A 144,179-nucleotide genomic window follows, 5' to 3' on the forward strand; every position below is an offset into this window, starting at 1 on the left:
CGAACTATTAGTGACAAAAATTAAAGTCACAATTAAATATAAAATTCTGCGGCTAAAGTTTGGAATGATGAACTACAAATTCTAATTTGTCGCTAATGTATCAACATAATTTTTGCGACAAAAGTTTTCGTCTCCAAATTTTAGTGGTATATTAGTTAAAAATATGTGTATAGGCATTTTATCTCTTTTATTATGCAATATGGTCTATGTCGCTTGTCAGTAGTATGGTCTAGTATTTCAAAGAAAATTATGCTTGCGGGGTATATCTATTGACGGATAAAACTCTAATTTTTATTTTGTTTAGATCGAGATGTGTCTGAATCTTTTTCTTTATAACTACAAATTTTTTTGTAGCCAATAATTGCACTAGTCAACTACGAAATTTAAGTCGTAGCCATTTCAAATTTATATTTTTTGTGACAAAATTGCATTGTGACTAAATTGTAAGTTGAACAGAGACAAATAATACAATTGTCACTAATTGTTTGAACTATTAGTGACAAAAATTAAAGTCACAATTAATTATAAAATTATGTGGCTAAAGTTTACAATGGTTAACTACATATTTTAATTTGTCACTAATGTATCAATATAGTTTTTGCGACAAAAGTTTTTTGTCTAAAAAATTTAACTTATTTTAGGACGAAAATTAGTTTGTCACAAATTGGGTACATCATTAATGACAAAATAATGTGTCACTAATAACTTTAAATTCGTGGCTAATAGTACTCAATAAATGGCGCCAACGCTTTTTTTGGAGGGAAACTTTAGGGGACAAAACTTTGCTACGAATCTTTGTGTTTCGTCACTAAAAATATGTGCCTCATGTATTTAAGGACGAAATGAAACTTTTGTCACGAAAAGTGAACATTTAGTGACGAGTTTTGCACCGTAGCTAGTATTTTCGTAGCTAAATATCATATTTCTTGTAGTGTATTGACCCTCATAATTCTTTATTAAATGAATGATACTTAATTGTTTTCTTCATCTATAGAAATAAGACGATTGAGAGAAACTCAAATAACAAACCTTAGTACTTCATATTTACTATATGAGAACGCTGTGAGGGTAAACATCACTTAACATTTATTTTAAGAATACATAGCCGAATTTTACATCTTTATCACTTGCCATTAATCTTCAGGTTTTTGTCCTATGTCTCAAAATTATCATAGTTTATTGTTTTTCTATTTGATTAATTTCATTTTTATTCAAGAAGGAGTGATGTTTTAATTATTTGATAAAGTTTATTGATTATTTTCTTTTAGGGAGGTAAATTGCATAGTATATATGATCATAGTATGCTTTAAGAAATTGTGATTCTTTTATTGTTTGAAAGTTAAAAGGTTAGGAGTTGGTTTGCATCTCATAATAACTTTTAGATCATTGCATTATTTATACTTGTAAAATCATGTTAGAAGTTTTGTTTTCTATGAGTTTCTTTAATTATGTTTTTAATTTTAAAACTACTAATATATTTTTTCTTTAATTTTTGTGTTATTATACAATTTTACTATATTATAATTTAAAATTCTAAAGATCCATGGGGCTTATGCCCCGTGGCTCAGCGCTTTCGCCTCCCCCCGTACTAAATAAAACACCCCGCCTCACGCTCCCTCCTTTTAAAACATTGGTAAAAATTTAATATAGACCAAATGTGTTCACTTTTGACAAACTTAAAGGATCAAAACTGCTCCGATTATACTTAAGGCACTATTTAAACCGGGCACTAAAATAAGGGGCCATTTTGTCATTTTCTCCTATGCTAGCTGCCAAAATTGGAAGGCCTATAAATCAAACGCACTCAAAAATCAAACCTCAAATCCAATTAGAGTCCCAAAATCCACCAAAGAGGGGGCCTAGCTATAATGTACAAACAAAAAAGAAAAATGTCGAGTTTCCAAAAATTCCACGAAGTATGGCATGAACAACTTCGAGAACTAGTGCAACAACTCAACAAAGCACCAAGACCTGCCATAAACCAAGAACAACATGAGTTGCACACACAATTAATCCAAAAAGTCACTTCTCATTACTCCGAATATAATCGAGTTAAGTCGATTGCGGCAAAAAATGACGTACTTTGTGTTTTTAATGCCCCATGGTCTAATTCTCTTGAGCGGTCCTTGTACTGGGTCGGCGGATGGCGACCCACTACTGCTTTTCATATTATTTATACTGAATCGGGCATCCTTTTTGAGTCTCACATATTTGATATTCTGAATAGTCGCCGTAACGGCGACCTTGGGGATTTATCCCCTAATCAGCTCACTAGGTTTAGTGAGCTTCAGTGTGAAGCTATCCAGCAAGAAAATGCTATTACCGAAGAACTCTCAGATTGGCAGGCAAGTACCTGGATTTTTTTCATCTTTTTTATTTTTTGGTTCTACTTTGCCTCGACAGTGTATGAAAATTATATGTACCAGCTCATCATAGGAAATTTAGTAGTTTTTTTGGTTCCTCAACCGATGTTTCAGTATCGTATTGGGGCTTAGACTATTAGTCTTTGTGCGCATAAGGCTGGAAAAATATTTTCAAATAAGATTTTTTTCATACGCAAGATTCAAACTCGAGACTCTGATCCCTTCCCACCCTAACTCCTGTTAATGGTAAAAATTATGGTTAACTTAACCTATATCCAGGGTAAAAAAACAAGTTATCAACATATAATAGTAGGTGCTTTGTCCTGTCTTATTTTTTTCAAGTTAAAAGCCTCTACTATTTGGCCCTACTTATTTTTTAGTGACAATTTGAACTCACCTGAATAAGATAAATAACATGCTACAATAAATTAAATTATAATGAGAATATAAATTTTTTATGTGTCTACAAGTTAGACCCTCTATATTATCTATGTTTAGTCCGAGTGGTGTTTTTCCCTTGCTTAACTGAACGGTGCATTAATTGAAGTGCGCAATTAAAAGAGTTATTACACTGTATTGGTATAGATCAAAAAAGATGCTATCTCTAAATTGTCTTTATTTAACGGAAGCATAATAAAAGGAGGGGAATTCCGAGTTCTTTGTTTCCTCTAGAGCTGATCTCATAGGTCCCCTTGTGTGCAAATACTAGTTTCACGGAATATGGGTTGTATATCCGGGTTCTTCATGAATTCCAGAAGGAATCTGGAATCATTAAGAAGATTTGTGGTTGAACCTCGTTATGTACCTTATTTTTTCAGATTACGAAACTCACGTCAGACAATTATTTATTAGTTAACTAACTTTTAAATGATTTTTACTTTAAAAAACATTTACATTATGAGTGCATTTGAATTAGATACCCAATTCTACACTTAAGCGAAATAGGAATTAGGAACACACTTTATTAGGTCTCCTTAATTTAAATGTGTTTCATATAATTAATTGTGTACAATTGTAGGATAGTGCAAATGATATAATGGGAGATATTGATAAGAAGATGGAAAGGCTGGTTGGAATATTGGAGAGAGCAGATCAACTGAGGCTGAGGACCATAGAGAATTTGCTGCACCTTTTAACTGCCCAACAAGCTGTGGAGTTCTTGATTGCTGCGGCACACTTGCTCTTTGGAATCCATAATTGGGGAGTCAATCACGACCGTCAACGACCAAAAGGATGATTAGCTTTAGATTTAATTATTATTATTATTATTTTAATTTTTTTTTGGGTTTTGTAACTGTTTTGGAGATAACTAATTAGAATTCTTTAATTCGGAGAATTTTATTTCGAGGGTAAAATGTTTTTCATTAAAAGCGATTTACTCTGATCTAATCTCGAACGTGAATTCTAGTTAAAGATGAAAAGATATATACCACATGCCATAGTGTTGATATTTTAGATTTTGCTTGGTTCAGAGTTTTATTGCCTTACAGATTACTCCGACCACTTGTTTCAAATTATATCTTGTACTTTTATCTAAAGATCTTGATAGAAAGGTCAACTATCTGAATTGTGAGAAAGAATGAGATTCGATCAAATCAATTGAAAATCTCATCATCTGATCGAGTTGGGCTGAGCATCCATGTCAGAGAATCCTTTTCCAGCTAAAAATTTCATTATTAATCACGGAAGGATTAATTCATTGGTAAATGAAGAATCTAGCGTTTTAATACTTAGAGATAAAACTTAGAAAAAAGGAAGAGTCTATAATATAAGAATGTTTTGAAAAAGAATGTAACTTTCTATATTTAGTAACTTTTAAATTTCAACGTATTACCCGATATATTTAACCCACAGGGTTCAAAAGTATTTTGCTACAACGCATTATTTTTAATTTAAGTTCATAAAACTCTAAAAGTCTTCTTACTTCAATTACAGGAGTGCAGTCAAAGCTAAACCACATGAATTAGAGCGGAGAGAGTATGATTTGATCGCAGCCTACGAGCCTGAACACTAATTCTTTCAATAATTTAAGTATTATTTCCTGTCATTTTATTAGATGAAGTTTGCCGATTAGTTTGATTGACTTAGTATATGATATATTAGTGATAATATAACAGATAAAACTTAATTAAGTAGTGATTGGAAAAGAAAAAACATCATATATTAAAGGGCAAATGGCGGTTTGAGTCCCTAAGTTATTGTCTAATTATGATTTTAGTCCTTGTGTTAATGCACTAAGCACATTTAACCTTTAATTAAATAAAATGTGCAATTTTAATGCCTAGACCTAACTTAGAATTAACACCGTTAACTTTGACGATTTTTCTTAACCACTTCGATCATTTTGCAGGAACAACATTAGTCTTGGTACCAAAAAATAGTATACACTCAATTTGCCGCTTCCATCTCTTTTTGTTTCTCTATATCTCTCCCCTTTCCCTTCCCTTTACCCCCTTCCCAGATAACTTCTTCATTATTACCTATAGTATAATTAGCTGTTTGCATATGACAATGGTATTGCCATTTGTGTGACTTCATTTCTCTATCCTTTTAAAACTAAGGAATTTCATAACAATGTGTACGTACACATGTACTCTCTGCATTTGAAACTAGAACAAGTTGCTCTTCTAGATTGTAAATATATACATACATCTCTGCTCTATTTAAACAGATGACGCAAGACTTATGGTAGTACTGAGTTAGTACTTAGTTCTAGTAGTGCTGCTTTCCCTTTCTGTTTCATCTCTGCACCTTAATCCATTTTCTCTCTCTTTTTTTTTTTTTGGTTAAGAAAAGTAACTAAAGTTAATGGTTTTAACTTCAAGTTAGGTCTAGGGATTAAAATTGCACACTTTATTTAATTAAAGATTAAATGTGTTTAGTGCATTAACACAAGGACTAAAATCATAATTAGGCAATAACTCAAGGACTAAAACTGCCATTTGCCCTATATTAAATAAAAACTAAAGTAGTTTAAAGGAGTTCAAATTTTTGAAGGTTATAAAAGTGGTAAGATAATATCAAATAACTTTGTTGAACGTTCTAAAAGGTTCCTACTATATTGATAGCTGGTAAAATCAAAAGGGCGTGAAAGTAGTAAAAAGACAAGAATATTTTCAGGAGAATTTTCTCTGCCTTTTCATTAATAAGATGACCTTCTTATATACAAGTAAGTCAACGCCTAAATTAGGTTATTTTAATAGGACTACAATTTATATGTCAAATTAGACATTGGACCTAACTCACACAGCAAAAGCTAGTTTAAAGGGAGGAGGATTGCCCAAGCTTTATAAGGAGCCCAAGGTTTTCATCCGTCACCGATGTGGTATATTCTCTTCACCCCCCTCATGCCCAGATATGGACATTCTTTTTATCTGGGATCCATTGTCCGGTCTGGAGTGTGCACATTGGATCGGCGACATTTTCACCCCACCTGTCTGGGACCAGTCAATTGGTCCGGGCGTATTCTGCCCACTTTTTTTTTCCAGAGGCCCACATCAAATTGGGCCTGGCTCTAATACCGTGTCAAATTAGGCATTGGGCGTAACTCACACCTCAAAAGCTAGCTTAAAGGGATGAGGAATGCCCAAGCCTTATAAGGAGCCCAGGATTCTCGTCTGTCACCGATGTTATATATTCTCTTCAATAGCCTCTTAAAGTTGTAAGTAAATTTTATATGAATGCATACAATTTGTTTCGATCGAGCATCTGATCACATGATAAAGTATTTTTATTAGATATTTGCGGTACAAAGTTATAGGGAAAAAAAATAGCGCGTGTCCATATATGTTAATCACTTAAAATATATCACCTCTTTAATTATACATATTCGTCTCCATAATTCATAAAATCTCAGATGTTTCTTAATTGAGACTGATGTGTATAATTAATGAGATGACAATTTTTTTATGTGACTAACTTAACTATCTAATAGACGCTTGAGAACATGCATAAAATGTTTTTCAAAATTTGAACTGAAAGACAAAAGTATTTAATAGGAACACTTTATCAAGTTGCTCAATTGAAACAAATCATAATTCGAATATCTAAATAAATTTGTTGACAAATTTAAGGGATAGTAAATGTATTAAGCATTTTAAAAATGAAAGGCACATCGCCACATCCATTGAAGCGTTAGAGTAGTTGATCATCTATATATAATATAAAGTTAGGCATAGACAAGATGATGTGGCACCTCGATCTCTATGGCCACCATTGGTATTTATATTTTTTCTCAATTTTTTTGACAATTTCTCCTCATTTCTCTATTTTATTAAATAAAATAAGATATTAAAGGTTTCATCCCTCCATCCATAATAAAGACTCATTCACTATTTAATAGCATTATATTGCCATCACTTCCCCTATTTTATTAATAAAGGCAATGAACCTTCTTCATTCTACTCATTCAATTCAATTAAACTTAATGTTAAAGATGCAAAAATCACAAAAAACAAATAACAGTTTCTTTTTTAGTTGCAACGTGCAAAAGTCTCCTCACATTTTACATTGTACTTGAAAGACCAGAGGTCACTATGAAGAAACGTACCTTGGTATTAATATTAATAATTACTAATTAATGATAAAAGCAGTAAGAAAAACGTCACTTCACAACATATTAGTGGAGATATCTATATAATGGGTTTTGGGTGTTTGTGTTTAGTTATTCAAATTCAAATATGCTAATTTTTGGTGCATCATTATTCCTCTGTATGTGTGTAGATGTCTTATAGAATATATGTCATATATGCTGCATTCTTGAATTCTCGTATGAGGTTGTAATGCTAGATTTTTTTGGTCTAGATATTTTACTTCCTCAACCTCCTATGGTTGTCTGCAGATCTTTTGCTGTTTGTTTTTTTCCTTTTAGTTTCTATTTAGTTAATAAACCTTGAAGTCTGTCACCGTACAAATCTTTTTCTATAAATCAATTGTTCTATGTTCTTTCGCAATGCATTCTATATTATTATGTGAAATATATACAGATATTACGTACTCACAATTCGTAATGATTTCCTTTGAGGGGAAATCTGTATATAATATAAAGCTAGGCACTTAGAGGGGAAATCTGTATATAATATAAAGCTAGGCAATAGAAAGATGATGTTGCACCTTGGTCAAAGATTCTATCTATTTATTTTCTCATTTTTTTGTCCTTTTCTCCTACTTTTCTCATTTATTTTATTGTAAATATACACCTTCATGACTCACACATCTTTCTTAATAAGTTGTAGTAAAATGATCCGTGACTCCCAAGTTTATTATGTTTATAACCTCCCAATTACTAATACACAAGTTTTTTATAATGGTTTTTGTATACATATGCATGTAAATTTTTATCCCTTATATGTCAATTACATTTTTAAAAATATTCATATATAATTTTTAAGACCGCGCGAAGCGCGAACAAATTTACTAGTTTGACAATAAGAATAGGACAAGTAATCATTGTTAGCAAAATATATACAAAAGAAAAAGGGAAAAGGGTCAAATATACCTCTCTACTTTAGTTTATTGGCTAACTTTGCCCTCCGTTAGCCAAAGTAGTAAAATATACCCCTCCCGTTATAAGTTGGGGCCAAATATACCCCTACCGTTAGCAAAGTTTCAAAAATACCCTTCATTTCTAACATATTTCCACATAAACAAGTCTAGTCATTGGAATTGGGTGACATGGATGCCACATGACATTTAGCTTATTCTATGTGGTGCCTAGGTGGCAATTTTTTTTAAAAACAATCTGGAAAATTAGTTTTTCTAAAAACAAATCTGTTTAAAATGACTTTTATTAAAAATCTGAATTCTTTTTTATTTTATAAAACCCGCTTCTTAAAAAAAAATTCTAAAAAAATCTGGAAAATGATTTTATTTAAAATTAGTTTTTCAGATTTTTTTAAAAATTAACCCAGATTTAAAAGAAAATAGGACACTTTTTTTTTTTTAAAAAAAGTACTTTTTAGTTTTTCAAATTTAACAAAAAAATCATTTTCTAGATTTTTTAACTAAAATATCCAATTTTCGAAAATTTTTTTTTTTTTTTAAAACGGGTTTTATTAAAACAAAAAAGTTTCAGATTTTTAATAAAAGCCATTTTCCCAGATTTGTTTTAAAAAAATCAATTTTCTAGATTGTTTTTTAAAACATTGCCACATAGGCCCACATAAAATAAGTCAAAATGCCATGTGGCGTTTATGTCACCCAATTCCAATTAACAGACTTTCTTATGTGGGAATATGTTACAAAATGAAGGATATTTTTGAAACTTTTCTAACGGTAGGGGTATATTTGGCCCCAACTTATAAAGAGAGGGGTATATTTGACTACTTTGACTAACGGAAGGCAAAGTTAGTTAATAAACTAAAGTAGATGGAAGATATTTGACCCTTATCCCAAAGAAAAAAGAATGCTTAGGCTATTTGTCAGGGAGGATAGCCACTCAATTTAATTTTTCCTTTTTAATTATGAACAAATTCAATATTTATCCTTGTTCTATTCCAACTTATTTTCAACTCGCCAATATATATCCAATTGAAATATTTGCCAGGACTAGTCGGTGCAATACGAAGCAAGGGGGCCTGTGTCGGTGTCTTCAATGGATGTACATCCTTTTGCAGGAAACCCAGGTGATCATACAACTGGTTGCATGCTTTTTTACATGTGGATAGATGATGATCATGACACGTGGCACCTAAGATAATTGTACGCATGCTTGGCAACACTTGTTAAACCAACAGTGAAGTACTGCTGTACTGGTCTACAACTTGCAATGTTGTCACCATGTTGGGGTAGATTATTAGTGGACATGGAAATTGCTTAAACGGTTTCCATTAGCCTAATTAGACAACCAAACTTTTGTCTTTTGCTGACTTCAATAATACTGCATGTTACGGCAGCGCAGTGAATCAATTATTTCTCACAAAAGCAGCAGTCGAGAATTCAGGAATTTGTCGAAATGAATTAAAAAATATATAATACATCATGAATCTGAATTCATGATCTAAAATAACTTTTGTTTTCCTTTTTTAACTTTACCAAAATCTTTTATTTATGTCAAAGAAATTCAATAGCTTACAATTCTTTGTATTTTCACAGTATAATTTTTCTAGACATAGGGTGTGTTTGGCGCAAAGGAAAATATTTTTCATGAAAAATATTTTTAAAAAATATTTTCTGGAAAACGAGTAAATTCTTTCTTTATTTATTATTGTTTGGTAAGTAAGCGTAATATATTATTCCAAGAAAGATTTATATGTACTCAAGCAAAACGCAATGGAGGTGAGATGGAATAGTGAGTGGGGATTCGGGAGTGTGGGGGTGGGATGGTCAAGGGGTGGAGGTTTGTGGGCGTTGAGTGACTGGGGAGGAGTTAATGGGCTTGGAATGTCACGTGTTAAACTTTTTAACCCTACTTATGTTAGAGAAGTCATTTTCCTACAAAAATTATTTTCTTGTTTTTGATTTACAAAACACGAAATATTTGGAAGAATATTCTCCTCCATACCAAACACACTCATAGTAGCTCCATTTCGGTAGTCGGCAAGTTTAGACTATATATAAGACTTCATACATCAATGGCAAGAATTGGAGGAATGAAGTAGCTAGCTCAACTAGAGGTACATGTGATTTAATTCGATGCCGGGCATAAAATTTTATTAGCTCCAAACATATGAACAAGAAAAACTATTATCACTCAGTTTCTGATCACTTGAATCGCTCTCAAGGTGGCCTTTTCATTCTTGACTATGTAGTAATTCATTCGTGTAGTGCGTATTTGGACTACCTGTAGAACAATCAGCAATAAAATATTATATTTCCTTTTTAGCAGACTTATCTACAATTTGGAAACTACCCGATTATTGGAACAACTAGAGGCCCGTGATGTGCACGGACCCAATATTTGGATATTGTTTGTTAATATTTGGATATTGTTTGTTCTTTATTTTATTAGATTGGAAAGCAATATTAAAGGTTGTATGTTTGATCTACTGTAAAATACATAAGAAGCACTATTAATTGACATAACGTTGGATTGTTCTTTTATTTTTTCCTCATAAGAACACATGCATGTATAAGTTATATGAGAATTTATGTGTGTATATATATGTGCAAAAGAGGGAACAACAACCTCAAAAATAAGCTATAAGCAATATGCTACAACTGGCTAAATTGTATGAAATAGGTATAATAACGGTATATTTGATTTGAATAATGTGCTAAAACCAGTTAGACTGTGTGAATTATTTATACAGGTGATATATCTAATGTAAATTCAAAACGTATCTTCTTATCAGGATAAATTTAATTAATTTTAGAGTTGCCCATTTTGCATTTATGTTTATTTTTAAAATACTAAACATTTGCGTTTTGATTTTACTGAACAATTTTTCTGTATACCTGCAAGTGGGAAAATTGAGCAATCAACTCAAGTTGAACTTAAAAAAAATAAAAAAAAAGAATATGAATCATCTTGAATGTTTTTTCTTAAATTCTACTAAAATTTGTACAAGTTTTATGCCTAACTTGAATTTAACTTAGTTTTAACAAGGCTTAAGTCATCGAGACTTGTACCATCGAACTTGTCCACTTTTACTATGCCATTTAGACACAATTTGCTTTGAGGTTCCTCAAATGGGCGTGATATGCCATTTTTTCCTTTTTAAATTTTTAGAAATATTTAAATAAAATAAAAAATTAAACCTAAACCCTAACGTCCACAATCTCGCCATCGCCGTCCCCCATTTCATCTTCTTCCCCCACTACTTATTTCAAACCTAAATCTCCTCCCATTTTTTCTATCTTTATTCTTGTTTTTGATCTATTTTGTTCTTAGGTTTAGATTTCATGTTGGTTTAGATTTTAATGGCAAAAGAGATCGAGAAGGGTGAGAGCCAGCTGCGGCTCCATTTTTGTCGACGAGCAAGGTCGATCGTTTGAAAGGCCAAGGGTGGAAAACGTGGTGGTGTGTGGAGGAGAAGATGGTTGGAGAAAGTAGGGGAAGGAGAAGTGTGGCCGACAGCGGTGGTGGCGAAAAATCTGGATGCTGGTGGCATCGGTGGTCATCGACAGTTGAACTCTGCCAGTCGCCGGTGGTTAGCTTCCGAGGCAGAGAAACATACTGTTGACACCCAATTTTTGCCCTCCAAAAATTCAAATTAACTAGTTAAGCTTCTTGAATCTTAAAAAAAGAGTAAAATAATTATTTAGAAATTCAAAAAAAAACTTTCTAAACTGCTTTCGGTGTTATTTTACCATTTCATTTGGCAAAATACCATAATATATATTATGTATACTTTACGTATAGCTTTAAGTCTTAATCATGTTACTTTATCAATTCGAAAATCAATTTGCACAAAAAACAAGTGTTTTAATTACTTACATATTCTAACTGTCAAATTAAAATTAACGACTTAATTATTGTAATTAATCTCTTCTGCAAATAAATATTTTACTTTGCTAAAGTCAAGAAGCTTGATTAATTAATCGAATTATTGATTCATTCCCAAATTTATTTCAATTGAAAAGCTTTGATTACAAAATTGATCTAAACATGGCTATCCTTTTAAAAGATCAGCCTTTTAAATCATTTTCATACCCAAGACACTTAACCTCAGGCCCAACGCCTAATCCCCTTGACCCGGCCGACTTTTGTTATAAACACCCCAAATCCCCTTAATCCTTTTCAATTTTTTTCACCAAAACACGCACCAAACAAACCTCTCTGTCTCTAACATTCCCCCTTCATCGCAACCAGCTAGAATATCCATTTTTGGCTAAGGTTCAGATGCATTTTTGCTTTCCCAGAGCTTATTCGCCTATTAATGACAAATAATTTATTGGACCTTGTCTTCTTCCTCAGTTCCAAACGGTAACTTGATGCTTTTCAATTTCTTTGGGATTTTATCTTTTCTTTTCCAATGGAAATGGACAGATTTAAAAGAATTCTTTTCAAATCCAGATTTTTAAACGAATTCTCAAACAAATTTCAAATTGGACATTGTCCCACATTGGTACTTTGACAAAATATTAGGTTTTTGGGGTTCTATAAATTGAACACCCATTTCTTCATTCAAGGAGAGGTTTTTTTAACAACCGCAATAAGTTTGAAAACACCAAAGTTCTAAAATTTTCAATTACTTGGCTGTGAACAAGAAATTTCTCTTGTAAGTTGAAATCTTGAATCATCAAAACTAGTTAAAACATTTTTTGAGTTAGAGTCAATTCGTCGTCGTTGGTGAAATGTCGAAGGTGATCAGCCACTCTCGTCGCCCCCGTCGCTGCTTGACAAAAAGGTAATTCGCAAATCCCTTCTCTTTATTTTCCATTTTCTTTTAATTTCGGAATTTGTGTAGTGTTATAGAGGTTTTTTTTCTCTTCAATTTGTTCTGTTTAGTCTACTTCATTTAAGTTAATTTTAGCTATATAGCTTAAGGTTGATATGAAGGTTGTGTTGCTTTGAGTAATGCATGTATTTAAGCAAAGAAACTGGTTTGCTATTAGCTATTAGTATGATTTAATTCTAGTTCAGAAAGTTTGGTCAATATCGATATAGTTATGAACTAGGTGCTTTAATATCCAAATGTCCACTGCCTAGGCCTAATTATACAAAAATGTCCATTTTTTTAGTTTGTTGAGATAACTAGCTTACCCTTGTGGGTTAACAGTCCTTAGATATCAAGCGTTGCTTGGTTAAATTTCAATTTATTTCAAAGAAAGGAAAAACAAATAGCTATTGGTTCACGAATTAGCAAACACAATAACAGATGTTATGTTCAAGTAATTAATGTAGCTTTATGTAGGTAGGAGAATCCTTTCTATAGACTTTCTCTCTCCTGCAATGCTCTCGGCGTAGGTGACGCTAACGTGCGCCAAGTGGTGTGCCATGGCGGGGAAGAGAGGGTGTGGTCGGCCAAAGAAAGAAGTAATTGCAATAATCGGAAGCCCTGTGACTTCTAGGGTTCATGGAGCTAACCAGAGGGAAATAACATCACAAGTAGTGCAGTCTCCGAGCCATTAGAGAGGCTCTGCTAATTGACAAAAGCGGGTCATAGTGGATCTTCCAATTCAGTAATTCCACCAGCTGCTGTACAAAGCCCACCGCAATCTGCAGAAAAATCGACTGGTGGACCTGTTCCATTAGTGGGTGATTAGGGTAAATCGAATCTAAGGAAATCAAAGGTGAGTGCTATTCCTTTGGATCCAGCAGAGCTAGAGTTAGCAGCTGGTGAAAAACCATTGATTGAACAAGCGAAACCTGCATCAGCTGAGCAAATTGAAACCCAATGGGTCAGCCTCTTTGCTGGGAATCACGTCGCTGCAAATGGTATGTCCCTAAGATACATTACCCCTGAGATAGTTGATGGTACTATTGTTGTGAAACTAGAAAAAATCGAACTAGAAACTGAAGAGCAGAAATGGAAGAATTCATTAGTTGTGTTCGTGCTTGGAGAATTGCCAGGGTATAATTATATGAAAAGGTATCTAAATCAAGTCTGGGCACATGTGACCACACCAGATTTGTACTACCATTAGGATGGATATTACATAGTGAAATTCCTTAAGGTACACTGGACCATATAGTGTCAACAATAGGCCACTGATTCTAAAACAATGGTCCTCCCAATTGGATTTTAAGGCTGAATTCTTGACTCAGATACCTTTGTGGGTTAAATTCCCAAAGCTTCCAATGAAATGTCGGAGCTGTGACTCGCTCAGTCGTATTTCTAGTGCAATTGGGATACCTCTATTTGCCGATGAATGTACCACAAAGCAAACACAAATCTCACATGCTCGAATGCTAATCGAAGTAGATGTCACCAAGCCTGTTCCTCAAACAATTGCAGTTATGGATGCTAGTTGAATTTGAATGGAAACCTGAGTACTGTGGGGAATGTTTGATGGTTGGACACAACTGTACAAGAGTGAAACCAACTCCTCCTCTTCCACCAGAACAAACTGCCCAGAAGAAGAAGCAGAATGCAACCAAAGATAGTTCCGCAATGGCACACTAAAGCAGTTCAGCTAATGGGAAATACTCTTGTGGTTCAGAAACCTCAAGATCCTATGGAGAGAACACAGACACTTGACAAACAGAAAGCCCCAGAGGCACAGAAAACTCCTTCTCAGGGTGTTTCTACATCTGAGGGAAAACAAAAGCAAACACCAAGTGGTCAAGGGATTGTAATCATATTTGGCACTGCAGAGTGGCCGTCATCAAAGGGGCAAAAAACCATGAAGGTGGAAAGTGGTACCATTATTGGCTTTGATCCTGTGAAAACTAATGAAGCTGTGATGGCACACACTCCACCTCCTGATAAGGGAGGAGGATTATCTAAACCTGTTTGATGACTTGGTTAGCATGGAACATAAGGGGGGCAAATAAAAGGTACAAACAGAAAGAATTGAGTACCTATATACAAGAGAATCATATCAAATTAGTAGGACTAGTAGAAACTAGAGTTAAAGTGAATAAAGCTGCTTACATAGCTAACAGGATAGTACATGGTTGGAGCTTATTACATAACTACAACACTGCCTACAATGGAAGGATATGGATCTTATGGGATTCCAATCTCTATGATGTTATACCACTAGTTCAGGATGCGCAATTTATACATTGTAATTTCATTAGTAGGGATAGAAAGCTTGACTATACTATAACTTTAGTTTATGGATATAATACCATTGAGCAAAGAAAGTCTTTGTGGGCAAGTTTGAGGTCTATTGCTCAACAGTGCACTAGACCTTGGCTTATCTGGGGTGATTTTAATGCTATTATTCATGCTCATGATAGGCTGTATGGGGCTGCAGTTACAAGTAGTGAAGTGAAAGATTTTTCTGACTGCATTCAAGACTTACTCCTGAATGAATTAATGTGGACTGGGGAATTCGACTCCAGGTCTAATAAACAACATGGGGCTGATAGAGTGTATAGCAGGCTTGATAGGGCATTGGGAAATGATGAATGGATGCTGCAGCTTGGTCACCTAACTGTGGATTATAGACTTCCTCATATTTCTGACCACTCTCCAATGGTCTTAGAAAATTGGGTGAAGTCTGAGTAACCCAATCCCCAAAACAATGTGAAACCAGGATTTGCAATGAACTTCAACAACTAAAACTTGTTCTATGTCTGTGACTGTGAGATGCGAAAAATGATCTCAGTTTACGGATCGTATTTCAATTTACGGTCCGTCTTTAAGCATTTACCTGAGGAACAAAAAGGTTATCCAAAGAATGATAAGTTTACGATCTCAGTTTACGGACTATATTTCAGTTTACAGTCCGTCTTTTACATTTACGGTCACAGACAAAACACAGTTTTTGTGTACAGTTATTTTGTTTTTATTTTGATTGGTTGTTACATTGTAGCTAATATGATGTGTCTTTTGTAGGAATAGGTCAGAAAAACAATACAAGGAAAGTGGGGGCCAAACGCAAAGGCACAAGAAAGAAAGTGCGCTCGGACTTTAATTTGATAGATGAACCCTCCAATTCGGAAGGGGAAAAATCAGGATCCGAGTTATACCGCCACCGAAAGTCAGAGGGGCCCCCACGCAAGGGCATCTATGCCTCCAACCATGACACCGTCCAAGTCTGCGTCGAAAGCCTCTCAGTCTGAAGAGGGGGATCCTGACGCGGAAGTATCAAGCAGAGGGCAACCCAACAAATGGAACAGGAGAGTAGCTCAGAGAAGCCGAGTGCTAGTAATGCTCCGGATGATGGTACACCGCCAGAAGGTCATAAATTAGCCGTCCGGACCAAACGGTTGGAGGAAGAAAAACTCCAATTCTCGGTCAAAGAGTCAAAGGAATTGTATGATCAATGGATGGCCGGGAAAAAATTGGGGGAAAGCCATAGAGAAAAATATTCAAGGAGCGGCGACTGATTTTTGATGGGGTTTCGGCACATCCACAGCTGGACGAGACCGTCAAGATGTACAAGCTGGATGTCTTCACTCACGAATTAGGAGAGTATGCTCCGCACATCGTGAGGGAATTCTATGCGGCATATGGGGCTGTGTTGATGTCTATGAAGAAGCCCAGTCGCGCTTGGCATCAAATACCTATATTGGAAAATGTGACAGTCTGGAATTCCCATGTTGATATTTCCTCCAAGGCCATTAACAAAGTTCTATTTGGCAATGAGTATATGGCACCTACCGATCTGAGCCTGTACCTAGACAAGAGGGACAGGAAAGACAATAAATATGTGAGGGAATGGACTGCTGCCACGATCACATCTGAGCCACATAAGCAAATATGGACAAATGATGGAAAAGTAAAAATTGCTAAGAGTTGCTTGTCGGCGGAAGCTAAGTTTTGGTGGACGTTGCTTAGTGTACCGGATCACTCCAACCCGTAGGATAACACCCTCTCCACCAGTCGAGCTCACTATTACCTCGTTGATGTCAAAGTACCTGATGAATATTGGAGAGCTCATTGCGGAGAAGCTGCATGTGAGGGCACACAAGCCTAAACAAACCATGGTATTTTCGTGTCTTATCACGGAATTGTGTAGAAGTACAGAATATTTCGAAACACGGAATGGGACAACACAAAAAAGGCTGACCATGTGGGAGATTGGAGGAAGAATAAGGTTCGGTAGAAGAAAGGACAAGTGAATCGGTCGTGATAACGACGCAGCCGCCTTCAGAGCCGAGTCCGAGCCATGCCGTCGTGGGACTGATCCGATAGAGCCCGAGTTTGATGATACGGCTACTGAGCCTGTTGCTACCACTACTAGTGTGCCGGGGAGGGTTGCCGCGAGTACTGAGGGTGCAACTGAGACAGTTGACCCACCGGCCTCCGCAGCCGAGATAGCCCGTGGTATATCCTCTGCGGGGTCCTTCTCTGTGTCGCCCCACAGCTACAACATCCGCCGAGCCTACTGATCCAGAGTTGGAATTGCTTCACTTCAGCCATGCGAAATTACGGTCGGTTGCGTTGACGGTGAAGGGTAGAAAGGCAAAGTAGCAAAATCTTGCAACAGTTCAAGCCAAAAGTGGTGAAGATAGTGCAGACATTAGTTACAGAGGCCACCACAGAGATTCGTGCGGAGTTCCAGAAGAAGCACGAGGTATATCAGGCTAGACTAGACAGTTTTAAGTCTAGATTGGTGACTCGAGAGCAGACCACACTCGGTGGGGAGTCTGTTTCTTTGAGGAGTGAGTTGGAGAGGCTGAAAAAGGAGCTTGAGGCGCTTGGGTGCCGGAGTTCGACGCCTCGCACCATTTCCGAAGACCATGTGTCACCTTGTTGAGTATCATTCCGGTAATGGATCTGTTGGGGTCTGAGGAGGAGGAGGTAGGATGATGCGTCCCGTTTGCGGGGCAAAGGCAAGAGGGTCTGAGAGACATCTGAGGATCCCGAGGAGTTGGCCAAGAGATTAAAGAAGACAGAGGAAAAGGAGATGCAACAGGCCATCCTTGAGTCCTCAGTCGAGCTGCAGCGCCGACCAGGAGAGTCCACTAGTCAGCCGCCCGACGTGCGGAGCCGATCTTGAGATACGCGCGGTGCCTAGGCGCCTGTGCACAACCTTTTTCCCTTGTTCTTATAATTGACGCACTGGGGATGACAGTGCTTAACGTTTCTGTTGGGGGTGGGAGTGTTGGTATTGTTGTATTGTAAACATATGTTTAGGAACCCCCGCGACTTTTCTGTACCAGAGTTATTTTCCTGAAGGGTTTGGTTTTTGTTGAAAGCGCGGCATGTTTATGTTGTTGCTTAGGTTGAATAGAGTAGTTTTGACTTATTTGGTGTTGCTCTGTAGCTGATGGCATGTTGATATGATATTTTGGAAATTTTGGACCCCTCAAAATTTTTTGAAATGTATACTTAGAACAGTTATTGGGTGACATGATTGATTCTTTATATGACATTATGATTATTGGGGTATTCTGTGTCATGAATGACTACTTAGGAGGTCACAAGTGTAAAAATAATCGTCCTTATGCCAATGTGTGTGAGAGTTGTTAGTTTGGTTCTATTTATGCATGTACAATCTAGAACTTGCCCGGTTGGTCTTGTTGAAATCCGAAAGCTAGTTGGTTGTGAGATGATCTTAGGTTTTCTTTGCGTAAATAGTAACTTTGCCTAAATAAGCCTTACCAAAAATTGCAAGTATCCCTAGTTTCCCTTTTTGAGCCTTTTGACCTTTTTCTTGGCTAGCCAATTATGAAACCTTACCCTTTGTGCAATTAATCCATCTTCGCACCCATTCCTTCCTTGATGCTACCAGATAGAGGAGGCAAAATGGGGTGAATTAAATGTGGAGTAGATGTTAAAAAAATAAGTTGGGGGTGGTGGAGTTTGCTAGTGGATATTCGATGTGGTAATTACATATAAAAAAAATAAAAAAAATAGAAAATTGTAGCATAAAAAGATTTGTATGTTGGTTAGGAATAAAACCACATTGAAGTCAAAAACTTGAAAGAAAATAAAGGGGTTGGAAAGAAAAGAGGTGAATTAAGGTGAAGAAATGTTGTAGTGTTCAAGGAGGGTGAGTCACTAATCTCCAAAAAGTATCCTACCCGTCCCTAAGCCTACATTACAAGCCAAAACAAGTCCTAATGTGATCACAACCGAACGAGCCTAGGATGAAAACATAGAAAATAAGGGCAAGCATATGGTATTTGCATGTGTAGAGATGAATTTCTTTGTGAGTGTGAGTGTTTTTCTCTTCTCATTTGTCTTCGTCCTATTCTTGTTGTATATATGTGTGTTGGGACATTCTTTGGTCTATGTGAGGGCTAAGGATGAAAATTGAGCAAAATAAAGTGACCGCCTAAAGTGGCGTTTGTGTGCATCATAATATGTTCGATAATGTAATGTCATGCATTGAAGCTTCATTGTTAGTCATAGCGTTCTTGGGTTGTGTATATGGTTTGAAAATTGAAAAATGGGGTGGTTCTTGGAAGAAAAACATGTGTGCCGGTAGTTGAGAGTCAAAACCAATGTAGACATTCTTACTCTGTGATATCTAGGTGTTAGATTGAGTCGTTGTGTTGTCTGGCTTGCTTGAGGACAAGCAAAGACTTTAAGTTGAGGGTGTTGACGTGCCGGGAAATTATGGCCCATCTAAGGCTTTTTACGAGAAGTTTTACTTGTTTTTAAGCAAGTCAGTGTCAATTTAATGTGTTTTTAGTGTTTTTCAGGTAATAGAACAATTTTGGATGAAAATAGTCAAAAGTGCAGAAGTTGGTCAAACTCAATATACGGACCGTAATCTCAAAGACGGGCGTATTCCGTAGGCGTATTTAAAGATAAGGAACGTAAAGGCATCTTTCGAGAAGATGGTGAAATACGAACAACTTTTACGGACTGTATTACACTTTACGGTCCGTATTTCAAAGCATATTTAATCATTGAGAAATTTGGCAGAAAGTTGAAGTTTTGCAAAGTGAAAGACGATCATGCAGAAGACGGACCGTAAATCAAAATACGGTCCGTATTTCAGGAGGCTGCAAGATCTCATGTCTTGAAGGAAACCTTGGGCGTAAACTGATTTACGGTCCGTATTGTGATTTCCGGATCGTATTTTGCATCGACGGGGACCAAAGTGTAAATCTGCAACTTTAACGTTTTCAGAACCTATAAATAGCCATTGTAGGGTTTTATTTGTTATCAGTTATTATATTTTTGTCTCTTGACTTAGAACATCAAATACTCTCTAGTTCTTGAAGATTCAAACATCAATTCAAGTATTATCAATTCCTCTTTTCTTCCAAAGTAAGCAATTATAAATTCTTCAATTTCTTGTTTCTTGTTCTTTGTCATGAGTAGCTAAATTTCCTTACTAGGGTTGTGAACCCAATGATGGGTTTTTTGTGATTGATATACACATAATGGATTATTAGGGTTTATTTATTCTTCATTCTTCATTCATAATTAATGGTTGCAAACATTGATTAAGGCCATAAACCTTGATTTATTTGAAAAAATAATTAGGGTTAGTAAGAATAAATAACAAGGACTCAAAGCTTTAAACTTTGTTTAATAAATTCACTTAGGAATAAGAAGAATTTACTTGGCATAATTAATCGTTCTTCATAGTTACTTTCTTATATTTGGGAAAATCATAGAAAGAGATAATCTTTAGTTATTGGGAAATAGTAAAGATTCATATATAGGTTAAGTTCATTCGTATAATGATCCATTAGAAGTATATTAAGATCAATACCCATGATCATACACCTTATCTAAAGGGTACACAACCTTGGTTTCTTTTACCATAAATTACAACCCAAAGCAATTAGTTAGTAATCTGTCATAAAAAACCAACTTTTACAAGTATCATCGGATTAAGACATTAGACCTAAATTAAGCATTCTATGAGTTTAGTAATCTTTTCACACCATATTCCCTGTGGGATTCGACCCCAACCTAGTTGTGTTACTATATTTGACATCGTCCGCGTTATACCATTATTAGGTGTAATTTGAGCGTATCCAACTGGTACAAACTGTGATCTTTGTAGTACAAGCGTATTGGGCTCAAATGTTTGTCATCCCAGCGAAGGTGATGAAAGCTATTCAAGCCTATTGTAGGAGCTATATATGGTCAGGAACCAATGTTATAACAAGAAAAACTCTAGTTTCATGGGAAAAAATGTGCCTCCCTAAAACAGCAGGAGGTTACAATCTCATCAATCTTAATATCTGGAACAAGGCTGCAGTGTTCAAAATGTGCTGGGATTTATCTAACAAGCAAGATAAACTATGGATCAATTAGATCCATAGTTACTACATTAAAGATCAGAGTATAGAGGAGTTGAGGGTGCCCCAACAAGCAAGTTGGATGGTGAGAAAGATATTTAATGCTAAAGCTCTCTTACCTCTCATTCAAGTGTCAATTGGTGGCAAGAGAAGTGTAATCAGGCAACTCTACCTAAAACTACTTGGTGAGCATCCTAAAGTACCATGGAGAAATCTTATATTCCAGAACATGGCACGACCAAAGGCTATTTTTACTCTATGGTTGCAACAGCAGGGGAGGTTGCTTACAGTAGATAGACTTTTGAAATGGGGGCTGGTGAAGGATCCATTATGCTCACTGTGCAAACAATGACATGAAAGCAGAAACCACTTGTTTGTAGAATGTCCTGTTACCTGGGCAGTTTGGATTAGACTGATGCAATGGTTGAAAATTTCGAATATGACATCACAGTCATGGGATATAATGCACCAGTGGATACTCCTGAAAACAAAGGGCAAGACTCAGATGGCAAAAATCCTCAAAATGGTATATACGAAATTCACACATGCTACTTGGAAAGAGAGGGAAACTAGAGTTTTTGAGAAGATTGAAACGCCAGTGAACGTTATTGCTAGGAGAGTGGCCTGTGTATGCAATGTAAAGCTCATAACTCAGTTAGAAACTTGCTAGATAGGTGCAGCTTTTAGGATTGTTGTGTTGACAATGTACAGAGATAGTAGTATATGGAGGAGAAAGCTAGTTGTGTTGGCTGGATTTAGTTTTGTAATTATTCCCTTTTGGTGATTAATAAAATCTTGCTAATTACCAAAAAAAATAAATAGCTATTGGTTCGTTCGAATTTTTCTGAGTCTACCTCTAGTTTTTCCCTTACTTTCAAAGGATATTGTGGACAACTATGTGTAATTCTCTATGTTAGCTCAATGACTTGGTGTATTTAATATTAAAATCTAAAAATGGTAACTGTCTCTTGAGGGAAAGAAAAAAATGAGTCTCAAGTATGAAATGATCAAAGGTCTTCTTATAGTTATGCTAAATCAAGTGTGGAATGCAATAGATCATGTTTGTTTCTTCTTTGCCCATTGTCAATTCCTCTATATGTCCTATGCTCCTCCTAAACTGTTTAATAAGTTTCATGATCATGTTTAAATCTTTGTCTAATATCCAAATTGGAACATGCTTCAGTTGTAGCTTAAGGGATACAATTTTTTTCAAAAAGAAACTGAGAACATATATTTACACGACTTTCTTCGTTTCCGCTTTAAATTTGTGCAAGCCATGGCTTTTGCCTTCCTTGCTTGAAAACTAGTTTGAAATATAGATTAGAGTGTTTTACCAGTTAAATATTGGCTTAAGGATTTAAAGGATTTCTCCTCTGACTAAGTCTTGTTAGAGTACATCTAAAAGAAAACAGTAAAGATCTCCAGTTTCACTCCTTTTATAGTGTTTATAGAAAATGGTTGCTGCCCTTGATTTACATGAAATGACTGATCATTTTTTGGAAGTGTAATCTCAAATGGTTCTACCTACAGCTTATTTTAGTTATCTTATCAGTGTATTTAACTTGTCAAAAGGATTAGCAATTGCCATGTTTAACTGTTGATTGTAGTGGTAAACAACAAGGTTATTGAATGAAAAGTATGAAAGAAACCTATGCACTCAGCAGTTCTGCAATCTGCATGCCCTTGTCCTGTATTTCTAGTTTGAGTCATTTATGTTGAATGAATCAATCAGACATTAGCTTTACATTTATGGTCCTATGAACTGCTGAAATCTTCTTTAAACTCAGTTTAAGATTTGGAAGGACAAGTATCATCCTGTCTGCTTTTCCCGGAACTATTTTCCGACGTGTGTACGTAAAATGTTACCGAGTTCGAGTATAGTTTCAGCATGTTTAGAACTCTCCTTTAAGTAATCTTATTGTTGGAATCTTGATCCTCGTGTTGTTATGCCGGCTGAAAGGTCAAGGCAAGCTTTTGGTTTGGTTTAGCCTCCTTCGATAGCTTGCCTTGCCTAAGGTTCTAGAAATCTTTTGACCTTGTGCGACATCGGAAACACGGATAGTGGTAGCCCCCTTTCTGGCTTATCTTTCAAGTTGGATGTTTATGATTAATCTTGAAGATCCCTTTTATGGTAGGCTAGGTTGAATAGACACCCTCACTTCTCTGGAGATAACATCATGGTCGGTTATTAAGTATTCTCTTAACAATTTAAGTTTCCAGATTCATAACTTTGAGAGTTAGTACTTGTGTCCTCCTAAGCTATTCCTGAATATTGTTGTATGTGCCCATTAGTGCTTTAGGCCTTGAGAATTTGGCTCTTTGTCATCTTAATTTGTTTTCCTCTAGAATTTGGACCAAGGTGTGATATTTTATCTTGTGCTACATTGAATGTGCCCATTCCTCACTGTTGTACACATATTGTTGTATCTTGTGCTACATTGAATGTGCCCATTCCTCTTGAATATTGTTGTATGTGCCCATTCCTCACTGTTGCTACCTTGCTTTAAAATATAATGAGCAAGTGCTACATTGAAAGAACAAATTTCTACACTTGGTGATAAATCCCACTGATTTGAACACATACTACACTTGGCCGATGAGAAAATATAATTTGAGGCCATGCCCTTTCTGGAAAGGTTGTCCCTCGGTTAGGCAATGATGATCTCATAGTATAGTAATAAAGTAGGATCCAACATGCATTTGGCAAGGCGACTAGAACGATTGACGAGTCACTAGTTCGCAGCCACGATATGTTCCAGAGTCCTTTTCCCTAGATAAAAAAGAAACATGAGTTTGAGCCTCCGTAATTAAAGCTCTCAAAGTTTGATACGAGTGTAGCGGTTCATATTTTTTTCGATTCGTATTTGCATTTGTCTCATTTAAAAAGGAAAGTGTCCCGGGGAAGTACGGTTGTCAATCGTACCGGGAAAAAGGAAAAATATACCTCTACGTAATGGTTCTCTAAATGGATATTGTTTAGAGTCGCCACCTAATTTTTAGGAAATTAGGAAAACCAGCTCGAAAGGGTTCATTCAAAACGATTAAATTTTAAAAGAAACCTAAGCTAACCAAAGTATGGGTAAGGGTTTTGGTGATCCCCCGGGGAAGGTGTTAGGCACCCCAGTATTAGAGATTCGTAAAATACGGTTGACCTACGGGTTCTGATAGTATACCTTTGTAGATATGAATTGTTTATACTGAAAAAATTATTTCGGCTTATATTTCCGCAACAAAGAGTTTAGTCATTCATACAAAATATATCACATTTCAAGAAACGAAAGTGGTAAAGTTTTGCCCAAAATTGGGCGTTTGGGTTTCGGACTAGAACACCTAGGTTAACTCCCGAAGGCCTTTAACCTAGGTAGAACACCACGTAAGCCCACCCTTTTAAGTTTTAAGTTTTTTAAAGAGTTTTTATTTAAGAGTAGAAAATAGTTTAAGGCATGCTATTAGTGTCCATTTGTCAACTATATTTATTTTTTATTATCAATTTTAATCCATGTTTTGGAGGTTAAAATCAGTTCAATAAGTGTAAATTAGTCCATATGCACGGTCCACAATTTTTGTCTTGTAAGTCCATAAAATTTATCAAGTCAACTTTTGTCCAAAATCATGATTTGCACTTAAAGAATGATCATTTTTTGTTCATAAATAGCAATTTTAGTCTCAAAATCATTTGCACGTTAATATTTATTAACAAATCAATTTTTATATCTTAAAAATGGTTTTTTGGTGATTCTAAATTTCATGACCATTTTCAAAGGGTTCCAATAAACACATTTCATCAAATTTGCTATGTAAACAATACGAGGTAAGGGGGTTGGGCCTACCAAATACCAAGCCCAACAGAAAATAAATGCAATTTTAAACTTATCCACTCCAAATATGCTCCAATTGCTGCCGGTCCATAATGAGGTTGACTCGATCTAAGTGAGTTGGTGGGCCTAATTGGACCCAACGAATGGGGTGTTTACAAATAAAAATGGGCATACAATGTATTAGTAGTTAACTTAAGGACACAAATTAAATTATAATGCCAAAAATTAAATTACAACAGAATTAGGCTAGGCCCATAATTATTAAACTAATGGGGAGAGGGACAATTACGCAAAAGGGACATTTTTTCAAAATATAAATCAGCTGGAGCATCAGGCGGGCCCAACTGGCCCAACTATTGGAATAGGCATAAAATTTTCTAAGTGTCAAAACATGATATACATGGTATACTAGATAATATACTCTCATATGGAGAGCAAAACCCTTGAAAGGGCATACCCTCCATATACAACCAACATACACTATATACCCTTTAATATTCACTCTACATACACCTCCGTTAACTACCTAAAGAGACTCAAAAGTTCCCAGAAATGACCCAGATTTTCCAGATTCAAAATATTTAGATTTTATCAAGCAATCAAGCATATAAATAACTTAAGGTTGTAGTCTAAAATAATAAGTTTTAGGCAAAGCTTATCAAATAGTATTCCAGCCAATGAACAGGAAAAGAACAAACATTTTATACCAAGGCAAATGCATAAGAGCTTATGTTGAACACTTAATGCAGGAAAATAGATTTTTGAAATCAATTTACCACTTAAAGTTCATGATCAGTCTAGGCCAATAGTAAAGGCAACACTTAGCCAAATAATGCTCTTCAAAGTTCCATTTTTTTAAGGAAAGGTATACAGTTTCCACAAGTGCAGCCACAAGCAAAACTTCCAGTCAAGCTAAGCCTATTTTTTGACAGAGTCTAGAGGTGATGACAAGTAGAATGGTGTACCTAAAGTTAAAATCTAGGCTAGGACCACACAGGATCATTCAAGGGGCATTTCTCAATTTCTTGAGATTTCAAAAATTTAGGAATTCTCAATGTTTTAAGGTTTCAAAGTTCCCAATCTATTTTCAAAGCATATAGTCTTCTAATGTTGGCTTAAGGGAATTAATCTTACAGGTCTTATACAGTTCAAGTAGGAGGAGTAGGGGTTCACAAGTGAAGACTACGTCTAGTAGTTATAATAATACACAATCAAAGGAGAAAATGCAGAACTGCATTGTACCCTTATGAGTTTTTCTAATCAAACTATGCCAATTCCAAACAAGACTCAGGAAATGCAAATTTCACTAGAGAATTAATACAAGATAAGACACTAAGTAAAGGTTCTCAATTTTAAATGAATAGCCAAGGGAACATCAACAAACCAGAAAAAAGCATCTTCATATTTTCAAACTTACAACTCCCTTTCCAAATTTCTTTCAAGCACAAGTAATAGGTTTTTAGTCTTCTCATTTATCATTTTTTTGTGAAGTATCCCTAAGCCTTTAAAACAGTTCTCATTATGTCAATGTGACAAAATTTTTAGGCTAAATGTCAAATTAAGGTAAGGGAGGCATTTTCACAATGATAATTTTAGCCCATTAAGGCATATGCACAAACATAGAAAACAGATAGGGACTTAAGGTGTAATGGGTAATTAAGGTAAGATCCAAAGCCATAATAAAGTAAAAGGAAAACATGAGAATACCTTAGATGTAAACATGATCTTAGTTGCAGTCACCACAAGCTTCCAATAGTGGGAAACTCATGTGGAAACAATTATAGGTCCATAAGAATCCAGACTATAGTTAGAAAGGGTCAGGATACTATTCTGGGTTCCCCAAGCATTATACTAAACATGTCTTGATTCAAACAAGCAAACAGAAGTGAGAAATCACATATATGAACCATAGGAATTCACCATCAAGCTATATATAAAAAAAGACACACATAAACAGGTGTTGTGTTTGCTTTCTAGAGCAGTTTTGACTTCAATTTTTGGCTTTACATAGGTTCAGCAAATTCTAAGTTTCACAGGTTCACAGTGTGACTTCAAACAAGTAGATTTGGATCAAACTTAGCCTAAAGTAATGGTATAAGCAAAAATGTGGATTCAAGCCATAGCAATTATCACAAACTCCAACACTTAGGCAGAATCCTAAAGGGAAAATTTGGTCTTAAACCAACTCTCAAGTCCTAGCATGGTTCAGTTTTAAGGCAAATAGGGGAGAAGGATACATATGAAGCAATCTTAGATTTCACAAGCAAATGACAAAAGAGAGGTGAGTCACAAAAAGCAAGCACCACACTGTTAATCCATGAAACTTTAGTCTTAGTTTAGATTCCCATACCTAGTTTATTTAGGCAAATATTAGGTAAAAGACCATAGTCTTTAAGCAATTCCCAGTGTAAAATGCCAGTCACAAGTGACAAAACAACATGAATATTACAAAAAAGTTACTAATATGAGACAAGACAAATGGTCTGTAAGTCACAAGATTCAAGTTAAAAGAAACTTCGTCTAGGATAATTTCAAGAATTCCAAAACCGAGACAAAAAAAAAAGGTTCATAAGCAATTTCAAGGTGTAAAGATGGTTCAAGTGACAAACCAATCATGACAAGACTTAATTCAAACAAAACAATAGGGCTAAGTGCTAACATTACAAGCAAGTTAAGTACAAACAAAATCACCTAATCATGGTTTCAGTTTTAGCATTGCATTAAGTGTTCCAAGTCCTGCAAGCTTAAATCAAAATCTTAAAAGATAATCTGTTACAAACCACTCAAACTTGGCATGGTCAACAATGCAAATCAACAAGAGCACAAGTAGCTAACATATCAAGCATAGCAAGTTTAGGCAATGCACAAAAAAAATGGCTTAGTATTCACAAAGTGATCAAGAAAGGTTTAAGCTACTTCTTTAGTCACACAATGATGTATTCAAGTGAGTAGTATAGGCAAACTATAAAAGGAACCGGATATGTAAGTTGAGGATCGGGTACAAGGAAAAGAAGGAAAGAAGGACTTGAATATTTACTATACATAGTCTCAGACATCCTTTTAAGATTAAATTTAGCTTTAACCTCTATATGATTAGGTAAACAAAGGGTATTCCAAAACTACCTAATCCATTATTACATTTTAAGCACATTACACAAGCCTTTTAAACAAGTTTGAAAGAGAGGATAAGTCACAGAAGGGTCACAAACACAATCATAGTCCCAAAGATACTAGCCTAGCTTTCTAATCTCCTCTTTCTTAAACAAGAGAACCTCTCTCTACTTCCTTTTATTTATTATATTGGAAAAACATCCCAAAACAGTGACTTGCATGCATACAAGACCAAACAAGGCTCATAAAAAAAAAAACATGACAAGCTATAAGTCCATCAAGTTCCTATCTTTTTAAACAAATTCTTAGTTTTTTAGAGGCATTAAGTCATGCTTTAGCCATTTCAAAATACACAAGGCAAATTAAAAGATTTATTTCTACTTTTTCAAAGTCACTTTATTTCTTTAACATCAACCTTCAAAAGTGTGATAGAGTTATATGTAACAAATGAGGCAATACACAAAAACACAAAAATCCCTTTTATAGATCTTAAACATAGTTCTTGTTTAAAAAAATTTCATTTTTAAAGATTCATACAAGGTTTTCAAGTCCTTTTGAAAAACTATTTCTTTCAAATTTTGAGCTAGATTAAGTCTTTAAAGGATGAAAAAACAAACACAAATGAAATAGGTCTCAAGATTCGATAACCTCTAGTCTAAAAATGAAAAATACACAAAAACAAAACCATTTTTTAATTTTAAGACATCATTAGCCTCAGATTTTAGCTATCGACAATACACAAGAACAAGTACTTTTTAAGCTTTCATGCTTTAGACAAAATCATTGGCAACCAACTATGAGACAAGCCCTCAACAACCTATACCTTGCTTAAAATCATGGCATCCAAGATTAATAAAATCAAATGAACTAAAATAGTCTCAAAGACTAAAAATCTTCAGAATCTAAAAAAAAAAAAAAAAAACAATAGCCAAACAAGAAAAATGGAAGATAAAGCCTCAGATTTTCAAACTGGTCAATGTAACAGTAACCTCTTAGCTAAAACAGACCCTTCTCCTTATTTTAAACCTCTTTTAAACACCAATGTATATTAACAACACCCCAAACTACTTAACACTATCCTTATAACATAAGTAAGCCTTTTAACAATTAATAACATAGAAGAAATACCAAACATAGTCCAAACTTGAATGAACAGATTTCAATACATAAAACAACTTAAAATAAAGTCTAGAAAGCTGAAATAAACCATAGGAGTAATTCCCAAATTTTAGAACAACTATGTCTTACTCAAAATCAAGCTAAATATTCCTATCCTATCCAAAACAGTCTCCAAAAATCACCACAGCTTCAATACACAAAACTAAAAAGAAAACATGATATTACAGTTTCAAGTATAAATCATAGCCAACTGAACTTTTTATCATAGACATCTAACTAACTACCCTTAAAATAAACTTTAAGAAAACTTAGACCCCCATATTCAGTCATTTTTCTTTCTATTCTTCAAACTAGTATATTACAATACCTATTTAGCATAACATTATCCAACACTTAGCTCATTTTATGACTTTGAATGGCAAAACAAACACAGAAATAACAAGATTAAATATTAGACTAAGCATTCATGGCATTTCAAATAGTAAACAAGTTTAAACAAAGCATAATCAAAACTGAAAATAGGAAAAAAATTAGAATAGGATTTACCTTTTATTGAGGCAACCTAAAGACCAAAATAGGATTGAGACTTCAAACTTCAAATCACTAAACCCTTTTGATCCTCAAAAATCCCCTTTCTTTCTCTTTTTCTTCTTGTATATCTAGATATATTGAATATATATATCTTCTAAGAACTGTTCTTCATACATATATTTCTTGTATGTATTTTATATTTTTTGCCTATGCTTTTTTAAATTTCGAAAAAAGATCCTCTTCTTCCATTCCTCAACTTGCTATATATAGATTTTCCAAATTAGGGAATCCTAGGATAAAATGGACACCTCATCCTAAGTTTTCCCCCCAAAAAATCTTAAAATTGTACCCCCCCCCCCCCCCCCCCCGCCCAACAGATAATTTGAAATTTTCCATATAGGACAACAAAATACAACTCATTTGTACCCTAAAATCTATCCAAATAATAAAATAAAAACAGAAAAAAAATCAAAAATAGTACAAATAGCCTATATTAATGGTATAGTTGTACTAATTAGTACAATGGGATAAAATCCCCAATTTGTGTATCTTAATGTAGGAACTTGCTAGGAAATTTCCCCTAGGTCTGATTTTGTGGTGCTAAGGTGCACAAGATGGCCAAGGGTTCATGACCCTGCCCATGGCAACCTTAACCCAATCAGACCCGAGTAACATCCTAGTTCTAGGAATTAATTTAAATAGCAAAATTAAAATTCGAAGAGAACTGAGCCTGGAAACCATGAAAGCACATGGTTAAGGTCAAAAACCCTCAAACAACTAACGAAAATGAAGCCCAAAATTGCCATGATTCGAAGGTGCGAACCAAACCCTAAAAATGTCGCCTATATCGCCTGAGAAGGAGAGGAGGGTGATGGGTGGAGTAAAATGAAAATGGGGGTGGGGGGGGGGGGGGGGGGTTGGAGGTTTATTTCAATGAACTTCCATTCCCCCTTTTTTAAAAGACCCCCTTTTAAGTTTTTAAAATGTTTAAGTTACCCCCCCCCCCCTTCGATTTAAATCAATTAAAGACCAAATATTATAAATACATATGTCACTAAATAAAAATAATTATTTAGGCTAATTAAAATTTAAAACTCGCAAATTTAAAATATTAGCTTTAAAACAAGCCTAATATTGATATAGTTCCGGAGAATATTTAAAATGTGAAAAAATGCGGTCCAAAAATGAGCCGTAATTCATACGTCGTTTTAACTAACAATTTTTTCGAATTTGGGGGAGCGGGATACATATCCTCCTTTCAAATCAAATTTGTGAGAATAAATAGCTCGTAATTTTCTTATAATTGTCAATTTTTGTGAAATAATAATAAAATGTCAATTTTTCAATTTTCTCCAAATTTTTGAAATTCTAAAATTGAAAGGAAGTATCCGTACTCCGTCTTTGACTCGGGAAAGTTGAAACTTAAAATACACAGCTTATGAGGTGAAAATTAGGTGTCAACAACGAGTCCGAGGGATATCATTATTTATGTTCATAAACGTCACCCTATAGGGTGGCGTATCATTTTGACTAACTACTTTTCTTTCTATTTGTGCAAGGTACAAATAAAGTGAAGTATGTGGCACGAAACTTAAAGAGGAAGTAAAGAATCGGATGCTTAAAGCCTTGGAAAGTTGGAGTTTGGATGAAGAACTAGAAGAGCATGGAAGACCTATTCCCTTCAGACGAGCGGACAAATGGAATAGGATTGCCGAATGATTTGGCCCCAAGGCCGAAAAAGCCAAACTTTTTTTCCCTTCCTTTTAGCATAAGTTTTACATTATTTTCTATATGAATATGTAAAAATGCACTTGTATGGATATTGAAACCCTTATAAGTTAGAACCTAGGATTTAGTTGGGGGTAGGGACCCGAACATGTTTCAAATTAGATCCGAAAGATAAGTGAGTTGTATTCCATTTGTTAAAAGTAAATAAAAGTGAAAAAATATTTTCTCATGCAAAAATGGATTACCTTTGAATATATCTTTCAAGTATGTTTCATAATTTTAAAAATTCGAGAAAGAAAAGTAAAAAAAAAATGAATTCAAAAGAATGGAATTTTCTTCAAAACCCGAGTTTGGGTAAATAATTCTGAGTATACGGTTGACCAAAGAGGCAAAGTGTGGATAAGGAATGAACTAATAAAAGACTATAAATATACGTATATACATATATATTTTCTTATATACAAACACATGACATTAGTTTTAGATGGGATATACCCAATATACTATCCTTATAAATAAAAGGACAATATTATTTTTACTCGAATATTTTAAATCCGAACTTAAACAGCCCTTATTTAAAAGGAAGTTCTTTAATTCTTTCAAAAGCCAATATGATATGCCACGACAAAAAGATTTTTATATGGAAAGTTAAACAAAACATAAGCAGTTCCTACAAAATCACACATTGAAACTCGAAGGTCAATTGTATACTACGGATCCTTAATACTAGGATGCCTAACACCTTCCCTAGGGTATCACCAGAACCTTTACCTAGAAATTTGGTTACAAAGGCTTTTTTACGGCGTTTGAATAAACCCTTTGAACCCGATTTTCCTAATTTTCTAAAAATTAGGTGGCGACTCTTTTTCAAAACAAGTCCGAAAGAGCACCAACAAGTTCTTAGTAGCTTTCCGAGCGCTAATCCCGCCCGCGAAATGCGAACCGTAACAGATGGCGACTCTGCTGGGGATTTTAGGTTCTAACCATAAGGGTTTCAATATAATGTGATTATTTGTATAAACTGCTTATGTGTTTACTTTCCTATATATATAAACTGTCATCGCATGCATATCAGCCTGTTTTTTGTTAAATAAGGGCCCGAATAAGAAGTTGTTTTGTGCCCATGAGGGTTCTTTTTCTGGGACTACTTAACAGAGCCTAAATGTCAAATGATCAATGCCTTAGGATAAGAGGATAGACTATTAAGTGAAGCCTTAAACAACAGAATAGTATGGTTTAAAGGTAATATTAAACTCATCCTAGTTCTAGAGGTTTCTAGTGGTTGTCATTTGGTTGTGGGATGGGATAAAGGGTTGAGAGTGCTTCAGGGGAGTAAAAGGAAGGTCAAGGCATAGACTGGGGTGATGACCAGTTTGGCCTTGCCTCTTTTTTACTAAAGAAGAGGGTCTAGGATAGGGTTTGGGGGTGCTGACCCACCCTGTACTGCTTCTTCTTTAGGCTTTGAAGTCATTTCCCCTGAGTTTCATTCCTATGACCATGGGACCCACGGAAGCCCTTTAGTTGACTAGGAAGAGGGTAATAAGGCCTTGGAGGGATTTTGCTAAAACTATGACCCTAAAATCAACCTAGATTAATCAAATAGGATCCTTTTAGGTTCTATTGGCTAAAGATAGGTCAGAATAGTCTATTTGAAGACTCTAAGTTAATTTGGATCTAAAAATCAAGTTTTCTCATCTTTAAGGATAGTAGGATTGATTAATGACAAGATGAGAGGGTCATGAGTGCGGGTATGAAAGTTATGAACCAGTTGGCAAAGGGGAGTCTTCTAAAGACATCTTGGAGAGGAGATTAGGAAAGAACTAAGTCTAACTTGGTTCATAATATCATTTTTCCAAATAAAAGGTTGTCACGAAATGCCCTATAAGTCTATGGGGTAATACTTGTCATATGTACACATTTGTACCTTCATTTCCTATCATTGAATCAAGGATTGATTAAAGTGAATTCGATCTTGCATAAAATAGCTACTTTAGCCTGAAAATGGACCTGTTATTATAGTTTTAGCTAGTTCACTTAGTGCTCATACTTTCTGGAACTTGGGAAAGGGAACAGGGTGAAGCAAAAACCTTAAATGAGTTTATCCTTAGTCTCAACAAGTCTTGAGTAGGTTCAGGGACCTTATTGTTTATGTCCAATCTTATAGACAACTTTAGTCAGTAATTCTGTTCCTTGCACTATATAGCTTTCAAATGAATTACTTGTATTGATTACGAATGTTTGTATTCCATTTGATACCTGTTTAGATTGCATGAAGCTGAGTATCCTTCTGTTGTTGGTTTGATAAATAATGAATGATTGCCTTGCTAAGATTAAGTCCAGATTTGCCTTAATATTAGTTTGAGAACCACATTGACTAAAAAGAAAATTAATTAGGTGGTTAATAGAGTAAAAGACTTAAGGGAAGCTTAGAAAGACTTGGAGTTGCTTGTAACCATAGTTTAGTACAGTCAACTTAAGTTGATGACTGATAATCCTAATTGAATCATAAGACTAAGGTGCCATTTGGAGGGATTAAGATTTGCTTGCAACCAGGTCCGGTACGGTGTCACCAATAGACGAGGGGAAGGTTTCAAAGATTAAACTTGGAAAGGTCGGAGTTATTTCAACCCAGCCCAATACCGCTTAATCATGATAATAAAGGAATTAGAATTTAGATGACTGGAAAAGGACATTAGTGAAAACTGCTTAAGTTAAAAAGAAGTGTATACATGGCATGTATACATAGGTGTTAATAAGAGGTAATCCTGTTAGATGTATACAAGGTATGTACACTTGATATACGTGTCAAAGTGTATATCAAGTGGTATACCATGTGTATATAGAAGTACATCAGACAATATATGAGTCTATATCAAGTCAAAATGGGATAGAAATCACCATAGGCTTTAATACTTAGTGTTTAAATGGCTTGCGGAACGAACCTAAGTGTTCGGCCCATCAGAATAAACATAAGACGGCCCATTTTAGTCTTAAGCTAATATAAGAGATAAGTTTGGACCTGGGTAGGAATTATTAAGGCCTTTGTGTGATTGGGCTTGCCAGGCCCATTTCCTGGGTTTGTTTGGCGTTAACTTAATCTGGTATCACTGTATATGCATATACTTTGATGATACACATGTATGCTTAGCAACATATGACCAGTCAATCGCAAGTCTGATAGTTTCGTTACCAGTCATATGGTCAAAATCCTCTCCGTTCAGTTAGCTTCTTAGGTCGTCTTTGAAAATCTTCCATTTCGACCGAATCCTGGACTATTCTGCCTCAGGCAAGACAAGTGCTTTGTTCATTATAACCGATGGACTAATACAGTTTCCCTTTTGAGATTCTCTGATTGACTCGTGGAGACCACCGAAAGTGTTTCTTTTACAAAAAAACTAAAATCACGATCCCTTTTAGCCCACCCATGCACTACGCTACAAATGCCAAAACATTCAATAATCTCCATTCGTCATTTATTCAGTCACTGCCCGTCTCCACCCATCCTCCCGTGGAGAATTAGTTTCAGTTGTGAATTACGCAGACCTGATTCTTGTCCCAGCAAGATACATAGCCAATCCTACATAAAGGTACGGTCTTCCATTGTTTCAAACTATGGACCCTCAGAACGGATCTGGGGTTTGTCTTTGAATCAGTCAAACTCCTCGAATTTTCATTCACGAACATTTTGAATCAAGTACCCTAAGGACTGGAAACTGGGGCAACTTGTTTAAAATGTTCGATAACTTTGTTCAAACTCCGAAATGACCCATTCAAAAAAGCAAATCCTTTCACGGAAATTAAAAAAAAAATGGGGACACGCCTTATTTGACGTCCCTAATGGGCTGTTTAGCCCCGATTCACCTAACACTCATCCCAGGGTTCATATTTTAATACTACCAGTCTATCATGACAATTTCAATAGGATTAACACGAGTCAATCATTATCCCACTAAGGAAATTGTCTGCGAGCGTAAGGACAAGAAAGCTACAAGGCGAAAAGCCTCAAGTCAGCAAGGACAAGAAAGCTACAAGGCGACGGGCCTCAAGTCAGTAGGGACAAGAAAGCTACAGGGCAACGAGCCTCAAGTTAGCAAGGACAAGAAAGCTACGGGGCAATGAGCCTCAAGTCATCAAAGAAAACAAAGCTATAAGGCGACGAGCCTCAAGTCAAAGTCAATATGCTAAAGAGGGATACGTAACTCCTCAACAAGTTGAAACCATGTCGACCCCATCTGTGGCAGAAGACGCATAGGATGCTTGCCTTTCAAGGTCATTCTTTCAAGAAATCACTACTTAAGAACACAAGTGTCTAGTGCAAACATAATTTAGCACTACGATGATTTCAATCCCCTTTCTTTCAGAGATCAAGGTGACAACGTTATCAAAGCAATGTGGAAACTATGTCCATGTAAAGTCTTATTTATGGATGTGTCGTCGACCATATTTATAACTAAAAGGTTGCAACCCTCTTTTACCTATGCTCGAATGACGGATACCATTTGTCTCTAATATTCGGCTTAAGTCTTTGGGGTACATATGGGCAACTCAAATCCGCCCGAACCCATCACAACTCATGGCTTTCTAAAATCATTCTGATTCACAAACGCTATCCCAATCTCACCCATAATTCGACACTAGGGCAAAATAGATTCATTTTTTGTCCTCGATACCTGAACTATGCAGTGACCTGACTTCCCAAGGTGGGATAGATAGGCAGTCCTTATAGGACTCGGTCACATTTAGGAACAAACACCATTTCTCCGTTCGAACTACATTCGACCTGATTCCTGACACAGCAGGATACGTAGGCGCTCGTCGAGCTCAGTCGTACCAATCAAAAATTCCAAGAAACCCCTAGAAAACCTCAGGGATGCAGAATTTTGAGAAAGACCTCAGAATTCCAGAGTATGAGAAGCGACACAAGAGTTAGCCAATACCGACCCCGAACTAGGGCAGAATTTTAAGAAGACCTCAAAAATTTCCTTCAAGACAATCAACATGAGAAGATGATCAACAGAGATCGCACACTGGGGCAGCATTTTTTAGGAGACCTCAAAATTTCCTTCAAGACAATCAACAGGAAAGACGATCGACGCAAATCGCACACTGGCAGAATTTTTTAGGAAACCTCAAAAATTCCCTTCAAGACAATCAACAGGAGAAGACGATTGGCGCAGCTCTCACACTGGGGTAGAATTTTTTAGAGAGGATCTTAAAAATTCCAATTCAAGGTTCGACACAACTTAGACCGGGGCAACTAGCTACCCAATCAAATCTCTTAGATGTCTAAAGCACTTCTAGAGAAAATCTACCCTTTTCTCATGAAATCAAAACAAAGTAGGGATACACCTTATGTGACATCCCGAAATTGGCTATATTAGCCTTCAATATCAAAACCATTCTTCAACACGTGATGAGCTACGAAATAACGACGCCAAATCAACATGACATTGTCAAAAGCACGTATCAAGACGAAGGAATGCCGCCAAGCATCAAGTCACTCGATCAAACTGAAGAGACGCTCGATATGCTAGACGAAATGGAAATCAAGTCTTTGATGATGACCAAAGATATCAAACAAAGCCTATCTGACGGCACAAGCCGAGTCTACGCCAAGTCATCGATGACTTTTCTTGACTACAAGCTGGAACAACTCGCTCCACATCAACAATTATTAGAGGAATCATAAACCACGTCAAACACATGATTCTCGGTATATCAATTTATTTTTGCTCGGAAGTGAGATATTTTCTATTTGTCCGGAAGTGGGATTTGCTATTTGCTCGGAAGTGGGATATATGCTATTTGCTTACCTGGAAGTGGATTTTATTGCTTGTTTACCGGAAAGTGGGATTTTACTACTTGTTTACCCTCAAGTGGGATATTTACTTTCAACATACTTGCTTGTCCACCTTAGAAAGGGACATACTTGCTCGTCCATCTTAGAAAGGGGCGTATATTTGTCTGTCCACCTTAGAAATGGACATACCTGCTCGTCCACCTTAAAAAGGGGAGCATATTTGTTTGTCCACCTTAGAAAGGGATATATCTGCTCGTCCACCTTAGAAAGGGACGTATATGTGCTTGTCCACCTTAGAAAGGTACGTACTTGCTCGTCTACCTTAGAAAGGGGCGTATATTTGTTTGTCCACCTCAGAAAGGGACATCTGCTCGTCCACCTTAGAAAGGGACGTATATGTGCTTTTCCACCTTAGAAAGGGACATACTTGCTTATCCACCTTAGAAAGGGGCATATATTTGTCTGTCCACCTCAGAAAGGGACATATCTTCTCATCCACCTTAGAAAGGGACATATCTGCTTGTCCACCTTAGAAAGGGACGTATATGTGCTTGTCCACACTAGAAAGGGACATATCTGCTCGTTCACCTTAGAAAGGGACGTATATATGCTTGTCCACCCTAGAAAGGGACATACTTGCTTGTCCAACTTAGAAAAGGGCGTATATTTGTTTTTCCACCTCAGAAAGGGACATATCTACTCGTTCACCAAGGGACGTATATTTGTTCATTCACCTTAGAAAGGGATGAATGTTCGCTTGTCAGCATTAGAAAAGGGACATACTTGCTCGTCTACCTTAGAAAGGGACGTATATTTGTTTGTCCATCTTAGAAAGGGACATACATGCTTGCCTACTTCTACAATGAATGAACGATGCTCCGTTGTTTTACAAAGTCCTTTTAAGATTATTTTTTTACTAAAGTCGCTAGCAAAAGTGACGACGTAGCTACTAACCATTTTCCTTAAGTACAGGTTCGTACGAATACTACTCACAAAACTGGACAGAGGCATCAGGGTGATAATCCTTGTCAATAGCCAAAAGGGACTATATAATGGACAAAACGCCACAAGGGCGACATAATTTAGCCGGAAGGGCCATATTAAAAAGGACGAAGCGCCACAAGGGCGGCATAATCAAGCCAAAGAGGGATATAGAGGACAAAAATGGCACATCTGACCACGAGGGTCACATAAATGGAACGAGATAATATCTGACCACAAGGGTCACAAGATGAATAGAAAGAACACATCTGGCGAAGAGGGTCATAGATTGGACAAAAAAGACATATTTGACCAAAAGGATCACATAAATGGAACGAGATGACATCCGACCACAAGGATCGCAAGATGGATAGAAAGAACACATCTGGCCACGAGGGTCATAGATTGGACAAAAAAGACATATTTGACCACAAAGGTCACACAATGAATGAACGACAAAGACATATCCGACCAAGAGGGTCACAAAGAGCGAATGACAAAGACATATATGACCAAGAGGGTCACAATAATTGAGCATAAAGACAAATTCGATCACGAGGGTCACACCAAGGATAAAAGGGAATATCCGACCACGAGGATCACAGGCAATACTACGGACGAAAGAAAGATCATCCAGCCGCAAGGGCCGTATCTGCCATATGCATGCCGCAGGGCAATTCATACAAACATTCTCAAATTACACCTAAATTATGGCGTAAGGCAGTCGATGTCAAATATAGTAACCTAACTAGGTTGGGGTCGAATCCCACAGGGAATAAAGTGTGAAATAAAATTCTAATCATATATTTTACTAATATCTAAATACTTTAGTTCTATTTCGACTAGTGTAGAAAAAAGGTTTTGGTTTGTATTCGCTATTTTGAGGTATTTGGAATTTGTTTGGATTAAAAGAACCAAAGTTGTGTCCCCGCTGTGATTAGATGTTATGCTATGGGTATCAATATGATATATTTCTAATGGGTCGTGGTTTTGTATGCACTTAATCTCTAATGCACTTCCTAATATTTTTCAATAGTTAGAAAGTATTTCTTTTCATGATTTTCCCAAATATAGAAAAGTTGCAAGTAAGACCGATTAAATATGCCAAGTAGAACTCATCTTATCCCTAAGTGAGTTCATTAAACGAGGGTTAGCGCCCCGAGTCCTTGTTATATTATTTCAACTCAAACCCTAGTTCATCTTTCCAAACAAAACTAGGGTTTGTGCATAAGTAAGTGTTTGCAACCACTAACTAACAATGAATATGAGAAATAATAAAACACATCACAACCCATTATATATATATATATGTTAGACACCCATTACATAACACCCATCATTTGGGTCCACAACTTTGATTAAAGAAACTACTCACACATATTGGTCACAAAAGTAGTAAGCAATAATAGAGACATAAAGCTTACAAAGTGTAATAAAGATGGTGGGAATGGAATCTTTTTGTCTTCACTAAGCTCCAAAAGTGGTGTATTCAATGCTCACCCACCAATGGAACTAATATTAAATGTTGGAGAAAAATCGATAATGACAAAAAACCTAAAATGTTCTTTAAATAGGCTCCAAAAACGCACATTAATTTGACAAAATTGCCCCTCGGGCAAGATCATGACCGTCGATCGGTTCGACGATCCGTCGATTCCTCGTCTTTGTTTCTTCAGTTTTATAGTCCATTCGATGGTGCCGTCGACCAGTTCGACACTCCATTGATTCTTCCGTCTTTCTCTCTTCTGGTAGACAAATCTGTTTGACGATACAAACGATGAAACGTCGATCAGGTCGACGCTTCGTCGATGGCTCCGTCCTTTGTCCTCTTCAACTTAGGCCATCACTGGAAAATTGAACTTATCGACGCTTCAAAGGACGGTCCGTCGATTGATCAATGGACCGTCGAATCTTCATTTCTGGGCATTTTTTCCTTTTTCCTTTGTTTTTGCTTTTGGGCCATCGTATTCCTAAAACACAACAAAAACACATTAAAATGACCCAGACTTACTTGAAAACAACCAAAATTCATAGTAAAAAGGCGTCGAATGTGCCACAAATCCGCGGCACATCAACACCCCCAACTTAGAATCTTTGCTTGTCCTCAAGCAAGTCAGACAAAACAACTACAAAATAAAAACTACAACTAAACTAAAATAAAGTAAAAGTAACTACAATGGTGTTTGTTCATCACTACCGCATGTGCATTTTCAATCAACTCCTCTTTTCCTCATTTCAAAACAAAGTTCTTTCATAATAACTTATTAGAATTGACTATGACGCTTCAATCAATGACATCACATTATCAGAAGCATTTATGCGTGCGAGTATTCACCATTATGCCCTCACTTAGATCAGAGAATGTCCCACACACAATTTTAAGATAAGAACCGGGACAAGGATAAATGAGAATAGAAAGCACTCACGCTCACAAAGAAGTTCATGATATACAAGTGCAGATACCATATGCTTGCCCTTAATTTCAATGCCTAACACTTTCAGATGGTTCAGTTGTGATCACTATAGGACTTGGTCTTGGGTTGTAATGTAGGCTCGGGGACGGGTAGGATACTTATTTGGGAATTAGTGACTCATCCTCCTCGACACTACACATTCTCACTTTTTGCACGCCCATTCTTTTCATTTCTGCAACTCATGACTATGATGTGATTTTATTCTTACTAGAACTTACAATCTTTTTATGAGATATATATTATTATATATATTATTATTTTTTTTATATCACTTTTCTCAAATTTAATCCGTTACCACATCACATCTAGTTCTCGACTATGTAACTCACACACCCCCAGCTTTAGGCTCTTAGCCTCTACTTCACACATATACCACCCCCAACTTAGGCGATTTGCCTCTTTTCTCTCGTAGTGTCAAGGAGGGAACGGGTGCAAAGATGGAATTAATTCATGAAGAGGGGAAAAGGTTTGTTACGGCTAATCAAGAAAAACAAGTCAAAGGCTCAAAAAGGGGGAACTAATGATATTCATATAGAACGGGTTTTGGCTTTTTAAGGCTAAAGTGACTATTTACAAGGAAAGCCTATGATCACTTCACAACCAACTATCCTAAGCAATATAGCACAACTTACCAGGCAAGTTCTAGATCCACATATGCCAACAATGAACACAAGAAAGTTCTCACACGCACAATGGCATAAGGATTTGAACACTCAACCCATACACACTCTAATATCTATGATGTCACAAAAAGAACCATACATGTCAATTCATTACAACTTATGATAAGCAATAAAATTTTGGAGGGGTCAATTTCAAATCATTTCATTTCCAAGTTCAAAAATATCCTTTTCATTCCAATTTGTTCTCAAAATTCATGCCATAAGTTCAAAATGCAACAACCACTAAAGTCACAATTACTCTAAGCAAGATTTAACATATATATACACTACAAGATACATCAGGTTACCCCACCCCCAGCAAAAAGACGATGCATTGTCCCTAATGCATCAAAAGCATACCATCACCGCATGGTGGAGGGGTCGACCCGAGATGCTCTAATCCCGCCGCCGCCGAAGGTGTCTCCTCCGCATCGCGAATGGAAACCCTCTCTCTCGCCGGCTCGGGGACCCGGGAGGTGGAGCGGGGAGCCGACCGGCCCCGTGACTGTAGGTCCTGAGGAGCTATAGTAATCGGCCCAACTGGTGCTGGGATAGCACTGATGCTGGAAGATGCTCCCGTGAACCTTGTGTCTAGGCGCGATTGACGAATACTCTTCTGAAACTTGGGGTCCTTATCCTCATTATCATCATCCTCATCATCATCAGTAGCCAATGTCTCAGTCCTCTTTCGCTTGAGACTTTCCCTAGTCTCATCCTCAGTCACCAAGTCAACTACTTTAATCAAATCTGAAATGCTGGCAACTGGCGCAGGTGGTGTCGGGTCATCCATAATAACCTGCTCTCGCGCACGAAGGGCCTTGATCTCGGCTACGAGCCGATTCAAGCTCGGTCTTCAATCTCCCAGAAGTACCACTCTCACTCTTCTTCTCAATAGTGAGTATCCGCATCTCTAAACCGTCAAGTCTCGCATTCACCCTAGCGTGATGCCTCTCCATAGCCTCCTGAAGAGGCTCCAACTCTGGTGCAATCTCTTTGCGAACAAACCTACCCAATTGTTGTAATATCCGGGTCACCTGCTGATCAGCTCGCTCTGCCTTGATGGCAAACTCTCTGAAGTTCGCCCTGTTGAGGACAAAGATATCCTCGGAGGCTGATGCTGCGGCTGAAGGAGGAATAGGAGCTGAAGATGGGACAGCAGGCCGAGGTAGTGCCTCTGAAGAAGTGGTAGCATCAGCTACAGATGGTGTGGAGGCAGCTGCTGTGGAAGGGCCCTCAGTGCCCAGATCAACTGTGCCCTGTGGCACTGAATCTATAACATGCTCAGTCTGCTCATCCGGAAAGTCTAGCAGTGAAGTACTGGTGGTCTGAGATGTACGGAGTGTCTCATCCCTACTCCGTGTGATGTCACACACCTTCGTTGCTGGGAGAGTGGTGGCGAAGGTCTCAATGTGTCTCACCTGGGCCATCCTGCACAACTGTGTGATAAGGCACGGGAATATCAATGCTGTCGCCTCCTGTGGTACGCGTGCCCGAATGGCTCTACTGATCAACTCTCCCAAATTCATCGGGTATCTGGATAGCATTGCAGCCACAACCACTGCTCTATCTGGTGTGACTATGTTATTCGCCCCCATAGGAAGAATGTGATAGATAATGAAATTCCACCAAAATTTAGCTTCCAAGCTGATATCAGCCTTATGTATCTTTGCAGACAAGTTACTCAACCATGGTGCCTTGTCCGTCGGACCCCGAGCCATCATTGTTGCAAACCATTCTCTCACAGATTGCTTCACTCTTCTTTCAAACTTATCATCATATTCCACTGTGGCTGGCTCAACGAAGTCATCTCCAAAATAAAACTTGTTGATTGTGCGGGCTGAGATATCAACATGCACACCTCGAACATACACTGTATCTAACGGAGGGGCGGCTTTCAAATCTTTCTTTTTCTTGTGCCGCTTCTCTAGAAGCACTCTGTAGGTGGCATAGAATTCCCGAACCATGGTCGGGCAATAGTCCCCTGGAGGCTGTGTGAATGCCTCTAAATGATAGTGCTGGATGAGATCAGTAATCCGAGGGTAACTCTCTAATCCGCTCATACTGATTTGTTCCTCTTCTTGAATATTCCTCCTCGGATTACCCCCGATGACTGTAGTCGCCCCCTTTATGTAGTACTTTCTGCACCCATCATAAGGAAATCGGATTGCAGCTATCTCCTTTTTTTGCAGCCGCATCCGCTCTTGTTCCTCATCTGAATTCAGTTCAGAAGCGGCTTATTGCTCTGTTGCTGCCTCGCTAGCACTAGCGGATGTGGAGGATGACTCCCTCTCATCAGACTAGGGGAGTTTGGGACAGGTGATGCTGCACTCGGAGTGGTGGTCCGTGCTCTCTTTGTAGTCGTTGGTACCACCTCCTCACGTTCAGAGTTGGAGGGTTCATCTCTAAGAGCAAGGGTCGATTGTCCCCGACCTCGGCCTTTTTTAGGACCACCACCCCGCTTGACTGGATTCTTTGGAGGCATATCTGCAAAAAGAACACCCTTCGTCATTGAGACAACCATAAAAATATAGCAAAACCAAAAAAAGATGCAGAACACGTGAGAATTTTAAAACGCCGGTGGCTTATCCGATCGAATTGCTCGAAGAAACGTCGAACAAGTGTTCGATCGAAGATCGAAAGCGTCGAAGTGTTCGTCGAACCGATCGACGAGCCGTCGATCTCATCATCGATCCCTATTTGGTCACTGGAAATTTCAAATTAAAGACGGTGGAAAGGACGCCCCGTCGATTGATTCGACGGACCGTCGAGTCCACCGTCGAGTTTGTTTTGCTTCAATCTTCTGAGAGGACTCATTCGCCATTGAGAAGGACGGTCCGTTGAATGAATCGACGAACCGTCGAACTTAGAATGGACTGTCGAATGATCACGGAGCAATAATGCTTTTTCTCAATTCAACAGCATTTACATCTACTCAATACGATCCTCGGGTCGTGGTGCAAACCCTCTCGTAATTGGGGTTACTCAGACTTCACCCAACGTTGGCTCGGGTTAGATTATGGAAAACAATTGGCGGGCAAAACAACTCTTTGGTCGTAATGCCCTCCAAGCCAAAGTTTCAAACAACACCACACTTGGGCATTTCATCAAACAGGTGGCGGGCAAAACAACAACAATCTCATGAAAGAGGTATATTTGTCGTAATGCCCTCCGACTCGGTGGAAGACGATACACTCGCTTCACGAGTCTCAAAAACAAACCAATCCCCACTAAAAAAATTATACCAATGAATCACACAAAAAACAAACCACTAGCAAAAATAAACTAACAAAAACAATACATGGAAGTCGAAGCAAACAACTAGTATGAACATATGAACAATCAATACATGATCTAGCATACCTTAAAATTGAGAGAGACTTGATTTTAGCACTTAAGGAATGATGAACACACAAAGAGCCACTACTAGGGTTACAACACTACGAATGAGAGAGAGAAAACAGAGAGAGAGAATGATGGTTAATGGGAGGAATGATGGTTAATGGGTGTGTTTAAGAGAGGGAAAGGTGGAGTAACAGTTATGGGATTGGGAAAGGTGGAGATAGAGTGAAAATTTGAAATGAAGCAAGAAATGGGGAGAAAGAAGGGGTGGTCGTTTTATATAAAAAAAACTTTAACCCTAACTGACGCGTTAAAAGGACGGAGCGTCGAATGTGTTCGACGTTCCGTCGATTGCAACGTCGGTCCCTTTCTTTTTATTTTAAATGCAAGGGAGAAAAATGCCCGTCGAACTGACCGTCGATCTGTTCGACGGAGCATCAAACCTGTCGTTGAATAAGCTTAAATGTGCCCGATCATTTCTACGGCGAAGGACGATTCGATCAAATAGTTCGATGAATCTTTCGATTAACAGTGTAGTCCATTTTCCGGATGAATCTTCCATGTGGTCCATTTCGACGGCGAATTCTACGTCCAGTCGAACAAACGGATCGACGGTCCGTCGAATGCGCATCATTCATCTGCTTCCTTTGCAATTTCTCCATTCAACACTTAGGTTCCTAGACACAACAACAAACATCAAAACAACACAAGAACAAAACCAACGAAACGAAAAACATAACGCGAAAATGAACATGGGTTGCCTCCCAAGAAGCGCACAATTTAACGTCGCGGCACGACGTAATACCACTTTTGGTGTCAAGGTCCGGTGCCATGTTTCAACCGGTGAGCATCAACAATCTTGTCCCCATCAACCATCCAATGGTAGTGCTTTACCCGATGGCCATTCACCTTGAAAGTACGAGTCCCATCTTCGGACTTCAATTCCATCGAACCATTGGGTGAAACACTCACCAAAGTAAAAGGGCCGGACCACTTGGATTTCAATTTGCCCGGAAAGAGCTTCAACCTTGAATTGAATAGCAACACCGAATCACCCAGTTGAAAATCTCTCTTCAAAAGTTTGACATCATGATAATGCTTCATCTTTTCTTTATACAAAGCCACACTCTCATAGGCATGATACCGAAACTCATCCATTTCATTCATTTGAAACAACCGCAACTTGGCTGCTTCGTCCCAATCCATGTTCAATTTTTTTAATGCCCACAAAGCTTTGTGTTCAAGTTCAACCGGTAGATGGCAAGCTTTGCCAAACACCAACCGATAAGGAGAAGTACCAATGGGAGTCTTGAATGCCGTTCTATAAGCCCAAAGAGCATCATCAAGCTTTAATGACCAATCGGTTCTATTTGCATTAACCGTCTTGGCTAAGATACTCTTTATCTCCCGATTGGAGACTTCGACTTGCCCACTAGTTTGGGGATGGTAAGGAGTTGCCACCCTATGCTTCACTCCATACTTCTCCATGAGATTAGTGAATTGCTTGTTGCAAAAGTGAGTGCCACCATCACTAATGATTGCCCTAGGAGTGCCAAACCTTGTGAATATGTTCTTTTTGAGAAAATTTGTGACACTCTTTCCGTCATTGTTGGGCAATGCTACGCTTCGACCCACTTGGACACATAGTCAACCGCAACAAGGATGTACCGCATACCACGAGAACTCACAAATGGGCCCATAAAGTCGATGCCCCACACATCAAAGAGTTCAACCTCCATGACAAAATTCATCGGCATTTCGTGCTTTCTCCCAATTGACCCTTGGCGTTGACATTGGTCACAAGATTTCACCAACAAATTTGCATCATGATAAAGGGTGGGCCAATAATAGCCACATTCAAGAACTTTTGCCGCGGTGCGGTTCCCACTATGATGACCCCCACGGAGAGTCATGGCAAGCTTTTAAGATTTTCATGGCCTCGGATTCGGCCACACACCGCCGAATGATGTTGTCGGCACAAGTGCGGAACAAATAGGGCTCATCCCAATAGTATTGACGACTATCTCTCAAAAATTTCTTCTTTTGATAAGCTTTGATGTCGTCGGGAATAAGACCCGTCACCAAGAAGTTGGCGATATCCGCATACCAAGGAGCAACTTCACAAGATACGGCCAAAAGTCTTTCATCGGGAAAAGCATCATTTAATTCAAGATCTCCACTCGGTCTCCCGGCTTCCTCAAGCCTAGATAGATGATCCGCAACTTGGTTTTCACAACCTTTTCGATCTTTGACTTCAAAGTCAAACTCTTGCAACAATAAAACCCAACGAATCAACCGCGGCTTTGCATCTTTCTTTGTCATCAAATATCTCAATGCCGCATGATCCGTGTGAACAACCACTTTGGATCCCAAAAGATAGGCCCGAAACTTCTCAAAAGCATATACAATGGCTAGAAGTTCTTGCTCGGTGACGGTATAATTCATTTGAGCACCATTGAGGGTTTTGCTAGCATAATAAATTGGGTGCATGATTTTGTTGTGCCTTTGCCCAAGCACCGCACCAATAGCAAATCCGCTCGCGTCACACATGAGCTCAAATGGCAATGACCAATCCGAGAGATAATAATTGGAGTAGAAGTGAGCATTTCCTTCAATTCATTAAATGCCTTAAGGCACTTTTCATCAAACACAAACTTAGCCTCCTTTTCAAGAAGCTTACACATCGGATTGGCAATTTTTGAGAAATCTTTGATAAATCGCCGATAGAAGCCGGCATGTCCCAAGAAGCTACGAACTCCTTTGATAGAGATAGGTGGAGGAAGCTTGGCAATAACATCAATCTTTGCTTGGTCTACCTCAATACCCTTCTCAGAAATCTTATGGCCAAGGACAATCCCTTCCTTCACCATGAAATGACATTTCTCCCAATTAAGTACAAGGTTGGTTTCTTCACACCGCTTCAATACCTTACCGAGATTGGCAAGGCATTCATCAAAGGAGTCACCAACAACCGAAAAGTCATCCATAAAGACTTCCAAGAAATCTTCCACCATATCCGAGAAAATAGACATCATACACCGTTGGAATGTAGCCGGGGCATTGCATAAGCCAAAAGGCATTCGGCTAAAAGCAAAAGTGCCATAAGGACAAGTGAAAGTGGTTTTCTCTTGGTCCTCTAAGGCAATGTTAATTTGGTTGTACCCCGAATAGCCATCCAAAAAGCAATAATAAGATCTTCCGGCTAGCCGATCAAGCATTTGATCAATAAAAGGCATAGGGAAGTGGTCTTTACAAGTTGCGGTGTTGAGCTTTCGATAGTCCATACACACTCGCCATCCGGTGACCGTCCTTGTAGGAATCAACTCATTCTTGGAATTAGGGACAACGGTGATGCCCCCTTCTTTGGCACACATTGTACCGGACTCACCCATGGACTATTTGCAATTGGGTATACAACACCCGCATCCAACCATTTGATTATCTCCTTCTTGACCACTTCTTGCATAGGTGGGTTTAGCCTTCTTTGATGCTCTACACTCGGTGAACTATCTTCCTCAAGCTCGATTCTATGTTCACAAATACCGGAGGGAATCCCCTAATATCTGCAATAGTCCACCCAATAGATCTTCGATAAGCCCGCAACACTTCAAGCACCCTTTGAGTTTGTTCCTCATTTAACAAAGATGAGAGAATAACCGGTAGAGTATTATCCGGGCCAAGAAAAGCATACTTCAAATGAGATGGAAGTAGCTTGAGCTCAAGTTTTGGTGGCTCAATAATCGAAGGCTTAGCCGGAGGAGTGGTTCTTTTGTCAAGATCAAGAGATAATTTCTTTGGCTCATAAGAATACGAACCCCGGCCAATAAGAGAATTTACCGTTTCAACATACCCCTCCATTTCATCCGCCTCAAAATTCACCAAAATAGCCGAAAGTGCTTCGTCAAAGTGCTCCTCCTCTAATTTATGCTCCACCGCTTCGTCTACCACATCGAAAGAATCAATGACCGAAATGCTCTCATAAGCACTTGGCAATTTTAACCCCTTGCTAGCTTGGAAGGTTACCTCTTCATCATTTACCCGAAATTTTATTTCATTCTTTTTCGAGTCCATTAAAGCTCTCCCGGTGGCAAGAAATGGCCTTCCCAAGATAATTGGGACTTCTTTGTCAACCGCACAATCAAGGATGACAAAATCCGCCGGTAATAAGAATTCCCCCACTCTAACAAGGACATCATCAACAACCCCTACCGGTCTCTTGATGGTTCTATCGGCCATTTGGAGACGCATGCTCGTTGGTCTAGGTGTCCCCAAACCGGATTGTTTATAGATGGCTAGTGGCATCAAATTAATACTAGCCCCATTATCACACAAGGCACGAGCAAAATCATGGTGACCGATGGTGCAAGGAATAGTGAAAGCCCCGGGATCTCCCTTCTTCTCAACCTTTGTGGACGAAATAATAGAGCTCACACGGTGGGTGACTCCCACCGTATCATGCTTGATTGGTCTTTTCTTCGTCAACAAGTCCTTCAAGTATTTAGCAAATCCCGGCATTTCTTGGAATGCATCAAGAAATGGGATATTCATTGACAACCCTTTCAATTGGTCATAGAAGCGTTGGCACTTGGCATCCTCCGTTCTTTTCATCAATCTTTGTGGGAACGGGGGAGGAGATTTATATGTTTGAGTCAAGGGTCTAATTGCCCCCGTGACCTTGCTCTTTTGAGTGCTACCCTCGGTAGCTTTTTCAACACTTGGCACCTCATCACCCTCAACAACAATAGGGTGTGCCACCTTCTCCTTCTCAATAATAATAGGCACTTCAATTGGTGCCTCAATTTCTTCTTCAATTTCTTCTTCAATAACCTCATCAACAACCGGCTCAACAATAATAGGTTCAACCACCCTCTCATCCACCGCATTAAGGATCTTCCCACTTCTAGTAGAAATAGCTTTGCATGAGGCAATGTGATCACCTCCACTACCCTTTGGGTTCGGAATTGTGTCGCTAGGAAGTCCTCCTCTTTGTGGAGGATGTTGCTCACGAGAAAGATCTCGCATTTGTGACTCAAGTTTTTGAATCGAAGCGGTGTGAGAGCCTACCACTTCGGTCAAATTTTCCATCTTCTTGTCACTCTTGTTTTGGTTTTCCAAGATCTTCTCAAGCATAGATTCCATTCGAGAGGTCCCTTGATCATTGGAAGGACCCTCTCGCCAATTTTGAGAGTTGGAAGAACGGCCTTTCGGTGGAACATAGGCATTAGAATTCGATTACCATAATTGTTGTTGTTGTAATCCTTCCTATCCGAACCACCATATTCATTTCGGCCATATTGATTGCTTTGTTGTTGGGGTCTCCATTGCTTTTGATAACCCCCTTGAGAGTTATCGATATAATTAGCATCCTCACGTTGTTGTTGCCCCTCTAGATAGGTCTCCTCCGAGACTTGATACATTCCGGGAGCATGAGATGGCATTTCTTCAACAACATTTACACCCTTGGCTTCTTTCTCCGCAAGCCTCTTTGATAGCAAATCCACGGTGGTTTGCAATTGAGCAAAAGCATGATCTCGCTCATGATTCTCTTTGGCCACCGCGGCAATAGAAGGACTACCATAGGACAAATCTTCACTATCATTGGAGTGCCAAGCTTGGTGATGAGTGGTGAGCCGATTCAGCAAAGTAGTAATATTTGCAAAAGTCCGATCCATGAAACAACCACCCGCGGCCGTATTAACCGCAATTTGATTCATAGTGTCTAACCCCTTGTAAAACTTCTCCATGAGCACATTCTCCGTGAAACCATGATTGGGAGATTGGGTTAGATAGTACTTGAACCGATCCCAAGCACTGTGTAGTTGTTCGCCCGGTAATTGCTTGAACTCAAAGATTTTGTCTCGGAGTTCTGCCTTTTTGCTCGGCGGAAACCACTTCTTCAAGAAAATATCGGATAATTCGGCCCATGTGTGGATTGAGTTGCTTGGAAGCTTCTCATACCATTCACGAGCTTCTCCGATAAGAGAATATTTGAAAAGCCTCAACCGAAGAGCATCAGAATGAACAGCGCCATTTGTTTGTTGAGTACACACATGCAAGAAATTCTTGAGATGGCGAAGTGGGCAATTCTCCGAAGAATTTTTGAAGTACCCCTCAAGTTTCAATAAATGGTAGAGATGACTCTCCACTTTGAAGTTTGCATTTCCAACTCGAGGAGGAACTACCGCAGCCGCATACTCCGCATCATTCATAAAATCCGCAAATACATTCTCATCCTCTCCCGCTACTGGTACAGGTGCAGGAGGGTTTATATGGAGCCCCTCTTGATTTTGATTTCTTCGATTGTTTCGGTTGGCTCTACCATCTGTTGCCTAATAACAAAGAGACAACAAACAGAGTGATGGAATAGAAAAAGGTTTAAAGAAAAGTATTTAACAATTAGTAAATTTCAAAACCGTATTCCCCGGCAACGGCGCCAAAATTTGATACGCTCAAATTACACCTAAATTATGGCGTAAGGCGGTCGGTGTCAAATATAGTAACCCAACTAGGTTGGGGTCGAATCCCACAGGGAATAAAGTGTGAAACAAATACTAATCATATATTTTACTAATCTCTAAAGACTTTAGTTCTATTCCGACTAGTATAGAAAAAGGGTTTTGGTTTGTATTCGCTATTTTGAAGTATTTGGAATTTGTTTGGATTAAAAGAACCAAAGTTGTGTCCCCGCTTTGTGATTAGATGTTATGCTATGGGTATCAATATGATATATTTCTAATGGTCGTGGTTTTGTATGCACTTAATCTCTAATGCACTTCCTAACATTTTCTAATAGTTAGAAAGTATTTCTTTTCATGATTTTCCCAAATATAGAAAAGTTGCAAGTAAAACCGATTAAATATGCCAAGTAGAACTCTTCTTATCCCTAAGTGAGTTCATTAAACGAGGGTTAGCGCCCCGAGTCCTTGTTATATTATTTCAACTCAAACCCTAGTTCATCTTTCCAAACAAAACTAGGGTTTGTGCATAAGTAAGTGTTTGCAACCACTAACTAGCAATTAATATGAGAAATAATAAAACACATCATATATATATATATATATATATATATATATATATATGCAATGTTAGACACCCATTACATAACACCCATCATTTGGGTCCACAACTTTGATTAAAGAAACTACTCACACACATTGTTTACAAAAGTAGAAAGCAATAATGGAGACATAAAGCTTACAAAGTGTAATAAAGATGGTGAAAATAGAATCTTTTTGTATTCACTAAGTTCCAAAAGTGGTGTATTCAATGATCACCCACCAATGGAACTAATATTAAATGTTGGAGAAAATTCAGATTGTGAAAAAAAACCTAAAATGTTCTTTAAATAGGCTCCAAAAAGGCACAGTAACAATTGACAAAACTGCCCCTGGTGGCAAGATCGACGGACCGTCGATCGGTCCGTCGATGCCTTCATCTTTTGTTTCTTCAGTTATATGGTCCATTCGACGGTGCCGTCGACCAGTTCGACACTCCGTCGAGTCTTCCGTCTTTCTCTCTTCTTGTTGACAAATATGTTCGACGATACAAATGACGAAACGTCGATCAGTTCGACGCTTCGTCGATGCCTCCGTCCTTTGTCCTCTTCAGCTAAGGCCATCACTGGAAAGTTGAATTTATCGACGCTTCAAAGGACGGTCCGTCGATCAATCGAGGGACCGTCGAATCTTTATTTTTGGGCATTTTTTCCTTTTTTCCTTTGTTTTTGCTTTTGGGCCATCGTATTCCTATAACACAATAAAAACACATTAAAATGACCCAGACTTACTTGAAAACAACCAAAATTCATAGTAAAAAGGCACTACACCTCTGTAGAAGGCATGTAGGTAACCGTATCAAAACCACTCTACCCAAAGCACAAGACTCGTTACCTTTGAGTTTCACATTTAGTGTAATCTCAGAACCTACACTGGGGCATCACTGACTTTCTTTGCAAATCTAGATGACAACATAGTTAAGGTACATGAAATTATGTCTGTACAAAGACTTAACTATGAGTGTGAAGCATGCCACATCCATAGCTAAGAAGTCGCAAGCCTCTTTTCTGTATTTGAAAAGTTTTGAAGTCATCTATTTCGACCAAAGGCAACTTCCACATAAGGAATACCTTTCGTACCAATCGATTTGAACTACATACGGCATGATTCCCAGGGACGGGGATATGTAGGCGAACTCCATAACAGAGAGCTCGGCCGTAATCCAAACTCCCTCTCAATCATGTCCCAAGTTCGAGACTCATAAATTCGACATTAGGGCAATTTTGAAAGCTTCCAAAAAAAAAAAAATTAAGTCAAGCACTTTTAGAGATGAGTTGAGTTGATCGGACAAAAATCGGGTTTGTCAAATTTCGTTGCCTAAGGACGGCTCCACCATCCCTGCACAATGAAGGGGCAGCTGTTGACACCCAATTTTTGCCCTCCAAAAATTCAAATTAACTAGTCAAGCTTCTTGAATCTCAAACTGAGTAAAATAAATATTCATAAATTTAAAAAAAAAAAAAAAAACTTTCTAAACTGTTTTCGGTGTTACTATACAATTTCATTTGGCAAAATACCATAATATATATTATGTATACTTTACGGATAATTTTAAGTCTTAATCATGTTACAATATCAATTCGAAAATCAATTTGCACAAAAAACCAGTGTTTTAATTACGTATGTATTCTAACTGTCAAATTAAAATCCTTCACGACTTAATTACTGTAATTTATCTCTTTTGCAAATAAATATTTTACTTTGTTAAAGTCAAGAAGTTTGATTAATTAATCGAATTATTGATCCATTCTCAAATTTATTTCAATTGAAAAGCTTTGATTACAAAATTGAGCTAAAAATGGCTATCCTTTTAAAAGATCAGCCTTTTAAATCATTTTCATGCCAAGACACTTAACCTAAGGCCCAACGCCTAATCCCCTTGACTAGGCCGACTTTTTTAATAAACACCCAAAATCCCCTTAATCCTCTTCATTTTTTTCACCAAAACACGCACCAAACAAAGCTCTCTGTCTCTAACGTTCCCTTTTCATCATAACCGAAAATATCCATTTCTGGCTAAGGTTCAGATGCACTTTTGCTTTCCCAGAGCTTGTTCGCCTATTAATGGCAAAGAATTTATTAGACCTTGTCTTCTTCATCAGGTCCAAACAATAACTTGATGCTTTTCAATTTCATTGGGGTTTTATCTTTTCTTTTCCAATGGAAATGGACGGATATAAAAGAATTCTTTTCAAATCCGGATTTTTAAATGAATTCTCAAACAAATTTCAAATTGGACATTGTCCCGCATCGTTAGTTTGACAAAAAAAACTAGGTTTTGGGGGTTCTATAAATAGAACTCCCATTTCTTCATTCAATGAGAGGTTTTTGCACAACTACAATAAGTTTGAAAACACCTAAGTTCTAAAATTTTCAATTACTTGGCTTTACACAAGAAATTTCTCTTGTAAGTCGAAACCTTGAATCATCGGAACTAGTTAAAATATTTTTTGAGTTCGAGTTAGTTCTTCGTCGCTGGTGAAAGATCGAAGGTGATAAGCTACTCTCGTCTCCCCCCATCGCTGCTCGACAAAAAGTTAATTCGCAACTCCCATCTCTTTATTTTCTGTTTTCTTTTCATTTTGGAATTTGTGTAGTATTATATAGGTTTTTTTTTCTCTCCGATCTGTTCTGTTAGTCTACTTCATTTAAGTTAATTTTAGCTATGTAGCTTAAGGTTGATATGAAGGCTGCGTTACTTTGAGTAATGCATGTGTTTAAGCTGTAAACTGATTTGCTATTAGCTGTTAGTATGATTTAATTCTAGTTCAGAAAGTTTGGTTAATATCGATATAGTTATGAACTAGGTGCTTTAACATTCAAATGTCCACTGCCTAGGCCTAATTATACAAAAATATCCATTGTTTTAGTTTGTTGAAATAACTACCTGACCCTTGTGGGTTAACAGTCCTTAGATATCAACCGTTGTTTGGTTAAACTTCAGTTTATTTCAAAGAAAGGAAAAACAAATAACTATTGGTTCGTTCAAATTTTTCTGAGTCTACCTCTAGTTTTTCCCTGACTTTCAAAGGATATTGTAGACAACTATGTGTAATTATCTATGTTAGCTCAATGACTTGGTGTATTTAATATTAAAATCTTAAAATGGTAACTGTCTCTTGAGGGAAAGAAAAGAATGAGTCTCAAGTATGAAATGATCAAAGGTCTTCTTATAGTTATGCTAAATCAAGTCTGGAATGCAATAGATCATGTCTATTTCTTCTTTGCCTATTGTCAATTCCTCTATATGTCCGATGCTCCTCCTAAACTGTTTAATAAGTTTCATGATCATGTTTGTGTCACGACCCTACCGGAGGGTCATGGAGGGTACCCGGAGCTAGCCTACCGAGCACCTCTTAACATACTGCTCATATTCATATCTAGGTGGACCACATAGCTAACTCATAAATACCATAATCTATAACAGCATGAGTTCAAAGATAACACATCTATATAACATCACCAACTAGGCCATAAGTGCAAGCTGAAAAAACTGCCAAAAATGATATACAACAAAGTGAACCAATAAGGTTACTGAACATCTAACTATGTACATCTGTCTACGAGCCTCTACAAAGAGTATCAAACATCATAAGGACGGGATAGGACCCTGCCATTCCCATCTGTACACAAAAGAATAATACCGAATAAACTGTGGCTCCAGGACAAATGGAGCGCTCCTGTGCAAAAGCTGATGAAACAGCCTAAGGATCCGGTCCGTCTCCCTGTCTACCTGCAGCTATGAACGCAGCGTCCATAACAAAAGGACGTCAGTACGAGCAATGAACTGAGTATGTAAGGCATGAACAACAACATAAATAAAGTATGAGAGTTGCATAGGATAGGAGAAATAACCTGTACATCTGATTGCCTCTTAAGGGGGATATCATGCGTGCTTAGCTTTTTTTAAAAAAAAAACACATTTTCATACATAAATAATATATCTATTAGTGTTGTGGAACGTACAGCCCAGTCTATAGATGTTAGTGCTGCGAAACATGCAGCTCGATCCATATATCATATCATCCCGCGTCCGGGTATCATCATAACCTGCCCACTGCAGTGGTGTGCACATCTTTGTGCCTGTCCAGCCGACTATAGCGCGGCGCGGTGTGAGAAAATACATACATATATATAAAGCATGCATGAGAGCCCAAATAAAAAGTCATAAATCTATTGGAGTGACATAAGGTCGGTAACCTCCGATGTGCCATTATGGAATCATCATCGCTAAATCTTAGTTTGAAGGAACAAATATCATAAGATGAGATCATCAACAATGAGTATATTTCAATAACCACACACAAGCCCAATAATATTATGAGAATGTCAAGAACTATAAGTTTTGGATTTTTTTTGGAAATGAAATCATCACTAACATCATGAAGAGCATTTATTGAAATTGTCATAAGAACCTTAAGAATCATGAGTTTCTAACATTTTTTTAGGAACAAGAATGGTATGGATGTCGTGTGAAGGTTTACAACTCATGAATCATGCCTTAAGAAAGAAAGGGTTAGCCTTAACATACCTTTATGTCTCCCTAACTGCTTAACGTTCTCCTCCCAAGCTCGCAAATCTACATTTAAGAGGAGTCACACTAAGGTCAAGTCTTGAAAATACTCATGAGTTCAAACTAGAGTAACTAATGGGCTAACAAAATTTGGGCAGCACTCCCCCTATTTTATTGACTTCCATCAAATTCTAAATCAACTCCCAACAATAATAACAACTGCAACAATACCATGATTAAGAGATTTCATTCAACTTATATCCAACACAATCCCAAAAGTTCTTCTCATAATCAATTTATAACAACCACCTCAACACAACCCCTCATACATTTGTATACAACACTTCCTCATCATTACTATTACCCCTCATAACAAGATCATAATCATAACATGTCCAAAATTATAACTCAAGTTAATTTACTAATCAAACTATCCTCAAATTCATATTTGAACTTCCTTTTTCACTTTCTTTCATCAATCAAGTTGTACCACAATCAAGCAACCTTAATAACATGTAATAGATGTGAAAACTTACCTGAATCACACAAAATCAAGCTTGGATCAATTTATTCCACTAGAGTGAAACCTCCAACTTCAACACCCAAGGAATTCTCGGACTCAACAAACCCTAGAGAGCCTCCAATACTTGAATCTCTTGATCTTTGCCCTTTAATCTTTGAGTTCACTTGGGGTTGGTTAAATATGTTTAGAGGAAGATTCTAGAGCTTTCATGGACTTGAGAAATGTTGGAAATGAGCTAAAATGAGTAAGGGTCGAGTATATAACCTAAAAAAAAGAAACTGCCACCGCCTCGAATATATGGTCCAATATACGGACAATAAATAATTTACGGTCCGTACATTTGGACCGTAAATCCCAAACAGAAAACCACCACTCACTGGTTTGATTTTACGGTGGAATCCATAAAATTTACGATCCGTACAAAATATACGGTTCGTAGATTCAGTCGTAAATCTCAACTTTGCCGAAACGTATTCTCATCAATTCATTGAGCCTCTAATCCTTCCAATACCTGCTAAACATGAACTTAACCGCTTATAACTATAAAATAAACTTGTCTAATCTCATTTAACCTTGATGACCGCGGTATCCAAGACTAGAACCACTAATCACATGACGAATCTCACTGTATAAAACCACGAGGTGTAATATCCTTCCCCCCTTAGAAACATTCGTCCTCGAATGTTAGACTCTTAGGGATTCTACAAAAATTTCGATAGAGTTTCTGCTATAACTATACCACTACCATCCTGTCACAACAACTCAAAATATACAATGCCTCATAGGGCTACAACAACAACAATAATATTGGCCCCACACGACCAAAAGATCACAAAAAGAAAGTATTACGCACCTGAAGACAATGGCGTATCTATCTGAACCTCCTCTGGCAATGGAAATAAGTATGGATACTTGGACTTCATATTTTCTTCAGCTTCCCAAGTCATTTCTTCCCTATTATTGTTTTTCCATAAAACTTTAACTGAAGCTACATCTTTGGTCCTTAACCTCCGGACCTGCTTATCTAGGATAGCAATGGGAACCTCTTCGTAAGCTAATTGCTCGGTAATCTGAACAACATCTACAGGTACAACTCTAAAAGGGTCTCCAATGCACTTACGAAGCATTGACACATGGAAAACTAGATGGACTGTCTCCAAGTCTGGGGGTAGATCTAACTTATAGGCTACTTAGCCCACTTTACGTATAATTCTGTAGGGTCCAATGTATCAAGGACTGAATTTACCCTTCCTACCAAATCTCATAACACCTTTCATCGGTGACACCTTCAAGAATACCCAGTCATTGACTTGGAATTCCAAATCTCGTCGGCGATTGTTCGCATAGGACTTTTGTCGGCTTTGGGCTGTCAATAATCGGTCCTGAATAAGCTTAACTTTCTCTACTGCTTGTTGAATCAAATCTAGCCCAACTAATTTAGTCTTTCCCACGTCGAACTATCCAATTGTGATCTACACTTTCGCCCATATAAAGCTTCATACGGAGCCATCTGAATACTGGAGTGACAACTATTATTGCAGGCGAACTCAATAAGTGGCAAATGATCATCCCAGCTGCCTCCGAAGTCTAGCACATATGCTCTTAACATATCTTCAAAGGTCTGAATATTGCGCTCAGCTTGTCCATCAGTTTGGGGGTGAAATGTTGTGCTAAGACTCACCTGGGTCCCCAAACCATCTTGAAAAGACTTCCAGAAATTAGCTACAAACTGTGCTCCTCTGTCGGAGATGATGGCTACCGATATACCATGGAGTCGTACTATCTCCTCAATATAGAGCTTTGCATAATCTTCAGCTGAGTACGTAATTCTAACCGACAGAAATTGAGCTGACTTTGTGAGTCTATCCACAATTACCTATATAGAATCATACTTACACTGAGAACGAGGTAAGCATGTAATGAAATCCATATTAATTACTTCCCATTTCCAAGTCGGAATTTTCATAGCTTGTAGCAACCCTCCAGGCTTCTGATGCTCCATCTTTACCTGTTGGCAATTAGGACATCGAGCTAGGAACTCCGCTATGTCTTTCTTCATTTCATCCCACCAATAAACTGACTTAATGACATGATACATCTTCGTTGCTCCCGGATGAACGGAATAATAGGAATAATGGGCTTTCCCCAAAATCTGGCGATGTAGCCCTGCAACATCGGGAACACATAATCTGTCTCGATATCTAAGAACTCCATCTGCCGAAATTCCAAATGGTGACTTTTTCTTCTGAGGGAATGTATCTCTATAGTGAATTAACATGGGATCTTCATACTAGCGCTCTTTCACCTCAACGACCAAGGAAGAGACAGCTGAATTCTGGACAGTGACTCCTGTATTACCTGAGTCCATCAAGCGAACTCCTAGGCTGGCTAGCTGTTGAAGATCATGAGCTAACTCCCTCTTCTCTGGCTGAACATCACATAAACTACCCATGGATTTGCAGCTAAGAGCATCAGCTACTACATTCGCCTTTCCAAGATGATATAAAATACTGACATCATAATCTTTCAATAGCTCCAACCACCACCTTTACCGCAAATTCAAATCCTTATGATTGAAAATATACTGGAGACTCTTATGATTGGTATAGATATCAACATAAATGCCATACAAATAATGCCTCCACATTTTCAATGCATGAATCACCACAACCAACTCTAGATCATGGGTCGAGTACAGAGATGGAAGAAACACCTTCTACAAATGTTCTGTAATAACCTGCCAACCCAGAAAACTACGAACTTTAGTAGGTGTTGTAGGCCTTGGCCAAGTCTTCACAGCTTCAATCTTTTGAATATCCACCCGAATACCATCAGCTGAAATAATATGCCCCAGAAAAGCCACAGAATTCAACCAGAACTCATAGTTAGAGAACTTCGCATATAACTTCCGGACCTGAAGAACTCTAAGGACAGCACGTAAATAATCTGCATGTTCTGCCTCTGATCGAGAATATACCAGGACATCATCGATAAACACGATCACAAAAGAGTCCAAGAAAGGCCTGAATACACTATTCATCAAATTCATAAACATCGTTGGTGCATTAGTCAATCCGACCGACATTACTCGAAACTCGAAATGACTATATCTAGCTCTGAAGGCCGTCTTCGGTATATCTTTCTCCCTAACTCTTACCTGGTGGTACCCCGATCTCAAGTCTAGCTTTGAGAACCATTTGGCACCCTGCAACTGATCAAATAAATCATCAATTCTTGGAAGGGGGTACTTGTTCTTTATCGTCACCTCATTCAACTGCCTATAGTCGATACGCATCCATAAGGAGCCATCTTTCTTTTTTAGAAATAACACGGGTACTCCCCACCACAACGAACTAGGCCTAATAAAGCCTTTTTCGAGTAGATCATTCAACTGCTCCTTCAACTCCCTCAATTTTGCAGGAGCCATTCTATAAGGAGAAATAGATATTGGCTTAGTATCTGGTAGCATATCAATGGCAAAATCAATCTCCTATTCTGGTGGAAGGCCTGGAAGCTCGTCTGGAAACACATCTGGAAACTCATTCACAACTGGAACAGATTGAAGAGTTAGTGGCTTCGTTTTCATATCTCGAACCCAGACTAAATGATAAATACACCCCTTATCAATCATCTTTCTTGCCTTGAGATAGGAAATAAACTTACCTCTCGAGGATGCCGTATTACCCTTCCATTCTAGAACTGGCTCTCCTGAAACTGGAAACGAACCATCTTTGTTCTATAATCAACATTTGCATAACAAGAAGCCAACCAATCCATACCCATAATGACATCAAAATCTACCATATTTAGTTCAATCAGATCTGCCATGGTACGATGATCACAAACTATAATCACACAATTTCTATATACCTGACTAGCTATAACAGGTTCACCAACGGGTGTAGACACCTCAAAAGGTTTAATCAACTCAAGTTTCGCCCCAATCTGACTGGCAATATAAGGAGTAACATACGACAATGTAGACCGTGGATCAATTAATGCATATACATCATGAGAGGATATTGATAATAGACCTGTAACTATATCAGGTGAAGACTCGATATCTTGACACCCAGCTAGTGCATAGATACGTTTCTAAGGACCGCTCGAACTGGACGCTTCCCTTCTACCTCTACCACGGCCGCTTGGCTCGCGAACTCGCCCCCGTAGGCGCACCGATAATGACGAACCACCGGGCCGATCCCGGACCGAACCATACCTCTTCCACCTCTCGACGGACAATCACGCATCATATGACATGTCTAACCGCAGGTATAACAAGCATTCCGTACCTAGGGCAAAGACCGTTCCGAACGTAGCCTACCACATTAAGCGCACCGTGGTGCGGTGGTCTCGTCTCGATCGAATCACCCCCGTACTTCAAGAACTCGGAGCTCGGAACTCGACTCTCGGTCCGAAATAGATAGGGCGGTCAAATCTCTTACCTGTAAACCGCGGAGGTGCACTAGCAACTGAACCACTGAAGCGTCTGGAATACTGCGGCCTCTAATTCCCTCCGAACTCACTGACGGCACTTGAGGATCTAGCCCTCTTACTATAACCCCTATCATACTCACGTTTACTCCTCTGTTGTTGTTGTCGTTCTTCCAAATTCTAGGCATGGGCTTGAATACGAGAAATAGCCATACCTTCCTAAAGCGAAGCCATCAAACAATCATCAATCAAATATGGCCCCAAACCATTTACGAACCGGTGGACTCTATCTCCCATATCCGTAACCATAGCTGGAGCATACCGGGCCAAGGAATTAAAATGAAGGCTATATTCCCGGGCACTTATATTCCCTTGTCTGAGGTTTAAGAATTTATCGCCTTGGCCTCGTCGAACCCTCCTCGCGCAACAATGCTCGGAGAAAAGCATCTACAAACTTCGCATACCTAAAGGAGGTGCATTTACCCCTCTAGAAGATATCCACATAGTATACCAATGAACAGCTACATCTCGCAATCTATAAGAGGCCAACTCTACTGACTCAATATCAGAAGCATGCATTATCCGCAATATCCTCAACATCTCATCTATGAAGTTCTGCGGGTCGTCGTCCTGATTTGACCTAAAGAATTCTGGAGGGTCCAAACTAATGAAATCACAAACTCTGGCGCTAACAGCTCTATCTCCATAACGCGTACCTTGTCGCGGAGCCTGAGCAGCTACTAATTGAGTCAGCAACTGAATGGCCTCCTTCATCTCCTGGCCTGAGCCATCCAGTGGAAGAACCTGGGGGTGCTAGAGCTGGCGCTGAGGCTTCTCTATGCTCCTCTGGAGCGAGTGTAGTATGAGAAGACCGAGATGGAATCTCGTTCTGGGACTCGCCCTCCTCTATATTTATAGGCGGTACCCGTTCAGTCCTCCTACCTGCCACTGACTTGTCCTTATGGGCCGCTATCGCTTTTCTCTTCACCGGCTTCGCTGAAATCATAACACATGGTCAGAAAAAGGGGAGTCCTTATAACATGGCTCTATCGCACGATCTAAGAGGAGAAAGAAAAGTCAATCATTCCTAAATTCCCCGCAGCCTCCTGTTTATAAGTGTGGCGCGCTTCACACCCATAAACAGGACTCTACTGGACACGGCTGGTAGACACACCCTAGGACGAACTGCTCTCATACCACTTTGGTCACGATCCAACCGGAGGGTCATGATGGGTATCCGGAGCTAGCCTACCGAGCACCTCTTAACATACTTCTCATATTCATTTCTAGATGGACCACATAGCTAACTCATAAATACCATAATCTATAAGAGCATGAGTTCGAAGATAGCACATCTATATAACATCACCAACTATGCCATAAGTACAAGCCGACAAGGCTGCCAAAAATGATATACAACAAAATGAACCAATAAGGTTACTGAACATCTAACTATGTACATCTGTCTACGAGCCTCTACAAAGAGTATAAAACATCATAAGGACGAGACAGGACCCCGCCATGCCCATCCGTACACAAAAGAATAATACCGGATAAACTGTGGCTCCAGGACAAATGGAGCGCTCCTGTGCAAAAGCTGATGAAATAACCTAAGGATTCGGTCTGTCTCCCTGTCTACCTGCGGGCATGAACGCAGCGTCCATAACAAAAGGACGTCAATACGAGCAATGTACTGAGTATGTAAGGCATGAACAACAACATAAATAAATAAAGTATGAGAGAAGCATAGGATAGGAGAAATAACCTGTACATCTGATTGCCTCTTAAGGAGGATATCATGCATGCTTAGCTTTTTTTAAAAAAAAACATTTTCATACATACATAATATAACTGTTAGTGTTGTGGAACGTACAGCCCGATCTATAAATGTTAATGCTGTGGAACATGCAGCCCCATCCATATATCATATCATCCCGCGTCCGGGTATCATCATAACCTGCCCACTGCAGTGGTGTGCACATCTACGTGCTTGCCCGACCGACTATAGCGCGGCGCTGTGTGAGAAATTACATACATATATATATAAAGCATGCATGAGAGCCCGAATAAAAAGTCATAAATCTATCGGAGTGACGTAAGATCGGTAACCTCCGATGTGCCATTATGGAATCATCATCATCGCTAAATCTCACCTTGAAGGAATAAATATCATAAGATGAGATCATCAACAATGAGTATAATTCAATAACCATACACAAGCCTAATAATATCATGAGAATGTCAAGAACTATAAGTTTTGGAATTTTTTTGGAATGAAATCATCACTGTCATCATGAAGAGCATTTATCGACATTATCATAAGAACCTTGAGAATCATGAGTTTCTAACATTTTTTTAGGAACAAGAATGGTATGGATGTCATGTGAAGGTTTACAACTCAAGAATCATGCTTAACATACCTTTATGTCTCCCTCACTGCTTAATGTTCTCCTCTCAAGCTTGCAAATTTACATTCAAGAGGAGTCACACTAAGGTCAAGTCTTGAAAATACTCATGAGTTCAAACTAGAGTAACTAGTGGGCTAACAAATTTTGGGGAGCACTCCCCCTATTTTATTGATTCCATCAAATTCCAAATCAACTCCCAACAATAATAACAACTTCAACAATACCATGATTAAGAGATTTCATTCAACTTATATCCAACCAATCCCAAAAGTTCTTCTCATAATCAATTTATAACAACCACCTCAAAGACAACCCCTCATACATTTGTATACAACACTTCCTCATCATTACTATTACCCGTCATAACAAGATCATAATCATAACATGTCCAAAATTATAACTCAAGTTAATTTACTACTCAAACTATCCTCAAATTCATATTTGAACTTCCTTTTTCACTTTCTTTCATCAATCAAGTTGTACCACAATCAAGCAACCTTAATAACATGTAATAGATGTGAAAACTTACCTTAATCACACAAAATCAAGCTTGGATCAATTTATTCCACTAGAGTGAAACCTCCAACTTCAACACCCAAGGAATTCTTGGACTCTACAAACCCTAGAGAGCCTCCAATACTTGAATCTCTTGATCTTTGCCCTTTAATCTTTGAGTTCACTTGGGGTTGGTTAAATATGTTTAGAGGAAGATTCTAGAGCTTTTCATGGACTTGGGAAATGTTGGAAATGAGCTAAAATGAGTAAGGGTCGATATATAACATAAAAAAAAAAAAAAAAAAAAAAAAAATCACATCATTTTAGCCCAATATACGGACCGTAAATAATATACGGTCCATACATTTGTTCCGTAAATCCCAAACAAAAAACCACCACTCACTGGTTTGATTTTACAGTGGAGTCCATAAAATATACGGTCTGTAGATTCAGCCGTAAATCTCAACTTTTGCCGAAACGTATTCTCATCAATTCATTGAGCCTCTAATCCTTCCAACACCTGCTAAACATGAACTTAACCCCTTATAACTATAAAATAAACTTGTCTAATCTCATTTAACCTTGATGACCCCGGTGTCCAAGACTAGAACCACTAATCACACGACGAATCTCAATGTACAAAACCACGAGGTGTAAGCTTTAAATCTTCGTTTATTATCCAAATTGGAACATGCTTCAGTTGTAGCTTAAGGGATACAATTTGTTTTCAAAAAGAAATAGGAGAACATATATTTAACTGAGTCTTACTGTTTCCAGTTTTAAATTTGTGCAAGCCATGGCCTGCCTTCCTTGCTTGAAAACTAGTTTGAAACATAGATTAGAGTGTTTTACCAGTTAACTATTGGCTTAAGGATTTAAAGGATTCCTCCTCTAACTAAGTCTTGTTAAAGTACATCTAAAAGAAAACAGTAAAGATTTCCAGTTTCACTCTTCTTTAAAGTGTTTATAGAAAATGGCAGCTGCCCTTCATTTATATGAAATGACTGATTAGTTTTTTTAGGAATGGTCTCAAATGGTTCTATTTGCAGCTTATTTTCGTTATCTCACTAGTGTATTTGACTTGCCGAAAGGATTAGCAATTGCCATCTTTAACTATTGATTGTAGTGGTAAATAACAAGGCTATTGAGTGAAGAATATGAAGAAACCCCTGTACTCAGCAGTTCTGTAATCTGTCTGCCCTTGTCCTGTATTTCTAGTTTGAGCCATTTATGTTGAATGAACCCATCAGACATTGGCTTGATATTTTTGGTCTTATGAACTGCTGAAATCTTCTTTAAACGCAGTTTAAGATTTGGAGGGACAAGTATCATCTTGTCTGCTTTTCCAGAACCTGATGTGTGTCTGCAAAATGTTCTGAGTTCTGGAGTATAGTTTCAGCATGTTTAGAACTCTCCTTTAAGAAATCTTATTGCTGGAATCTTGATCCTTCTGTTGTTATGCCGGCTGAAAGGTCAAGGCAGGCTTTGGGTTTAGTTTAGCCTCCTTCGATAACTTGCCTTGCCTAAGGTTCTAGAAACCTTTTGACTTTGTTCGGAAACACGATGGTAGCCCTGCTGGCTTATCTTTCAAGTTGGATGTTTATGATTAATCTTGAAGATCCTTTTTGTGGTAGGCTAGGTTGAGTAGACACCCTCACTTCTGTGGAGATAACATCATGGTCGGTTATTAAGTATTCTCTTAACTATTTAAGTTTCCAGATTCATAACTTTGAGAGTTAGTACTTGTGTCCTCCTAAGCTATTCCTAAATATTGTTGTATGTGCCCATTAGTTCTTTAAGCCTTGAGACTTTGGCTCTTTGTCATCTTAATTTGTTTTCCTCTAGAATTTGAACCAAGGTGTGATTTTATCTTGTTAGAGCTTTGTGTGTTTCGGGATACTTATCCTTTACCCCTTTCTTTCTTTGCATGACCTGGGGAGTTTCAAATGACAAATGTTCTTGAGGTGCTTTTACGGACTGAGGGCTGCCCTTCGAGTATTTTGTTTGCCTGCAAAAAATGGTTCAGAGGTTGCACTTGAATGCACATTTGAGAAAAATAGATGCAACATTTTGGTTCCCAGTCAAGATAATCTGATGAGAACTAATTCTACACCTTAATGCCGCATTTGATGAAACTAACAGGGTTGAAACCTTAAGCCAACTTGTGGCTACATATTTTATGCAAAGACCGTTGCGCTTGGCTGTTGTACTGGTTGTCGAGTTCAGCCTCATTGTAATTGTGTTTTGCTTGTATTTTTACCAAGGATGGGTTGTTGATTGTGCTGCTGAGCAGCTGGCATAGTTGAAGCTTGAAATGTGGCCAGGCTGCTTGAACTAATACTGCTACTTGTTATTGCTACATTTGAAACAATGTTGACTTAATAAATGGTGGCCCTGTCCCTAATTTTTTGGAACTTGTGGCTTGTTTCCTAAATAAATTTGGGAAGTGGCCTTCTAGCCAATTCCCCCAAGTTTTATTTGTATGGAGAATACAGTTTTTGCTCTGAACAAATTTAGGTAGTGTAACTTATGAACCAACTTAAAACTTTTTAGTATTATTCATGGTACCCAGGGGTGTACAAAGTAAACCGAGAAACCGCACCAAACCGATAAACCGAGTCAAACCGACAAAAAACCCGCCCGACTAGTGGTTTGGTTTGACTTGGCTTTGTGTTGAAAAAAAAAACCCGATCATAATTGGTTTGGTTTGGTTTTAGCTAAAAAAAGTCAAACCGAACCAAACCAACCCGACATTACATGTATTCAATTTTTAAAATATTTTATACATAAAAATATTTATTTGTAATGTAATTTATAAATATTTCTTAAATTTTTTTGTACTTTTTTTAATCTATTATCATATTATTCAAGCTTGAACTTAGAATTTTGAATGTCAATAAGTTTTATATCCTATGGATGTTAATAACTCAAATAAAGTCCAAACCAAAACCAACTCAACACTAATGCTAACAAAAGAAATTCAATTTACCACTAGGAATGATAGTAATATTGGATATCTATTCTTTAATTTTGCATAACGGGTTTACAGAGTGAAAATACATAACTTAAGTTTTTTTTCTTTGCTATGTAATTTGTATTTATTAGTCGTACTTATTTTAGCATGACTTAGTATTTTTAGATTATGGTCATTTTCTTTATGGCTTATTAATTAGCAATATTTATGTTAACCGGTGTTGAATATTTTTATACAATGTCATCACTCTTCTCACATTTTGTGTTATTTTCTTAAGAAACACCTTAATTATAATTATATCTTACTAGGACTAAAGAAATATTTGAAGTAAAAGTGTATTTGTTTTGCATCAAGACTATTCCGGGAAAAAAAACCCGAAAATCCCGAGAAACCGAATAACCCGAGAAAATCCGAGGTTGAAAAATCCAAATTTTATTGGTTTGGTTTGGTGTATAAATTTAAAAACCCGACGCAATTGGTTTGATTTGGTATTTAAAAAATCCGAACCAACCCGGTGCATGTACACCCCTAATGGTCCCGATGAGAATACAAATGACCAAAAATTATCTTCAGAGCCAAGGCAAAAATTTTACTGATTTATTCTCGTTTTTAAAAGAGAAAAGTTAAACATACACATACTAATTTGGAACTGAGGCCCCCAAAATTATCGGTACTAAAGCAAAGCCCTTAGTTGTCAGCGCCAATATTGTGTCTGCTGTGTTGCATGTGCTGATCCTACCATTGAATTGTGCTGATCCTTTCCCAGACAAAAAAACAAATTACATGTGCTGAAATATTAATCTAAGGGTCACAACCTTAATTATGAGACAATTTCAGCCTTCAATTACTGTGGATTATTGATTGCAACAGAAAGAAGTCTACACGCGCTGTACACTATGGAGATTGCACGTTGCACTGAAACCAAACTTTATATATGAGCAATAAATGTTACAATCACAAAAGTGTTATTGGTACGCAACACGTATGAAGCTATTAGCTATATATAATAAAGAGATCTAAAAAGAGTGCCAACGTAGTCCATTACGCTTATTTTGTAAGTATGATAATGATACAAATCATACAATAAACGAAAGTCAACCCTATATCAATTGCAGTACCATTATTAGTACTTGTTTATAATTAGAAGAGTTAGAATACAGTCATGATGCATTTTTTATCATCTGTTTGGCCTCAGAAAGTTTTACAGCTAGCAAAGTTTTTTAAAAACTTAGGGGTCGTTTGGTTGCTAGTTCGAGCTATGCAGGGATTAGTTACGTAGAGAATTAGTTATGTATGAATAAGTAACGTATGAATTAATTATGCAAGGTTAGCCATTTCATCTTCTACCGTGCATAAAAATAATACATAGATTGACCCATAAATTATACATATTTTATTTGTGTATGGAATTGTAAAATAATAACCAAACAACGTACTTGATGTGTTGCGGAACTTTATACAAAGCAATCAAAAAGCTACCAAACATGATGTTAGCTCTACCAATTTTTGCACATGAATGATTCCCTTCCAAACTAGTAACCAAACGACCCCTTAATTAGTATATTGAATTCATTTAGATGGTTTTCAGAAAAGTTCTTATTCTTTTTGAGGTCTTAAAAGATGCCTTAAAGAATTTTTGAGAACTCTGACAAAACACAATTTTTTTCCTTAAAGTTACTTCTCTAAAAAATTTCCAAAACTTAACGAAACTAATATTATTACTTATCTAATTCCTTCTGAGCTGAAACGGACTTGCTTCAGTATAAACTTGGCCTACAAATTTGCATGACCTTATATAACAAAACGCCATGTCATTACATTTCTTATGTTATACAATTCGTCTAGTATTGTAGTACCTTCTTTTTAATTAAAAAAAAAACATCTTTTGTTACCATTCAAATCTCCACTAATTAGAGTTCCTTTAAATTTCTACTATATAGAACACAAAAAATTTCTCATTATCAATTATTTGTCAAACTGTGTGTCAGCTTGATTATTGACCTTATAATTTCCTAATGGACCAAAAAAAAAAGAAGTCATTATATTTCCCCTATCTACTTTATACGAAAAGTCCAATTAATTAGTTTCTAAAACCTCAGTGCAATATAATTAGTTTAGATATACTCCTCTGTCCCATTTTAAGTGCCGTTTTAGCTCTTTTTACGCTATTATAAAGAATAATAAACACAAGGAATATTTTACAGTTATCCATATTTAATAAAAGTAAATTGATTTCTTCCTCTTACTTACTATGCGATTACGGGTATAGTTGGAAACAACCGGTGATATGACAATTAGTTTAGGACGATTTTTTTAAGCTAAAATGACTGTTATTTTGAGACGGAGAAATCATAATCAAATTTCATCTATAAAAAAGGCATAGCCACACAAAGTGGAATTCACCAAATCAATAAGCTTAGAGAGAGAAAAGTGTTAACAAACTTTTAAGTAGTTGAAACATGGCAGGTGAGAAGGAAACGATTCAAATGGCAAGTGATAAGTACAGGCAATTCCTGCATGAAGATCGTGCTGCTGCAGGAACCATCGAGTGGAGACATGGTGGCCCTCCTATTTATGACACTGTAAATAATCTCTTTGAACAAGGAAGAACCAAGGTTTGTGTAATATCCACATCATCTTTATTCTTGACAATACAGTTCTTTCTGTTTATTTTTGTTGTAATATATTAACCATATAAATATTAATTTAGGAAACTTACAAGTTTCTCTTTAGCGAAAGCGGATTTGTAGTTACCCAACTCGTGTCACCGATCTTGGTAATCATCGCGGATAAATTCTCTTTGTCCACGGCTAGGCATCTTCTAGGAGGACAAACCAATGACTCAACAGGCCAATTAGCACCCTATGGGTGAACCCGACACAATAACTATTTCCAGCAATTTCAATAACTACTTATTAATTGAATTATAATTGAATTATAATATGTTGATTTCATGGTTTGAATTAGGTTTGGCCAGAAGGGTCTCTGGAGGAAACAGTACAAAATGCTATAAAGTCATGGGAAATGGAGCTTTCTCACAAGACTCGTGCAAAGGACTTTAGGACTATTAATCCTGAAAAATTCAAGCTCTTTGTTAATGGTAAGGCTTACAGTAATCAACCCCACTGGAATATTTTGCTAATCTAATCTTGTTAATTATACTTTGGAGAAAATAAATTTGACTACTAGTATTTTATGTAGTTATTTAATGATAAGGGTAGTATTAGAAGAAAATAATAAAGTTATCTTGATTTACTAAAATAGATAAGTAAAAAGGAAAAATCTATTTTTAATATAAGGGCCAAATAAAATGAAACGGAGGAATATTACTCTATTAGTCACAATCTATGTGATATTTTTCGCTTTTTGAGATTCAAATTAGGTAAACTTTGACTAACATTTTAGAATATTTTTTGTCATTGTATGATATGAGAAAAATTACAATGTCTAATCTTACAATTATTTAAATTTTCATTCTAAAATATAGTTGATCTAATTCAATTTAGCTTCAAAGATAATCAAATTGATTCCGGAAAAATGAATAGCGCCACATAAGGACGGATGAAGTACCCTTTAGATCTTAGTCTATTAAGCATATTTACTTCTTTTTTTATAACCACTTATTTATTTTTGATATGTAAATCTAAATTATTCAAATCTTTTACATAATTTTAAAATCTTTAAAACGTTCACTTATAGATGACTACGGAAGTGACCAATACTCTCCAAGATGGTGATACTCTGCATATATCTATATTTATTTGTTAGAAGATAGGGACTTAAACTTATAAATTCTAGATTTGATGATATCATGTTGCATTTAAGAGCTACCTATTTTTGCCCTAAATCCCTCTATTGTCGACTTGTGGCATTGACCCCCTTCCACGTGTCACCAAACTGGCAATTAGTCTAGAAAACAGTTCACTTGAATTAGATGGAGGAGGTGTGAAATTTTGTTTTATACTTCCTCCGGATAAAAAAAGTGTTCACTTAATCTTTTTTTTTTTTATCAAAAAAGTGTTCACTTATTAAATCAAAAAATAATTAACTTTGTCTTTTCAGATTTATCCCTATTAAGTGTTATGTGATCAAATTTCAATGTCTATTTAATTAGGGATAGTTTAGTCAATTTACATTTTTTTTTCTTGGACTGAATAGTTTTTTAAAGGGTGTGCAAATGGCTAAGTGGACTTTTTTTTGAAGCGGAGGGAATAATAAGTAAAATCCAATCTTTTTGTTAACATAAACATAAATTAATACTTTCTTTTCCTTTTTAAGAAAACTTCCCACCCAAAACATTCTTGATTAAGATTTAAGATGGTTCAAGAATCAAGATACACTAGCTAGTAGATGTTTTTGGTACAAAGTCATTTTTTAAAAAAAAAAAAATTATTTTTATATAATAAAACTAGTAACTTATATTGCGAATAAAGCATTTTCCATCAAAGGAGAAATAACTTTCCTCACTTATTGATAGAAGCTATTTTCATTATAAATGTCTTACTTTTTAATTTCATATTACCTGTTCAACTAAATTTGAACAGTATTGTTATTAATTTTTAATACTCCAAAATCTCACCAGACACCCTCCAATCTACTGCCATTATTTTTTTCCTAAGCATTTCTATTTATCCCGTCCAATTTTGAAAATGCACATCTAGACACCTCAATTTGTCCCCACGTGGACATCCGACGCTGACGTGAAACATAAATTCTGGAGTTGCCTAGATGGTCATTTTGTAAGTTGGAGTGTTCAACTAATACAGTGGAGACGAGTTGAGGTGTCCAGATGATCATTTTGTAAGAGTGTTCAACTGACAGTAAAGAGCAAGTTTAAGTGTCTATCTATGTATTAAGCCTATAGTTTATCTTACGATTAGTTAACCCGAACAGACTCTAATTTAGTTATTTTATGTTCTCTACTTAATTAACAGGGGGCATTTAATTATAGGTGATGTTTTAGTTTTAAAATTGAAGGAAGGTGATTCAAGTTTTAATTATTAAGTAAAGGTGACTAAATTTGATTAGTGATTAAGGGGTTTTGAACTTGCCCAATAGTTTCATTTTTGACACTTTGGCCCTCTATTTTATTTTTAATATTTTGTCCTCAAGTTTTATTTTTAACACTTTGACCCTAAACTTTACTTTTAACACTTTGCCCTAAAGTTTTATTTTTAACATTTTGACCCAACCACTATAAACCCTAAAATACAAAAATCTGGAAAAAAAAAATCCTCTTCAGCGCCGTTTCCTCCATTGTTGTTCTTCCCATCTGTTCTTCGTGCTGCTTTCTTCTTCTTCTTCTTCTTCTTCTTGTTCTTGGTCCACCCCCGCTTTCTTCTTCTTCTTCTTCTTCTTCTTGGTCCGCCCCCGCTTTCTTCTTCTTCTTCTTCTTCATCCGCCATTGCTCAAGAAAAAAAAATCATCTGATTTTACAATTTTTTGATTGAATGTCATTGGTGTAGCAATCGGCATTACTTCATAAGTGTTTTCGGTCCATTGGTAAGTTAAACAATACCGTTTCTTTCAATTGTTCATCCGGGTATAGTTGCTTATTTGCCGATTTTCCCGCATTCGTAGTTACAAGAAGACAGCTTGTTGCAGCAAGTTCTAAAGCTGTTGTGTAAGAGCTTCTGAACTTTTTGCATCAGCTGTTGTAGTCCTAGTGTTTCTGCAAGAGTTGTTGATAAATTATAAAGTTGTTGCAACAGATTAGTAAATCTGTTGCAACAATTACAAAAAATGTGAATAAATAATTTACAACAGCTGTTGTACTTTATGCAATAATCGTGAAATCTTGTCGGAGAGCTTTACTTTTCCAACAATCGAGTTACTTGTTGCAACAAGTATGATACTTGCTGCATCAATTACAGCAGCTGTTGGACATATTTTACAGTTGTTGGATGAAACAGAGACTGAAGCTGTCTCCAACAAATAAGTGAACTGTTGCAACTAGTAACCTACTTGTTGCAACAAGTATGTTATTTGTTTCAATAAGTCACTTAGTTGTTGCATTTTGTTATGAAACATACAAAAATCAAGTCGTCTCCAACAAGTAATCAAGTAGTTGGAACAGGTTACATACTTGTTGCAACAAGTACGTTAGCTGTTCTAACAATTCATATAATTGTTTAATTTTGTTATGAAACAGAGACAGAGACTGAAGCTGTCTCCAACAAATAAGTGAGTTGTTGCAACTACTAACCTACTTGTTGCAACAAGTAAGTTATTTGTTCCAACAAGTCACTTAGTTGTTGCATTTTGTTATCAAACGTATAAAACCGAACTCCGTCTCCAACAAGTTACCAAGTAGTTGGAACAAGTTACATACTTGTTGCAACAAGTACGTTAGTTGTTCCAACAAGTCATACAGTTGTTCCATTTTGATATGAGACAGAGACAAAAACTGAAGCTGTCTCCAACAAATAAGCGAGTTGTTGCAACTAGTAACCTTCTTGTTGCAACAAGTCGGCTTATTTGTTCCAAGAAGTCATTTATAGTTGTGATTAAGTTAACTAATTTGGGTCCAAAATTACAGGAAAAACCACTCAATTATGAACTTAATCATAAATTTAAGTGGCCTTTGGGCTTAGGGTGGTCAAAGTTGTCACCTAGAGTAATTTCAACACTTGACACTCAAGCATTGTAATTACTAGTTGTGATGTTTTGAACATCCAAGCTCAAAGGCCGCTCAAAAATTGTGATTAAGTTAACTACTTTGGGTCCAAAATTTTTGAAAAAACCACTCAATAATTAACTTAATTATAAATTTAAGTGGCCTTTGACTTGCGCTCGGTCATGACCGATTTTCTTAAAACAAAATATTTGTGCACCATTAACGGGGGACTCAATAATAATAGGTGTTGATTGCCATGGTGAATGGATCGAGGTGAACAATCGATATATTTGGCGATGGAAGTGGTAGTCACATGTTAGAGACGATAGCGATGATCGTCCCAAGAGATGTTGAGTTTGATGATTTTGTGAACTTAATCATTAACTATTGTGAATTAACTTCGTGAACCGAAAGACCTTGTCATCACTTACATGCATAGCTCTTTTGAAAACCAAAGGGTCTTGCCTTTTAAGATAACCGATCGTAGTCGTTTGCGTACTTATTTGAAAGATGTAGCTAGGCCCATTTTAAGGGTATACGTGGTTGGAAGCCTTGGTCGAGAACCATAATTTAGCTCAAGACCAACAAGATATTCCGTATAATGGAAGTGCGAAGCCCCATGGAAGTGGGGGAGCCGATCCCTATACCCGAACTTGTGAGTAATACACCGTGTGCCGCACAATCGTCACCAAATTCGCCCATGTTCAAGATGATGAAACAGTTTTTATAAAGGAATGTCATTCAATTAAGCGAGTGTGTATTGCTTTAGATGTGAACATCAAATGCAAGTGCGTGGCCAAGGGATGTGAAGCTTTTAAGTTCTAGCAAACACACGGAAGAAGGTGGACAAAGAGGGGCTATGCGGAAAAACAAATGCTCCTTATGCAAAACAGTTGGCCACAAAAAAACAACATGTCCAAGCCGAAATGCTCCATAGTTGTAGATTGTGTGTTGTAATAATAGTTATCTGTTGGATCTTTATGACATTTTAATGTTATTCTTTCTTAACATGGTAATTTATATTGTTGGTGATTATGAACTTAGTTTATATGATATGTTGTTCGTGTTCAAATCACTAACGTGTATATTCTTGTTAATAAATTATTGTACGCTTCCAACAAGTAATGAATTTGTTGCAGCTACGTAACTTGTTGGGTTTTATCGAACAAGTAAAGTGACTTGTTGCGGCAAGAACTAGTAAAGTCGTTGAACATATTACAAAAAATCGGAGTTTTTAAGCAGTATTTAACTAAGTTATATGTTGGGTTTTTTCTAACAAGTGGGTTTGACTCAAGTTTTAATTATCGAGTAGAGGGAATCGCCATATTTAGTGATAAACAATTGGAATCACCACATTTAGTGATAAACAATTGGAATCAACCATATTTAGTGATAAACAATGAAAATCAAACAAGCCGAGTGACTTGTTACAAAAATGGGTAACTTGTCGGGTTTTATCGAAACAAGTAATGCAGATCTTTCATGCATGCAACTAGTAAGTCGTTGAACATATTACAAAAATCGGAGTTTTTAAGCCGATGCAACCAAGTTATATGTTGGGCTTTTCTAATGTCGAGTGAATTGATGTTTTAACAGGGAATCACCACATTTAGTGATAAAAAATCGAATCAACCATACTTAGTGATAAACAATGAAAATCAAACAAGTGGAGTACTTATTATTAAAATGGGTACTAAACCTCGGAAGTATTTACAAGCCATCGCAAATGGAACAACAATACTTGGATCTACCATACGGTGATCAATAAAGGGAATCACCATATTTAGTGATAAACAATATCACCACATTTAGTGATAAACATTGGAAATCAAACAAATGAGTGACTTGTTACAAAAAAACGGGTAACTTGTCAGGTTTTATCCAACAAGAGTAAGGACTTGTTCAACAACTTATTTAGTGATACAACAATTGCAATGTATACTAAACTTGCCTCCAACAAATACTACATCCGTTTTCGCAACAGATACTACTTTCACCATATGTAGTGATCAATAAAGGAATCAATATTTAGTGATAAACAACGGATCACCACATTTAGTGATAAACAACGGAAATCAAAATGTCGAGTGACTTGTTACGTAAAAACGGGTAACTTGTCGTGTTTTATCCAACAAGCTTGACTTGTTCAACAACTTACCGCTTGTCGCAATGGGTATACAACACTTAACATACTAAACTTGCTCCAACAAATACTACATCTGTTGCAATACTACTTGATTCACCCATATTTAGTGATCAATAAAGGGAATCTATTTAGTGATAAACACGATATCGCCACATTTAGTGATAAACAAATGAAATCAAAATGCTGAAGTGACTTGTAACAAAATGGGTAACTTGTCGTGGTTTTATCCAACAAGAGTAAGGACTTGTTCAACAACTTACTCGCCTTGCTCGTTTGACATACAACACTACAGTATACGATACTAAACTTGCTTCCAACAAATACTACATCTCGTTACTACTTGATTCACCCATATTTAGTGATCAATAAAGGGAATCACCATATTTAGTGATAAACAATGATATCACCACATTTAGTGATAAACAAACGGATATCACCTACATTTAATGATAAACAATAAAATCAAACAAATAACTTGTTACGGGTAACTTGTTGTTTTACCCAACAAGAGTAAGGACTTGTTCAACAACTTACGCTACTAGTGATACAACACTTGCGAAATCGGAAATTTGCTCCAACAAATACTACATCCGCTGCAATGATACTACTGTTCACCCATATATATCAATAAAGGGAATCACCATATTTAGTGATAAACAATGGATATCAGCCACATTTAGTAAACAATGGAAATCAATCATATTTATTGATCATTATATATACTTAAGCAATGTTTTTGGTCAGATAGATGATCAACTAAGTTCAATACACACTAAACGGAGTGATCATCGAGTGAATTGATGTGAACTTCGATTCACCCACATTTAGTGATAAACAATGGAAATCAATCATATTTATTGATCATTATATATACTTAAGCAATTTTATGGTGTTTTTGATAGATAATCAACTAAGTCCACACGCACTCAAACGGAGTGATCATCGGAGTAAATTGATGTGAACTTCGATTCACCCACATTTAGTGATAAACAATGGAAATCAATCATATTTATTGATCAAGATATATACTTAAGCAATTTCACGGTGTTGGGTCGATGATAGATGATCAATTAAGTCAAATACGCACTAAACGGAGTGATCATCAAGTGAAATTGATGTGAACTTCGATTCACCCCCATTTAGTGATAAACAACGGAAATCAATCATATTTATTGATCAAAGATATATATCTACTACAATCATTAGTAATTTGTTGCAAATTCTTTCCACAACTATATGATCTCATAACATTAGTAACTTGCTTCAAGCATTATTTACTTGTCGAACGGATTTCAACTCATTGAACAGATTAGTAATTTGTCGCAACTTCTTTCGACAATCGTATGATCCGCTGCAACAGACAGTAACTTGTTTCAGATTATTTACTTGTTGGAACGGATTGGTATCTTGTTGAACAGTATTAGTAATTCGTTGCAACTTCTTTCCACGATCGTATTTAGCCGTTGCAATGATTAAGAACTTGTTTAAAGAACATTAGTTACTTGTTGAACGATTAATAACTTGTTGAAACATTTGTTATTTGTCGCAACTTCTTTCACAAATGTATTATCTAATGCAACATTAGTAACTTGTTTAAACGGATTAGTTACTTGTTTAGTAACTTCTTTGGAACAGATTAGTAACTTCAACAACTGTATGACCTGTTGCATTCATTTAGGCAACTTTTCTAAACAAATTAGTAGATTAGTAATTTTTTGCACCTTTTTTAACAATCGTACTATCTGTTGCATTTGTTGCAACAAAAGATTCATAAATAATAATAAGGACAAAAAAAATTGTTCAGGTAGTAATTTGTTAAACAGCCAGCTTAGGGCTCCAAAACTTTGTCTATCACACCCACTGCCCACCGCCACTGCATCCTCGCCACTGAGTTGTCGCACAATAAAGTCTCGGGCTTCATCATGTTAGTGCGGTAAGAAATGCTCAATAAAAGCAAGTGAATACGATCCGCATGCCATCAGATTTCATTGCGGGGGAGATTCTCCTTCAAAGACAAATTTCCAAGCTTCGTTGAGCGGTACTTTCCAGTGCAAGTTCAAACATGCCACTCTGCTTAGTTTTGGCCATAATTCAATATCGTCGGATGTGGATGAAGAACTCATCCTCTTGGATTTTTGGGACGTCATAGCATAAACATTTATCACCCCCTCTCAATTATGAATTCCGTGGTGACAATGCTCCACATTTATGTTCAGCGATAGTAAGCACCCTTTTCGGGGCACCAACCCACTCGCGACCACCTTTGTCGGCACGGTATCTTCTACGATGGCATAACATCATCATCCCATATAAAATCATCAAGCATTTGATTGAATGGAATAATTACCGTGTGCTTTCATCCGACAACTACGTGTATCGCTGAGCATGATATTGTAGAAATTGAGATCCAAGATTATATCTCGTGGAAGCATAGTGCTCGGTGAAGGTGCTTTGCCTCACACGCATTAAGAGTATAATTTCATCAACATCCGCATTAAAAGTATAAGGAATGTGGGTCCTTGGAACAACTAAGCGAGTTGTTGCAACAAGTGTACACTTGTCGCAACAAGTATTGGTCTTGTTGCAACAACTCTCCTAGTTGTTGCAACAAGACCAATACTTGTTGCAACAAGTGTTCCACTCGTTGCAACAAATATATAACTTGTTGCAACTAATACAACCAAAATAAGACTTGTTTCAACAAAAATAATTGTTGTTTTCAAACTTACATCACACCACCAATCTTCCACATGCTTGTCATTATCCTAAAGTTATCGGCCTTAAATTCATGCAATGAATACATCGTACCCTCGCTCTTCTTGGCATTGACGAATTTTTCAAGCTTTTTCATTTTTTGAGAATGCGTATGCTTATACACATTTACCTTTTTAGATCAACAACAAAGTTTGCACTTGTAGCGTAGAAGATTTCCGCTTGACCTAACATCGAATCGCCTTAAATTGCTTTTCCTTCTTGTGAATGCGAATAGGAGTATAAGGTGAGGTCGAGGCCTTCTTGGATGGATTGACACCCCTCTTGGATAACAAACTAACGTAAGCGAGAATTTGTGTCTTTTTGTGCATTCACCAACTCATCAAATTTTTTATCAAATCATCCATTCGCCGCTTGCAATAGGTGCATTCACGAGCACGTTTCGATGTGTCGGCACTAACAAGGAAAATCTATCACCAAATACCCACAACTAACATCTCCGTCAATTGGAGTTTGTCCATGACATCACCACCATTAGAGTTTGTCCCCACCAACAACACTACCAATTGGAGTTTGTCTACCAAAATCAACATCATCATCTATTATTTTTCACCGGCAATTCTGCCCAACTTGTCATCAACAGCATGGCCGACCACCAAGAACAACACCACCACCACCAACATCTACCACAACTCCATTCCTTTTGATGGCCGGTCCTCCGGCCAATTCTAATTTTATCCTCAATCATTTTATCGAGGGGAGCAGTTGTGAGGCAAAAGGGAAGCAAGGAATGGCATCTCCAACTCCGTCTTGTCGGGACAAGCCATGGTGCACAACCTACAACAAAAAGTAGATATATTAAAATGGTCCTAAATAATGAAATGCAACGATGACTAGGTTGTTGCAACGGGTGTCATACTTGTTGGACATTGTCCAACAAGATTAATGCTTGACATTGTCCAACAAACATTAGTAACTTGTTGCAACAGTGTCATACTTGTTGGACATTGTCCAACATATTAGTAACTTGTTGCGAACAATGTCATACTTGTTGGACATTATCTACGCGATGACCAAGTTTATTCTATATACATGTCTTAAGGCTTACCTCTTCCAAAGGAGGGTTAAAAATAGGGGTGGGCGTTCGGTTTTTCGGTTCGGTTTTATCAAATTTCGGTTTGGCTATTTCGGGTTCGGTTTTTTGAAGGCGGACACCAAACACCGAACCAAACTAGTTCGGTTCGGTTCTTTCGGTTTCGGTTTTTTAAAGTTCGGTTCGGTTCGGTTTCGATTTTTTTCAGTCTGTTTTTTAATATAATATTAGAAGCGATTCCATTGACACTAATTCATATTCCCAAAAGCAATAAAACATAAAATTGATAAATTGAATTCAAAATCAAACAAATAGGATATACAAGAACAGAAAACTATAATCACGACATAGGATTACTAGGTGTTATATACATACCGTAAGAATAATTAAGAAAACACATAAAGGATATACATTAATCTAAAGAGACATCCTAGTTACCTTTCTTTGTTAAGGATATTTGATTTTTTTCAATTGAAGTGGAAAATTAGGGATACAAATGCAAAAGAGGACTTATTACAATTGGGTTTTTTTTGCTTTAAACTTAATGGGCATGGACTATTTTAATTTTTTTGGGTAATGTATTAAATTTCGGTGCGCGTTCGGTTTTTCGGTTCGGTTTTGTCAAACTTCGGTTCGGCTATTTCGGTTTCGGTTTTTTGACGATGGACACCAAACACCGAACCAAACTAGTTCGGTTCGGTTCGGTTTGTTGAAGTTTCGGTTTTTCAGTTTTCGGTATTTATGCCCAGCCCTAGTTAAAAAGATCAACACTCAATCTAGTGTTGCTCTTTGCAGTCAGCCATCTAAGCATTCTTGGAAAAGACACTTGACGAGGGTAGTCCTTCACTTGTGTCGGAGGTGAGGAATGGCTTCAAATGCCCAAGCCTAGAAAATAAGATACCAAAGAAAATCGGAATGATGATAGAAATACAAAAAGTACAAGAAATTGACATTGCAAATGCTCTACCGTGAAAGCGAGGAAGCCATATAGATTGATCGTCTTCAACGTTGGCTTAAGCTCTTTCGATAAGTAGTCAACGATCGACTTGAAGCTTTCCGGCCCCATCCATGGTTGTTGAATGCCTCATAGTCCTCCGCAAGTTTAAGCAAACCAAGTGGTATGTTCGTACTTGTATCTTTTGCCAAGAACAACACGGTGCACAAATCAAACTAAACACAAGGATCGCTTATGCTTTTTTGACATGGTTTTGGCAAATCTACAAGCACTTATCTCCTTTGTAGCTTTTCCCAACTAACTCCACCAAAACCGGTTTCATCGTTATCTTTTCCACCCTTTCCTACTTTCTTGGCTTCTTTGGTCTGTCTTACTAGTCCTGGCCGGCTTATTCAATACAACAAGAGGGAAGCTCACAGGATGACATCTAAGGCCGGTAACTATGGCAAACTCTTTAAAGCCAAAGCACACCGGCCCATGATAATTAATCCAAAGCTCATCCTTTGCATCCGAAAGAATTCTACGCTTCATAAGCCCATATACCATTTTCCTTTGAAACCGTGCACTGGTCTCTTCAGGCAGATCCAAATACACCCCAAAACAACTTTTCCTAAAGAAATCCTCCAACCCCTGCTTTTTAAGAATTAGCCTAAACATATCAAAGTTCTTAGCATTTCCCGATTTGACCGTAAGATCAACGGTCAAATCATTATTTTCATTCAACTAAGATCCTCACGCATACTTGTCAACACCGAAAACCTTGACAACCTCGAAATGGAAGGTTTGTTATGATCTATGTTCAATCTACTAGAAGATTCGCAATTAAATTGGCATTCACACTATTTCTCTTCTTTGTTCTTAATTCGGCTATGAACGTCGACAAGTTGAACCGTATTTTCGAAGACTGCCCTTTTCATCATCTTTATCCAATCCATCTACTCCATCAGCTTTTCTTCGACTTCTAATTCTTCTTCACTTTGTTCATTTGTATCTCTTTCTTGGCTCGTACTTCCTCTCTTCGAGGATTGATTGTCGGTTGGTCTCTTTCCTCTATATTTGCCGATTCAACAATAAATTTTGCTAAATCGGCAAGATTCTCTAATGATGATTGCACTCTAGCTTTTTTATTATCTCTATGACCCTCGATTGATTTCTCAACTTTTCTTTTGGTCGAGACATTTTATCTACACACACGAGAAAAAAAAAACTTCAACCGATTAGTGCTTCATTCAAAGTAAATGATAATAAGAAGTGCAAGCATTTGATCAAACAAAATACAACAAGTAACGAAATTCCCCAACAATCGAAGAATTTGTTGCAACAAGTGATGTAAGCCGTTGCAACAAGTGAATAGGTTGTTGCAATTCTTCGATTGTTGAATAAGTGATTAAGATGCCGTATATCTTCTACAAACACAACCAAATAAATCAAGAAAATATCCAATGATTTATAGTTGTTGCAACATATTGTATATTTGTTGCAACAAGTGTTTAACTTTGTTGCAACAACTATAAATGCTGGACATCTTCTACAAACAACCAAAAAAAATCAAAGCTAAGTCCAATGATTTGTAGTTGTTGCAACATATTGTATACTTGTTGCAACAAGTGTATAACTTGTTGCAACAACTAAAAATCATGTTGGATATGTTCTACAAACAACCAAAAAGCAAGCTATGTCCAACATTTGTAGTTGTTGCAACATATTGTATATTTGTTGCAACGGGTGTATAACTTGTTGCAACAACTAAAAATTTATTGGATATCTTCTAAAAACAGAACCAAAAAACTAAAGCTATGTCCAATGATTTGTAGTTGTTGCCACATATTGTATACTTGTTGCAACAAGTGTATAACTTGTTGCAACAATTAAAAATCTTTGGATATCTTCTACAAACGAAACCAAAAAACTAAAGCTATGTCCAATGCATTTGTAGTTGTTGCAACATATTATCTACTTGTTGTCACAAGTGTAGAAATTGTTGCAACAACTAAAAATCATTGACATAGCTTCTATAAACGGGGTAACCGGATAAATACTAGGACAAGAATAAAAAAACCATCTATTTGGATATCTACTCCTAAACCCTGAACCATACCAGGACAACAACAGAAAAAAGCATTTATTTCACTACAAACACACAACAACAACAGGAATAACAACAATAACAACAAGAAGATGGATTTTATCCAAGCTTTTCCTAAACACTTAACCAAACCAAAACAATAAGCATCTACTTCCAAGACAACGACAAATCGTCCACTACAGGACACACAATCATACAAGTTAAACAAAATACACCAAATGTATGTGCAATAATTGTTTATCCTTTCTTTTCCTAAACCATACCATAACAAGACAACACCAACACCAACATCAACATCAACACCAACACCAACACAAACACCAACACCAACAACAGTATTTAACTCCAAAATACACTAAATAGAGGGTTTTAAAGCAAGCAACCTCAGCAAATGTCTACAATCACAAACAAGTCTTTCAAGTTGCTGCAAAAGAACTTACTCATCCGCTCCAAAAAGTCAACAAGATTGCAAGCCATTTTTTCAAAATCTTAAGGAGAAGAAGAACAAAAACATCACAAAAAACCATAATTTGAGAACAATGTACGCTATTTACAAATGCAAAACCCCAACAAGTCAAACAAATACCCCAAATAAGGGTTTCTCGAACAAGGAACAACAAAATAAACAACATTGCATAGACAAACCCATGTTCTTCTTCTTCTTTTTCTACAACTAAAATCATCAATTTCTACCAAATAACTTTTGGAACAAGTGAAACAAAAACTTTACCTTGATATTAAAAAAGAAGCGAGGCGAAAAAGCAACTACGAGACGAGGGTGAAGAAGAAGATGACAAGAAAAGAGGAGAGATGAGAGACGTCCAAGTGAAGGAGATTAACTGTTTGTGGGAGTTTTGATTTTGAAATATGGAAGAAGTGCGAGGGAGTTGTGGGGAGGGAACGGTTTGGGATGTTTGAATAATGGGTGTTTTTTTAGTATAATGGGTTGGTGTTTTGGGTTTTTTGTAGTTTGTAAAAGATTAAGAAGTTTTAAAAATTACATTTTGAACCCCAATTTTCTTAATCCCAAATTTAATTGGGTTTTGATATGAGGTGGGCCCTACACGTCACCTTTAGTAATTTGGAGACTTTTTAGTCACCTTCAGTTAATTCTTCGAATTAACAGGGAGAGAGGGACTATCAGCCGAAGAGACTTTAAAACTAGGAAGTTACAATGCTTTATTGAAGAGTTCAGTGCCAAATGAATTCAAATACTACAAAGCAGATGAAGAGACCTTTGAATCGTCTCACGATGCTTTTCGATCAGCTTTTCCAAGAGGGTTCGCCTGGGAAGTGATCAACGTGTATACAGGTAGATATTAAATAAGCGGGTTGGGCTAAATTTGCATGATGACCAACCCCAAAGTTATTTCAACTGAAATGATTAGGATTAAAATGGGTAAAAAGCGGGTCATAACTAATTCGTCCAAGTTTCATTTAATTGCACGGTTTGTCCTTCAAATGGACTGGTCTTTAATTTTTGTCCTTCAAATGGGCTGGTCTTTAGTTTTTGCCCTTCAAAATCGAACTTATGCCTAGAGGCGTATAAGTGCTTTAAGGGCGTGGACATAACATGTGCATATTATGATAGCGTAACTTATGTCCCTCTAGGCATAAGTTCGATTTTGAAGGGAAAAAATAAAAAATCAGCCCATTTGTACGACAAAAATTAAAGACCAGCACAAATAGGGACAAAAGTGCAAATGACCCTCCCAAGTTTTACTTTCTTTCTATGATCTTTTATAATTTTCAGTATCTAGTAAAACTTTTATTTTATTTATTATGGCTATATATAACATATCAAATAAAAGAATACATTTTAAAAATATTTTGATCAGGTTTGTCATATGCCAATTTGAACTATATATCAATTTTATTGTTAGATGGGTTGAATTCGACGGTCCAATGAACTGAACGAATATGTTTTCATGATCTAATTTTACCATCCTATATACAGGGCCACCTATTGTGACATACAAATTCAGGCATTGGGGTTTCTTTGAAGGACCTTTTAAAGGACATGCACCTACCGGTGAGATGGTCCAGTTCTATGGCGTTGGAATAATGAAGGTCTCTCTCTCTCCCCTCTTATATGATCATTTTCGTTTTATTTTTTTTACAATGTTTGATTGGACGCGAAGTTTAAGAAGAAAAGGAAAAAAATAGCACATGTCTGAAAATAACGAAAACAACTTTTTATAAGAAGTTAAAATGCACTAATGGTATAAAAGTTTAATATAATGTTAATAGGCATAAGCAAGGGCGGAGCTACCTATTAGGCGGGGTTTAATTGAGTCTCGTTCGTTAAAAAATTATATTGCCCAAATAAGATAAAAATAATTGTTTAGGTTTATATGTAAGCTTTTTAACCCCCTTGACATATAAAAGCATCTAGTGTAGTAATTAAAGGGGTTTAAAATTATGTTACGATACAGGTTCAAGTCCCTATTGTGGCATACTTATTTTTTTCCTTCGAATTTACCAAAATTCCAAGCTCTGCCAGAAGATAAGTTAAATCTTTTGTCAGGATAAAAAAGAGTATCAGTAAAATATATATATAAAACTCAAATATAGAAAATATTTGTTAACATTCTGGAAAGACAAGAGTGCCATGAAGCATAAAACTAACAGTATCTTGTGGCATCTACTTCGTCAGCCATGATGTTTACGTACTGTACAGTAAATGATGGGATATTTAAAGACCAGTGTATGCCGGGTCCGGCATACACGCGACCCAAATCTTGCCTTGCAATTTTTTTTTTAATTTATGTTTGAGCGGGGGTTCGAACTCAAAACCTCATGATTTCTGCGTGAACGCTCAGAGTTGCAATGCGAAGGGCAAAAGTTAAAGACCAGTAATATGAGGGGCATAATTTAAAGACCACAAATATGAGAGGCAAAATTTAAAGACCACCCCAAAATAAGGGCAATCCGCGCAAAAAAATGTACCATGAAGGGTTCATTGCTTCCTCTTAAAAAGTCCAAATGTCAACATTTGAAAGAATACCCACTTAGATGGAATCATTTATTGTATGCCTACTTAGATGGAATCATTTATTGTATGGTCTTCAACATTTGAAAGAATACCCACTTAGCTGGAATCATTTATTGTATGCCTACTTAGATGGAATCATTTATTGTATGGTCTTCAACATTTGAAAGAATACCCACTTAGCTGGAATCATTTATTGTATGCCTACTTAGATGGAATCATTTATTGTATGCCTACTTAGATGGAATCATTTATTGTATGGTCTTTAGTTTTTGCCCCTCAAAATGTTGGTCCGTAATTTTTGTCCTTCGCGTTGTAACGAAATCATGAGGTTCTGGGTTCGAACCCCCGCTTAGGCATAAATTAAAAAATAAAAAATCGCAAAGCAAGGCTTGGGTCGCGCGTATGCTAGACCCGGCATACACTTCTTAAGGAATAACGAAAGTTATGCCGAACCCAACATAACTATAAGTTCCGCCTTATAAGGCAAAGTTTGCGCCTTAAGAAAAAGCTCCACCTTACGGGCATACTTTTAGTTATGCCTTAACTAAAAGTCTGCCCCATAAGGCATAACTAAAAGTATGCCCCATAAGGCGGAACTTTTCCTTAAGGCATAACTAAAAGTTTGTCTTGTAAGGCAAAGTCTATGTCTTAAGGAAAAGTTATGTCTTATGGGGCATACTTTTAGTTATGTCTTAACTAAAAGTTTGCCCCATAAGGCATAACTAAACTATGTCTTAAAGAAAAGTTCTGCTATGGGCAGACTTTTAGTTAAGGTTTAACTAAAAGTTTGCCCATAAGGCATAAGTATATAACTTTGGTTATTCCTTAACAAGTGTATGCCGGGTCCGGCATACACGCGACCCAAATCTTGTCTTGCGATTTTTTTTTTAATTTATGCCTGAGCAGGGATTCGAACCCAGAACCTCAAGTATAAGGCCATTTTTCAAGCGAAGGACAAAACTTAAAGACCACAAATATGAGGGGCAATATTTAAAGACCAACCCAAAAGAAAGGCAATCTGCGCAATTTTTTGCAAATCTACGGACCATTTGAAGTAGGGCTGTTCAAAACCGAACCGTAACCGATAACCCAACCGCAAAATTGGCTTATTGGGTTATTGGTATTGAGTTATTGGATTAATGGTTGGTGAACGGATTAAAATATTATAGTTAACGGCTTATCGATGCGGAGGCGGATTACTCAATTTCCTAATAGGGTAAACCGTTAACCCGTTAAGAATTATCATATTTATATTTTAACCTCTAGGTATATAAAGTATTTATTGAGAGTGATGTTGGTGGTCTGTATTGTAAATTTGGAATATTTGTGTGGATACTCATTTTGCACTCCATATTTATTGTTCGTGGAGTGAGACTGTAGTTGTCTTCAGAAAGTTTCAATTTTCGAAATGCAGGCAAAGTTGGAATTTGTAGTGAATATGAAATCAGTACTACTCCATTAGTTATCTGCAATTGATCATCCTTTTGGTATTTTCTGTTAGTTGTTATCTTTTAATCAAGCAATTTGGTAGGTGTACAAATTAAACTATCTGCTTGCACAGTGCATAAGCAAACTAACTACTCTTTCCCCTGAATCCATCATTAAACTGGATTACATATTGTGATTTCAAACAAAATAAAAACATCTGCTTGCACAATCCATCATTTTATCTTTGCAAAAGCACTTATGCAAAAGAATTGGAAGTAGTGATCTTAATTTTGTCGGTGGAAGCTGGATTACGTGTTAGTGATTTTAAATTCATTTTCTCTTAGATTTAGCCGATACTCCGTCCAATAACCGCCCGATAATTGCTAACCCGATACCGAACCAACCGATATCTTATCGGTTGGCTAGCGGATTAGTACATTTAAAAGCCGATAACCGATAAGCCGAACCGTTAAGCATAATTATCAGCCCGATCCGCCCAATAAGCACCCCTAATTTGAAGCAGGGCCAGAGGCTCACCGAATCACTAGGTATTAAATCTTGGCAGAGAGGCAAGCAGAAGAAAAAAGATATAACAAATATGCAAAGACTTTCTTATTTTAAATTACATATTAATGGGCATATTTATATACATTGGAGTCCAGACTAATAGACAAACAGTAAATACATAGAAATAAAATCCTAGTCGGACAAGGAGGCGAGTCCCAAGTCGGGCGATGATTGTGATGCGCCAATACTGGGAATAGCAGGAAAAAAATAGTTCATTTTGCCGCTATTTTGTGTTGTCTTTAATTTTTATCCCTAAGATAAATAATTTATTCGTGGGGCATAAGTTTATATTTTCGCACCCTACTTAGATTTAAACCTGCGGACCAGTTGGAGCAAGGCCAAAAGCTCACCGAGTCACTGGGGATTTCACCGATATCAACAAAAAAATAATTAAAAAAAAAAATTGCTCACTTCTGTTTTTCAACCAAACTTCTCAATAGTGGCGTTGTTGATTAAGATATATAGCGAAATGTTGTTATAGAAAGCATACAATATATTCTAACATAAAAATCGATTCAACACAAAATTTGGTCGTTATAGAGGATGATTGTTATAGAGAAATCACGTATAAAAATCCTATCGGTTGAACTAGTTGCTTTTCTCTATTGGCAGGTTGATGAAACTCTTAAGAGCAGAGGATGTGGAGATATACTATGATCCAGCTGAACTTTTTGCTGGACTACTTAAGGGTCCACCAATTTCTGAGTCTAACATTGGGCAACAAGGCCATGATGATAATACCACCACTCAACACTGCCCGTACAGCCACAACTAATTATATCAAATTTCAACTCATCTTTGCATGTTACTCAACATTTGGTACTGTCCTCGTGGGTCCTGTTTTAATAAATTCTATGCAGCTCTTTATGTTTTTTCAGTCAAATCAGACTTTCTTTACATTTTTTTGAGACGATGACTGTCTTTCAATCTTCGTGTATAAACTAAGTTCTCGAACCATCAAGATTATGGACAATGAGAACAAGTAAAACTAAATGATCCTATCCGTTCACTTAGAGATAACAGGGTGAATTGAGAATACTTACTTGTATCCAGTGTTTATATCAAATCAATAACCATCTGTAGTTGCACAAGATTCTGATCCCGTCTCACCCAACGTCGCGAGATTTCGTTTAAACACTTGTTACTTGTATGTAGTCAAAACTAGTGATTTAAACCCCTCTAACCTTGATTGTTCCTCAAATCATTATCTATGTCAGATAAAAATATAACACAGCATCATATGCATATCGCGAAAATAATTTTCTTTAAAACTTCCAAATCCACCGCCCATTTCCTCTTTTCTAGTCTTCTTCCTCCCTCTAAACCGTTCCCACCAACCTTTAGCAACTTCTTGAAACCCAACTTTTAGATCTCTGAATCTGATTCACCATTGATTCACAGGCATCAATTGTGGGTCATAAAAAAGATTAGTTGATGGATTTGAAATCAATGAGAAAATTGGAAACTTTGATGCTGCTAATCTTGTGGATGGGAAGGACAAACTGATTTCTTCCCAATTTGCATGATCACAAGATAACCCTGTGTTATTACGTTCATGCCAAAATTATCAAGTTATTTTCCACTTTGGTCATTGCAATTTAGAACGTAGAATGAAACTTTACCGTCTCAAGATTCAGTTGTTGTAGTTCCATTTCCACTCCATTGGAAAGTTAGAACGACAAGTTTCATTATTTTGAAGCAAACCCTTTTCACTCGTACCTAACGCACTTAGTCCAACTCAATTAAATCAATGGCACATAAGCTTGCTCAACGACGGGTTCAAAAAACATCTTTTAACATGTTATATGTGCCTAAATGAAACCTCGTGAAGCTGAGGGGTCGAGAACACAATCTCATGCAATTACATGTTGTCTATTTAGCCATTTTAACAAGAATGGAAGATTTAAAAAAAAAATGCATCATATTGTGTATAAAAAAATCGTGATACCTGGTACAGTCATTATACAGGTTTCAACTGCTAGAACTAGCTGCAGATACAAACTTCTACTGCTCCTACTCGTCTATGATACAACAACATAAAAGTATATCTTTTAGATTTTTTTCCTAACCTTTTGATCATCATGAATTAATAACATTACCAGAAAATTCTCTTCCTCGGGTTCCACATTAGATAAATAGACCACCAGAACGAGATCCAACTATCGGGTCAATTCCATGGCGGCTTTCATCAGCAAGAGCTAAAGTTAACATTTCTGTGCAGAACTGATCATCTGGTTTAACCACAAAGCCTGTTTGGAAAATGGAACAGCAGACTGAATATTGATTTGTGCAAAACTCTATGTAAAACTATCAGACCAAATATCAACATTTTCCATGTCAGGATTTTCCTTCATGTTTAACTAAAATGGATCTTTTGGCTTAAAACCATATCTTATTTTTAAGAGAAAATGACAAAAATGGTCCCTTGTGTTTGAATGTAGGTTCAAAACAAATCCCTTAAGTATGCACTTAACAATTTTGGTTCTTTAGGTTTTTCGAATGGTAACACTTTTAGTCTCCTACGAATCTGTATGTTAGATTTGACGGGAACAGTGAAAAAAAAAAAGGCTTAACTATAAACACCAACAAAGTCTCATCAAATCCTAAAATATGCAACACACATAAAGTTACACTAGAAATAAATTTTAAAAAGATATAAAAAAAAAAAAAATTACACCTCAAAAAATTACACCAAACTCTAAAAATAAATTTTAAAAAGCAAAAGCTACAAAAGTTGTACATCTAAATGTGAGTTCCTGCTAATTTCCCTTTTTTCATACTTCCCGTCAAATCTATGAATTATACATATTTTATTTATGTATGAGATTATAAAATGATAACCAAACAACGTACTTGATGTGTTACTGAACTTTATACAAAGCAATCAAAAAGCTACCAAACATGATATTGGCTATATTAATTTGGATTCATGAATGATTCCCTTCCAAACTAGTAACCAAACGACCCCTTAATTAGTATTATGGAAATCTTTAGATGGTTTTCAGAAAAGTTCTCATTCTTTTTGAGGTTTTAATAGATGCCTTAAAGATTTTTTGAGAACTCTGACAAAAAACAATTTTTTCCTTAAAGTTACTTCTCTAAAAAATTTCGAAAACTTAACTAAGCTAATATTATTACTTATCTAATTCCTTCTGAGCTGAAACGGACTTGCTTCAGTATAAACTTGGCCTACAAATTTTCATTATTACATGACCTTATATAACAAAACACCATGTCATTATCATTTCTTATGTTATACAATTCGTCTAGTATTGTAGTACCTTCTTTTTAATTAAAAAAATATCTTTTGTTACCATTCAATTCTCCACTAATTAGAGTTCCTTTAAATTTTTACTATATAGAACATAAAATAGTTTCTCATTCATCAATTATTTGTCAAACTGCGTGTCAGCTTGATAATTATTGACATTATAATTTCCTAATGGACCAAATAAAAATCATTATATTTCCCCTATCTACTTTATACGAAAAATCAAATTAATTAGTTTTTAAATACCTCAATGCAATATAATTAGTTAAGATATACTCCTCCGTACCATTTTAAGTGCTGCTTTAGCTCTTTTTACACTATTATAAAGAATAATAAACACAAGGTATAGTTTACAGTTATCCATATTTAATAAAAGTAGATTAATTTCTTCCTCTTACATACTATGCGATTACGAGTATAGTTGGAAACAATTGTTCATGTGACAATTAGTTTAGGACGATATTTTTAAGCTAAAATGATTGTTAATTTGAGACGGAGAAAGTATAACCAAATTTCATCTATAAAAAAGGCATAGCCACACAAAGTGGAATTCACCAAATCAATAAGCTTAGAGAGAGAGAGAGAGAGAGAAAATTGTTAACAAACTTTTTAAGTAGTTGAAACATGGCAAGTGAGAAGGAAACGATTCAAATGGCAAGTGATAAGTACAGGCAATTCCTGCATGAAGATCATGCTGCTGCAGGAACCATCGAGTGGAGACATGGTGCCCCTCCCATTTATGACGCTGTAAATGATCTCTTTGAACAAGGAAGAACCAAGGTTTGTGTAATATCCACATCATCTTTATTCTTGATCATACAATTCTTTCTGTTTATATCTGTTGTAATTAACCATATAAATATTAGTTTAGAAAACTTACGAGTTTCTCCTTGGTAAAAGCGGATATGTAGTTACCCCAACTCGTGTCACCCGGTCTTTGGTAAACATCATGGAGCGGATAAATTCTCTTTGTCCACGGTTAGGCATCTTCTAGAAAATACAAAGCGTTTTTCCGTTGTAAACCCCAGCCGTGTCATATATGACGGAAAATATTGTATTTTCCGACAAACATAATGGTAAATTTACGTTATATATAGGGATTTGGAGGAGGACAAACTAATGACTCAACGGGCTAATTAACCTTTATGGGTGAACCTGACACAATAACTATTTCCAGCAATTTCAATAACCGTTTATTAATTGAATTATAATATGTTGATTTCATGGTTTTGAAGGTTTGGCCAGAAGGGTCTCTGGAGGAAACAGTACAAAATGCTATAAAGTCATGGGAAATGGAGCTTTCTCACAAGACTCGTGCAAAGGACTTTAGGACCATTAATCCTGAAAAATTCAAGCTCTTTGTTAATGGTAAAGCTTACAATAATCAAGCCCACTGGAATATTACTCCCTCAATTTCATTTTATTTGGTTCGTGTAGTATTTATTAGGAGTATATTTTGCTAAACTAATCTTGTTAAACTTTGGAGAAAATCTAAATTTGACTACTAGTATCTTATGTAGTTATTTAATGATAAGGGTAGTATTGGAAAAAAAAATTATCTTGATTTGCTAAAATGGATAAGTAAAAAGAAAAATCTATTTTTAGTATAAGGGCCAAATAAAATGAAACGAAGGAATATCACTCTATTTGTCACAATCTGTGGCATTTTTCGCTTGTCGAGATTCAAATTATGTAAACTTTGTCCAACATTTTAGAATATTTTTTGTCATTGTATGATATGAGAAAAATTGCAATGTATAATATTTTTCTTATATTTTTTTAATTTTAATTTTAAAATATTTAGTTGATCTAATTCAATTTAGTTTCAAAGATAGACAAATTGATTCCGGAAAAATGAATAGCGTATCATAAGGACGGATGAAGTACCATTTAGATCTCAGTCTATTAAGCATATTTACTTTTTTTTATAACCACTTATTTATTTTATATATATATATATATATATATATATATATATATATAAATTATTCAAATCTTTTACATAATTTTAAAATCTTTAAAACGCTAAGGAAGTGACGAATACTCGCCAAAATAGTGAGACTCTTGCATATATCTATACTAGATGATGAAAGCTCGTCTTTGCATTGAATGCAACTTGAAAAAAATAGATCTATATTTTTTTTAATCTATCTAAAAAAGAATGATATATTTTTATGTTTAGAAATCATTTAATTTGAAACTTCTCCTTTTACCTTTAATGAAATGATTTAAATCCACACAAATATCTATAACTTATTTTAGACCACAAGTTTCAAAGATCTTTCCTTTCTTTTCTAAACTTCGTGCTTAATCAAATTATGTCACATAAATTAGGACAGAGAGAGTACCTTTTTGTAATATAATAATGAAATTTTTAGTGTAAAAAGTATTATAATTCAATTAACTGAAAATATCAATAAATTATTTTATTTAGTCTGTTTCTCCCATTTATGACTTTTCTGGTTTGGTTCTCCAATTGAAAGATTTGAAATACACCTTCTCCTACCGAGTTTCATGCCATCATCTCTTTCTACTATAAGCTGACTTTCATATGTCAATGCATCTGTTTTGTATGCTTAAATTTTTAAGTATAGACCAACTTCATCATTTTAAGAAAATATGTGTATACGTTTCTTGACCGTTTATATTTCGCCTTCTTGATGTTATTCCTCATTATTTGTGTGAGACGTATGTGTCTAAACTTATACCCAAAAGTATAAGTTTAAATCTTTTGGTTTTATGACTTCTGTAGCGGTTTATGTGTTCAATTTAAATTGTTATTTTTTTCCTAAATTTCTCTTCTTTAAATTTTCTCTAAGCGTACCTTTACCATCTTCTGAACTAATTCTCATTATTCAAATGTCCTATTTTATTTTATTTTTTTGGTTGCAATTTTCCCCTTCTTCTTCACGTGGACCCCACCTTAATTTTTTTTTTTTTTAACAATTGTCTCCTAAGTCTTCACGTGGACCCCACCTTAATTTGCTCCTAATTCTTTACGTGGGCCCCACCTTAATTTTCTCCTACTTCTTCACGTGGACCCAACCTTAATTTTTTTTTTTTTGGCAATTGTCTTCTACATCTTCACGTGAGCCCCACCTTTTTTTTTTTTTTTTTTTGCAATTGTCTCCTAATTCTTCACGTGGACTCCACCTTAATTTTTTTTATCTCTACTACTATAAAAGAGTGGGCCCCACCTTAAATTTATTTTTTTCTACTATCATAGAAGAGTGGGCCCCACCTTAATTTTTTTTATTTTATAATTTACTATTATAGAAGACCGTTTATATTTCGTCTTCTTGATGTTATTCCTCATTATTTGTGTGAGACGTATGTGTCTAAACTTAACCCAAAGGTATAAGTTTTAAATATTTTGGTTTTATGACTTCTTTAGCGGTTTTTGTGTTCAATTTAAATCGTTATATCTTTTTTTTTTAATTTCTCTTCTTTAAATTTTCTCTAGGCGTACCTTTACCATTTTCTGAACTTATTATCATTATCTAAATGTCCTATTTTTTTTTGTTGCAATTGTCTCGTACTTCTTCACGTAGACTCAGCTTAATTTTTTTTTTTTATTTCTACTATTATAGAAGAGTGAGCCCTTATTTATGTTTTAAAATTATAGAAGAGTGGGCTTTTAGATTTTCTACTATACTATATAGGATCGTGGGTCCCCTGGGGTGGACGACGATCCTATGTAGAAACTCATGTTTCTATATAGTAGAAATTTATTTGTTAGAAGATAGGGACTTAAAACTTACAAAATTCTAGATTTGATGATATCATATTGCATTCAAGAGCTGCATATCTTTGCCCTAAATCCCTCTATTGTCGACTTGTGGCATTGATCCGCTTCCACGTGTCACCAAACTGGCGATTAATCTAGAAAACAATTCACTTGAATTAGATGGAGAAGGCGTGAAATTTTATTTTATAATAAGTAAAACCCAATCTTTTTGTTAACATAAACATAAATTAATACGTTTCTTTTCCTTTTAAATAAAACTTCCCACGCAAAACATTCTTGATTAAGATTTAAGATGGTTCAAGAACCAAGATACACTAGCTAGTATATGTTGTTGGTATAAAGTCATTTTTAAAAAACTATTTCTTTTTATATAATAAAACTAGTAACTTCTATTTCAAATAAAGCATTTTCCATCAAAGGAGAAATAACTTTCCTCACTTATTGACAGAAGTTATTTTCATTATAAATGTCTTACTTTTAATTTCATATTACTTGTTTCAATTAAATTTGAACAGTATTGTTATCAATTTTTAATACTCCAAAATCTCGCCAGACACCCTCCGATCTACTGCCATTATTTTTTCCTAAGCATTTCTATTTATCCCGTCCAATTTGAAAATGCACATCTACACACCTCAATTCGTCCTCACGTGTCTCGTGGACACCCGACGCTGACGTGGAACATAAATTTTGAAGGTGTCTAGATGATCATTTTGTAAGTTGGAGTGTTCAACTGATACAGTGGAAACGAGTTGAGGTGTTTAGATGATCGTTTTGTAAGTTAGAGTGTTCAACTGACAGTAAAGAGCAAGTTTAAGTGTCTATCTATGCATTAAACCTACAATTTATCAGCTATTTATAATCAGTTAACCCGAACGGACTCTGATTTAGTTATTTTATGTTGCTACTTAATTAACAGGAAGAGAGGGACTATCAGCCGAAGAGACTTTAAAACTAGGAAGTTACAATGCTTTATTGAAGAGTTCAGTGCCAAATGAATTCAAATACTACAAAGCAGATGAAGAGACTTTTGAATCATCTCATGATGCTTTTCGATCAGCTTTTCCAAGAGGATTCGCCTGGGAAGTGATCAACGTGTATACAGGTAGGGTGAAATGCGTTAAGGGAAAATAACACTCTGTCTATCTGGAGAAAATATTTACCCGAAATGGCCCATATTTCTAATATTACCCGAAATAGCCCTTATATACATTATTATGCACTTTTATACAAGGTTTATACATTGTCTACAATAAGTGTATAATATTGTATATCGTGTGTATAAACAAAGTTGCAAAAAAAAAAATGTTGTCTATGCGGATATAAATTAAAAATATAGCTATGTGGATGTAATATTTTATGCTGGATTGTATATTATTGAAATTTTCCTATGAGTTAGTTTGGCTGAAATAAGTTGGGCTAAAATGAACCAAAAAGCATTTTTTTGCGCGGAGTGCCCTTCTTTTGAATGGTTTTAAATTTTGCTCATATTTGTGGTCTTTAAATTATGCCCCTCATATTCTTGGTCTTTAATTTTTGCCCTTCGCATTGCAACTTTGAGCTTTCGCTACGAAATAATGAGGTTCGAGTTCGAACCCCGCTCACATAAATTAAAAAAAAAATCGCAAGATAAGGTTTGGATCGCGTGTATCTTGGACCGGATACTTTTGTTAAGGAATTACATATTTTATGCTCTTGCAAGGACGGGGATACGTGCCTTATGGGCGGACTTGGCATAAGTATGCTTTGGGTCCCATAACTTTGATAATTCCTTCACAAAGTTATCTTAGACGGGGGCATACTTTTAATGGGCAAACTTTTATGCGGACCGGCATAACTTTGTGAAGGAATTATCAAAGTTATGGGACCGCATACTTATGCTAAGTCCGCCATAAGGCATAAAGTATCTTTGGTCCGGCATAACTTTGGTAATTCCTTCACAAGTGTATGTCGTTGGGGGGCATAGCGAAATTTAAACTTGCCTTGCGAATTTTTTTAAAATTTTTGACTGAGCGGAAATTCGAACCTGGAACCTATGGGTTTTTAGGCGAAGGACAAAATTTAAAGATTTCAAATATGAGGGGCAAAATTTAAAGACCACCCCAAACGAAGGGCAATTCTGCGAATTGCCCACCAAAAAGTGGGTCATAATCGAATACGTTCAACTCTTACTAGGTTTTACTTTCAATCTTTGTTCTTTTATAATTTTTTAAGTATCTAGTAAATAAAAAGTTCTTTATTATGACAATGTTATATCAATTATATGTATTTTAGAAATATTTTGATAAGGTTTCTCATATGGAAATTTGGATTATATATCAGTTTAATTTTTAGATGGATTGAATTGGACGGGTGAAACGAACTTAGCTAATAACTGAACGAATTGGACGAATTATGTTTTCATGGACTAATTTTACCACCCTATATACAGGGCCACCTGTTGTGACATACAAATTCAGGCACTGGGGTTTCTTTGAAGGACTTTTAAAGGACACGTACACCTACTTGCGTGAGATGGTCCGGCTTCTATGCATGGCGTTGGAATAATGAAGGTCTCTCCTCTCTTTCCCTCTTATATATCATTTTCGTTTTATTTAATTCGGCAGTATTTCATCAGTGGCGGACCCAGGATTCAATGGTCCTGGGTGCTCACCTTAAAATCAACAAAAACTATATTGCTTTGAGTAGGATTCAAACTCAGCTCCTCTATGGCTTAGCCTAAAGCATACAACCTTTTAACCAGAGCACCAACATCTTTTATTGCTTCATGAGTGCTATTTATTATTTTATACCAAAACTTCAATATTTTATATATGCCTACATAGAGTATCCACCACGCTTAATGGGTCCTCGAGCCCCAAAAATTAACACATAGGTCCGCCCCTAGCCTGTATTTCATTGGATACGAAATTTAAGGACGACTGAAGAATTTTTAACACATGCCTAATGTATCCTTAGAACTTGAATTTAACTACATTACACAGCCAAACCATTCTATAATGACGCTGTTTGTCCCAATATTTTTGGCCTAAAAGTTATTATAGAGGATGACAGTTATAGAGAGAACTGACTCTACACTGAATAGTGTAATTAAATTTTTCTATAGTATTAGATAATTTGCAGGTAATTACTATAGTAACTAGAATTTGATCGTGAAAGTAAGGAAAATAAATTTTTTATAACAAATTAAATTGCACTAATAGTGTAAAATTTAGTATAATGTTAATAGGCAAAAGCAAGGGCGGAGCTACCCATTGAGGAGGGGATTCAATTAAATCCAATCCGTTGAAAATTATATTGTGCAGATAGAATTAAAATACAATTATTTTGTCTATATTTGAGTTTTTGAACTGCCGGGACATTTGAGAAGGATATATTATAGTGTAATAATAAAAGGAGTTAAAAAACTATGTTAGGATGCAGTTCAAATCTCTTATCAAAGTACGGAAATAATGGTTTATAGTATCATTAGATATTGATTTATTCCTCCGTACCCTCGTACTCATCACACCATAGCCATCACCCACGACCCCTAACACCTATGCCCACCTCTATTCCGCATAGTATTTGCCTAGATAATATATATACTTCTTCTATTTCAAAGTGTTTGTCTTACTTTTTTTTTTATTCAATTTAAAAAAGAATGTCTTTTTTTTTTTGGCAATTTTTTAATTTCAACTTTTCAAATAGCATGTTTAAGACCATAAGATTAAAATACATTTTGGTACATTCTACACATCTTTAATTTAAGACCACAAGATTCAAAAAAATCCTCTACTTTTTTAACCTTTATGCCAAACTAAAATCAGACAAATATTTTGAAATAGAGAAAATAATTACTTTTAAAATAATATTTTTTATTTACCAAATATTAAAAGATAAATAAGAAATTCATCTATTTTTCAAATTGGTGAAACACATTTGCCTCCGTATGGAAGACACCCGTACTTAGTGGCATCAAGTTTGTCAGCATGACACCATGATGTTTGGCAGTACAGTAGATGATGGGATCTCTGACATAGAAAGGTATTATATGGACACATAAGATAATGACTATGCTTGGGTGTTCTATGAAAAGCACAACATTAATCAACTCCACTTGATAGCTGACATGTACCAAACATATTTGAGTGATTTTAAACTATGACACCATTCATGGTCTAAATCGAACACGTATCCTATCTTGGATTCAATTTAAATTTCAATATCGAACTGTTCATCTCTCATTCATTTCCAACTCCCCTCCCCAAGGCACATGTTCTCATGTTCTCTCTATATTCTTCTAGTTAGACATTTGTTTTTGAAAACGTATCTTATCGAAAATAAATGAACTATTGCACAGTCCGTTTCGTTTTATAGTGTTTAATTTAACTTGGGACAAAAGCTCATAATAGAATATCCTAATCCTGGAAAACGGGGCTTGGCCATCCTTCATTTGTGGTCGACGTTCCAGCACGTTTAAAAATGAAAAGAATCTTAAATTTGCATATCTCTTCTTGCTTATAATATAAGCATATTCTCTCCGTTTCACATTGGGTTTTACTTTCCTTTTTAATCTGTTTCTTTTTTAAAAAAGTGTCATTTTTTATATTTAGTAACTCTTTACTTTCATCATCCTAAGTATGTTTAAGATCACAACATTTAAAGAAAGATTTTAACGCATTACATATATCTTTAATTTCTGACCACAAGATTCACGACCACCCATTCCCAAGATCATTGGGCGTAATTTTGGGGATTTCGGGTCTCCAATATGAAGAAAAGAGTTTGTTCACTTCTATTAGATTAAAACTTTTTTTTTAAGTCTATTATATAAAACTTTGTTGGTTTAATAAATTGTTTTTCTATATATTGGCAGGTTGATGAAACTCTAAGAGCAGAGGACGTGGAGATATACTATGATCCAGCAGAACTTTTTGCGGGACTACTCAAGGGACCACCTATTTCTGAGTCTAACATTGAGCAACAAGGCCATGATGATAATACCACCACTCAACACTGCCCGTACAGCCACAACTAATCATATCAAATTTCAACTCATCTTTGCATGTTACTCAACATTTTCTCATGGGTCCTGTTTTAATAAATTTTATGCAGCTCTTTATGTTTTTTCAGTCAAATCAGACTTTCTTTACATTTTTTTGAGACGATGACTGTCTTTCAATCTTCTTGTATAAACTAAGTTCTCGAACCATCAAGATTATGGACAATGAGAACAAGTAAAACTAAATGATCCTATCCGTTCACTTAGAGATAACAGGGTGAATTGAGAAATACTTATTTGCATTCGGTATTTATATCAAACCAATAACCATCTGTAGTTACACAAGATTGTGATCCAGTCTCAGACAACGTCACGAGATTTGGTTTAAACACTTGGTACGTATTCAAAACTAGTGTTTTAGACCCCTCTAACCTTGAGTGTTCCTCCATTAACTATCTATGTCAGATAAAAATATAACACATCATATGCATATCGCGAAAATGATTTTCTTTAAAAATTTCAAATCCACCGCCCATTTTCTCTTTTCTAGTCTTCCTCCTCCCTCTAAACCGTTCCCACCAACCTTTAGCAACTTCTTGAAACCCAACTTTTAGATCTCTGAATCTGATTCACCATTGATTCACAGGCATCACTTGTGGGTCATAAAAAAGATTAGTTGATGGATTTGAAATCAATGAGAAAATTGGAAACTTTGGTGCTGCTAGTCTTGTTGATGGGAAGGACAAACTGATTTCTTCCCAATTTGCATGATCACAAGATAACCCTGTGTCATTACGTTCATGCCAAAATTATCAAGTTATTTTCCACTTTGGTCATTGCAATTTAGAACGTAGAACGAAACTTTACCGTCTCAAGATTCAGTTGCTGTAGTGTCCACTTCCACTCCAATGGAGAAGTTAGAACCACAAGTTTCATTATTTTGAAGCAAACCCTTTTCACTCGTACCTAACGCACTTAGTCCAACTCAATTAAATCAATGGCACATAAGCTTGATCAACAACGGGTTCAAAAAACCATCTTTTAATATGTATATGTGCCTAAATGAAACCTCATGAAGTTGAGGGGTCGAGAACGCAATCTCATGCAATTACATGTTGTCTATTTAGCTATTTTACCAAGAATGGAAGATTAAAAAAAAATGCATCATATTGTGTATAAAAAAATTGTGATACCTGGTACAGTCTTTATACAGGTTTCAACTGCTAGAACTCGCTGCAGATACAAACTTCTACTGCTCCTACTCGTCTATGATACAAGAAGATAAAAGTATATCTTGTAGATTTTTTTCCTAACCTTTTGATCATCATAAATTAATAACATTACCAGAAAATTCTCTTCCTCGGGTTCCACATTAGATAAATAGACCACCAGAACGAGATCCAACTATCGGGTCAATTCCATGGCGGCTTTCATCAGCAAGAGCTAAAGTTAACATTTCTGTGCAGAACTGATCATCTGGTTTGAACCACAAAGCCTGTTTGGAAAATGGAACAGCAGACTGAATATTGATTTGTGCAAAACTCAATGTAAAACTATCAGACCAAATATCAACATTTTCCATGTCAGGATTTTCCTTCATGTTTAACTAAAATGGATCTTTTGGCTTAAAACCATATCTTATTTTTAAGAGAAAATGACAACAATGGTCCCTTGTGTTTGAATGTGGGTTCAAAACAAATCCCTTAAGTATGCACTTAACAATTTTGGTCCTTTAAGTTTTTCAAAAGTTAACACTTTTAGTCTTCTACCAAACTCTGTATGTAAGATTTGACGGGAACAATGAAAAAAAAAAAGGCTTAACTATAAACACCAACAAAGTCTCATCAAATCCTAAAATATGTAACACACATAAAGTTACACTAGAAAGTAAAAATATATTTATAAAAAACAGAAATTACACCTCAAAAAATTGCACCAGACTCTAAAAATAAATTTTAAAAAGCAAAAACTACAAAAGTTGTACATCTAAATGTGAGTTCGTGCTAATTTCCCTTTTTCATAGTTCCCGTCAAATCTATCAGATAGTTGGGTAAATATTTGATGCAGACTAAAGATGTTAACTTCTGGAAAACATAAAGGACCAAAATGTTAAGTGCATACTTAAGAGACTATTTTAACCTACACTCGAAAATGTTAAATGCATACATAAGAGACTATTTTGAGTCCGAAAACCCACCTTGTGGTAGTATGTAATAGCTGCTGTGTAATTGTTCTGCACAATAGCAAGAGCAACAAATCAAAGCCATGTTTTTTGAATATATACATCGCGAACAAGGACATCATATTCAATCAGAGAAGTTTCTTTTTCAGAGATTTATTACCTGGAGGTGATAAGTGTATGCAAGACTAGCATAAGTACTTAGACTTCTCGTAGACAATGCAAGGGCTCTCTCGTAATTTTCAATTGCCTCATTGTACCTCCTGAAAGAAAGTTTTGCTTAATGTTACCCACAGCTAAAACGTTTATCGACTTACCTTCAAACGTGAATCCAAGATTTAAATTGTTGGGTTCAGCTTTTAAAGTTCTTAACACTGAACTCACTGTACTTCTAAAAATTATGGGTTCAAAGGTTCATATGCGTTAAAATTTTATTCACATATATCTATAACGATGTTCTGTGTCAAAATATCGGTTTCAGTTGAACCAATTAAATAAGGGCTCCATCCCCCTCTGCTTACCCTTCAGGCAATACAATCTGCTTTGCTAGGCAATTTGACGTCCCTAATATTGATGGAAACTTTACACAAACAGCCGGCCGAATTCACTGTTTACTTTTCCTAGCCGGTATACATAGATTGTACACTGATTATACATAGTTATACATGGATTATACGTATACTATATATCCGACTATTTTAGTTTAAGCAATTGAGAGGGCAGCTGTTTAAGTCAAGTCTTCATATTTTAATTCCCAAAAGGATGGCCACATAGTCAATGATCTAAGGAACTAAAGAGTTCTCTCAATATCTTCCATATGATAACACTCCATTGCATGGTTTTCAAAGCAACAATGTAGTAATCACATTGCGGGTGAAGTTGCTCAGCTTTCTCCGGCTGGTAAAGTCATTAGCACATTAACCGAAACAAATATGTTGATAAGTCTTCTTAAATTTTTGAGGAACTTGTAGAAATATAAACCTCATCCAAGAATACTGTGATAGCAATCCTGAAGACATGTAACCTAGTTATCTATGTTATTTTTAGATCTAACGAGAAGGATAACAAATGGCCACCAAATTATAAGCTGTACATACAGAACTAATCGTAGCATAAGTCACTTACTTTAGTTTTCTGAGAGCATGAGCAAGATTGATTACAGTGGATTCCCACATCTCACTTAAGGAAGATGGAATGTGAGCCAATGTTTTCTCAAACCATCGTACTGCTTTCTTATACCTGAAAGAGTTAGAAGAGAGATACAAATAAAATGTTGGTAAAAGGGATAAGGATATAACAAGAGAAAGATAAACAGATATACGGGGAAAGATACTCAAGTATACTAGGCTGAACAAGACTTCAGAACAATATACCCATAATTTCCAAAACGTGAACTGTTCGAGGTTAACACAGAAAATACATGTTTTATCACTTCTAGAGGATAAATGAGAAAAATGTCATGCAGCTTTTCAAAAAAGTTAGGTTATGCAATTAAATAAAAATGCCGCAAATTTCACTAGAGTAAAAATCCTTACTCCTTCATATGATAAGCAACAACTCCAAGTTCATTATATACAAGTGGATCTGAGGGGCATATTGACTCTGCCTGCATAAAAAACTAAAGGGAAACATTATCAGCACTGTTATTTGGGGGAACTCCAGACGATCAAATGTCAAATGACTTCAGGGTGAATAACCACCACGCATACTTATGCAGACTCAGAGAAGCAGAATATTTTTCTCACAACTAAAGCATGACCGAGAATTGAACATTGGAAGCCACAGACTATGTATAGTCACCTGCTCAGCCAGTTTAAAGCTGTGAGTTCGCATGTATTCCATTCCGATGTACAAAGTAGGCAAATGGTACCTGGAATAAGAAAATTAAAGATTCAACCTGTCAAGGAAAAAGTATACCCTATAAGTAATAAGAGGGACTGCCAAGATAAGAAGTTACTCTAGTGGGCCAAAGTACAAAATTATCTCCATCATATAAAATCCGTCTTCATTTTGAGTTCATTTTTTTTTTTAATTTCTTTCAGGAATTGGGTTTAATTCATGCAACCTGGCCCCTTTGTTTGAGTATTTGTAGTATAGGTTGGTACTGTGGTTTGGGACTTGTTGGCATGGTTCGAGTTGGGACCCGAGAGGCTCGGGGTCATATCAGACAAATTTGCAGCTTGACAGCAGTGGCTGAAATCTGGTGCCCAGATCTGGTGCGAGCCGCAATCGCGAGGGGGCTACAGCGATTATCAAATGATATTATATGTCATATGGTTCAATTTTGAACGTTGTGTTAGGAATGGTGACCAATGTGAACGGAAATGGACACTAGCTCTTCAGGTGTTGGTCGCAGGCTCGCAGCTCATGAAAATACGTCGTGATGAATATAGCCAGCTGGGTTTACAGCTGGAACATTGACTGTTGAGCACACTCAAGATGCAAGTCAGATGTATATATTTTCACTAATCTTCAGTAACTATGCATGGTTAATATGCTCTGGCAGCACTGGCTCCATTAAAATATTTGTTGACATGCTGAACTTCATTTTTAATCCAATTTCATCGAATTAGCAGTTCCTTCTAAATGGCAGTCAATGTTTGGTTCCAATTTTAGAAATCACTATGCAAAACAGAGTTAAATACTACATACAGGTCAAATTAGAGTTTATTGTTTCGAAAAGATATGTTGTTGCTACATTTTTGTGTCAGCTCTAAGTTGCAAAGGGACAAAATACCCATGAATTGGAAGAATAGTCGAGTTGGATATTAGAATCGGTAGAAAAGTATTACTCCAATTTAGTATGGATGAAAGAATTAGCACAAATAGAGGTTGAAGTCTTTTCAGAAATTTGAACATAGTAGGTCCCTCACAGATACGAGAAGACAAAATTATCAAGCAAAAATAGTATTTACCCAGGAAATAATCTAGCAGCAGTGCGGTAAGCTGACATTGCCTGGTCTCCTTCTTCTTGAGCTGCATAAGCATTTCCATATCCTATCCAAGCTGAAGCAAATGTTCCATCTAAGCTTGTTGCCTTACTGCCAAATGTAAAAACTCAGAATACAAAATAAGACCTTTGACAACTGAATGTGGATGACTTATTTGTAAGCTACATTAGAATATCCAAAGAACCAGAAATATGAGATAGCACTTAACTCTCAAAGCTTAAGCACTTGCACAACTGCTAAGGTTATCCATTTTATCAGGTAAAAGTAAATTAATAAGAGTAATTCATTCAGGAAATCATATCATTTAATATCCTCAATGGAAAAAGGACCAGTCCTCGCTTCAGTGACGGAGCAGTTAAGTACAAAATCACCACCCAAAGAATATATTTTATTTACCAGGGGAAATCAGAGATCCTGAAAATCTTAGAAGAATTTCATATGTGATTCAGTCAAACTTTTGGTAGAATGTAGCTTCCAGAAAACTGATATCCACAGAAAAAAATCTCAACTGTTAAGGAGGGAAGATTCGGCTAAGAAAATTCAAAATTATAAAAATAGAGCTATAAAGATATTCTAAATTTTGAGAGATATTCTATGAAAACTTACATGTATATCACCGAATTCAATCTTTCATTCTCCAACATGGGCATTCCATTTCCCATGTCTTAAATCAGTTTTATCTTTTATTTTGAGAAATCAAAATCTCAATTTTTCCCCCAAATTTGTCCATGGACTCCGGTCAAAGTATCCGAAGTTGGTTGACAGAATCCGAGACGTATCGCGGCACCCGTCCCAGTCTCTTGTCGAGACGTGTTCGGCATCAAAAATGAAGAGTCCACGCAACTTAGTAAAAAGATGAATAGATCAACAGGTCATCCTAAAGAAGAAACACAATAAGAAAGAAGTGGACTAACAAATGAAGATAGCACTGTAATGTATCTGGAGAGTGTCCTAGTACTCAGATAGCAAATGGCACTATTTTGTTCTCCTTTTTTCTTTTTAACACCTTTAAAGCCAAATTCAAAGAAATGACCACTTCTCGTTCAATTTTTGTTCGCCTTACATTCAACGCACATGATTCCTCGAAGTCATTTTGCTTCACCCAAGCAAAGTGAGGACCCCCTTGCTTCCCATCGCATCATTAATTTAAGCATTAGAATAATCACTTTTAATATCACTACCCACCACTCAGATTCTTACGTCGACGTGTTTTCACTAAAACTATTGTCTCATATACCAAAAGAGTTGCATAAGACAACGAGAGCAGAAAAACAAAACCCATCTCCAAACCTTGAAGAAAATGTTTGACCAGAAATATTGTCACGAAACAAAAGAAGTTCCACAAGAGAGAAAGAGGGATAGAATTGCAAACCCTTTTCTTCACGACAAGATGACATAAATATTTGTACCTAAAATAGCGGCGTGCTTGGTCATATTTCTTGATACAATAGTAGTAGCAACCGACAGCGAACCATGACAGAGCCCTGAATAAACAGCATGGTCTAGTGAGCCAATTAGATTCAGAACAGGTTCTAGAACATAAAATAAAATGGTAGTTAATGATATAATAGCAATTTTCACCACAAATTGTTGACATAGAAAATGAATAAAACTTTTCATCACTCCAAACAAATGGTAACACCTTCTCTCCAAGGCCATTTTATACTAATCTATCCACCAATAGGCTAGTCCATTCTTGTAAATGATGCAATACAGAAATTCAATACTGCACACATTTCAGACTACGAGTTGTTATCTACAAAACTGACACCTAGCAGTGGAGATTCCTATCTGATAGTTATCTATTCAAGTGACACTGGTACTTTTGCCGGTGGAAGATAGCAGTATCCACTGGAATATAGACCTACATGCAAGCTGGCTCGAACACCACTGTTCTGGAAAAAAGACCGAAAAATGATTGACATGAAAGTCAAAACTTGAGCTAATATTTCAACTCTTGACATGCTTAATTTTGAATAGTTTGCCAATCTTTCAAATTGATTTGTCTAGATTTTCTCTTGATTCCACAAATTGACTGGTTAATAGTGGCATGCTGGAAAATAGACAGAACTCAGTTTGGTATACCTTTTTTTTTTTTTTTTTTTTTTGAGAGGGTAACATAATTGGTATACCTTTTACTGAAGAATGAAATCATATATGCAGTTATTATCAGTTTAAAGATTTGCATTAGTTACAGTGCTTAAGCTGAAGATACTTTTTCAAAGTGTGGACCATTTGGGTGAAGTGTTAGCACTGAATTGGTATAATTTCGCTAGGCAAAGTCGTAATACCGAAAGAGTGTACCATAAAAAGGCTGGGTTTGCAGATTTCACATCAACTGGAATAGATTCTAAGGTTGGGTGTGGGTCTAGAGTGGGCAAGTTGCTGAAGCAGGGTATATCATGCTGTCATTATTTGGTTTTACTTTCCTATTCCTCAACTCTATTATGTTTTCTTTTACCATTCTATTGAATACATCATGTTGAATATTTTACATGAGAAAAACAAGTGATGTTAGATTAGTTCTAAACTGTCAAAGTATCACTTGATTGACATATCGGAATAGCAAATTTATTTGAACTCCCAACTCGAGCCCCCACCATCTCTTGATTGTTTCCATTTCTATTGAATAACATATAGGTTAAATGTCACCACGAAAAGAGATCTTTGCATGTGAAAGAGTTGGTTTTTTTTATGTGATAGAAAACTCATGTGCCAATTTTAGTTGGATGACTTTCTATTACTTGGAGCCAAAGAATGCTCAATTACTTGGAGCCAAAGAATACTTGGAGCTAAAGCATGCATTGCTTGGAGCCAAAGGATGCTAAGATGTGGAGGATAATTGAAATGCCCATGTAGCACACTTGGAGCCCAAGTCATTGTTTGCCTATAAAAGAATAGGCAATTCTTCTTTGTTCATCATTCCAAAAATTCATAAATCCTTTGTAGTGAGTAGAGAGTTGAGAGAGCAATTCTCTTAAGTGTAATTGGGATCTCTCCCCTTTCTTTGTTAATAATATAAAGGCAACTGTTCTCTGGTAGACATAGGATCATTTTGATCCAAACCACGTTAAATCTTGTGTTCTTTTTTTTACGTTTCTGCTAACAATTGGTAGCAGAGCGTTAGGACTCTTTGAAGATCGAAGGAGGAAGAACAAGAAAAGATGAGTTCCATGAAGTTTGAAATCGATAGATTCAGTGGATGCAACAACTTTAATATCTGGAAGATCCAGATGATGGCGTGACTGCGGAGGGAAGGTTCAATCTATGCTATTGACGGAAAGTATCCCGATGGTACATCGGCTTCCGACAAGGAGAAGATTGAAGGGGATGCATTGAGTGTGATCCAATTGTCCCTTGCACCTAACGTACTTTGTGAAGTGAGTACAAGTACCGAAGAGACGGCCAAGCGGTTATGGGACAAGCTACAAGGGCTTTACCAGGACCGATCAATGACAACAAGGATGTTGTTACAACGGCGCCTTCACACATTTAAGATGGGGTCAGGTACTTCGTTACAAGATCATTTAGACGCGTTCAATAAACTTGTCATGGACTTACAGATTGCCGGCATTAAAAAGGACGAGGAGACGTTTGCATGTGCTCTGCTATTTTCATTGACGTCAGGATATCGTGATATTGAGAATTCAATGATGTATAGCAAGGAGCCTATCAACCTTGAGCAAGTGCAGCAAGCACTTAACTCTAGTGATGTGAAGAGGCATTTCGAAGGAGACAGAGATGATCAAACAAGTGGGCACTTTATGAGAGGCCGGACTAGCCAACAGGGAAGGAGCAAATCAAAGCACAGATCAAAGTCTCGTGTGAACAAGAAGAATCATTGTTAGGGCTGCAGCAAGGGCAACTTGAACGAGATTGCCTAACGTCAAAGTCCAAGTAAAAGGCGAGTGCATCCACAGTTGAGCAGGTACATGATTCTGATAATGAATATGTACTTACAATATCATGCAATAATGAAAGTTATGGAAACAAATGGGTGTTAGACTCTGCTTGTACTCTGCATATGACGTTCCGAAGAGACTAGTTTAGCATGATGAGAAAAGTGGAGGAACCGTAGTAATGAGCAATAATGCAACTCGTGCAATAGTTGGCATTGGCTCTGTTCGGGTTCGCTGCCATGATGGAACCGTGAGGACTATATGTAATAGTCCGTCATGTTCCTGATCTGAAGAAGAATTTGATCTCCCTGGGTACTCTGGATGAACAAGGCTACAAGTACATGAGCGAAGGAGGAACTATGAAGGTGACTAAAGGTTCTTTAGTCATCTTTGAAAAACAGGCAAAGATGGAGGATGGCCTTTACACATTGGCGGAGAAGCACCATTGTTGGCTCGCAAATGCATCTGATCTTATCTAATGATGACAAGGCAAGATTATGGCACACGAGATTGGGTCGTATGACGAGCGTGCGGATCGGAGATGTTGAGCAACCGTAACCTTTTGAAAGGTGAGAAGATCAAAGACACTCGAATTTTGTGAGTACCTTGCGTTCTAGGAAGCGAAGAAAGAAGGTGAAGCACAAGACAAGTTGTCACCAACATCGGCAAGCACAAGACAGGAGGGGTGCTAAACTACATCCATTCAGATTTATGGGGTCCGTCTAAAATTCCATCGAAGGGCGGAAAGAGGTATCTTCTCACTTGTACTGATGATTTCTCACGAAAGGTTTGGGTGCCTTTTTTGAAGGCAAAAAGTGATGCTTTTGAAGCATTTAAAGAGTGGAAGCTTTTGGTTGAGAATCAATTGGAGCAAAAAATCAAATATCTTAGTACAGACAATGGCTTGGAGTTTTGCAGTGAAGAGTTTAATGATTTCTGCAAGGTTCATGGGATCTCAAGACATAGGACTGTCAGGCACACCCCACAGCAGAATAGAGTTGCTGAGAGAATGAACAGAACTCTTCTTGAAAAGGCTCGTTGTATGCTCCTACAAGCCAAAATGTCTAAAATATTTTGGGCTGAAGCAGTTCACACTGTTGCTCATATTGTCAATCGATCTCCAACATCGGTGATTGACTTTAAGACTCCGAATGAGGTACGGTCAGGTGAACCCTCTAACTATTCATACTTACGAGTATTTGGGTGCCCAGCGTATTATCATTCTAATGAAGGAAAGCTTGAACCAAGGGCTAAGAAGGCCATATTCGTAAGGTACGTGGATGTAGTAAAAGGTTACAAACTTTGGTGTTTGTCTTTACTCAAATTTATAAGTAGTAGAGATGTCACCGTTGATGATTCCTCTATACTTGATCCTAGTAAAGTTTCCGTGGAGTTTTTAGGAAACGAGAACAACGAGCTTCCGGTGGAGCTTACCAAGAAAAAGAATCAAGAGACTCAGGTTAAAGATGAGTCAAATGATGTAGATCTTGAAGAACTTGCTGTCAATGAACCATACACAATTGCGAAGGAAAGGGAGAAGAGGCAGATACGAAGAGCGAAACGCCTTATAGATCAAGCAAACCTGATTGCATATGCGTTCGTAGCTGCAGAAGAAAGATTAAGGATCTGGAGCCCTCCTCGTATGTCGAAGCAACTTCTTGCAAGGATGCTGCAAAATGGCGGTTAACCATGACCGAAGAGATGGAGTCTCTTCACGAATCGAACGGGTCTTAGTGAAAAGGCAAAAGGGGAAGAGGACAGTTGGATACAAATGGGTCTACAAAACGAAAGAAGGAATTCCTGAAGTGGAAGATGCTAGGTTCAAGGTGAGATTGGTTGCAAAGGGTTTTAGTCAGAAGGAGGGAATTGACTACAATGAGATTTTCTCTCCAGTCGTGAAGCATAGCTCAATTCGCGTGCTACTAGCATTGGTTGCACAATTTGACTTGGAGTTTCAACAGCTTGATGTCAAAACTGCTTTCTTACATGATGATCTAAAAAAGACAATCTATATGGATCAGCCTGAAGGTTTCCTAGTTGAGGGAAAAGAAGATCATGTATACCAACTGAAGAAGTCTTTGTATGGTTTGAAATTGTATGGTTTGAAACAATCCCCTAGACAGTGGTACAAGAGGTTTGATGCATTCATGACTACACATGAATTGTCAGAGGTGCGTTTTGATAGGCTGTGTGTGTATCACAAGAAGATGTCTCGTAACTCAATGATTTATTAACTGTTGTATGTTGATGATATGCTTATTGCTGCTAACAACATTACAGAGATAAATGCTTTGAAGAAACTGTTGAGTAAGGAATTTGACATGAAGGATTTGGGAGCTGCAAAGAAAATCCTAGGTGAGGAGATTTCAAGAGAAGACGGCGTTGTACATCTTTCTCAGAAGAGGTACATTGAAAGGATTCTCGAGAGATTCAATATGCATACGTGCAAGCACAGCGTAAGTACACCATTAGCTCCTCATTTTAAGCTTTCAGATTTACAAATGCCTCAGTCCGAGGATGAGGTGGAGCATATGTCAAAGGTTCCTTATGCCAGGGCAGTTGGTAGCATTATGTATGCTATGGTATGCACACGTCCAGATATTGCTCAATCTGTAAGTGTGGTAAGCAGATACATGTCCAACCCAGGAAAGAGGCATTGGGAAGCTGTCAAGTGGATATTGAGATATCTCAAGGGAGCTTCTGATGTTGGTCTGACCTTTCAAAAAGGTGGTGGAGGTATTTCAATTCTCGGTTATGTGATTCGACTATGCAGGGGATCTTGACAGAAGGAGGTCCACAACTGGATACATCTTTACTCTTGTTGGCAGTGCCGTTAGTTGGAAATCGACTCTGCAGTCGATTGTCACTTTGTCTACGACAGAAGCAAAATACATGGCAGCAGCGGAGGCGGTGAAAGAAGCTATCTAGTTGAAAGATTTGGTGGCGGAATTGAGTTTGGTTCAGCAGGAATCAACCCTTAGATGTGATAGTCAGAGTGCTATTCATCTGATTAAAATCAGAGATTTCATGAGCGCACTAAACACATTGATGTCAGATTTCATTTTATTCGAGATGTTGAAGAGGGAACTATCAAGGTCGTGAAGGTTATCACAGACGATAACGCTACAAACATGTTGACCAAGATAGTCCCGCTCGCTAAGTTTGCACACTGCAAGGACTTGGCAGAAGTACGCATCAACTGATGCAACTCCGAAGGGAACAGTTGTTAGGTGGAGGTGGTATGTTCAACAATGGTTTGATTCTTCTTGTTTCTTACAACGGGGTTTCCCGGTAAGCTTAGAAGTTTTGGCCAGAGTTGTTCATTCGCATGCTCGGAACGCAAACCAAGGTGGAGATTGAAGGAGTTGGTTTTTGTTATGTGATAGAAAACTCGTGTGCCAATTTTAGTTGGATGACTTTCTATTACTTGGACCCAAAGAATGCTCAATTACTTGGAGCCAAAGGATACTTGGAGCCAAAGAATGCATTGCTTGGAGCCAAAGGATGCTAAGATGTGGAGGATAATTGAAATGCCCATGTAGCACACTTGGAGCCCAAGTCATTGTTTGCCTATAAAAGAAGAGGCAATTCTTCTTTGTTCATCATCCCAAAAATTCATAAATCATTTGTAGTGAGTAGAGAGTTGAGAGAGCCATTCTCTTAGGTGTAATTGGGATCTCTCCCCTTTCTTTGTTAATAATATAAAGGCAACTGTTCTCTGGTGGACGTAGGATCATTTTGATCCGAACCACGTTAAATCTTGTGTTCTTTCTTTTACGTTTCCGCTAACAGCATGAATAACACTCTTAACTCTATTGATCTTGAAAGGAACTCAACTTCCAGCAAAAGCTATGAGTAGAATCATAATTTTCTTGATTAATAAGAATTTGTTGTACTTTAAGCTTATTCAGCGAAGAAATCTTCATGCAGTAGGCCTTGTGAACGAAGATGCAGCAATATATTTTTCAAAACTCCAAGACCAAACTCAAGCTTACTCACTTTTGAGGATAATCCTTCACTAAATTGCAAGCCATAAGATACAGCTCATTGGAATGTCCCAACTCCATTGCTGCTGCTAAGTGCACCAGGGTACACTTGAGGTGGAATGGATCCTTTTCAAGCAATCTGTATTTTATCATGTACCAAAGGATAAGAGGAAAATGAAACAGTCACCAAATTTCAAGCAGTGACGTAAACAAGGTACCAAAATACATGTGCTCAGTGTAGCATAAAGATCAAGCAAAAGCAAAGAAGGACATAATTTCCTTTCTGGTGGGTCACCAACTTACTCAGATGTTAGTTCAAAGCATTTCTGATATTCCCCACATTGATGATAGTACTCGGCTTTGCAGGCCAAAAGATCAGTGTTGGCTTTAAGCGTACACAAAACAGATTTGTCCGACGGCTTTGTATTAGGTCCACCACTCTGTTCCAGCTCTCTAAATTTGGCTTCCACCACATTTTCTTTATCATACTGGGAAGCACGGAAAAGAAAAAATTATTCCATCGAAGAATAAATGGATACGCAAAACATAAAATCAAAATTATTCTATGCAAATGATAAAACATTTCAACATTTCTGTAAAAATTCAAGTAGAGCTATTTCTGTCTATTTATCAAAAAACATAAAGTACCAAATTCAATATTCTGTTTTTTAATTGAGTGAAACACAAAAGTTAAGTGTTTATGATCCACAAGGAAGGTCATATGGAATACAAAGTAGTCTTATAACACGTAATTACCTTCTTTATCAAACACGAATAGAATGAAGAAAGCCACCCATCTTCAGGACCAAATTGCAAACATGAGAGCAGGTTTCTCTCTGAAATTTCACTAGCGATTGGATTTGTCAATTTTTCATAATAATGCCTTCAACAAAGATTACATTAACACAATAATACCATGATCTAAAAAATTTAGCAGTTTTCAATAATAGTACCAACAATAAATAGCATTATAAAAGGCAAAAGCATTAAAAACACCACAATGCATCAAGGTTTTAAGTGCAAAACACAACTAAAGCACAGGCCTTAGTAAATAAAGGTGCAAAAGGAAATAAATGAGAAATATAAATGTGATCTAAAGAATAACTTTAACACGAATAATACTTATAGGACAAAGGAATTTAAGAAGCTACAGTTAAATGGGAATATAAATCATATCAATTGTTTCAAAACAATTCAAAATTTCTGATTCTAATGCTTTTTTTTTTTTTGAGAAGGAAAAAATTTCTGATTCTAATGCTAAGAGACAATTTAATTTTCCAATTTAGGTTTAGTGGCTACTTCCATACTAAAGTTCTAACTTACTATTTCTAATGACTCACATATTTATTATTACGTTTCTTTATCAATTAGTGTATCACTTTGCCTTCTTATATTTTTCAACTAGAACTTCTCCAGTTATATATATTGTTTAGTTCCACCCCCTAGAAGATCGTGCTTATAGGCGATGAGGAGGATCCCTTAGTCTTGCTGCCTACATAGATGCTCCCTAAGCAACGGTGAGCAGCCAACTGCCACTGCACAGCCTTTAACAGCACTGAACAATGAACAATAATAGAAAAGAGAATGTTTCTTACTTTTAAAAACACACACCAAGGATTTTTGGAGTACAATCAACTTAGTCTCCAAAAGTACTTGCATTGCTTTAAGACATTTTGATTCTATAAACTAGCTTGTACAATTTCATAGTTCCAAGAAGGTCCACTTTGACCAGCAAAGGTACTCACCTTCATCACAAGTGAGCATGTGATTCTCTATCAGACATTCCAATGCCTGAAAATGAGCATAGATGAATTTCGTAAAATTGTCATGGAATTGAAAATTGAAAGCATACTATGAGGCTTCTATCATTGGGAAAAACATGAATATAAGATAACTAAGTATCTTCTAGAGTTTTACCGTATAACTGGCTTCTAATACAGTAATTGCCAGGATTTATCCCCCACAACATCCCAAAAGGAGGGGGGGGGGGGGGGTTGGGGGAAACTAAACAAGAAACCAAGAAACATACACTTCCATCAACTACAGAAGCAAGACTGCTACAGCAAAACTTACATACCTCATAACACAAAGGATCAGCCTTGATAGCAGCTTTATACCTACAAGTGTCATGGAGTTATAACAAGTCAGCTCCTCCCAATAATATAAACGAATATGCAACCGCTAGACCAATATTAAGAAATAAGGAAAGACAGCCCAGCACATGATGGAACTGTCATTCCTTAACTTCAGATCCAATGATATCTCTTGCAATACAGTTTAACTTGAGACAGAATACGTCTCTTTCATTCCTGATCAAATAGGACCTTCAAGATTCATTTTCTAACCTAATTCAATGCACAAGAAAGTAAGGAACTGAGAGGTTAGAAGATGGGATTGCTGACGATCAGAGATGCTGAACACAAGAAAAAAGACAAGAGGATAATTTGTTCCTACAGTTACATTAAAGGGAACCCATAACTTCTTTATTGTAGTAACAAACAACAAATGAAAGAAGAGAAAAGAGGGAAAGCATGGGGTCCATAAACAAAAGGTTCATCCGTAAGATAGGAAATAGTCAAAAGTTAACTACTTCTTTTTTTCTTTCTTTTTTTTCAACTGGTACTAGTCAAGAGTTAACTACTTCGATACCATTCATTGAATAATTTGCTCCTTCTGAATGTTACTCTTCTTTTGAGTTTAAGAAACTACCAGAAATCAGATGTAAGGAGTTTAAATACTACTGAAACCACTTTTATCCCAAGGATCCCAACTACCACTTTTAAATTTATTCATTCTTTGCTTATTTTCTTTGCTAATACATATTTAAATTAAATGTGGAAAGTCACTGTGCCTCATTTTCTGTACTTTCTATCATTTCTTCTCCCTCATAACTAGTCTGAAAACATGATTACCAGCCAAACAGAAAACATAGCACCGAACAATCTCTCCTATTAATGCCCTTACACACAAGAAATTCAAGCCAAATCTGTAATCCAAAATTATGGCCATGAACATCAGAGTCTTATATCCAAACTATCACTAACCATAGTCGAGCCTGAGCACGATTCTCCAAAGCTTCATATGCCTTGCCCCTCAAAAAGCATATAGCTGATAAAATCTGTCAAAAATTTACACAGAGCATTTTGATTCTGTGGAAAAGTAAGGATTCATAACAGATTCCACCGGAAAACCCCACTAGGTCAGGGAGAATGGAGAAACTTACATTTATTTCACGATCTTCACCATCCTTGTCTAAATACATGCTGTTGCACTCCCTTGTGTCAGTAATATTTCCATGTTCATCCACTTTAGCATCACCCAGCATAAGAAGACATTGATCCCACTCCTTCAATTCTTCCTAAAAATACAGAATTATAAAAGGAACTTTAAGCAAATTATTTTAGAACATGATAGGATGAAACTTGCTGAGCTTAATGTTTAGTCTGGCTAATTACTTGTATGTTAGTGTTTGGATAAGTACAAGATTATGATGACCTCGTAATTTGGAGAACCCCTAATTATTCTTGAGAGAGACATATTTAGTAGTGGAAATATGGACCCAATTCTTTAGGGATTGAGGCTCCGTCAACTGATACATTCGTAATAAGATCCTAATTTATGGGACAGATACTATACATTAAAACCAAATCAGAATCATACTTAGGAGCGTGACATGTTGATAACTGAAAGAGGAATGCTGGCAACCTACATAGAAATGGTAGCACCTTGACCAATGTAAGCAGCCATTATGGAAGGCAAAAAGCGAAAAGAAGCACAAATGTCTGTTGGACTTTAAGCGCAACACGCAAATAAAGCATGGGATTCTAAGAAATAAAGATCAGAATATGTAGTAGTTCAAGTATCAATGTATAATAACTAGAAAAACAAATAACAATTATATAAATCATTTTAAAAATTAGAATTAGGTGAAATATTTATTGTTTTGTGCCCTCTCTTTAAGACAGTTGGACTCTGAGACACACGCCTTTAACACCTTTGTATTTGCACTGAAGCACCGCCCAAGCGCGTTGAAGCGCTCAACCTGTTTGCACGTAGTTTCATGGGTTACGCATGTGTCAAGCGGGACTTCGACGACATTAGAAGGTTAGTGGGGCTTGTCAGGCTGGGCATACTATCACCTACCAAGTTGTTGAGTTAAATGCAGCTGGTTAGTGTGGCTGTGGTAACTGTAACACTTCAAGTTAGCGCAGACAAACAAAGAAGGATAGGACTAGAATCTGACCCACTTGTTCAGTTTATCTTTTTTATTAGAATTGCTAGTTTTCTTTATATTCTCACTGAATAAAAGAGAAATTACAAGGTTTCAAGAGTGTGGTAGCTCGATCCTCGATAGAGTGGCGACGCTGTGAACGGATGGATTAGGCGAAAAGGGGAGACGGGGATCACCACCTATAACAAGCATATGCTTTCAAGTCTAGATTTTCACACTCAACTTTCGCCATATAAGGAAATAGACTGTGGTTTGATTCCACAGCATGCTCCTATTATCCCATCAATCAATGCCCGGTGCACAAAAACAAGAAAGAGGCTCGAGGTTATAGTATAGACAGGGAGTGAAAGTCATAATAATACTTGGGATGGGAAAAAGCGGTTGATGCTAAAAACACGGGGTTTCATCAAGCTTTCACATTTTCAATCGACCTTACCAAGATATGATTGAATCCCTTAAATATTTTAACAATCTGACAAATGATTGCAACCCTTGAAATTTAACATCTGAATCAAGTCCCAAACAATCTAGGAACATATGAAGTCTTACATAACAGGTTCCAACGCATAACAGCTTAAACTACAATTCTTTGTCTAGCGTTTGTGCTCCATTTACTACTAATAACTAAACCACAACCACACATAATTCCATATCATATGACAACCTAGAGGGTAGAGGCTGAAGCTACTTTGCTGAATCACCACTTCTGATGTTAAAGCACAACAAGTAGCCAGTCTAACTCAATTAACAGCTAGGGAGTATCACTAAACATGCTGAATCCCCAACAACCCTATTTAAATAAGCGCAAAAATACAGTTCTTTGGGGTAGTTTTCGAGCCCCACTTTGTTACTATACCAAAACTATAATCCATGTTATCTGGATAAACTAGAGCCTAAGCGTACTCACGTTAAATCACCACTTAGGGTGTGTTTGGTATGGATTTTCCAATTTTCCCATGTTCGGTTGGTCAAAATAATTTGGAAAACATTTTCTCTAGGAAAACAACTTCCATAAGTGACCTGCCAGCTCATCGTCTCCTCCCACCCCCGACGGACCCCAACCTCATCCCACCCCCTCCACCCCAAAACTCCCATCCCCCACCCCATCCCATAGTATTCTCCTAGATTACATAAAATGCTTTTGGGACATTATTCTAAACCCAATTGTTTTCCAAGAAAACATTTTCCTTCATACCAAACATACCCTTAATGTTAAAGTAGAATGAGTAAGTAGCGTGTTACTCCATTAACACTTAAACAAAAATAGTACCAAATTATACATTAGATCCCACATAACCCTATTTATACAAGTGCAAAAAGACACAATCTTGGAATAAAATAGGCCTAAATGGAGGCAAATAGACATCGATATGTCCCCAATTAGCTCGAAATAGAGAAATGATTCAGAAATTAGCAACTGAAAAATTAGTAAATGTAGAAAAAGGATCATACAAGGCACTTGGCGGCGAGGTATCTGAATCTTAGGTCTCGAAGGACGATTTGGGAAGCATTAAGGAGGTGAAAAGCACGATGATAATGTCTCCCAAGATACAAAGCTTGTGCTTGCACTTGCATGTATATATCAGCTGGGTCTGAAGTAATTGTGGGTACTTAATCAGCAAAGAAAATGGCTGAAGAATATAAATGTTTGCTCACACAATCTCGAACAACACCTCGTAATCTTTCTATTTCTTCTTCCCTCATTGTATCATAGTTTGTATGTATAGCAATTTCTATTCCTACTTCCCAAGTTCATTGTTTCCTCCCTACCCACCCAACACCCCTAACCCCCACCCCTTGACCATCCCCCCCCACTCTCTCCACCCCCAACCCCTTGACCATCCTCTCCCTCCACACACTCTCCACCCCCCCCCCCCTCCCCCCAAAACCCCCACTCTCCACCCCATCCCACTACATAGTGTTTTGTTAGATTACATGTAAATGATCTTGGATAATATTTTTTTGCTTACTTACCAAACACAAGAAAATAACTAAGAAACCCACTTATTTTCCTAAAAAACATTTTGCAAGAAAACATTTTCCTTCATACCAAACAAACCCTTAATGTAAAAGGGTAAAAGTACTATGAGTAAGTAGCCTGTTACTCCATTAACACCCAAACATGAACAGTACTAAATTACACATTAGAACCCCAGATAACCCTATTCATACAAGTGCAAAAAGACACAATCTTGGACCAAAACGGGTCCAAATAACGCCAAATAGACATCAACAAGACCCCAATTAGCTTGGAATAGAAAAACAATTCACTAAATAGCAACTAATGAATTAAGTAGCTTGTTATTCCAAACACAAATAGTACCAAATTACACATAACCCTATTTATACAAGTGCAAAAAGACACGATCTTGGACAAAATGGGTCCAAATGGAGACAGCTAGACATTCGAAATGACCCCAATTAGCTTGAAACAGACAAATAAATTCACCAAACAGCAACTAAAGAATTAAATTAATTGTAAAAAAGGGTCATACGAGGCACTTAGCAGCGAGGTATCGAAATCTTAGGTCACGAAGGACAATTTGGGAAGCATTAAGAAGGTGAAAAGCACGGCGATAATGTCTCCCAAGATACAAAGCTTGTGCTTGCATGTATATATCAGCTGGGTCAGAAGTAATTGCAGCAACTTTATCAGCAAAGAATATAGCTGAAGAATATAAATGTTTGCTCACACAATCACGAACAACACCTCTTAGTCTCTCTATTTCTTCTTCCCTCATTGCAATATTAGTTTGTTTGTATGCTAATTGAGGATTGACTGTGAAGTTTTGAGTTTGGAAGTTGAGTGTTTTGGGAGTTGTGGAATGATTGGGGGAAAAGGGTGTTAGTCGGATTTGGGCGGAAGAGAAAGGTGAAAGAGCGGGAGGGTTTTAGATGGGTTTTTGAAAAAACATATGCCTGATGAGGCTACCAAAATTCAACGCAATTTTGTTGAGGTTCTTGCCCGTTGTTTTGTGTGGATTGTCCCTTTAAGGACCTGTTTGGAAAGCCACTCAGGTAATTGGAATTGAGTATAATTACACAGTTTAATCTATTTATTTGATCAAATATTTACTTAGTTAGGTGAGAATTGATTGTAATTGAAAGGGTGTAATTATACACTCGAATTTTCAGGGGTTGAGAATTAGGTGTAATTACACTCTGTAATTATACTTTTTTTTTTGTTTTTTTTTTTTTTAATTGCTTTTACTTTTTAATTTATTTTTATTTCTATTATTTTAACATCTTTTTTATTTTACTTTATAATTATTTTTACTTTTAAAATATATTTTTATTTCTATATTATTTATCTCATTCCCAACCTTTACTTCTTGTGATTTCATGTAATTGCTCGTTTTTTTATTTTATTCATTTAGCATAATTGTGTGTTTATTCTAATTTTTGAAATTACACCTTTAGTATGAAAGAATGAGTCATTAACAAACTTGGCATATAATGAGTCATGTTATTAAAGTAGAATTTTGTTGTGAATGACGTTATAGACTTATATTTTTCCTTTCTTTTAATTTATATTTATTTAGTTACGTTATAACTTACTTATGTAATGTTGGAATTTGACATAGAATTATGTTAAACTTTATTTTTTGGATTTGAATTTACGTTATATTTTCGATTTTAATTTATTTTCGTTAGTATTATTGACTTGTCATTTCATATTGCAAGTTGTTTCTTTTTCACTTACAGTTGATATTTTTATTTTTATTTTGTCAAACGCTTGAATAATGTTATGGCATTATATTTATAATTTTTTTTTTTTGTCAAACATCCAATCCATGACGTTCTCACAAAAAAGTCAGCTTTTAAATTTTATAATTAATTAAAATTAAAATATTGTTAAGAAAATATATCAATTAATTTTTACAATATTAGTTACAAATATAAGATTATTAATAAACATATTTTCAAGAGATATGGGTTGTTAAATACATAATTTAATATCATTTATAAAGGCAAATGTTTTTCAAATATTATTTTTTTATTTTTGATAATAAAATTTTATTTTTAAATTAAACTAATTGTGTAATTACAATTGTGCAATAAAACAATACGCTTGTAATTACACTGTAATTACATGATGACAAACAAATAAGTCGTTGTAATTATAACACTGTGTAATTACTACCCTAGTAATTACACCCATTCCAATTACCAGGTGGCTTTCCAAACAGACCCTAAATAAAATATTTTACTATCATTTTATTAATTATATTAAGTGGAATAAAAATTTCTCTTTTAGTAGTACAGTCAAATCTCTCTAAAATTGTCATTCGCTATAATAGCACTTCACTATTACAACCTCATTTTCTCCGGAACTAATTTTTCATGTTATAATTTACTCCTCTGTAACAACATTATATGTATAATAGCAGTGACATTTATCTTTTTTTTTTTTGCAAGGATTGTCCTTATTTTGGGGTGGTCTTTAATTTTTGCCCCTCAAATTGCTGGTCTTTAATTTTTGCCCTTCGCTGGAAAAAGTGGCTGAAAATACCCCGAAGTTCTAGGTTCGAATTCCCGCTTAGTAAAAATAAAAAATTGCAAGGCAATACTTTTTGAAAAAAAATACCCATATGCGGCATTTTGCCTTAAAAAGCGAAAACTAAGTCAAAGTCACGGTCGTCTCTGACATAGGCTTTATGTAAGTTCGCCCGAATAGGCATAGGTTTATAGAAATCCATGCCTTGCGAAAATATATTATTTTTTACTCTACTAGGTTTTGATCCCAGAACCTCAGGGTATTTTCGGCCACCTTTTTAAGCGAAGAGAAATATTAAAGACCAGCGAATTGAGGAACAAAAATTAAAGACCGATGTATGAAGGGCAATCATGCAAATTGCCCGACATTTATTATAGCGGTACACTCTTTGTAAAATTACCTCTATAATAGTCATAATAAAATATTATATAATATAGAGTAATACTCCCTCTGTCCCATAATAAGTGTCACCTTAGCCAAAAAGACGCATATTAAAAAATCAATAATGCAATGTGAAGTTTATCAAATTACCCTTATATAATAAAAATAAATTACTTTTCCCTCTAGCTTAAAGCATGCACAAGTAGTAAACCTTTTGATATTGAGAATCTAACAATAATACTAAGAGCCTGTTTGGATGGGCTTATTTTAAGCAGCTTATAAGCTAAAAAAAATAAGTTGGGGTAGCCCAACTTATTTTTTTTGGCTTATAAGTTGTTTTCATTTTTTTGCACGGAGTGCCCTTCTTTTGGGCTGGTCTTTATATTTTGCCCCTCATTTATGTCTTTAATTTTTGCCCTCACTAATGAAAGTTTTTTGACGAAATTACCCTTACCCCATTAAAACTCTTTCTATTTCGTCATTTGCTCTTTTCTTTTCTTTTTTTTGCTTCTTTCCTCCTCTTTTTTGTGTCTATCTCATCTGTTCTAAAACTTAGGTACGAATTTGAATCTTTTGCTTGTTTCAATATTTGTTTTTATGTTAAATTGTTGTTTGTTGAATTGATATCTTTGTCTTCGTCATTTTTTATATTTAATTGATCCTTTTTTATTTAAAATTATAGTGTTTTGTTATAGTGTCTCTACGATTTTTTCAACTTTAGTTTCGTTCCCCATGTATATATTTTGATTTTTTGAATATCGTATTATGAATGTCGTAATATATTTTAGCCGATTTTGATATGCGTTTTGGTTTTCTCTTTGTTGAATCTTTGAAGTTTTGCATGAAAATGTTATTTATTGCTTTTGTTTAATAATCGATTTTTTGAAGAATGTTTTGTTCGAGGCAACATATGCCTAAGAATGATTTTTGAAATCGTCTTAGGAAATAACTTCATGAATTAAGTTAATTTATGTGTGTCTTGATTTTTTGGTATTGTTTGTTAATAATTTTGATTTTTATGCAATCTTATGTGTTATTGGTGTTGTTTTGTTAATAATATTTTGTTTTTTGGTTATGAAAAATGAAAGTTTGCCTCTCACGGCATACTTTGTAATTTTGTAAAGTGAACTTCGCCCCTTTGTCTAATTCTTAAACTTGCGTATTTTTTTTATTTCATAAAATGAAAGCTGGCCTTAAGATAATTTTTCTTTTGTATTTTGCCTCCTGAAAATACTTTTCTAGTTCTTAACACTTGCGTAAATTTTTCTTTTGTCATAAAAATGAAAGTTTGCCTTAAATAATATTTTTTTTAACACTTTTTTTTTTTTTATGAAAAATGAAAGTTTTTTTCCTCCGGCATATTTTTCTAGTTCTTAACACTTGCAAATTTTTGTTTTTCATAAAAATGAAAGTTTGCCTCTTACTTTTGTTCTTTTCTAATAAACTTCGCCCTCCGCACTTGTCTAATTCTTAACACTTGTGTATTTTTTTTATTTTACTTATGAAAATGAAAGTTGCCTCTAATAGCTTTTGTTCTTTTGTAAAAGTAAACTTCGCTCCTCCGGATACTTTTCTAGTTCTTAACACTTGCGTAAATTTTTGTTTTGCTCATAAAAATGAAAGTTTGCCTCTAACAAAGAATTTGTTCTTTTCTAATGTAAACTTCTGCCTCCTCCGCATACTTGTCTAATTCTAACACTTGTGTATTTTTTTTTTATTTTACTTATGAAAATGAAAGTTGCCTCTAACAAGATACTTGTTCTTTTGTAAAGTAAACGCTTCCTCCGGCTACTTGTTCGAACTTGCCTCGATTATTTTTTGTCAGGCTATACGCCCTAAGCGCCCATTGTATACTAATCAAATGAAACCTAATCAAACACAACAATAAATTTGATCAATTTACGTTGTTGAGTAAAATTATGATTCGCCTCAACGCATTTACAAAAAAGATTATATGTTAAATTTCTTTATTAAAAATAAAGCATCAAATTAAGTTGAATTACATTCGAAACTATATATTATGTATTTTATCTTTTTCGAAAGAAAGAAATGAATGGTACTTAATAACGTTTTTCATCTATAGAAATAATAGGTTTAATTGGATGTGTTTGTGGTGTAACTCAAATAACAAGTAGTAAAGTCTTTTTCATTATCATTTAGAGAACATTAAAGACCACGAGTGAATATTACTTTATATTTCTTTTAAAAATACATAACCGTCTAATTATTTTTTGACATTTTCACTTTGTCATTAGTCTTTTTAAGTCCTATGTATCAAAATTATCATATTTTATTATTTCGCCATTTGAAAGTAATTTATATTTTCATTATTCATGAACGAGTTACGTTTTAATTATAATACTTTTATAAGGTTTATTAAAATGATTATTTTTTTAAGGTGGATGGAGATAAAATGAATAGTATGATAGTAATATTTTTAAGAAATTGTGATTTTTTCATTGTTTGAAAGTTAAGATGTTAAAGGATTTGTATTTCATATAATAGCTTTTATTTTATCCGTATTGTAAAACCGATACCGTAAAATTATGTTATATATAATTGTCCATTTAAGTGGACAAATCGGCCATTTTGTTAATTTTTGAAATTAGTTTTTTTTTTTAACATCAACCACTATATATATATATATATTTTCATTTATTTACATTTTTTTTCTTCATTTTTTTAATGTAATCTTTATAATTTAAAACTATTTATTGTAATTATATTATTTTCATCAAATATTAAAAATTAAATATCCATGGTGATTTACGCAACAATCCTAACTTTGGTGGAGATTTATGCCTTTGTTGGAAATTAATCCGTAAAACCTGCCAACTCTCATCTTTATTTTTCTATAATAATTTACGCAATTTAATTTGTTGTATAGATTTATTTGAAAAAATTAATTCTATTATATTTAAAGAGAGATGTGATAATTTTTTTTGATAAAGGTGATATTTATTAAGAAACACCTGTAGGTATTGATATTTTGAGCTTAGGCAATGCAACAACATTTTACCGACACTGTGTGGACTTAACAAACACAACCCCCCGAAAATTGTTATACATGTCCCGCACAATCACATACACAAGACAAACCGCCTAGAACTTAAGCTTCCAAAAAATTTGAAAATTTATGGCACAAACAACTGGTATATAGACAAGTGCTTTAGCTTCCAAGTCCAAATCAACACGAAAATTGTGACTCAAAAAAATGACGAAAAAAGAAATTTTAAGTATGAAAGAATAGCGTATAAATGGTAGCCTTGTTCATTTTCCTTTCCCTCGGGTTCTTTGTTACTTACATTCAACAAAAAGATCCAAATCGCCCTTCAATTTGTTCCTCAATCCTAAATTGTAATGTTTGTCTTACCATCAATAAAATTTAGATTTTTTGCTAACCAAAAAACATGCAAAAAAGAATTATAGCTTTTTTATTCTCCCTTATGTTATGATCAATGTCTACTATTATGAGATTTTTTAACAAACACTTTGTATTGTTTAGATAATGCTTCTAATAATACAAAGGCAAATTCTTTTTTTTAAAAAAGAAATAAATCCAAAAATGTAAGAACTAAATTTAATTGTTAAAGATTAAAACAAGACACTCAAATTTCCCTAAACGAATTAGAGATTTTAAGAATGCGTGTTAACCTTAGACCTAGAAAATTCAAATAGTTATTACCTTCTACGGAAGATCACATTTATCCGAAAAGGCTCTTCTTATGTTTAAAGAAATACCCTCTTTTCGTTGCTATAGAAGTATAAAATCTGTTAACACTTTGTTAAATGCACTTTTAAATTGCAAAGAATATATCAAGATTGGTGAAATGTTAAAGAATTTTGAAAAATATGGAACCCCAGATGTTTGTACGTTTAATATACTGATGAAAATGTGTTGTAATCGTGGTGATTTACGTAACGCTCGTCAAGTGTTTGATGAAATGTGTAAGAGAGGGATTACGCCGAATGTGGTTACTTTCGGGACGTTGATTAACGGGCTTTGCGCCAACGGAGAGTTAAACGAGGCGTTTAGGATGAAAAGGGTAATGGAGAGAGATTTTAAGTTGAAGGGTACTAACGCGTTTGTTTATGTCGCGTTGATTAAAGGACTTTGTAAGGTTGATGATTTGGTACACTTAAACATATATAAGTATATAGTATATACTATATATAAGATATAGATATAAGGATATATGTATATAAAAAGATAAGTATATATATATATATATATATATATGTATATATATATATATAGTTATACCTATATATAAGTATATATAGTATATAGTACATATATATATATATATATATATATATTAAGTTATACACATATTTTATATATTGGTATATAAGTATATAAGTATATATGGTATATGTTGAACATATTTAGATATATATTATATACATATATATAGATATAAGAACGGTATATAAATGTGATACATATATATGTATACTTTATATATATATATATAGTATATATATTAAGCATATATTTAGTATATAGTATATATGTATATATAGTATATATATTAAGTATATATATATAAGTATATATAGTATATAGATATATATATATATATAGATATATATTTTATATATATATATTAGGGTATATTGATGAGATGGAAGGGAAAGGGTGTAAGCCTGATGTGATTAGTTGTAATGTGATAATTCGGGGACTTTGTGATGATGGCAAGTTAAGAGAAGCTAGTGAATTATTGGATGATATGCCGAGACGAAGGTGTAAACCTGATGTGGTTAGTTATAGGATATATTTGGATGGGCTATGTAAGGCGATGAAGTTCAAGGAAGCTGCGGTTATTTTGCATGAGATGGTTTTCAAAGGATATGAAAATTTTGCTTTTATATAACTCGCGACTACAACGTATATACTTTATATAGTTTGATTAAATTTTTCGATGGGCTAATTCAAGAAGGAGATAGGGTATATCGTATATATGAGAGCTATGCAATATATATGGCGTCATATATATAGTATATATTGTGTTAGTATATAGTATATATAAGTATTGGGATATATGATATATATATTAAGTTATACATATATATAAGATGTGCCAACATATATATATGATAACTTGTCTAATGCATCTGGTCTTGTAGGAATGGTAATGGAGTAAACAAATTCTCCTTGTACAAGTTTAACACCCAAGTTTATCTTGTATGTGTCCAAACAGCTTTGACTTATAACAATGCTTAAGCTCACTTTTTTTCGCTCATAAGCGTGTTGTTTGCCTTTCTTTTCTCCTTAATATTTTTTTTATGGCTGTAAGGTATTTTTAGATTGTACTCTCACCAGTTCTGGAACATGTTTCTGTATTTTTAGCCCATATCTGGATAAAGAATGCTGTAATGTTCAAGATTCTGTTTTCCTTATGGTAAATTTGATGAACCAAGTACAGAAAAGACTGAAAATCAATCTTATTTTTAGCTTGACTTGTATTCAAATCTGTTTTCTCGGGGGGATATGGATCATCTGAATGATCAATCTGGGGGAAATTTGATCATTTAGCAAGAATGTGGATGCACATGAAGGACAATAAACCGTCCAAATGTGCTAGATTGACATACTTAAAACTCTTTGCAGTTTGATTAGTGTCATAAGTAGCAATATAAATATGTTTGAATTTGCATGCGAGTTACTCAGAGAATGAATAAGTGGTGTCAAATGTTGTTAAAGCTATAAGCATACTAATCTTATTCTTGTGAAGCAAAGATGCAATGAGATGGGAATAGAGTGGTTTCAATTGATTGCACAACATCTTACATTTGCTGTGCTGTTTTTGCTTAGTCTTTATAGCAGGCAGCTAGGGATAAGATAGGAGCTTACTGCGAGTATTTATGACTCCATATTACTACTACATGTTATGAACATCTTACAATTTGCTGTGCGTGTTGTTTGCCTTAGTCTTTAATATTTTTATTATGGCTGTAAGGTATTTTTGATTGTATAAGATAGGAAAATGTAGATTTGTATTTTTAGCCCATATCTGGATAAAGAAACGCTGTAATGTTCAAGATTCTGTTTTCCTTATGGTAAATTTAAAAGATGAACCAAGGTACAGAAAATGACTAAAATCAATTATTTTTAGCTTCTTGTATTACAAATCTGTTTTCCGGGGGATATGGATCATCTGAATCCAAAACTATTATGACGCGAGTTACTCAGAGAATGAATAAGTGGTGTCAAATGTTGTTAAAGCTATAAGCATACTAATCTTATGAACTAATGCAATGACAACTATGGGAATATGGTAATGACACAACATGGTACATTTGCTGTGCTGTTTTTGCTTAGTATGCAGGCAGCACGTTAAGATAGGAGCTCTTTCTATTTATGACTCCATATTACTACTACATGTTATGAACTAATCTACGAGTATTAATGACTATGTTACATGTCATGAATTAAGTCAACGAGATATAGTGAACTCTACCGGTGCGGTTATGCAGAAGTGGTGAAAGCCCAAAAGAGACCAGGTTTGGAGTAGCAGGTACTTAATCTAAGAACATATTATTGAGTTTAGTGCTTAAGTATTCCTCCAAGATTTTTTTGGAAACCAATTAGCGGCCACCTGTCGACACCAGTTGGAAATAGTTATAATCAAGAAAAGATGCTCTTTGAAAAGATCCAAAATTTTCCTTGAATATAACAAGTCAAATATCCTGTCCCAGTGTGATTCTCAATATGTAAGATCTCAATTTTGCAGTGACTTTACTAAATTAGTTATCAAATAATAGTTGTAACTTAATACATGACTACATAACTAACTAATCATGACTTATTAGCGGATTAGCACTGTGCTTTTCTATCAATTTGGTTTCTTCTAAAACTTGGCTTAGTACGCCATTGACTTTATTTTGGTTATTAAATCGACCTTTGCCTACTTTTGTCCCTTTTCATTTGTCTTCTCTTCCATATTACACCTTTCTAATTAACCACTTCATATGTTTAGACAAGTTGTCGAACATTAAAACAAATTTCAAAACAGGACACTTAATCTTCAGCTTCTATGAAAGAATAAGTGGATTTGAAATCAACACTGTATTATAACTATTGAAGTCTTAAGTTCAAATCTAAATTAGGTAAATCACTACTTACTAATTCCTTGTTGAGGAGATGGCGATTTCCACGTTACTGGTGGACTTTTCCCCTTCCTTTTGATGTATGTACTCTGTTGGTAATCAGTCTGAGTCAATCTCCGTCAAAGCTTTTAGTCGTTTGGTACGAGGGATAAGGATAAATAATTTTGGGATTATATTTGAGATGATTTATCCCACGCTATTGGATAAAATCCGATTAACTAATGAAGCTATTTTATTCCTAGGGATTGTAAGTTATTTTATTAATCCCTGATAATAATGACGCTAATCACCCAATAACTAATCATGGATAACTTTGTTTTCAACCAAACGATTGGTCCTCTAGTTCATTATCACGAAAGTGGACCTCGACTTTTGCGTGCACAGATGAAATCACTGTAGATATTATGTGACCTATGTTACTTTTCTATATTTCCTGGACTCTAGAGCCATAAATTCAAACAAGAGAATTTAAGAAAAAAACATAAGAATGCGAAATTTGAGATGTAAACGTGCAACCTAAAGTAAATTTTGAGTCACCTTTACGACATACAACAATAGAAGCTTCTTGTACCAAGGAAATTCAGTATTTTTTTTTTAACCTTATTGACGTAATCCTATTTTGACGAATACGGAATATCACTCTATGTGAACACAATTAACAAAACCAAGATAATTTGGAGTGAAAAGCAGAAGCCATATAAAAAAGGGACATATACAAACTGTGGAAGTGGAACTAAGAAACAAGAAAAGCCGGCAGCTTAGTTCATCCATACCTACCCAACTTCCACGAGGCATTTCTAAAGACACCTTAGCTTGTACAAATTAAAGTACATATGCAAAATAATATTCCTTTTGTCACGTCAACTAACTTGATACTCACACTACTCTTCTCTTCCTATAAATTCCTCTATTTTCCTTCATTTAACAACTTGTGTTTTTTCATCTAAACAAAGTGTGCATTTTCCACCCAACTGATTCTCTCCTTGTATTACCGAATGGCTCATTGCAAAATTGTAATTTCCATTACTTTAATTGTTCTGCTGCTAGTCTGTTATCCATCAAGTTTTGAAGCAAGAAAGCTGTTGAATAAAAGCACTGTGCCGCCTTCTTCCCCAAGTAAAAAAGGTCATGCAAAACTTGTTCATGCAGGGCAACAGTTTGCTGGTGACATTTATGTTGATCGATCAGTTCCTAGCCCTGGGATTGGCAATTAACATCAAGCTTGGAAAGCTTAAATTGGCTACTTTTAGCTTTTAACATGAATATAAATATATAATGTACCCCATCCCACAATTTTGAGATCATCTCCATTCCTAGATATATACAAGCTCATGAAATGTTATTAATGTAGTATATGTACTTGATATTTAGATACAGGCAATTATCTAAGCTTTCTAGTCAATGATGTACAATCTGCCATTGATCCACATTTTCGTGTTCAATTAAAAGATTTGAGTTATGTACATGCAATGATAATTAGTGACATTTTTGTTACACAGTCAATGTAGATTAATCTTATAACAGGTTTTTTTTACTAAATATATCATGTTATCCCCATCCCCCCAATTAATGTTTATAACATAAGTTTACTTGTAGTTAACTTATAACTACGAGAGAACTAATTGTATGTATAAATTTTCACCCTTGAATGCACAGAATTTAAACTCTGATTCAAATGTCATACTCACTTGACTCAAACTTTACGAGCATAATTTTAAGATGGAGTGAATGCTGAATTAACGTAGTACGCTTGGGATCTTTGCGACTTATGTCTTATGGGCTTCTCTTGAGTTTGCAACTTTGCATGCGTCATTTTCATTTCAAAGGTAGTAAATCTAACTTGCGTTCCTGCAATCACGTATGATAGAAAACAAGAAATTATAAAAGTAATGATACATAACCTTACAAATGTAAGCTAATTCACGAAATCCACATCAAATATACATAGCAAATCAACTTGCTTATTCTACGATTTTCGACGTGTCGAAGAGGAAAAAAAGACAATTAAAGCCATCATATAGAGTAAATCATACTCCTATTGCTTTTGATCTCCCCTTCAATGCCGAGATTTGCATGAAAACCTATGAATCATTCTTGCTTGACACGCCATTTGTTATATGTAGTGTCTCAATTTATGTGTCTAATTATATTTGGTCTGTTTTAAAAAATATCATTCTCTATATCTAACAATAAGTTTTTAATTTTAATATTCACATGACATGTTTAAGACATGATTCAGACGACATTTTGGTACATTATATACTCTTAATTAATTGAATATCATAAGATTCATAAGTTTTTCCTATTTGAATTCTAATATCCAATCAAAGTAAGATGCAAAAAATAAAACTACTACTAACTGAATAATTCTTAATCAAGAAAAGATGCTTTTTGAGAAGATCCAAAATTTCTTGTATAAACATCTAAAAGTCACATATCTGTACTCCAAGTGGCTTTTCAAAAGTCTCATATCAATTGACTGTTCAGTTAATTTAGTACCTAACTCATGATCCAGAGCATGCATGATATGTTAGAAAGGTAAATATTAAATTGATTAATGCCGAATCTACAGTGCATGCAAGTATTGAGATTTGTCCTTTTCCTTTAAAAGGTCTTCAATAGAATAGTAAGGGAGTGTCAACTAGCACTCTCATCTATTGCATGCTTATTCTAGTACGTCATTGACTTTCCCTGGTTATTAATCGAGTCGTTCTTTGCCACCTTTTGTCCTTTTTCTCTTCTTTTATTCCAATATCACCTACTTTCAAATGCTAGTCTTTCTAATTAATCAGCAGCTTGTTTACTTATCTACTCTTATTGATTAAGCTGCTGGCAACTACTTGTACATTAATTGGGAGTGGATGGGGGCGAATATGTGGGTCTCTTTGTTTTATAAAAGTGAAGAGATGTATGAACAAAACAGGGTCCACGCTTGATCATATGAAACGATACAATCTTTGAGTTAATTTATATCAAAATGCACAGGAATAGCATTTTAATTGTGGAAATCTAACTTTACTAACAATCTATCGTTGGCAAATCGTTATTTGCTATTTTCTGATAAGGAGCTCTTACAGAGTTATTCTAGTAGGATTTGCTACTTTCGGTTGTCAAATTTCTGACTTGACATGAATTTTAAAATAATAAGCTGATTTTCTATGTCATATAGACACTACTAGAAACAGAGGTTTTCCAGCGATATTCAATGGGAAATTTGTCTTTAACATTTTTACCTCATTCCCACCGAACCCATCACTCAAAAACATTAGTGGGAAACCTGGTCTTGAAACGTTGAAAACTTCCTAATCTTTTCGTATGAAAACACTACTATCAGAGGAGATGTCTTTGGGAGCAGCTAAAGAAAGTGTCTAAACGCATCCGTGGACCATGGTTGGTCAACTTCAATTGGTCCTTTCTCTCCTCTTTCATATGGTGGTGAGTTTCCTGGTAGGTACCTCTTGGATTCGGACTTTGTTCCAACGAAAACTTCCTATCGTCTTCCTCCCGTTGTTGCTCTCGTGTTCCCCGAAAAGGTCAAACTACTATTTTCGCCTACGCAACGGTTTCACAAGATTGAACCTTTTTTGTTCGACATTCAATGAAAAATAACCACCGAACGTTTTTCAATGGGAAAATAGAAATTTTTTTTTAGTAGTGAGATATGGACCCATATTAAGTAATACAATGAAAAGAGTCGACATAAAGGAGGAAGCGTGTTAATTCAATATCCATTTTTTTGTGGCGTCAATTTACAAGCCCCCTATTACAAGAGAACTAAAAAAGGGGGCTAAATTATGACTACATGCAATCCTTCAACTGAGTCTCAAAGGAAAAAAAACACATCTTCCAAGAGTTGGCAATATTCCATAGAATACAGCAACAACAACAACATACCCAGAGGTAGTCTTCCAAGGTGGCCGATGGAAAGAGTAGGTGTACGTTGATCTTATTCCTACTTTGGGAGGTAGGGATGCTGTTTCCGATAAACCTCGGCTCAAGAGAAAAAATATTCCATAGAGTAGCTTTTACTATCTCCATGTTCTTCATAAGCATATTAAAATTGGCGTTTCTTTTTTCTTTTTGGCTTTTTTTTTTTTCCTTTTGTGACTTGTTCTACTAACATTCCATCACTGTCAAGTGCCAATTCTTGTTTTTGGCATAAACTCCACGTTTTAGCCTCTATTAATGGAAGGAATAATTTCAGTTTTGGTCCAATCTGCACATGGACATTACGTGCACACCAGAAGTGTCACTGCAGATGATATATATGTGCACTTGAATAACTACTTTGTATATTTCCTGGACCTCTCTCTACTATCAATTACTATCAAATATTGGTAATGAGCCAAGTTAAGTGAACGTAGTATCGAAAACAACAAAAGCCGGCTGCTAAGTTCATCCATACCTACCCAACTTACACGAGGCATTTCCATAGACACTTAGAATAAACATAAGAAAAACGATTTAATTTATATAACATAGAAGATCGATTTAATTTATATCCATTAACAATATAAAAAATTGTTACACTATTAGAGTATGCAATTTTTTCTATTATCACAGGTTATTTTATGCTATTTTTTAGGTTAACATGTCAGACTTGTTATAAACAATCCTTCACTTTATCGCAATTTATGTGAAGATGTTCGGAATACGGGAGTCAAAACACTTAGCCTGTTTGGCAAAACTTCTAAAATCAGCTTATTTGGAAAAGTACTTTTTTTTAAAAGTATTTTTCAAAAAAGTACTTTTGGCAAAAAACCGTTTGTGTTTGGCCAACTAATTTAAAAAGTACTTTGAGCAGCAATTAGTATTTGTCAAGCTTTTAAAAAGTGTTTCTAAGTGTATTTTTCTCAAAAGTGTTGTTCAAAAAAGTGCTTTTGGGCAAAAACTATTTTTTTAGCTTATGAAAAATTGTTTCTGTTACTCCCAAGAAACACTTATTTTCTCCCAAAAACTTAGCCAAACACCTCACTTTTTTTTTAAAATAAGCACTCATTGAAAAAAATAAGCACTTCTGGGGAAAAACAAGTTTGGCCAAACAAGCTATTAGTTTTCAATGTTAATTTATAGATTTTTTAAATTTTTAACATAAAATTACATATTTGAAACATACATAAAAATAATGCATGTAAATATAGCTAATGATTCTAAATATTTTTAAAATGTATGAAAAAAGTTCACAGTCAAAGAAGAAATAATTTGACTTCCCAAATAGTGAACACTTTGACGTATAACGCGACGCACGGAGTACCTCTTATTGCAGGTAACCTAATATGATAGTTTAAAAATATTTATTGACTATTAGTGCACATAAGTTAAAACGGGGAAATTTTAGATTCCTTTGTAAGTATATATTTGGAAGCATTAAATCTTCGACTAGCCAAACTAACCTGACCCTCACGCCTCTCTTTGCCAACTACTCTGCTCTTCTGATAAATTCCTCTCTTTCGCTTTCATTAACCTTCAATATTCCACTAGTAGTGTTTCAAATATTCCACTAATTGGACTTGAAGCACATCTTTTATTCTTTTCATTGCTTGACGTGATTGTTACGATCACGAAGACGATAAATCCCAACTACAAATACATAAGAGTCAGAACTGCTAAGGGCATTCCATTCTCTCATTGTGGTACCATTAATGGCTCGCTACAACATATTAGTTTCCCTTACTTTAATTCTTCTACTAGTATCTTATGCTCCTAGCTTTGAAGCAAGAATAAAGCTAATGAAGAATATGGAGGAGAAAAATATTGATCCTTCTCAAGATGCCAGTGTACTATTGAGTTCCCTTCCTAAAGGTCGCTCGGTCCCTCCTTCTTCTTCCCCAAGTGATGAAGGCCATGTGGAGCTTGATCACAATATGAAGTCAGTTCCTAGCCCTGGTATTGGCAATTGATGACAGAGGTGGATTCAAGATTTTAATACAATGGGGGCACTGAAAAAATATGAGTTATTTCTTCAACCAGTGACCCTCTAAAGGCTATTAGTGTTTGGGTGCCAAGTTAATTATATAATCATTTTCAAGGTATATACACATACATATACAAGATTTTTGCTGAAGTTACGAGGTCAAGTGACCCCTCAATGTAGAAAGTAGGTCCGGCTCTGATTGATGAATTGAGTAAGCTTTGAAATTGGTCACTTCTTTGAAATATGTACAAATACACCAAAAATCTTTGAAATGTGTAGACAAATATATAGTAAGATTTCATCCTGATCATTCCGAGTCCACTAACTCTAAATCTTGGATTCACTTCCCCATCTGACAAATTTGTAAGCCTCTCTTTTGTGAATACAAAGTAATTATGTGAAGGTTACTATAAATGTACGTTACTAACTACTGTATTAATTTAGTCGTAGGTCTCTACTCTCATGTAGTACCGTAACCTGCCATGATCCCCACATTGTTGTGTTTAATTAAAAGTAATATATGTGCTAAGATTTCACAAATGCATCATTTTAGTGTTTGGTTGAAACTACAGGGATGATTTTCTTGAGTTGCATGTGTCATTTTCATTTGAAAGGGACCAAATCTAATTTCCTGCAATCACGTATGATGGAACTAATGAAAATTACGCATGCCAAACCTTACAAAAGTATGCCAATCAATTAACGAAGTTCACAACAAACTTTGAAAGAAAATCCACTTGTTCATTTTGTACGAGATTGAGAATTTGAGTCCGGAACTAAAATGAGGTGCTTTCCCTCTAAATCTTAGTGCTTTAATCGCTATCTTTATAATGAAATCGTTGTATTTGAGCTTATGTTGGTATGTTTGTGTGTTTAGGTACAACGAGGACAAATAGATGAAAACCGAGCAATTTTTGGTAAATTTTGGATGAATTTGAACTTGAATGAGACGACAAGAGGATCCCGCGACATTTAGAGAAAAATCTAGCAACTGAAGCCAGTCGCGCGTTCAACCCGCGTCACGCGCTTAGCGCGCAACTGAAGCCTCTCTGACCAAATCTCTGATGCAGACAAAATATACTCCCGCGATGGGCTCGCGTGACGCGGCCATCGCGAGAGCTCGTCCAGTTTTTCCGATTTGATCAGGATTTGGCCAGCTTATTTTAGCTTTTAACCTAGGCTATAAATAGACATTTTTTATGTTATACACGACGTGCTGGGATTATTCTTAAGACTTGTAAGCCATCATTCTTATTCTCTCTTAAGTTTTACTTTATTTTCTTCATTCAACCCTGGATTATTCATGAATTCTAGTTCTTCTTCTCGAATCATGAGTAACTTATCACGCCCCGAACCATGGCCTGGGCGTAACACGGCACTCGGTGCCTTACTGCATGTGACCGAGCGAACCACATGGCTTGTTGAATCATCATGAGGCATAACATGAGCGAATATAACGTGAATGCATGATGAGCCTTTATAAAATGCAATAAGTCATAATACTTAATCAAAACACTTGTTTAAACATGAGTGCGGAAATAACATGAATGAGCCAAAATGGCTCTACGACTCCGAAAGTGTGACATGACAAAACTGACTTGTCTAGTCTGTGAAACCTCTAACATAAGTTTGAACATGGAAAACATACTCGGCAGGGACAAGGCCCCAAAGATACCTTAGATGCATAGCTAATCATAAAATAAAGAGTTGACTAAACCCGAATGAGATGTGGCTCGCCAATAAGTTGATACGAATGCGTCCCTGCGAGCGGATGCGTCATCTGTAACCGACTGCGTCGTGAAATGCAGCCCCCGGAAATAAAGGGGACGTCGGACATTGAATGTCTTGGTATGTAAAACAACCGAATGAAATAACATGGGACATGAACTAACATGATAAGAACGAAACTGAAACCCTGTACATAAACGTGAGCATGAATACATATATAACATGAGTAAAACATGGTAAGTAGGGAGAGCATTTCATAAATCGACAATAAGATATCACCACGTGGGTACGTGGAGTCTGGTACCTCGCCGGACCAGCAGAGCCCCTATACCTTGCCAGGGTATAAGGTATTAACTTGCCTGATGGATTCCATTCAGTGTAAATTAAGGAATCGTCCTAACTGGGCGGAGTGATCCTTGTCCTACGGTGGCTACGTAGTTTCAGGCTATCTGAGCCTTCTCGGTAACTTGTGCAACTCCCAAAAACATAAAAATGATATAGTTGGCTAAGAAGCCCGTGATTTTCGTGAATTAACTTGTACTTGACTTGTAATCATGATTTCAAGAAATAACTTGTAAACATGGTTTCATGAAATAGCTTGTATTTAGCATGTAGGTATTTTGTATCATGGCATGAAAGTAATTATATAATATAGTTTCATGAAAACTTGTAAACATGTAGGATATTCATGAAATAATCATTTTTAGCTAAAAACATGCATGCAAGAACCCATGGAATACAAGATATGGGTTATCATGGATTACGGACTGATTCTCAATAATCATATGGAGTTATTAAGAACACAATGATAGAATAATAGCAATTCATACATAATATAATCACGGACATGGACCTAGGGTTGTCATGAGCATGGTATAGAAACCCTAGTTTTCGTAAGGATTCATACTTTATGGATTAAGAGGAATGGGGAAGAATAATGATGTTCCCACACGTAGATAGCAACTCTACATACCTGGTAATGCTCCAAAACTTGAATTAAAGACTTGAACTTGAAGAAGATTTCCAAAATCTTAAATCTTGAACCTTGAGATGGGTTTTCTTGAAAACCCTAGGTTAGGAATGATGATTTCTTATTTAGATTACAAGGATATGTATTAGAATTGACTTGGAATAATTAGAGTAGGCTTACCTTAGTGTTCTTGATGATGGGAGAGGGTAGGAGGTCGTTCTAGGGCTTGAAGGAATGAAAAATAATGATTTGAACTGATATGGACGAATATATACTGTTTTGGAAAATTAAATTTTACGCCCAGTAAAATACTGGCCGTATTTTGAAAGACGGGCCGTATTTTGAAATACGGTCCATATTCTGTGTGGACTGCACTGCGTCTCTTCAGTAAAATGGCCATAACTCTTTGCACATATGTCCATTTGACTCCCATAATAATACCGTTGGAAAGGTATTTCAAAGCTCTACAACTTTTTAGCAAGGAAGTTTTCCCAAATTCCAAATACGTTTTGAAATACGGGCCGTATTTTGAAATACGATCCGTATTTAACAATGTAACCTCCAAATGCCAAATTCCAGAATGCTCAGAAATCTTTGGTACCAGTTTACGACTTGAAATACGGGCCATATATTGAAATACGGTCACTGTTCATGGGCGTAAACCACTATCTTACAACTGAAGAGGAAATTTCAAATTTTCACATTCTTTATCTGGTTTTCTAAGTCTAGGATTATGATCAAAGCTTAGGTTAAAGGTACGGGGTGTTACATAACTAAAATCTCTTATTCTAGGGTTGTGGCAAAAGACATGATAGTTAGTTTGACGATAATTTTTATCTATTGAATTTCCATCTTTTGGGTTGCTTATTTATACTTGCGCTTAATTGTTTAATTACTTGATCACTAATTAGACACAATTTGTGGTGCGGGAGTTGAACTTCAAAGAGCGAATTCGCCTATGTAATAAGAATAAATAGAGTTTTTTCCATTTATCGTTTCGCTACATAGGATATAAATATACCCTTTAGCCCTACTTAGTTGGTTACGGAAATATAAATCTGTTCTTGTTATTTCTGGAGATCATAGAAATATAAACGTTAAGAGTAATATCTGCAGGCTTGTGAGTTGTTTTGAAAGAATATCATAAAGTTAACATCAACCAATCAATTAGTAACCCAGGAAATAAGATAGGTAGAATTGTCAGAAGACTTAACTGGATTGTCGAAAGCCATGACCTTGGAACTCTTTCTCATATGATAAACCTTACAGTCTTATCCCCAGTCATCTAAATCACAAAGTCTTCATTTATTAATTTACTTTCAGTCAATAGTTTAGTTACAACAAACATCTTGATTTTTACCCTCTTGAATAGTTATAACAAAATTTGAATTAGTTGAATAGTATAATGTCTAAGTCTTTGTGGGTACGATATCTGAACTTTAAATTCTATATTACTTATACGACCACGTATACTTGCGTGTGCGTTTGGGAGCAAAGTTTTTGGCGTCGTTACCGGGGACTTAGAAAAAATTATTGTTTTTCTAGCTTGAATTTTTAATTTCTATTCAAGTTTTTACTCTGGTTCTTTGGTTGACTTGTGCTCCTTAGGTGAATTCTCTCGTTTATGCCAAATACTCGAAGTCAAGGAAAAGCATTAGCTGACTTGACCCAGAAATTGAACGGACATTACACAAGTAGAAAAAGTTGGCGAACAACGAGCGTAATCTCAAATTGGTTCACAAAACCGAAGTTGAGAACATGAAAGTTGCCCGAGTTGCTGAAAGAGTTGTTGAGATGGCACAACAAAACCGAGTTCCAGTGTCGACTTTTGCTTGACCCAGTCTAGCAAATACTGCTAAGGCTATTGTCAAGCCTGATATCAAAGGAAACTTCAAGCTGAAAGAAGGAATAGTGCGGCTGGTGAAGAATACGTGCCAGTATATGGGTAAGCCTCATGAAGACCCGCATAAGCACTTGATGACATTCGTGGAGTTGAGCGAGAATTTCAATATCGAGATGTCTCCGACGATTATGTGAAGTTGTAACACTCTGTAAATCTGAGTTAGGTGAGAATGTGTATAATGGGTGTTGATGTGACATTTTTAGCTATATGAATCCTTTCGGGGTGAATTTGGATGAAAGATAGTCATTTTGAAGTCAAACCAAATAGTGAAGTTCGTAAGAGTTCTTAAATTCGTCTACGTCTGAGGTAGTCCTCAATTATGTCCAGTTTTCGGGTAGTTACATTAGGAATCTGAGAAAACTCAAAACATGAAAGTTGTAGGTCTTTGAATTACCCTTCAGACCATGTATAGTAGAGCTCAATCTGAGCTCCGTGCTACGAGTTATGCCCATTTTACTAAAAGTCATCAGTGCAGTGGGAAATTAGGCGTGCGCGTCGCCCTGCGCGTCTCGAGGCATGGCGCGCCAGGACAAATTTTCATAAAACTCAAAATTTTGACACCCTCAAAAAATATACAGTGCGCGGTGCGGGCCGCGATGCCCCACACGCCGCATCAGGCCATTTTTTATCTGAAGCGATTTTTCCCGAATTTTATAAAAGCCTAACTTCGTAAAACCTTTTCCCACTTTGTTTTGGCCGACCTTTTGAGAGAAAACAACCCTAAGGCTTCCCTAAAACATATAAGGTAAGTTCTTGATCAATTTCCATCATTACAACATCAATCTAACATCAAATTAACACTAGTTCATCCTTCAAAACCATAGATTCTTGAAAATCGAAGAAAGAGAAATTGAAGGTGACTTTGGGAAACTTCTTAAAGGTATGTTCTTTGATCCTTACTGGGATTATTTAGAGGATTTGGATTTGTGTAGGTTATAGAAACAATAATAATCCATGGGGAATTCAAGAGCACTTTTGGGCACGAAAAAGCCCTAGTTTTTCGATAAGGGTGGGAACTCTTAGAATTTGGTTAAAGTTCTGAACTTTATCATTAATAATCATTGTAGAACGAATCGTGGAACTTGGAGGAATACGTTTGAGCGGGAATTGAGGTATGTCTAGATTTCCAAAATCTTCCTTGAAGTATGTCTATGTTTTTGAAATTCTCTTTTAAAGTATGTATACTTTTATTGAAACATTTTGGAAGTATGAATACGTTTGAAAACCCTTGTTTTGGTGGATGTTTCTTGTTACACCTATTTTTGATTTGGAGATGATTTTTTAATGAGGTCATGCGCGTGTAGGGTTAAGCCCGCATCGAACCTTATACGAATTATATTATTCTCTTGATCTCTTTTGACCCTAATATGGATGATTGAACTTGTTTTCTAAAGGTTGAATCTTTAAACATGTTTTGCCGTTAAAATAGGTCTTCTTGAACTTGAAACTGAATAAGTAATTTGAATAAGCTTTCTGAATTGATTGTGACTTAAAACACCTCTATTGTGAGAATATGACTTGAGACGTGAATTCGGCTATAAACCATGATTGATAATTCGGTTAGCATGTTATGATATGTGTTTGTTTGTGTTTTGGGCCTGTATGGGCAAGCTGTGCTAGTCCATAGGACGATTACCCGTTATGGATCCTAGCGTATCACTTTTGAGTATTGCTATGTCAGTTTAGAGGACGATTGACCTCCGAGGCTTATAACCCGGTGCATATGTTGCTGTGCTAGTCCAGAGGATGATTAGCTTTCGTGGGATAATAGCCCCGATTTATCTATTGATATGCTAGTCCAGAGGACGATTAGCCTCCGTGCAATAATGGCCCTGGTGTATCTGCTGCCGTGCTAGTCCAGAGGACGATTAGCCGTCATGGGACAATAGCCCCAGTGTATCTATTGTTGTGCTAGTCTAGAGGACGATTAGCCTCCGTGGAATGATGACCCTGGAGTATCGAATGATTGTTCGCCCGTGAGTTGGCATGCGTTAATTCTTTGGTTGTCTGTGAGTGGCAGTGGTGATCTTGAGTTCGTAAGTGAAAGACTTGATATGGTAAACAGTATGATAAGTCAAAATTGATATATTAATGTGTCTTTGGCGTTCTTGGTGATTTTACTAAGTTTGCTGGTTTCCTCCATCTTTGGATTTCGAATTGTCTTATATTGATACTATTTTACTGAGTTTAGTATCTTATTTTGATTTTATTAACTATTGCCACTTATCCACTCATTGAGTACCCAGTACTCAGGCATACCATTGTTGTTTTTGATGGTATGTTACGTAATGAAGAAGAGAAGGTTTGTGATACGCATACGGAGTCGGAGAATTTGCTGCTTTCTAGACTTGTTGGCGAGCCTACATGCTTGTCCGTGGGACACCCCTCTATCTTAGTTTATTGTATTTAGTTTTCGGGATGCGTCCCGAAGTTAGTCTATTCATTTATTTATCTTAGAAGCTCCATAGATAGTTGTCAGAATTGTGGGTAGATTGTTGAAGTCTAGTATGATTTGTTAGAGCTTTTGCCATGTTTTATAATTTATTATTCACAATAAACTTCCACTGATTTTTATAAGTATGAGTATGCTTTTGGTTAGCCCTAAATGACTGTTTTATATAAAATGTCAAAAGATTATCAGAAGAGATTGGACGTTTATTGATTTTATAAAGTGCTTCCGGTGTTGTCCACAACATCGGATGCCTGTTGCGTCCTGCGTGGGTTTTGGGGCGTGATAGAAGCTGGCCTTGTTTCCGTTCTCATTGATTGGTGAAGCAAAGGATTGGTTGCAGAATCTTCCTGCTGGCTTTATTACTTCATAGCAGATACTATCAAGCAAATTCATCGAGAAATTCTTTTTATCCAAGAAAACGAAGGAGTTGAGAGGGAAAATTGCTAACTTCACTCAGAAAGACTCTGAATCTCTACCATAAGCATGGGAGAGGTACAAGGGGTATTTGAGAGACCGTCCACATCACATGCAGCCGAAGGAGATCATCGGGCACTATTTTGTGAAAGGGCTAAGGCATGATTCTAGAGCTTTATTGAATGCTTCAGCTCAGGGCCAGATCTTGTCTAAAACATATGAGAAGATGGAAGCTCTTCTAGAGCTAATGTCTGAAGGTACTAAAGAAAACTCAAAACCAAGTCGTTTAGGAATTGCACAGAAAGCTACTGAAGTACTCCAAGTAGATGATGATACTACTATTCAAGCAGACCTTGATCAACTTTTTCATGCTGTTAGCAAGCTGAATAATTCTCTATTTAGGAATCAGGTGCAACAAGTCAATCAGGTATAAGCACATTGCGATGATTGTGGAAGATATTAGCGATGATTGTGGCCGAGATTATCTTTTCTCCAACTGTCCTTCGAATCCTACTAGTCCAGAATCAATTTACTACATGGGGCACCAGAATCGGGGTGGTGGACATCAGTTCGAAAATAAATACAATTCAAATTATTAGAATAATTATCAAAAGCCTTAGCAACAGCAGGTGAGTAGCTCTTTGGAAGAAACAATGAAGCAATGGATGTCTCAGAACCATCAGATTACTCAGTAGCAGCAGCAGGTGATTAATAAAATGCAGAAATCCACCAATAAGCTAGAGCGTAAGATGGGCCAAAATGGCAGTTTCTCAAACTGTCATACCACAGCGTGCTCTTCCAAGCAATATCGAAACGAATCCGAAAGAACAACTTCATGCTGTTTCTTTGAGGAATGGCAGATAATTGGAAGAAGTTCCTCCAAAGAACAAGAATGTGAATGCTGAGTTGATTCCTGCTAAGAGGACAGTCAGAGGTAGTGGCTGATAATGTTGCGGAAACGATGAGGTAGTGGCATACGAGTGCCACCACCGTTCTGCAAATCCTCCGAAGTTAGCGAAGGCAGATTCAACTTGTAAGAAATTTCTTGAGATCTTGAAACAGGTACACATCAACATCCCTTTGGTGGAGCTCTTGCATGAGGTTTCAAAATATGCTAAGTACATCAAAGATGTTTTTACAAACAAAAGACGTCTGACAGAGTTTGAGACTATAGCACTTACTGAAGAGTGCAGTTCTAGAGTGAGGAGCAAGACTCCACCAAAGCTGAAAGATCCGGGCAGTTTCACCATCTCCATTGCTATTGGTAACATTGAGGTTGGGCTAGCATTGTGTGATTTGGCCGCTAGTATTAATCTGATCCCTACCTCTATGTTCCGAACGTTAGGATTAGGTGAGCCAAGACCAACAACAGTCACTTTGTAATTGGTAGACAGATCTCTAGCATACCCTGATGGCATAATTGAATATGTTCTCATGAAACTTGGCCCATTCATCCTGCTAGTTAGCTTCATTATTCTTGATTACAAAGCTGACAAAAATGTACCTCTCATATGGGAAGGGGATTCTTAGCTACTGTTGATGCGGTCATCAGAGTCAGAGATGGGAAGATGTCCATGACAATAGATGGGCTAGAAGATACTTTTGATGTGTTCAAAGCTACTAAGTTGCCTCGCCATTATGAGGAACTGAAGATGATCACAATGGTGGAACCTAAGCTAACAAATGCAGAGCTAGATCACTTTCTGGCTTCTAGAGATCCATTGGAGATGGCATTGGTATATGGTGAGGACCTAATGGAAGATGGGGCAGTGGATGAGTGTCTTCACATTCTTGACACTTCTTGCGCCTATGTGTAAGCCAATAAGTCATTTGAAGATTTGGAGAGACCGGAATCTTGGAAGAAACCGAAGCTCTCCATTAAGGAGGCTTCGATTCTTGAGCCGAAACCTTTACCTTAT

The 144,179-nt window shown here is 36.2% G+C and overlaps 4 protein-coding genes, 2 long non-coding RNA genes, 2 other non-coding genes and 1 pseudogene across 11 annotated transcripts; 7 read left to right on the forward strand and 2 right to left on the reverse strand.

Moving 5' to 3' along the window:
* Positions 1-1,871: 1,871 nt before the first annotated feature.
* Positions 1,872-3,608, forward strand: LOC132029380 (protein DOG1-like 3). Its single transcript, XM_059418662.1, has 2 exons — positions 1,872-2,345; positions 3,382-3,608. Exons 1-2 carry the CDS (start codon positions 1,890-1,892, stop codon positions 3,598-3,600), a joined length of 675 nt encoding a protein of 224 aa, XP_059274645.1. The 5' UTR covers positions 1,872-1,889; the 3' UTR covers positions 3,601-3,608.
* Positions 3,609-12,026: 8,418 nt separating this feature from the next.
* On the forward strand, positions 12,027-64,804 carry LOC132031305 (uncharacterized). The gene is made up of 3 exons (XR_009408232.1): positions 12,027-12,792; positions 54,371-54,985; positions 64,725-64,804. It is a non-coding gene; the product is annotated as an uncharacterized LOC132031305 (long non-coding RNA).
* Positions 50,399-50,505, forward strand: LOC132032242 (small nucleolar RNA R71). Its single transcript, XR_009408388.1, has one exon. It is a non-coding gene; the product is annotated as a small nucleolar RNA R71 (small nucleolar RNA).
* A 4,582-nt stretch (positions 64,805-69,386) lies between the features above and the next one.
* On the forward strand, positions 69,387-88,637 carry LOC132031309 (pathogen-related protein). The gene is given in 6 exon segments (XM_059421219.1): positions 69,387-69,655; positions 70,008-70,140; positions 83,775-83,960; positions 84,606-84,718; positions 88,251-88,268; positions 88,270-88,637. Coding segments are annotated over 6 exon segments (750 nt in total). The 5' UTR covers positions 69,387-69,499; the 3' UTR covers positions 88,414-88,637.
* Positions 88,638-91,214: 2,577 nt separating this feature from the next.
* LOC132031308 (pathogen-related protein-like) lies at positions 91,215-99,919 on the forward strand (annotated as a pseudogene).
* An 871-nt stretch (positions 99,920-100,790) lies between these two features.
* Positions 100,791-119,848, reverse strand: LOC132031307 (anaphase-promoting complex subunit 6). 4 transcript variants are annotated; one of them, XM_059421215.1, is made up of 16 exons: positions 119,383-119,848; positions 115,880-116,014; positions 115,701-115,774; positions 114,734-114,773; positions 114,402-114,447; positions 113,413-113,492; positions 112,960-113,144; positions 112,670-112,795; positions 106,181-106,273; positions 104,736-104,861; positions 103,621-103,690; positions 103,356-103,438; positions 102,946-103,059; positions 101,984-102,083; positions 101,839-101,874; positions 100,791-101,136 (listed from the first exon to the last, which is right to left on the reverse strand). In XM_059421215.1, the coding sequence occupies exons 1-16, from the start codon at positions 119,626-119,628 to the stop codon at positions 101,014-101,016; spliced, it is 1,677 nt and encodes a 558-aa protein (XP_059277198.1). In that variant the 5' UTR covers positions 119,629-119,848; the 3' UTR covers positions 100,791-101,013. The 4 variants fall into 4 exon arrangements, with proteins under 4 accessions (XP_059277198.1, XP_059277199.1, XP_059277200.1 ...); XM_059421216.1 differs by having other exon boundaries at positions 106,181-106,255; positions 119,383-119,847; XM_059421217.1 differs by lacking the exon at positions 119,383-119,848 and adding an exon at positions 118,340-118,593.
* Positions 119,849-124,902: 5,054 nt separating this feature from the next.
* LOC132032072 (putative pentatricopeptide repeat-containing protein At1g53330) lies at positions 124,903-126,643 on the forward strand. The gene is made up of 3 exons (XM_059421881.1): positions 124,903-124,918; positions 125,445-125,899; positions 126,377-126,643. Exons 1-3 carry the CDS (start codon positions 124,903-124,905, stop codon positions 126,641-126,643), a joined length of 738 nt encoding a protein of 245 aa, XP_059277864.1.
* A 7,640-nt stretch (positions 126,644-134,283) lies between these two features.
* On the forward strand, positions 134,284-136,121 carry LOC132031310 (uncharacterized). Its single transcript, XR_009408233.1, has 2 exons — positions 134,284-135,579; positions 135,671-136,121. It is a non-coding gene; the product is annotated as an uncharacterized LOC132031310 (long non-coding RNA).
* A 6,149-nt stretch (positions 136,122-142,270) lies between these two features.
* On the reverse strand, positions 142,271-142,374 carry LOC132032245 (small nucleolar RNA R71). The gene has a single exon (XR_009408391.1). It is a non-coding gene; the product is annotated as a small nucleolar RNA R71 (small nucleolar RNA).
* Between the last annotated feature and the right edge of the window lie 1,805 nt (positions 142,375-144,179).

Source organism: Lycium ferocissimum, chromosome 9 (genome assembly GCF_029784015.1).
Source record: "Lycium ferocissimum isolate CSIRO_LF1 chromosome 9, AGI_CSIRO_Lferr_CH_V1, whole genome shotgun sequence".
NCBI classification, from domain to species: Eukaryota; Viridiplantae; Streptophyta; class Magnoliopsida; order Solanales; family Solanaceae; genus Lycium; species Lycium ferocissimum.

Excerpts from the sequence above, each read along its gene's own strand:
- LOC132031307 (XM_059421215.1), bottom strand. The coding sequence starts at position 119,628 with ATGAGGGAAGAAGAAATAGAGAGACTAAGAGGTGTTGTTCGTGATTGT. Across the intron at positions 114,448-114,733 it reads CTGATCCTTTGTGTTATGAG|GCATTGGAATGTCTGATAGA; the intron begins GTATGTAAGTTT and ends GCTCATTTTCAG. Across the intron at positions 113,145-113,412 it reads ATTCGTGTTTGATAAAGAAG|TATGATAAAGAAAATGTGGT; the intron begins GTAATTACGTGT and ends CGTGCTTCCCAG.
- LOC132029380 (XM_059418662.1), top strand. The coding sequence starts at position 1,890 with ATGTCGAGTTTCCAAAAATTCCACGAAGTATGGCATGAACAACTTCGA. Across the intron at positions 2,346-3,381 it reads AAGAACTCTCAGATTGGCAG|GATAGTGCAAATGATATAAT; the intron begins GCAAGTACCTGG and ends GTACAATTGTAG.
- LOC132032072 (XM_059421881.1), top strand. Across the intron at positions 125,900-126,376 it reads TTTGTAAGGTTGATGATTTG|TTAGGGTATATTGATGAGAT; the intron begins GTACACTTAAAC and ends TATATATATATA.